Source organism: Aptenodytes patagonicus, chromosome 11 (genome assembly GCF_965638725.1).
Source record: "Aptenodytes patagonicus chromosome 11, bAptPat1.pri.cur, whole genome shotgun sequence".
NCBI lineage: Eukaryota > Metazoa > Chordata > Aves > Sphenisciformes > Spheniscidae > Aptenodytes > Aptenodytes patagonicus.
Window position 1 is genome coordinate 17843791 of NC_134959.1, and position 144179 is coordinate 17987969.

A 144179-nucleotide genomic window follows, 5' to 3' on the forward strand; every position below is an offset into this window, starting at 1 on the left:
TTAGTGAGCTGATGTCTTCTGGTAGCAGGAGTGCATCTCAGTAACACAGGTATTACTGCACAGTGAGCCATAAGGATATTTTGCAATGAATATGCCAAGGCTACACTGTGCAGTGAAGCGCTCTTGTGGTATTCTGATGTCACATTTGTAAGAGCTGGGTCTCTTGTGTTGGGCTAGAGCCCACCAGGCTGGGAGTGCTCAGGCTAATGGCTTTAGCATTTTGGCTGGGCTACAGCAACAGAAACAACACTCAGAACAGCCATCCAGGGAAAGTGCTTGTGAAGAGGAACTCTTTCTTCGATGGTTAAGGCAACTGACTTTACACATGTGCAGAAGCCACAGCCTGAAACGAGAGACTGTATTTATATTAATCCCATCCTTCTGCTGCTGGTGGTCATGGTCATTGGTGGAAAGAAACATGGTGCTGCAAAACACAGCGTTGAGAAACACGGCTCTGGCAAAATGTGAGGAGGTGGGAAGACTTCAGCTCCGAGGTGTAGTACCAATCTGACACATGAGAGGATGCAGTCCCTGACCTCGGGGCTCCTCTCCCATCCTTCTGGGTACAGAAGTTCATATGCATAGTGCTGGATCAAGCTCTTGGTGCTCTAGATGACCTACTTGTAAAAAAATTGGGTTCAAATGTAGGCCCTTGCAGAAAAACAGATGCTGCAAGTGAGCTGAACAATCTTGGGTAATTAAATTGTAATTAAAAAATTGCTTCATTCATTAACTACGGTAATTGACCAAAAAGCAATAGGACACCTGCTATTTTCATTATAACTGCCCCGATATGAATCAGGGTGCAAGCTCCATGTGGAACAGGTCATTTAGATTTAACATGGCTTCAGATTATTGTATTAAACAGCTCATAAATATCCTCACTTTTTATTTCCAATCACTGCTTTCAACAGAGTTTGACCAAAGATGAATCTTTAGCCCAGGATCTATAACAAACAGCATTTCATCAGATTTCTAAGAGTGTTCTCATCTTCTTTTGCCCATTTCTCTAGGCCCTATCTAGCATGAAATGTAGTCTTTAGAGATGTCTCAAAGTTCAGTGGGTGTTGCCTCCTATTTTCTTTATTTGTTGTTTAAATGTGATAATGTACTGTCTTATTGTTATTTTTATTATTTACAATGTGCCAGTACATGGAAGTGTCTCCCCTGCAGAGTACAGTCTGACAGAAAAATGTACTGGAGATGCAAAAGAGGACTTTCATTTTTCAGTAGAGGGCTTTTTTTTTACATCCTGCACAATAAGGATTTATTGTCGAACTGTATGGATGTCAATGCTGAGCCAATTCCGTGTCCCAGTCGGACAGGTTTCTTACTGCAATAATGTATTTACCCAAATAACAAGCAATTGTGGCAATTGGTTGCAAGGATCCAACCAAATACATTTCTCCCGGTTTTAAATTAAATAGTAATGGAGTAGTGATAAGTAATGAGAAAAAGAAAAGATGAATCAATATAAAGTAACAATTTTGGTGTTTCTTTGTACTGTCAAAACTACCCAAAGCTCCTAAGTCGTGTCTTGAGAATTTTAGCTAAGCTGCTTCTTGGCTGTGTTTTGTAAGGGCTCTGCTTATTTTCAGTTTCAGCTGTACAACTTGTACAGCACATTGAATGATTTAACCAGGCAGATTTAGAGTTCAGTAGCCAGTGTTCTTTGTTAGATTTTAGTCACATACCAAATTCAATAGACTTTCTGCTGCAGGCGTACGTCAAAATGCCAGGAAGGCATGAGACATTGTTGAATATGTTGGAGTTTATTGTTTAGAAAAAATTAAACTTGGCCTCTCATTCAATCTTTAATCAAATAGTCATACTCTAAAGCTCAAGGGACAAAGGAAAAAACAGAATAAAGACAGTTGTTCTGTAAAACACAACAGATATTTCTTTATATCTGTATTGAACAAATCAGTATATGTCATCTTCTCTGAAAATAAATACAAGTGTTTTGTGTAAATGCTCGCTATTACCTACATAAGATCATTAACGAACAGACAGCTTTTCTGCATAAATAGAGCTGTGTTTGTTTCCTAATAAGAACTGCCATCATATTCTCTGCTGGTGAATTTTGGAAAACAAGTCTTAGATGTCTCTGTAAAGACCTCACACGAAAACTGAACAGCCATATGTGATAGCTAGCTAAAAACCAAGTCATTTCTCTGCTCCCTGTCTGCAAATTTGTCCTTCAATATGAACACTGAGCAGACTGTGTGTTAGATCCTAGGCGTCAGGCATCAGCATTAAATTGCTTAAGCCCGAATAACGGCCAGGAGACTGCCGAGCCTCCCATTTCAAGGAATCCTTTCAAAGGCCACTATTAGTGGTCTGACCACAAACCCACCCAGCTGGATTCGGAGCGGGAACACTTGAAAAGTGCTCAAAGTGTGGGGAACCACACCACAGAAAACCAGCAGCCCTTAACTATGTCACCCCTGCGATGCTGGAAGTATCGTCCCTCTCCAGGGATCACTGTGGGAAGCATGCTGCTCTCCAGCAGATTTCTTGCTTAATTTTGCTAAACCATGGAAGCAAGACTTCCATTTCATGCCCTCCATGGGACATGGTCTTTACCGCTCTGTGCCATGTTTGCCCAGACAATAAAGCATGTCATCAACCTACATTAAAAATAACAATGGTTTTGGCTGCTTTCTGGCATTGACTGTATGATTGTCAAAATAACTAACAACAGAAAAGATAAATCTCTTTTACTCTAGTAATTGCTAAATTGTGTGACGGAAGTCCTTTAGTCTTGCAAATGTAATGACAATGGGAAATGATACAAATTCTAACCCATTTAATTACAATCTTTAAATTGTAATCTTGTTTTTCTCCTTGCAGACCTTATTCACAGTCACTTGCAGCAAATCAATCAGTAGCACTTTAAACTGGGCTTCTTAATATTCATATTCTTAATTATCTATTTAATGTGCATAGTGAAAGTTCATTATTTCTCTTCACTCCAAATATTTTTAAATGCAAACTGAAGTTTTACAGGCTTGTGACCAAAATATGCACTATTTTCTTACACTGAATAGTGAAGGTCAGTCAAGTCACCCGATCAGCGGTGATCAAACGGCAGCCACGGTCTTACAGGCAGGAGCCTCCATCTGTTCCCATCGAAACTGAGAGTTACTTGGCCAGTTTGGCAGAGCAGGGTTAGGTCAAAGCTGAGTACTCAACTTCAGTAATATTTGAAAAATAAAATAAGAAAAAACTCCTAATTTACCTACAGTTTTGTAAAAAAGAAAATTAGCAGTCACTGCTCAGTGCTCAACAATTAGGCTTAAGGCTTGGAAGAGACTAACTCAGCTCAATATAGTAAATTTTCCTATATTCTTAGCCTCCCATTTTCACAGATTTTGCGTATGGAGTTTGTTAACGAAACTCAGCTTTGCCTTCCCCATTCTGAAACTTCCCAAAGCCGGAGTAACCTTTGCAGTGGTTTTAAAGTTAGTCCTTTAAACATAAGACCTAAAAATAGGCATAGCAAAGGTTTACCCAGCCCATTCTCCAGTGTCCAAAACCAGCTGCTCTGGGACGAGGGTAAGCACAAGACACACACAACATGGTATTTTCCCAGATTGCCTTCCAGTCTCCAACAAATTTTATCCAGGGGGCTTCCCGAACCAGAAATGGTGTCTTTGTGTTGAACAAACCTTAATGGATTTTCCTGGATAAGTTTGACCTGTCCATCCTTTGAACCCACATAAACTTTTAGCATCCCGTCAGGAGGAGTCCCACAGTTTGATTACTGCAAGAGCAATGGGATCGCTGATACAGGTGCTTTACAGGCAAGGAGTGCAGGATTTAACCTTTTTCATGAATATGTCAGAGCAGGTCTTTAACTGAGAGTACCGTCGCTCTGTGGCAGTTTTGTTCTTTCTTTTTTTTAAGCAGAAGTTAACTTTTTTATTTAGTTGAACAGGCTTGAAGTAAACTCTACCGACTTTCATTTTCAAACTACAATAGCCAATAATCACTTATAATCCAGGTGCCGGGGAGGTGTGCAAGAACCTTTTTAAATGTAAAATAACATGATTCTGTGACAAATAGAAAGGAAATCATTTTCAATCTAAAAGCAGTTGGAAAATTCATGATGTGTACTCATTAAAAGTGCCTTCAAGATATCAAGACAGGCTTTCTCTATAAACGCAAGATGAATAAAAATGGTAAGTAGCAGCTCTGATGTACAAAACACTTCAATGAAAACAGTTGGTTTTGGTTTATGCTGCTGGGTTGGTTTTTTTAAAGCAAACCTGTATTGCTTTCAAGAGCTGTATATGGACCGAAAGTGAGAAGAGGAGTAGGGAAGAGAATCTAATCCCACCGCGATGTGAAGACAAAAAAAATAGCCAGATTGATTTGGTTTTGTGACCAAATACTGGGACAGTGGAGACAGCATCTGTTTTTGTAATGACTAGCTGCTTAATCGCCTAGGTGTGGAAGGTGAGACACCGCACTCACAAATGTGTGAATCAAGCCGTACTTCAAGGGGAAACAATATCAACTCTTTCACCACCAACTGCATCCCCAGTTTTTCCCCAAGCTCAGTATCGCTCACAATCATTCATGCAGGGCTGCAAAGCTAAACAGGGCTGCACTGGGCTCTGAGTCAAAACGGCCTTCACCTCACTTACAGCAGGCATTTAAGCACAGGTCTGAGTTATAATAATTCTTTTACTTAATAAAAGTATTGAAGCTGCTCTGTCAAGATTTGGTCCAGTAGCACCAAAGCCATTGCGAGCTTTACAATTGATTTCAAGAGGTGATGGCTAAAACCCCACTGGCACTAAACTAAAACCATAGGATGGAAATGCTATATATGATACTGTAATGGGTTAATGAATCTTTATTCAAGTGCCGTTTAATTCACAGAGGAATCATCTATCTCCTCTGCTCCAAGGACTCAGTTTCTTTTAGTACCTGACCAGCAAATCTCAGCCACAGCAATATTTGCCCTGAGCTGCAGACAATCAGCTGACAACCCTGTGCTTTTCCACATAGGAAACCCCGGAGGATGTTTTAAAGAAACAGGCACAGTTATCAGCATTTAAACATCCCAGACTTTAATTAATCACCAAGAATAATAGCGACCTGGTTCAGCTTTTTGTGGTCACCTATTCAATCTGCTGCTTCAGTTTTAACAAAAAACTCCTTAACAAACTTTTCTTCTCGCTTCACTTTCATAGAATGAAATCCTTAACAGAACCAAAAACTAAAATAAAAGTAAAGCACAAATCCTTTGGGAATTCTCATTGTTTCCATTTCCAAGGCCTGGAGAAAGATGAGATGGATTATGAGTAGTTACAGGCTTTTTTACTGTTCTTAAATCTTAATTATGTTTCCTGCTCAGGAACATACTTCATAAGGAGCTTAACTTTAAGCATGTGCTTAAGAGTCATTGAATCCGAGAGGAACAAGGTAGAGTCAGGACGCTGGCAACCAGAAATAGTCTCCTAGCAGGCCACAGATACCATTAGTTTATCTCCAGGATCAAAGGGCGACAGAGGCCATTGGTGCCTGTGGGAGACTTAGACTGGTTTGATTTGATCGGGGCTTTCATTAGTGTTTATAATTTTTCTGTAATTAAAATCTCTGAAATTTAAGCAGATTTTTACATGTAAACACATGCTGAATCACTATCACCTGAGTATCAATAGGCTTGAACACATGCTTTTGCACTGTACAGTAAGGGCTGAAATACAATTAGGCCAGCCCGCAGGGGTTAGTGCCCCATACTCAATCCCAATCCCAACGTCCGTCACAAAGCCAGCCGAATGTGCCTTTAGTAACGCTCTTCTCACCGACCAAACTGCACCAACAGGGCGGATGGCAGTGGAACTGTTTTCCTTTTGTAGGCATTTCCAAACAATTACACCGAGTCCCACCTTTCTCCTCATTGCCTTGTTACCAATTATTTTTCAGTAGCGTACAGCGGCCACTGGGCAGATCAGTGCCGCATTACAGTATCTACCATCCCAAGAACAAACTATCCTTGACCCCAAGACGTTGCAATTTAAACAGCTAATGTTTTGCAACAGAAAAACATCAAACAATCAAAAGTGCAGGATTACAGGCTGGAAATCATCTCTCTCCTGTCCCTCCTTCTCCTCCCCAGGCTTTTAATCTTACAAGGGACACGTAACATGTTCTGCATGTGCATTAAGCTAGTCCTTTCCAGTAAATTCGCATTGGCTGTAGCTCTGGATCCTCTAGTGAAGGTGTTTTAAGGCGCAAAAAATCACCGACTATCACTTGTTTCTTTCTGCCTATCTATTGACGCTGCTGCATGGTTCACAGCTTGCGCACTTTCTGGTGTTTTGCAAACAGCCTCCGCTGGGGCTGCCGGCAGTGCCTGTGGCTGAGCCAGCACGGCGGCCACAGCAGGGTCCATCCTCGCCAGCAGTTCCCTGGAGGCCACCAGCACCCTCGAGCACCAGCACAGCAGACGTAGTTTTCCAATTCAGGCAAGTTTTTCTTTCCTGCAACGCCCTGCTCAGGCAGCACCTACAGGAGCACCTTAAATCAGCAGGACAGAGAGCTTGAAATGACCTCCCAGGTAAAGTGCTCAGAAGAGACCTGCAAAGCGGGTGCATCTCTAAGCGCTTTCCTATTTCCCCGTGCCTGTTACACCCAGCAGGCAAAATGCCCTTAACCCACAGCAGGGCCAGCACGAGCCCAAGCGCCCCGTTTTGCAGGGAAGGTTCCCTCACATCTCAGGGACTTCTGTGATGGTCCTGAAAGTCACTTTACCATCGACGTTGCTTGGCTGGGACCCGCCAGCTGTTGAGAACAGGATTCAAAGACTAATGATATGGCCTCAAGTCTGCATAAAAATGAGAGTACTGACCCAGTGGTAACAAACAGAAAGTAACATTTGCCCTCAAGAACATAGCTTGGATAGTGCCTACATCTGCACTGCGCCCTGCAGGGACTCTGCAAGTCTGTCATGTTATTTCCAGTTGCATTTTAGGAGCAACAAATACAATTCTGGAGGAATTTTTACTGCACATAAAAGCTCAAGCAGTCCATAATTTTGAGAGAAAAAAAAATAATTTTTTGATACTTTCAAAGAACCTGAAAGCTATTTTATTTCTTCTTTGTACGGTTTCTTGACTTACTCAACTTTTATTTGCTTGCGTTCTCTGTCGAGACAGTACCACATGAAATGCTTCTGGTTTGCTGAACCAGATGATGCTGATACAGAGTGCTCATGTACCCTTGCGTTTCCTTGGCTCTCAGATGTTGGCTGGAGATCTGTGTAATTAAAATCATGCTTCCCCATACAAATGCTTATTTGGAGTCTCTGCTCCGAGTAGGGCAGCAACTGCTCCCTGTTAGGGTTTCTTAAGGGCGCAAATTATCCCAGAATACATAGTATATGTAGTCTATCCCAAGATATATAGATGAGAAAATACGTAGTCATTTCCTTTTCCTAAGATTACTTCCATTTCATGCCTTTACCAGCAGAGGGGAGGGCTTGTGCAGTCCCCACCCTCCCACCTGGCAGCACCTGAAATTACTCCACATGAGAGCCATGGCCCTGCCACGGACGGGCTCGCACAAGAATTGTGTAACTCTCCAAAGAGGTGACCTTCCTCTGCCGCTCAGGTTCGTGTTATCTCAGTCCATCTGTTTGTTTGGTCCTCTTGTGCTCCTGGCCCCCTTGGAATGGCCCTGGAGAACTGTGAGTTACTACCCGAGATAAAAAAGATAAGGCCAACAGTCTTGCCAACCGGGACGGAAAGGACTTGAAATCCACCTTTACTACATTTGTATGTTAGCCAAAACTCATGTTCAGTTAGGACTACTACAAGTATTTTGCATTTTTTACAAATAAGGCACCTCATACTGTTAACAGCTATTACCAAGTATAATTACACGGTAGTTCTATAAAATAAAATGTAATATAATACTTACACTTTCCAGTTACACAATAGTAATTGTGAATAATTATACAAAATCTCGGGCTTTTTTATGGCTATTTCTAACACTGAGTTTGTGTACACTATATAAACACCATCTGTAGAGAATGTAAGACAACTTCTGTTTGAGCACAGATATATAAAACTATATCATCAACTTTTCAGTGAGCACCCAGTTAAACAGCTATTGTCTGTATCTTCCTCTAAACTACATTAATTCAGCAACTTACCCGTTTGGATTCACACTCCCGCTTCATTGCATCCAAGCTTACATACCTCCAGTACTTTCTGTTTATTGCAAGAACATTTATGCATATGCCCTGAATCCCTGACTTCACCTCCATCCAGTGCTCCCTGGGCTCCGTCCGGCGCGTGTACCACCGCGTCCTGCCCCAGCCCCTCCATGCGCGGGTATGATTATGCACCAGCGGTTGACACAGAGCAGTGGTTTCCAAATTCTTGCCATGAAAAGCTTTTGAGGTGTTTCAGTAGAAGGCTGCTAGTTGTGAATACCAAAGCAGGGGCTTTCCCCTCTGCAGAGGCCCCTTCTTAAGTATAAAGTACAAACAAAGAAAATGAAAAGCAATAAAAAAAGAGAGATCTGGGCTTTGAATGCTTCTTAGGGTCAAGCACTAAACCCTCTTTTGACAGCTACACAACCCACACTTGTTCTCCTCAAGAGAATTTGACCTCAAGTAAGGAATTGAACAAAGTGCGTATTTTGTCTACAGTGGACACATACATTGTTCTAAAGCAACAAACAAACTTCAGATAAAATATACAGATAACGATAGGGAAAAAAACCCACAGTCCCAGAAATGAAACTCCACTATAATTTATGCAAATTTAAAAAAAGAACAAAGTATTTCTGATTTCATTGACTTTGTGTTGTATGGCAGAAGGTTAATCAAACTAAAGTGTTACATTTCTCCTCTGTTATTGATTAACCAAAGTCAAATAACATTATCATTTTGCTTAATGCATTCAAATCACAAATATTTTCCCAGATGCTCTGCACAGTCACTTTGCAGATTTCAGTGGAAGTTGTTTACATGCTGAAGCATTGAGCCTGGATAGAAACACTTTGCTGTGATAGCAACACATACCCGACAGTTTTCATTTTCTCAATTCAGGAGGAAAATTGCTGTTCCTCCCTCTCCTTCAAATTCTCTTTCTGCAAGAATTATTCCTACATCATTTGAAAAAATTACAAGCACGCTCATAATGGCTGCATTTTTGTGCCCATCTTCAGCTAAGCCCTGGCCCAAAGTCCCCTGAAGTCACTGGGATTATTTCTACTGCCTTCACGACCTCTTATTTAGCCCTGAGTACGCTGCAAAGTTGGTTTTAATTTTTAATAGGTCCAGTGCTCAGTGGAGTTGCTTATGTGGAGAATTTGGCCTAATGGCTTAGAAGTGATGTCCTGCCCGCTGAAGTGACTGCAGTTACACCACCGATCGCGACAGGGCCAAGAAGACGCAGTGGTCCACGACTGGCTGACCTTCCTCCCTTTGAAATTATCAGTTATATCTCGCGTTGACTTTTAACACTAAAATGACGTGAAATGAGGTGAGAACGGAGCCCGCGCTGACAGACTCGCACCCACTGCCTGCCGTGTCCATCAGCTGTGCTGCGGGCACCGGGCCCGGCACAGGTTCCCAACGGGGATCTGCCTGTTGTGCAGCTGAACTGGCAGAGATGCAGAATCATGTATCAATTAATTTTTGCTGATCAGCAGCTTTACAAATGGAAAGAAATAATCAGAACAAACTCCGCCTTGGGTTTAAAGCCAAGTACAGCTTCAGCAGACGTCAACAGAAGTGAATGTGAGAATACTACATTTTTATTACTATTTTTGTTCAAAGATGTTTAATTCGTCCAAGTCTGCTAGCAAGCTCCGGCCGTTTTCTGAAGTGAAGGATAAGGATTTCATTTGCATTGGGATAAAAAAAAAAAAAGGAAGAAAAAAAGAAAGGCTGCTCATTTCTTATAGAAACACAAGTATCTCTAAATTGACACTTGGAATTACGTGTATTCCACCAGGAGCTCAAGATCTGCCATAATATGCTATCTGCTCTAAATGACCCAAACACTTCTAGATCTATCAGCCACAATATTATAAGGGAGAAAGTCTGTTTATACAAGGATGATAATTATCACGAGCTTCGTCTATATTCTGCCAGTGCCACAGTATGCTAAGCAGTAACCAAATCCTTCGGCAGCTCATGCTGCAAAACACCTAGAATATTACCCAAAAAGTCCCCAAATGCATGCCTCATTTTTACAGTTATTGTAGACATTTTCCACATAAAATGAAGTGCACGCATCTGGACATCTCTTTATTTAAGCAAATAGGTATCATGTATGTAGACTATTTATTCATTTCATGGTGATCATCAGGAATAGGAGGGACAAGAAGGGGGTCTGGAAGAGGAGGAGCTCTTCAGGAGGAACTCTTCAGGAGGAGCTTTCCATAGCTGGTGAGCAGGTAGGAGCAGGGTGCAAGAGCTGGCACGGGGCAAGTAAGCCCTGGCTGCTACTGTGATTAGCAGAGCAGAGAGGAACGCAGCAAGGGACAATAGGGAAAGTGAGAAGAAGCTGGGAGGAACAGGGAATATGATTTGGTTGATACCACAGTGCAGCTCCACAGCTGTCTGGCCCTGTATCGCTGAAGTCAATAGCAAAATGCACACTACCCCGTGCTAAGGGCACACACGGAAGGGCGCTTTTGTGTAGGGCTGGAGCACGTACACGGATTACTCGCTGCTACCAATTTATACTTACATATACACACATACATACATACATACATCGGTGCAGCAGTGAGAATCCCCTGACCACCAGCTGATACGGCAGAATTTTCAAAAGTAACCTACGATCTTCAGCACTTCCAAAATTAGGAACAGGAAAGAAATTAAGCAATGGTACAGCTACTTGTTTTTTAAATATCCGTGCTGTATGGTCAATTCGCATGATTCGTGGAACACCAAAACCAATTCCAAAATTAAGCACCTATAACCACCAGTGAGAAAAGTGTAACACATGGGATTTATTGTTTATGTACTTCATGCTAATGCAATGTATATGTTTGTTACCAGTACACTATGGGATATAGCATTAAAAAAACCCCAGCCTGCAGTAACTATACCCTTTAGGTTTCACAAATATTGCCAGTAGGTATAATGGTGCTTTGTTTGCTTGCATTTACTCTCTGTTTGGTAAATACAAATATTTGGTCAAGGCATCTGCTCAGTCAAGAGCAGTGACTGCTGATCCAGGTACAGGTTTTCAGACCTACGCACAGTAGAAACCCATCTAAATGACTGAGTATACAAATCACCAGTCAGGTGGTTAATTCTTTACACATTTATGACGATGCACAGTCACTGAACCAGCACAAAGGTTAGATACCTGTACTAGAAAATCAGACCTGTGACTTGTTTAGAATAGAATTTAATAAAAGAAAATGCAGAAAATGTAGGTTAGGTTATGTTACTTTTAGGTTCTGATCATTCTTATTATTGCTACTTGGAATTGTTTGGAAAACAAATACAACATTTTGCAATTAGATCTATGAAAGCACTTGAACAACTGTATAACGGAGCATACGAGTAGTCACTTTAATGAAATTACTACTTACACACATGAATTATCCACTTAAAATAAGTGATTTGCTGGATCAAAGCCTTTCTGTTTCAATTAGAGCAGCAGAGTTAAAGTAATGTAACAACTCTGGTTTGTAGACAATAACAGACCAAAGGTGGCTGTATCAATAAAGATATTCCCAGAGGGGAAAGAGAATAAATGATACCTGTAGGAAGTGCCCATATAACTACACCACATCAAGTATAATTATCCGTTCAACTTTTTTTACCTAGAAGATGAAAATAAATTTCATTTCAAACCTTGTAAGAAAACTCTGCACTACTTTGGTTCGTGCAGGGGCTGAAGATGTTAATGCTCCAAGAACTTGGACGAAAAACACTATTTAAAATACCACTTCTACTTTTTAACTGAGGTAAACAGAGTACGTTATAAATCTCCAGCGTAGCCTATTGAAGTGTCAGAACAGCTCATTCAAAGCAATACATTCTCTTCTGAAAGATTTTAGTATTATAATCGAAAATTCTCTCCCTCGGATGCACCTGAGAAGCATTAACTTCTTGGTGACTTTAAGAACCAAATCCTTTAATACAAACCTAGCTTTTCCCACAGGCACTTGAAAACATTTAGCATTTTTTCAGTTGAATGCAATTTTCATAATAAAGTAGCTCACTCGGCTACCTGACACCACAGACAAAGACACCAAGTGAGCAGCTCCTGCCAACTCAGGCAGAGCATGATCGCAACCCCCAGTTACATACGTAAGTAGGCTTTTAAACATCCAATCGCTGTAACAATTCAAGTAATTTATGTACTATATGTTATTGTTATATATTTTATTCATTATTTGTATTTTATTCCGTAACATCCAGATGCAACTCTTGCATACCCGATGTCTTTCAGTCAACCTTAACGGAGGCTACAACAGATCCTAAATTTCTGTAACATTTAAATTCTACCTCTATGACCAGTTTTAGGATACCAAAGCAGCCCTTTGCTACTCTAAACCCAATTTAGATGCCTAATTTTAATTTCTGTGTTTTGGGGGCTGGTAATCAGAATTTGCTTAATATCATACCCCTTCTGCTACAAAGTAGATTCCTCCACATAAACGCACGCCCCTTTCTGAACGGCACCAGCTCATCGCTACTGACGCTGCTCCCTACTTTTAGTCAACTGGTCATTTAAATTTCACTGGCAAACCTCTCAGAAAAGTATGGGAACGAGGTATATTTTGTTCTGTGCCAAAATACTCAGTCCAGTCTATCAAATCCAAAATGTTCATATTTAACTGCGTCTCCGGCAGTTTCAAGGGTATCATTTTACAACTACAGTATATTTCGTTAAGTCAAGCCCTACAGTGATCCCGTTTTACTTCCATCCACTTAGCCTATTAATGCAGGCTAATACTGCACGTTCTTGTGGCAGCAAAACCTAAAGTGTACCAGGAGACTACAGTGATAGATTACATGTACATGCTGTGTCATATCCAATTAACTCAAATTGACTGTGTACTGCATTATGCTGTTAGTGCATGGAAGATCAATAAATATGGAGAAAATCCAACGAGGCGCTCTCCATTCCCATCCAATTCTAGTAGGTCTGAGACAGATCATGCTCCTATGATGTGTATGCTGCTGCTGAAGAGGGCAGGTGGTGCATAGACACCATTCAAACTTGGCCTATTCAATCTAAACTCCTCTAACTCGCCATTCATGCATAGCAAAACACCATCTGGTCCTATTTTGCCTCCAGCAATCACAGCTGACCAAAAACGATAATAACAGCTGTTGCAAAACAAAAGCCAAACAAAGGGGGGAGGGAAAGGTTAGAATGAAGTCCGGTGCTGCAAAACAGTCCATGAAGTGAGAAATGGAAAAGGAGCCATTCAAATAGCCAATCCCCATTGAAAAGAGTCAGTGCAAGACTTCTGGTTAAACTCGAGATATTTAATCCATCTGTCCTGCAAACCACAATGGTCAGGTGATAATATAAAATTGAGATTATGTTGCATAGAGGTATTTAAAGCCTTTGTTCTCCAAGTTAGAAACTAATGACCCTGTGTCAGCTAAAAATTAAACCCCCTTATGTTCTTTCATCATGTGTCAACCTGGGTTAATGTGAAAGTAGAATGTGGTTAAGCGGGGTGATAAAGCATCTGAAACCTCAGGAAAAGAAGGGAGCAGTTAAGTGCTTGTAAATGATATGAAGGAAAACATTCTTTAAACCGTGCATGACACTGAAATCATATGGGTACTGCATTTTTCCCGTATAAATTGCATATTAAGTGGTTTAAATTAACAGTTTTATTTATGACCTATGATAGCAAAGTTATTCACTTAGACTTGGGGAATATGAACAACAACTCGCACAGTTTGAAACACAAGATGTTCTGCAATATGCTATTGTGGGTAACGTAAAATATAATTTTGTAGCAAGCAGGGGGATGCTTCAGTTTTTCAAGATTCAAATTTTGATATTTAAAAGCTACAGTCCTGCTTGATGATTAATTTTTTTTAGCTGCAGTAATTAAAACTATTTTTCCTTGAATTGACCATCAGTAGTTCAGCAGCTCTTAATCAAATGTGATAAAACCCAGGATTTATGAAATCATTTAATGAGTGTAATAACACCTGCTTCTCGCTGCAAATAGTTGAAAACAGACTTCAGTTGTAATTAACTCTTATCACTAGTGACATTTTTCCAACGATACTTCATAGGTCTTCAAAATGACAATTATAGAACTAATACGCAATTACTGTCACATGCAGTTTAGCAATTATTTCTGAAGACATTTGTCTAAAGGTTTCAAAATGACTATAAAATGGTTCCCTTTGTTATGTAACATTGGTTAAAACCGACACACACAAAAAACTCTCCCAAGCAGCCTCTGCCACGCCATTTCTAATGCAGGCAGGCTTCCTCGCGCTTGGAATAAACATCCGCCGTCCCAGACATTATTAGGTATCATACGAAGGCTATTATGAGCATGGGTAGCTGTCAACTAACACCTATTATGAAAAGCTTCAATTTAAACATGATTTTTTCTGCTCCAAGAAATCCATAAATTTATAATTAGAATCTCTTGCTGTTCAATATTTGTACATAATAAACAGAGTACCTGAGGATGATGAAATATTGAAAGCTGAATTCATTATTAATAAACTCACACGGCATAGTACCTCTTCCCTCAAGTCTGGCTGCAACTTTTGGGGGATCTATATTCCATTATTTTTCGGTTGTGGCCTGTGCGTGGTAGCCATGGACACCGCCTCAAACAGGATTAGGATTCTGCTCAGGTTTGACGCTTGCTGGTTTTAATTTTCATTTTATCATAAGCAGTTTAAGATTGTTGCCAGTGGTAATTTGCAATTTTTATCAAGACCTCTTCATTATAGCTTCTGACAGGACAGATGCTGTAATTAATCATGCAAGACAACTGGGGATAGTGGTCAGACTGCACTCGCAGTACAGCTATTGCAGGCAAAGAAGGGAAAGAAGAAAAGAAAGGATTTCTCCTCTCTGTCAAGAGTAAAAATGTATAAACAGCACTAATATCCTGCCAACACATTGGATGTGAATGTTTCCAAATCCCTCACGTGAAATACCCGCCCCCTCCACCCCTCCTCTACCACGTCCTACTTTTATGATAAAATACCAGTCGGACAACTCGGGATCAGTCAGTTAGGGGCTTACCGATGGGAAGCCCACGGCAGTAGCTGCGTTTACATCTGAAACTCAAAGATGGAAAGAAAACCACAATTTGTGCTTATTTGCATCTCTGAACACTACTGCCGAGAGACAGGTTCGCTGTCCTGTTCCTGCGGAGAAATGTAACACAGGGTACCACGAACGCTTTGTAACCCTACCGCCTGCTTTCTCTCTCTGAAGTAAGGCGTAGAAACCTCAGAGAAGTTGTACGCGACTCTTCAGCAACGCGTCTTTATGGATAGAAGAGCTGAGCGCACACTTGGTTCCGATCGGAACCTATTTACCCAGTATGTTTGATAAAATAAAAATTCAAGAAGTTAAATTTTCCAAAAAAGTGTTTTCATAAGGAAACATTTCTGGTTTTGTATCAAAGACTTATGCCCATCGGTTTTACTGAAATGTGTTTATTCTATAGCAAGATAAAAGCATTTATTTTAGATAAGCAAAATACAAACAACTTAATCGCTGCTATCGTAACTCATAAAAAAGTATAAAACAGCATAAAAACACAATAAGCAATGTAGCAATTAATAATTCATGTTACCAGTGTTTACATTAAAGCCTCATTTATGAAAACTTTACAACACATGATATGAAAACTTACAACTTTTAAAGAAAATATTTACATTGATTATTCGATTGTGGAGTTTCATTTAAATATTCTACTGGTTTTACAGCGTATTAAAAACTCTTGCATCTTTCATCTTAGCTTTCTGTAACAACAGTTTTATTTAAGTGCATTTCCCTTTTAAAAATACAGTGTATTAAATCTGAAACTCATCACTTCGACACAGAATATAATATTCACATTTGTTCTGTAATTGGAATTAACGTAAGAGGGTAAATGTCAATATATATTTTCTTACAAACTATGGTAGCTTTATTTGGAGAAATGAAGTGAAAGGTTGGGTCAAACATTTAAGTTCAGTTACTTGCATTTGTTTTTCTGAAGACATTTAGGAGAGAAAAAAATTAAGAGCTTTGGCAAAGATCTGTGATTTACTCTATTTTTTCATGACAAAAAATGCCATCAACTAACTCATGTCATACAAGTATGATTGTATGAAATCCAATCATCATTTTACAGGTAGTTACAACTGTGCTTTAAGGGCTTCATGAGTTCATACTGCCTTGAAGTGCATTATTCACTTTTAGAGAAAGAAGGGTTATACAATATAACTCTGAGAGGCCATTTTGCAGTCATAAGGTCCAGGTATTTATTAGGCCATTTGATTCACATATTGTAGGTAAAGCTTAAATAAATTAAAAAGGCATCACATGAAAAAGAGCACAGCTTTTTTTTTTTTTTTTTAAACAAAATGATTTATAGTCAGCTAAAAGATGATACACAGCTACATTGTAGTTCTTTATTGCCTATCTAATAGACACTTTAGAGGATCGTTTGATCTGTTATGCATCCCTGCATAACTACCATCAACAATTTACAGTTTTCAGCCAAATATGGTTTACCCCTACCCCCTCCATCAATACAAAGCCATGTTGCAAGATCATTTATCTTCAGAAAATACTGACCTGTGATAATACTTGAGTCTGTGTCTGAGATTGTATTTGTGACTGGTGCTGCTGAGGTGCTGGCTGAGGGCTCCCAATGGCGGGGATGGGAGAAGTGATCTGAGAGGCTACCGGAGAATGCTGCTGAGGAGAAGGCTGTGACTGGTGTTGCATATGCTGCATTTGCTGAAGCTGTATGTGCTGCAGTTGCTGTTGCATTTGCTGTTGATTAATTTGCTGCTGAAGATGCTGCTGCTGCAAATGTTGTTGCATGTGGTGCTGAAAATGCTGTTGTTGCATTTGTTGTTGTATTTGCTGATGCATTTGATGCTGATGTAGTTGCTGCTGTTGCATCTGCTGCATCTGTTGCTGCTGGAGCTGTTGTAGCTGGTGCTGCTGGCTTTGCATTGAGGGACTTACTTGAGATGAAGATGGCGTTGCCACCATATTTGTTCCCATAGAGCTTATCAAGGGAGCTGCAATGTTTGTCGGCATGTTTGGTGCAATGGTAACAGAAGCTACAATCTGATTCATCGGCAGTCTCATGGTTAAAGGTTTTGGAGCAATTGCTCTGGGAAGGGACTGTTGAAGAGTTTGAGGAGATGCCGATACTGTGGCGTGTTGAGAAAGAGAAGTATTCAGAATAAGGGAGGAAGACAAATTTGTGGATGCCAACGTTTGCTGAACAGAACGAATTGTCTGGGCCTCAGCAGATTCTGCAGCAGCCTGTGTTTGGAAAAGAAATTCATTGTATTTTTAACAGAAAAAACATTGTTACTGTTTACATGGAAATAAAAGTCACAGCTACTCAGGGAGACTTTTTCATCTTTTGTTTTCTATCAGAAAAGATCGATCAGAACCTGAAAAAGATCACTGATCCACCAATCCGTTACAGCACCTCTTCAGCTGTCTCTGTGTACGGTACCTCCAGTTCTTACTTGGACAAAAAACTAACTCGTGCCCTTGTTCAACACCAGAAAGTCACAGATGTCACGTACATTGTGTGGCTGAAAGAGCTAAAAAGGACCTAACACTTTCTATATTTACATGTTTTAAAAAAAACCCTGTTCTTTGGGAGACAAATCTGAGCAGAAGCAGATCCCCCCGCACCAGTTATCATGGCGTAGGAGTAGCGTACAAACAATGAAACTTCTCAAACTACTTTTTTAATTTGCTTGTTGCAGTTCTTCGCATCTAAGGCATCGAGCCCCAGGTATCTACAACAGACAGAAGTCCAAGGGAACATTGTCGAGGCACCCAGCTGAGTACTCTGGAAGCAGTACAGCTGCCTCAGCGGGGTGTCCTGCTTAGGGAACCCTGCCTACTTCCAGTGTCCTGCAGGTTTCTGATGAGACACACCTGTGGGAAAACTACAGTCCAAAGAGGCCTATTGCAATAAATGAGGTGTTCTGGTGCCTTTGAAGGCATGAGTTTTATTAGGTATATTTAAATATATTGTGTGTATTTAAATTAGATATATTTAAGCACCAAAGGTAGGATTCGTCTCTCAGTTTTACACGTCTGCATTGTACACGGCATGTGGAACAGTTGCCTAGAATCCCTATACAACAACAATGGAGAGAAAAAGTCTCTACCAGCACAATTAACTGACATGTTTTAGACATTTACTTTAGAATGTGTCAAATTATGCTGAAGAAGTGTCTATTCCATCCCTACTCTCAGCAACAACCTCAGATAAAAAAGCTACAGAAAGGATGTCTGAAGTTAAGGGAGATGAATTCTGGACTTAAGAGTGTAATTTCCACTCACAGTCTTCCCACAAGTTACTCGGCAGACCAGGTCCCATGGATTTGGGGAGAAAATATGATTTCTAGTGTTTTTGAAAAGGGAACTCAGGAATGACAAAATAAATTCCCTCAAAGATATTTACAATTCCAGCTGCCATTGAACTTAGCATTGCGATACTAAAGGCTTTGAGAATATTATCTAAGTCCTAGAGACAACAGACAAACGCAGCTTCTCAACACAAGAAGACATCTTCCAGCTTTCAAGAACTCATGTGTCTAATTTCTGCTGTTGTATTTCTAAGCATTAATTAAAATACACAACTTTCTGTGTGATTTACTAATGCTCCACAGTTGTACATTCAAATAAGTATTCTCAGGAGTTAGATATCATCACTTTCTTCTGTTGCTTTCTTGTGATCAAAGATATTTTTGTAATTGATCTTTATGAAATACTATTAGAGAAATACCCACCTTGATTATTTTTTTACCCATATTTTAGACGGCCATAAGCATATTTCCATTATGGTATTCAGATGCAACAGATCTACAACCAGTGTAGTGCTGCCAGTTAAAAAGGTAAATTCTCAAATAAGACAGCAGAGCTTTGTTTTCTTCACAAGTTTTATTGTAACTCAGGATCTGCTAAAATACTCCATGTGGCTGACTACCAGCTAGTCCATTTGTAAGGCCAGCAGGTCGAGGGAGGTGATTCTGCCCCTCTGCTCTGCTCTGGTGAGACCCCCACCTGGAGTGCTGCGTCCAGCTCTGGAGCCCTCAGCACAAGACAGACATGGACCTGTTGGAGCGGGTCCAGAAGAGGGCCACAAAAATGATCAGGGGGATGGAACACCTCTGCTATGAAGAAAGGCTGACAGAGTTGGGGTTGTTCAGCTTGGAGAGGAGAAGGCTTCGGGAAGACCTTATTGCAGCCTATCAGTACTTAAAGGGGGCTTATAAAAAAGATGGGGGCAGACTTTTTAGCAGGGCCTGTTGCGACAGGACAAGGGGGAATGGTTTTAAACTAAAGGGGGGTAGACTTAGACTAGCTATAAGGAAGAAATGTTTTACGCTGAGGGTGGTGAAGCACTGGCCCAGGTTGCCCCGAGAGGTGGTGGATGCCCCATCCCTGGAAACATTCGAGGTCAGGTTGGATGGGGCTCTGAGCAGCCTGATTTAGTTGAAGATGTCCCTGCCCACGGCAGGGGGGTTGGACTAGATGACCTTTAGAGGTCCCTTCCAACCCAAACTATTCTATGATTCTATGACTCTCCGAAATCAGAGCCACCATGCATTTTTTTTCCTCTCACCTGCAAGAAATACTTAAGCTTTGCCATACAATAACTGCTCTCCGGCTCCAGGCAAAACAAGTCTGTCTTTTGAGAAGTAGCACTTGAGGAAAAACAAAACTCTGCGAATAGCTTACAAATGCTAATGTCAAAAGGTCAGTATATTTTTCATGACTGAATTTTACTTTTGTAGTGAAGTGCATTATTTTGCCTCCGTAGATAAAGGAAGATGTACGAAGTTATTGTTTGGTAATCATTACTGTGCCATTAGAGAGATGAATTTTTTTTGCAGAGACTAAGCAGGGTTCAAGCAGCAGCACAACATTTTGTAGAGCTGTATTACAGAAATCCTAGGATTCTACTGTTATTTTGCGTAACACCACACTCCCACACCCCTATTTAAACACCATTGCTAAAAGCTAACTTGCATGACATTGAAGGCATTATTAGGCTTACCTTAGAAACAAGGCTTGCTCTATAGGCAGCAAGTGCCTTTAGGTATTCTTTTTTGGCAGCTTCAGTTTTTCTTTTATATACCTATTCAAAGAGACCACAGTTTCACCAACTTCAATTATTAAGACGTTTTTGCCAGAACGCTCTCAAAATCACTTGCAAAGAAACAAAAACCATGGACCAAAAAACCTGAAAACACTCTACTGTTAGACGTGCTTTTTCTTCCCTGAAAGTTCTAAATATTCTTGCAGGTGGTTATAGACTTTCAGGTCTACTCGCTGGACTCGCACCACAATTTATGTTGATTTATTGTGAATAAAAAAAGCTGCTAGAGCCGCCAACTGTTTGACAAGATTACCTATGCGCACTTTACCTCCCCAGGAAATGGTATTTTAATGACTCTAAGTAACAGGGATATTAGAACACTGAGTATTTCAGATGCTAAAAAGTATCTGCAGTAGTATAAAATAGCAAAAAATGCGTATGGGATTTTTTTTTTTAAAACAAATATTCGAACTACATATAAAAAAAGTCTTTATGCCTTTAGAAAAGGTAGTTCATAGAGATTGGACAATTCACTTTCCCCAAAGCCAGTATGAGAGAATCCCATTGAGTTAAACAAGAACAGTTGGGCAAAAATGAATTAATCTGTATTTTTAATCATCAGTAAATTTAAAGTTCACCTTTAAATCATGTTCACCATCACCTGTTAGATCAGACTAAAAGTTTCCAAATGTATTTCACAAACAAGTATCATTCATATCTTGCCAGAAGGTGTCCTATATGGGAATCTACTCTTCCATCGCAGCTTCCGTTAACTGTTACTGGGAGCTGCACGGAGCATCAACAGGCAAACAGCCTCAAAGGATTTTTTTTTTCCCCCTCCAATCCATGTGTAGGAGTTACATGTGTATGGAAAGAAGAATAACCCTCAAGGAAGAGCAAAACTCATCATTCTGTACCAAGTTTGAGTTGGAGATAACATTTCACACACGACATTGTAACGAGGCACAGAGGATTGGCTTCAAAGGTTGGAAATCAACACGCTTTGTAACAAATTCATAAGGCAGATCAAAGGAAAATGGTGAACGTGCTGTACCTTCCCCTTTTCTCTCCTAACTTCTGATTAATAGGAAACAAGAGCTTTGAAATAGGAATCATCAAAAGATGGTCTTAACAGGACTCTAGAACAGTATCACCTGAGCTTTTTCACAAACTGCCCTTTAAAATTTAAAGGCAAACACAGCCATTTAATGCTACCTACTGGCTGTTATAACAAAATGCTTTTTAGATGCCAGGTCTTCAGCAAGTTCAAAAATCAGTGTAGCTCTACAGAGTAAGAGGTCTACATCACAAGTAGCGTGGTCCACTCAGAGCAGAGGTAGGAGGATTTTTTTTACAAGGATTACTATTTTACTTCTTGTGAGACAACCCTGCATCAATTTTTTACCTGTTTTTGTTCTTCTCCTAAACTGTCCCACATAGATGCCACTATTTTTGAAACCTCTCCAAATGTAGCATTCGGGTTCTGCCCTTTAATTGCAGCTTGCGTATCCCTGAAGAAAAGGGCATATGCTGACACTGGCTTTTGTGGCTCATTGGGATCTTTCTTTTTCTTCTTCTTTGGAGTCTTGGGCTTCTTGCCAGAATCCGGGGCAGCTCTTTTTTCTCCAGTAGCCTAAGAAACAGTAATAACAAGACCAGTCAATATATGCATGAAATAAGTCCGATTAATTCCGAAAAATTATTGACAGGCTGGCTTAATAATATATGGAAAAAGCTACTATGTAGGCAACATTTTGGAGACTCCTGTTGTGCAAGCCTTTCTCCTACCAAATAGTACTTAGTCTCAGCTTAATCTCATCAGATCTACCGGAACTAAATGCATGAATAGTTACTACTCATTGTAAGCATGGCTCAGAGAGTCAAATCCTACAAGCTTGACCTGAATAAGCACACCCCAACGCTAATTTGTATTAAAAAAAATTAAGATTTAATCTATAGTATATTCTGAATAGGCTATCTATGTTTTTCCATTAAGATATAATTTCAGCAGTAGAGACTCAAAAGACAAGAGCTTGGAGGCATTTCCTGATTCCCAGACTTAGACTGTCAACTTAGACACGGGTCAGGGGTTAAAAAGCCCACCCTTCAGGCAAAAAGCAGTAGCAGCTCTGCAGTTTCTATCCACCTGCCACAAACACCCACGGTGTCCACCACCCACCTCCACCGCTCCTGGTGCAGGGTCAGGTGCCTGTGCGGCAGCGCTGGAGGCTCTGTGTTACTGCCAGGCACCGGCCCTGCACCTACGTCTCCCTCTTGCCTCTGGGATGGGGAACCCCCGGAGCAGCACACCCAGGATTACAGGTAACTCTGGTCCCTGTGTGCTCCTCGTGTCCTGTACCCGCTTTTGTTGAACTATGCACAGATTACTGCAACAAGGGGGTAAAGTGGCTCTAAATACACCTCTATGACAGTCATTTTACTTTGATATTTTGAGGATCCTGTACAATGGTCTTTCCATATGCACAATTTCCATTAACTTAATGAGAAAACCTTTCATGAAACAGTCTAAATTAGGCCCTTTAAATAGACTGCTGTAATAACATTTGTGCTTTATTTTGTTGATAAAATTTTCCTTTTATAACAGATTTATTTAAAGCATAATGTAAATTAACTAAACTTTCAGTTAGAAGAAAGCTTATTTTATTTCTATCTAAATGCATCTGTTTTATATGACTCCAGAGAATACCGAAATGACAAAACTGTCCAAAGTTGATGAGTAAAGAGATTCACCAGATCTATAAAATCTGGAACGAATTATGAATGTATTAAACCAAATATATATATATATATGTATATTCTTACGTTTATTATTATGGAAGTATTACGGAAACTTCTTAAATGAAGAAGCTAAACAGCAAATGAATTATATTCCACTATACTGTAACATTTGTATTTTATATGACCACATTGCAGCTGAGATGATACTGCCACATTCATGAAAATATAGCACGTAGACATGTAAAGCTTACTCACTACAGTGCATGGAATAACTTACTCTATTTGATTCATCTGCATCTTCTTCATTTATAGAGCTGGATGGGGAAGGAGTGGCTGATTTACTTGCAGGAGGGGAGGGAGAAGTGTGTGGCAAATTAGTGCCTCCTAAATTTAGCCCCAGCTGCGCACTTAGCTGAGACTGGTTAATGGTGGTTAGCTGAGAAGGAGGCATAATTCCCGAATGAGCGGCATCAGTCATATGGACAATAGATCTCATAATCAGAGAGTGATCCTGGCGATACTGGGAAACTTGTGTGTGACTCTGATCCTAAAAGAGATTGAAACATTATTTAGTCATTAGCAGTTACCATATAGCCTTATCAGGTAAAGTTATTTTCACAGGCTTACACAACTGACACTGTCAACGTGCAATTTGTTTTGTTTCTTTTTAATGAATGAAATGCATTTTTAATAAATTAAATGCAGCAACAGTTACCACACTTGCCCCAGACTTCATTTCTCCCCCACTTGTGGGTGGGGTTTTTTGTAGAGTAAGAGCTGCACTTCCCCATTTTTAAACATTTCTTTTCCTGATGCAGTGTGAAATACCCACATAAACAACAGGGAAACAGGCCGACTGACGATACAGGGAAAACGTTGCAACTGAAAAGACACAAACTGCTGTCAAATGCAGAACGTAAACAAAACCAGGGGAGATATATATATAGATATATATATATTTATATAAAAAAGCATCTTCCTTTACTGACACTCAATTATTCTTAGCTGTTACTAGTAACAGTAGTAGGTATAAAACAATCCTGTGAGAGTGGGATTTTAAAGTTGTTTTAAACAAAGAACACTGCCCTGCCAGGTCGCGAGTGCAGACACTGCAGCACGCTGGAGAACCGTTCGAGCAGTCCTAATCACTCCTAAAAATCCTTGTTCGCAAGTACCACACAAAACTACACATTTTTTTCTTTAATCCAACAATCAAACACATGTGGAAGTAGCAAGCTATGTACCAATCACCGACTTTATTTTTCTTTTACTTCATGTCTCAGAAACTCAAGTGCTTGCATGGTTTTGTTTCTACTGTTTCTTGAGGGCACAAACTACGTCGTCTTCTACATCTGCACAACACATCACACTTGTAAATAAAAAGAAGCGAGACCCTGAAGGTAAAGTCAACTGGAATCTGCCTATGCACAACTCAGTTGTGTTATTTTTAACCACACACAGATCAATACACAATGAAGGAACATTTAAACAGAAAAGAAGATTTTTAAAACAGTTAATAAGTGACGAGAATAAATAGCTCACAAATTGATTCAGCAACCTGATTGATCTATAGTCATTGTTTGAACAGACAGAAACATGAGAAATAAATCAGATTCTGAAAACTCTTTCATTATTAATAACCTACATTGCAATTAGTAGCAGGTGCAATGATCCTTAATGAAATGACACAGAACAAAACAGCAATGCTGGGAGCCCAGCATACAGTCCACCGGACTTCCACAATGGAGTATGACCTTCCCAGTGCTCTCTTATTAAGTGTGGGTAAGCCCAAACCAGTTTTCAAAAATCTGTGTCAGCGTGGAGGTAAGTTTAGCCCAAGTGACTTTCCTCTTACTTTTTACGACTCTTCCCTCAACAGAGGCAGTGGTTCTGAGCTCCTGAAAACCTTTTCTTGGATGGGACAAGTGCAGCCGTACAAAGAAGCAGTAAGTGTGTTAGAGAAGATGCACACCCTGCCTCATCCATCTTACGTACAAGTGCTGCAGCACACTGCTTCCCTATAGCAATAAATCATATTCATTCTGAATTTGGCATTCATGTGTCTTTCTGCTGAAGCCTATACAGAAAAAAGAAATCCTTCTTAGCATAAAAGGACATGTAGTGTTGCACCTGGATCCAGTACAGATGAAGTTAACCCCACAAGCTCATGATCCAGATCCTATACAGTAGGTCTCACCCTCATTTTCCCCATGCTTTCCAAGCCATTGACAGCTTGGCTCATCATCCATACCACACCACGCTGCTTCTCCTACTTCTTAAATTCTTTTAATATTTTCAGTAAAGGAGTGTAGTTCCTTAGAGATGAATGCATGTGCCAAAAGTGGAGCACTTGATACAGAAAGATCAAACCATCAGACTTATTGGCTGAAACACCCATTTGCTTCAGGGCACCTTTCTGTGAAAATTTATTACCATTAACTATAGGGTCATTTTGATTGTGACTTGTATTGGCAGTGGCATCTGGAAGTCATTCAAAGTCCTTTGTAAAAGGATATTACTTTCTGCATATTACTCCATTCATTTTAGTTTACAGACATTATTGCATGAAGAAAAACTCTGCTGGTAAAGCAAGGGTGGAGATCATCAGAATGACCTTCTCTCATAGAAACTAACTTTCTTCATTATTTTGCAGGCAGTACTTTCATGGAGGTGTCCTACACCTAAAAGGCTAGCTTTTGTTCTCTCTTTATTGTTAACACAATACAGGCCTTTCTGGCCTTTACACCGAGGCAACAAAATGCGATGACATGGGTTACAAACCATTTACTCCAAATCTTGTCATTTCAGTTGCATCTATGATTTTATTGAGACTAAATTCTCCTGACTTGCACTGACCCAGAATCTAATTTTATACACAAGCCCATGAATTCTTAACTGTCCCTTTTTCTGACACTATTTGATGCTTGTGTGTTTTTTTTACATCCACTTATTTAATTCCAGTTTTTCTTTTCTGTATCTTTTCCTAATTTTTTAAGCTTTTTTTTTAATCTTAAAAACTTCAGTAAAAGCCAGAAGTAGAAACAACAATATTTTGTAACTGGCTATCTAGCACTGAACAGATAAGACATATTATATAAAAGAAAATATTTTGTATCATTTCCAATCTCTTATCATTAACATCATATGTGCATATGATAACAACAAACAATATATTTTCTGCACTTTGAATTTAAGTTATATGGCTAATCAATATTAAAAAAACCACAAAGAAAGGAATGGGAATTTCATTTTTTACTTTGTGGTACAGTGTTGTGGGCCTCAACAACCTATGGTACCTATAGAAGAGCTTTCAGACAAGGAAGCATAAACCATTTTTTATCTTTGTACTGTGGTTTGGCAAGTAGCAAGAAGGTAGGGGAGCTAGTCAATAGCAACATTAAAGTCCACAGCATTTGTACATAGCTCCTGAGCAAACAAAATCCTCTAAGGAGGAATCTATAATCAAGAAAACAGAATTTCCATTAGTTATCTTAACTCCTATTTTTTCCCTTACGCTACAAAGACCAATACTAAACCAGCAGGATCGGTAGCATTTCATTGTGCACGAAATGATTATCAAAGAAATGTTTAACAATGACAATCATCTTATATCAGGAGCACACATGGCAATACAAGTGCACTAAAACATCCACATGACATCCTAATTACATTACTACATGAAAACTGAAAAGCTCATGTATTCAAAATAATCCACTGAGAATACTGTGAAAAGTTTAGAGAATATCACAAGCTCTTTTATATAAACTTAACCAGAAGTAAAAGTGATACACAAGTATTATGAGCATTCAGGGTTTTGGTAACATTATGCAAAAATGAGAGATTAGTTCTGACAAAAATTCTCAAGCGGACAGAATCAAGTTTTGATTGAGCCTGATCTGCTTTGCAGTCTTGGATTGAAGCTAGGCAAAACTCAGTGATTTTAACACAAGGCAGGCAAAACTCAACCACTGGTTTACTCAGCATAACAATCAAACAAGGATATAATGTGTGAAACGGAAAACCAAAGAGAAATAACTTGTGTGATTCCTCTGCAGACTGAAATGACTTTGTCTCAGATCTCTCTGTTGTTATCCTGCAGGAGTGCTGCCAAAAACCTAAGGTATAGAGACATTTACTGAGGCGAACGCCAGCCACCTCTCTGGTCTCTTCAATTATACACATGGATAAAAAAAAGCAAAATATGGTCCAAAATGTTTCCCCCTTCTCAAAACAACTTTATGGTGGCTATATCTAGGCACACTGGCTTTCTGTCACCACAGAAAGCACAGTTCCAACAGCACACATTGTAAAGACATTCAGCATTTGATGCATAGAAGGCCTCATCAAAGGAACCATAAGGATATCCGTCCATCAAACTATCCTACTCTCAACTATTCTAATCTATTTAGACAGTCATGCCAAAGAAGTCATATTTAGTCATCTCGCCAAAGGACACATCTCCCAGCATACGCCAAATATATAGCTTATTTTACTTTGATTTGTAAAAGTGTAAGTTCTCAAAAATTGATAAAATATCAATTCCTCAACAGCCACTGGAAAGCAAACAACAGAGTAATAAGACTTAAAAAAAAAGGAATGTGTGAACTCCCACACTTTAATTTATACAGTATTATCAAAGGCATTTTTCAACAATTACTGTTCCTGAGCCAACGAAAGCGAAACATACCATTGAGTACTAAGGGAAAAATTAACGTAACAAAAGATAGTTCGTTCTTCTGTTATCAACTCCTTAAGCATCCAGTAGCCAATACAGCTAGTAATACAGCTAGTATTTATTTTGACAGATAAATGCATCCAGCCATTACATCGAGAGATGCCCTAATTTCCACTTACCCTGCATTTTGAGAATCATCTACACACAGTAGTTTTATCCTGGATTTCTAACCGTGATATAATTTTAATCTCTAGGAACATTCAACATGATATTTAAAAACATAACTAGGAAATTACTTTTTAGATCATTTTGAGTAATATTGAAGTCTTGATTAAAATCAATGTCTACAGCCTTCAATCATTTAAATAGGCAACACCTCCAGTAAGACTCTTTCCAGCCATGTCAGGACTGAGCCCATGGCAGTGCCTACAGGAAGATGTAGGGCTGGGATCTGACCCTATACTGCATGAGCTAGTTTTTTAAGGAAAGTGAGAAATCTGCCAACAAAAATAACTATGCAAAACGCAACGTTTATGGTTATGCTCACTGTGTCCTGGTTTCAGACATTAACTTAAAACATTATATATCCTACTGCCTTAGGAATCCATCACTGTCAATGTAATATAAGCTGATGTAATATTTTAAAGGATATATTTAAGTTGAAGCAAACGCACTGCAATGCAAAGAGTGAAATCCTCAGTTGTCCCTGTCTATAAATTACTCCCTTTACTTTCGGGCAAGTCAGCATATCTCCAAAAGAAATCCTCAATACTCTTTTTGTCCACAAGTAAAGCATAGATAAAATAATCCATTAATCTGAATTTTTACAAGATTGGAATTCACTCCCAATCAAAACAAATCAAACTAACGGGATGCTTTTCTCTGTCAGAGATTAAATCCTGACTTAATAGAATAGAAAACAGTTGCACTTGGTACTGCCACCACTGAAGAAGTGTCCTTCCTCTCCCCTCCTCAGATACTGCCATCAGTAATAGATCTGTCAAACTGCGGCTATCAGAAGATCCGCTACAAGCAGCTGCTTCTTTTCTCTGGCAAGGAGAAAACTCCCATGTTTTGCTTCATGTCTCTGTAGAAAAGTAAACCTTACCTAATTTAATTCCCAAATAAAGGCTACAACAAACAGCACATGTTGGTTCGGAAAAAAATTACGTCTGCAGCTGGATCTAAAAGACCGGTTGGTGACAGGAGGTTTACGCACATTCTGCTGCCTGAAGAACATGAAGAATACGCAGTTCCTTGGTCTGTGTGCTCCCCCAGTCCCACTACATCAGAAATTACTTGCTTCTGTTCACGCAGAGCACATAAGCCAGAGAAGAAGGGGCATGAAGAGGAGAAAAAAAAACAACCCCAAAACAACAAACATGAGGGCCCACTGATTTATTCCTCAAGACCGAGCAACTATCTCCTTTTGTTCTGGCAATCTCAGATGTCTCTAGAAATTAACCTCCTGCTATATGATGGAATTTTCTTATATGGCTGCAACCTCCAAGTTAGTTTAACATGTTTTATTGGAATCTTTCTGATTTACTGTCCCTTGCTTTTCTTTGGGGTCTGATCTGCAACTGGGTTTGCAGTGACCCCTCACATGGCTGGTGTTCCTCATACTCCCCTGTGCAGCACCGGGCCTCCTTCAGAGCAGACAGCCTGACCTGTTACAGGGGGTGGCAAGAGTGGCACCAAATAACAAGTTAAACCCGTTTCTTCTATGGAACCACGTTTGGGGATTAGGCAGCAGGAGCACGCCGACACCAGGCAGTGCAGCACCACCTCAGAGATGCGATTCCAAGCAAGAAGGTGCCAAGGGACAGGGCCAGCCAGGCTGGGCACCTGCCAGACCAACACTGCTCCGGGTCCCAGGACTAGGCCCCTCTGCAGCACCGCTCTGTGCCGTCTACTGGTACCAGCTCACTCACCGCATGCTCAGCTATCTCTAACAAAATGCTGCATGACATGGTGAAGAAATACTAAAAGCTCACAGCTAGGCCAAAATCACACAACTACCAACCTAAGAGGCAAAGACTTTTCTCTGAAATGCTTATAATTCTTACCCAAGATGCCCCACCACCCTAGCATGGAGCGTTTGCTGTTTGGGAACTTTGTTCTTACCCATTTACTTTCCTGTTACCCCGTAGATTCCTCATGCAGTCCCCGAAGTGGGCTGAAGGGGTAATGCTTCTTGGCTGTTGCAGACAGACGGCACCACAGGCTTGTTATAGCCCTCCACCCGTCCACAGCGGCCGCTACTGATGCTTTAGCATCGCCTAAGTCACAACTTCTTTATAATTTATTTTTTACACCATTTTGTAGAGGCATTTAAAAACAGATTCTCCACTTTCATCTCCCCAAACATCTACCATACTTTAAAGCATATTGAATCACACTCCTTTTGGACAAGGTACCCAACAGCATGATCACAATACATGTGTGACTCAGATCACAGATCTGGGCTCTGATCTGATGAGTCTGTTGGCATGAGGAGCTTCTCTCCAAATTAGCAGTACAAGCTTAGGTCTGCTGTATGCAAACAGCGAAGGCACATTGCAAACAAACCCTGGATAGTTAAAATTAAGTCCCAGAATGTCAGATAAATGCTGTTAGTTTTGTTACAACCTCTGCAGCTTCAGGTGCTTCAGCTACGAAATCAAAGGCAGACTTCAAAGGTCCTTATTATGCAGTAAGCAACGTGGGGAGAGACTGCAAGGAAGCATGACAACTAACAAACATTATCAAAGGTAACAAAAATTGTGCAAGGAATTGGGGGGGACAGACTTGGGGGTTACATGGCATTTATTTGTTTAAAAATTGCTACAAGTGTTGGTAGCTATGTTCGGGGGGGGGTATCTTTTCTTTAGGTTTTGGGGGCGTGGGGTTGTTTGGGTTTTCTTTGTTTGGTTGTTGTTTTTTAAAGCAAATCAGAAAAGTAGGTCTCTATCTTTTGTATTATCGGAGCCAGGTATTTTTTTTTTTTCCAGCTACCTGACAACATAGAATAATTTAAACTCTACAGAGACTTAGCATTTCTTTATAGCTTGAGAACTTGAAGTGGAAGCTGAGTATTGGGCAAGCTGTCCAAGGGGAAACACAGGCGGTAACAGCGGAGAATAGCAGTAATTTCAAAGGAAGTTTTCAAATGACCCACGAACGAGTGTGGCTGGACCCAACAAAGCCTTTGGCCAGGTACAACACATCCAGACCAGCTGCAGCATCTGCCTCATTTGGCTGGCTTAAGAAAGCAGCACCTGATCTCAGAGTTTAAACTCAGGAGGCAGAACAGTTTAAAGCCATGGCCCAGGTTTAATGCACAGCTGGTGTCCACGGTCATATACGTCCGCATTCTTTCTGAGCTCAGTTCTTAGGAATAGCAGAGATTCAGCTTCTGCTCCAGTTCCTGACAGCTCTCCCAGTAGGGTGTATCATTTTCCACATATTCATATGGCACCTCACAATATTTTCTGGAGCTGATGGATCTTGATTTAAGCATTATTAATATAAAATAGTCGCAGTCTTTTTTTCCCAGACTGTTCTGCCACTGTTACTGTGTATCTCTTCTTTCGTGCGGAAGTCCCTCATGTATCTCGATAGGTAATAACGTACTTGCATCATTTTTTTATTATTTTTTTTTTTTAGCACCAGCAGTACTTGCTATTCAGATAGGTGTCTTTGGCAACTGCTGCCACTTTGTTTCCTATGGACAGGTCCTCTCCTGCCGTTACGATGAGTTGCGTATTTTTGAAAAGAACACCAGAATAAGTTTCCTTCTCCAACCACAGCAGCTCATTAACAGATGGCCCATTGTGTCTGTATCGATGAGAAAGGAGGGAAGTGCATGTCTTTGAGAAAAGTGACTATATTATCCACACCGAGTATTACAACGTCACTGAGGACATGAAAATCTACACACTATTAAAACCCTATTATTTAGTACATCATCAGGCTAGCATCGTCTTCATATCATGTTAAAGTCATAGCATGTAGCTTCTGTGCAGAAGCCACTCCTGTCTGTTGCCTCCAGGGTTTTCAGCCCATTGTCCACCTTCCCCCGAGGCCCCACGAGCTGTGCACACACGCTCTCTGAAAGGCAACTAAAAAATGCACAACTACGTCATTAGACGTAAAATAAAATATTTAACTACACACCGATCAAAAAAAATGACTCCGTAAAGACTTGAAAGTTCATCAGCAAAGCGCACAGCTCAGATCCGTGGGCAGAAACCAGACTGTCACGGTGCTGAGCTGATAGCGGGCACCGGAGCTGCAAAATCCCAACTGAGTCCTAAAGGTCTAATTTTACAAAGCGTCTGCCACCGTTTGAAAGGTTCTGTATATGGCCAAATGTCACTGATCTCAGCCACCAGAGCATCATTTAATTTGTTATTACTTAATTTTGAGATTAATTTTTCTTGGTACCACAAATTATTAGAAACGGTGGCAATAACAGCTACCGTTTCTGCTGGGAAAGTCCAATACAAACCAGACTAACGCTGCTGACTTAAAACTTGAGTTTAGCAATCCACCGTAGCAATCAAAGAAAAAAATAGACATAAGAAAACTCTGAAGATAATCTCTCTTTCTAGTAAGAATAGTTGCTACTCCTTATAAATGAATGATTATAACCTTCCGGAATTAGTTGTATGTTTTGTATTAAAGATGACAATAAACATGTTCATAACAATAACAAGGGCTTGTTTTAATAGACCGTTACAGGCGTTAAACACATTAACGACCCATGAAATAACTGTTTCATCTGCAACACATTAAACAATGTTGTTATAACATTGTATTAATTGAAAACCTACTCCGTTCTCTCTAGATAGGAGATTACAGACTGCGTATTAAAAGAGAGATTTACAAATAAGTTTCTTTGTAAAGGAAAATTAAACATATAAATTAGAGGCACGCAGTCAGGTGAGTAGTGAAATCACTGTCTTTTGCCACTTTTAATGCAACTTTTTTAGCTTTTATCCTTGCAATCTTCTGTTAATCCATTCATTTAAAGTTAATTAGTAATTTGGGAATTTAAATTACTAAAAAAGATTTAGACCTTTAAGTGAAAGGCACCACTGTTCTGTGTTGTATGCAGTCTTTAATAAGCTCAGATTTGCAACTCAGCTCTTTAAAGCCACATCATTGAGCTGTTTATTTAAAAAGTCTCTTCTTTAAATAAAAGCAATAGTCACCATCATGTCTTTGATTTGAGCACAGTGCCACTCCTAAGTAGTAATGTAATTAAAGATGAGCGTATTCCACTATGAATTAGCCTTATCTGTACAGAATCCTGAATGCACTGACAGCACTGCAACAATTATAAAATATAAACAGGCTCAAATCTTCATCAAATAGGAAACACATTTTCTCTAGCAGCATAAGTAATATAGGGAGCAATATATGTAAAACTATCAGTCTGTTTTTGTAACATCTGTACTTTTTTGAATAAAAGAAAAAAATCAGACTGAAAAGAGACAATTATTTTACTGTCTGTTTCTTAGATATCAGAAAGAGAATTTTGAAATTCATCAAAGCTAACCTTCTGTTATGTACAACAGGCTAAGCTGAAAAGAATGTTAACAAGTTCAATTTTCATTCAATCAGCACTACTGCTCTCTGAAATGTTTCATTGCAGGAAAGAAATAAAAATAATCTATATGGTAATTATGAGGATGAATCCCCCAGTAACTTTCAGCTACATGAAAGGTCAGTTCTATTCAAGATATTTTATCAGTCCCCTGCACATACTCCTGTCCTGTCATTTTAAATCTGAACAGCATTTTATTTTCCCATTTACAGCTACCTGCAGAATTAAGTACTTAAGCCAAATAAGAAAAAAAAAAAAAAAAAAAAAAAAAAGAAATGTTGAATGCTGGCAAAGGCTATAATAGCATGGAGATAAATCGCTCAGCTGCTCTCTCTCAAGCCTCTGGGGCTGCAGATTTTTCTTCTCCTGGTGCACTGTGGGTATTCAAAACTTGTTCAACATGATTTCATTTCATTTCAGGCACTGCCTGAGAAAACTAAATTACAGAATCAATCATACAGAAGGTCAGAGTGAGACTTCATTACAAGTATTGCATGCTTGCATGAATATCTTTCATTTATGACTGACCCAATATGTCACAATAGCTGTCTAGTAAAAATAATCCACTTTCTGAAATTGATGTACTACTGATGTCAATGCTACTCAGCAGGCTGGGCAGATTATAGAGAGGTGTTAAAAAAAGGAACCCTCAGGAGCACCAGTTGTAGTTTTATAGAATTGCCACAGTTTGCAGATTAAAATAATTTTTCTAGAGGCAGCTCAACAGAAAACAGAGCATTAATATAAAATATTGGGGGTTGATTATTAATGAGGATATCACTGTTGATTTCCACTTATTTATATTCACGTATTTATAGGGATGTATTTTTGCATCATGTAAAATCCATGGGTTCTTTGAAGTCAAATGTACATCGACGCTCCATTTTTCAGTGACTCATTTTTGAACATCAGGATTTTATTTGCATATTATTAAAATATTCAAACTGCCTCCATTTTATCTCCTCTTTTTGTTGCTGTTGTCTGTTTTTAAATGTAGAAAAATGCTGTTAGGATAAATGTGTTGTGTTTGTTGCTAACAATAATGAAGTTAATCAGCACTGTGACAAATCGTCACTCTTTCCATAGTACGTATATCTTCACAGTATGAACAACTGTTAACTCATCAATATGAACTTTTAATAATTGCTAGGCCATAAATTATGCTGAGAATAAATATCTTTCTTGCACCGTGAATGATGTTTTCAATATAATCAGACACAAAGAATATGTTAAAAAGAGAATGATTTTGGGGGGGGTCTTTCTGTGGGAAATATGTGTGATACTTGCAGAAGTATTACGCGGTAGCTAGCCAACTCCATACCCTAAGGGAGACATAGGAAAACCTTGACATAACCTATTTTTAACCATGCTTCTTGCGATCCTGCATTCAAGTTTATAGGTGAACATGTCAGGTAGTACATAGAAAAACGCCAAAGACACACAGTATTAATCATAATTCTGTCCAAGCCCATTTTATTTTTTCAACATTTGCGATTTAAAATCTCATGACATTTCTTCAAGGTGAAATTCTTCGACTGGACTTTTCAACAGGGTAGGACTACATTTATCTAAATTAAATATTGCTTACAGTAAAGCTCTCTAATGCTTCACAAGATAACCAATAAACTCAGTGCAGTTCATATTAAAATAATTTAAGTTTGTATTCAGCTAAAGAAGCTTTAGTTATTAGCAATACACTATTAATACAGCCTTTAAATAAGACTATCCTAGTATCGCTGGATAAGAACATTGTTCTGTAAGTGTATACGAACATCATAATTATTTTACAACCCCATCTTTAGTTCTTTCAGATATAGTAAATTCAATTGACCATGAAATGAAATTTCATAGTCAAAATGCTTCCTTTACTTTTTTTTTATTGCTGCAATAAAGTTTTTATAGCTCCAAGGCAAGGTAATTCATGAAATGTCTAATTTAAAGATGAATTCTAATATTATTAATAAATATTTACCAGTTTAATAAAGTGCACATTTTTCACATAAAATAGGATATAATGTTTTCATTTTCTATTTTTGAAATACAGATTAACTGCTGGAAAATTTGAATACTAAAGAGAGCCATGTGAGTTCAGGGGAAACCTATGCAAGGACCCTCTGGTTAATGTTTTTAAACTTCCTGAAGCTACCCAGCATTTATGAGCAGAAGAGAAAAAGACTACTGACTAAAATACAGTGGCAGGGGCCACTCCATCTCACAGCATAAAACAAATCAAGCAGTTGTGGGGAAGCGTCTGACACACAAACCTCCCTATGTGGCTCCTCCGTATCAAATCACGCAATTCCTCATCAATCCTCTGCAGCAAAACCACACACAAGTTCCCAACCCACAGCTTTGAACCGGCAATCACCCTAGAAAATACCACTGGACTACTGGGCTAAGAAGGCATGAGCTTCTCTAGATCTTCTCTTTGACCTATATGGGAACAAATTCTTACCACTGAAGTCAATGTAAACTATGCCATTAATTTCTACATTGCACAGTCTAGAAAAGGAAAAGATGCAAAGCCTCTCATCCAGTGCAAGAAGAGGTGAGAGAAGAGATATCTAACCAGCAGGCCTCTTCTGGTTGGAACTGTTAAGGTGACAGCATTTACTCGTGGAAGAAACACATTCAGTGAAAGGATGCAAAATTAAAAGGCAAAACTGGGCCAGGTTACAAACCACTTGATAACGTTGAGGGGATACTCATGCCCGTAACACAACGCTGATCCAGCCCTTGATATTTATTACGTATTTCTGAGCAAGTTTCATTGTATTCATTGTATTCAATTCATGCTCCATTACTTTAGTTTTCAGGCATAACATTCCTGACTCTCAGGTTTTATCTGATCTTTCTTTAGTAGCCACCCAACATGTCCAGTGCATACAAAATCCCATGTAAAATGGGATCTGAAAAGAAGTATATCCTTCAAGGCCTGTTTTAGGCAGTCCCTGCTTTGTATCTATGGAATTACTGAATTCTGTACCTCCTAAGTACTGAGCAGTTTGTGTTTAATTCTGTATTAGTGCTAGCTACTCTTCGCGACCTCCAAGGAAATATTAAAATTTGCAACGAAGCCAGCAGCCTGCAGAATTCCAGAGAAATATTTGCTGCATGTTGATTTGTAAATCTTTAATTAGTTTTTGCTTGCCAGAATAATAAAAAAGAAAAAAAGATTTACACGAAATCATAACGTGACAACACGATGACCTTTATTACAGCCCAGCAGTAAATCTGTATTTTCACTACACCAAGTTTAGCAAAAGGTCCTATATAAAACAGCTAATCAGAAAAAATATAGTTGATGTAAAATATCTGTTCAAGCTAAACATTCACTCTGTCTTCAACATGCAATACAGAAACTAATTCTAATTGTAACTGCTGAATTTAAAATGCTAACTATGATAAACTGACTCACAGCTGTGTCTCATCACTGCGAGTATGAGCGTTACTGCGCAAAGCTTAGAGAAACCCAAGCAGGGAGATCCCCCGAAGCTGAAAGGGAACTACAACAAGCAAGTGGAAACTGCCCCGTACAGCCTCCCACTGAGATCACAGCCATACAGTGTGCAGAGATTATTTTCTTTTTTTTTTTTTGATTGTTCTAATTAACAGAAATGATCACTGGAATTAGCCTAACAGTCCCTGTCACTCAGCCCTTCCCCACACCCGGCTCGTCCTTCCCCATTCCGGAGGGCTCGGAAACAGCCCAGGAACAGAACAGGCCCAACCTGCCCCAGCCTCCACGGTCAACAAGAGCACTGGACGGAACGAAGTCTTTTTATGGCCCTGCATTTCTGAGGATGGTCAAGGTAATACATCCCTATGACTTCTATTATGAGTTTAAAAAAAAAAATCAATTTCCATTTATAAAGATTTAGCCCATGGAATATACAGAATATAGGGTAATATATGGGGTTTTACTGCTGGCATATTGTGCCTGGCTCCCTTTCTAAGCTACTCTCAATACTGCACTTTCAAAATATCCTGATGGCTGTCAGATGTGGGTCCTACACTTGAAATACAGGCAAGCAATTCCTCCTAAATGCTGTAGTTCACCCTGGCCAACACAATGGTCTTTCAACTCTTGATGCCGGTGTCAACTGTATAAAACATTTTTGAACTTTAGCAGCACTTGGGATGCACATGATGCCAATGGATGTGGGCTTCCAAGAATTAAAATTCTGTGTTTATAAAGCCTGACTGCTTCTTCACAAGAGATCTGTTCACACACAGTATAGCATTGCGCTGTACGTTAACAACCACGTTTATCTTCCTGAATCCACCAATATTAAACCCTCAACCATTTGCCAGCTGCCTTAGGGAACTGAGTAAGAGCATATCATTGTTTGCTGCGTAACACTGACAACACATGTCATCATTCATACAGAATATGCCTGCACATGATACAGAACATTGGCAAATGCTTGGTCAGGCTACAATACCAAGAAATCATACAGATCTTCCGAGAGGTCAGTTAAAACCGATGGATGACACAAATCTACATTACTATGCTTTGACAGACAATATTAGGCAACGGAAACACACAAACTACCAGACCTACCATATGCAATCCATTGCTGTGGATGACGCCGTCTTGCTCCACGAGATTTCGGGATATTGTAATAGAGGGAAGATCCAAGCTCTGGGGGGGAAACTGAGGTGTAAATTCATTTCCTTGTGCAGGCAGCTGGTCACCAAGGCCCTGAAAGGGCAGCAGTATATCTGCCATCCCCAGTGTAGGGTCTGACTCGGGCGGGGGGGTAATGGGTGGGATTTCGAACTCCTCGTCCCCAAGGCTCGGCGTATGGAACGTCTGCTAGAAAAGGACAGGACAAGGCAAACCACGTTAGGGCACACTGCTCTCAGCAACCACCTCCGGATTTGCAGTCCAAATCTTGTTTTGTTCTCAAATGCAAACTCTATACGCAACAAAATTTTTAAGTTTCGTATACTGAAGGGGTTTGTGGATCATTCTGATGACAGATTTAAGTCTTTTTATCATATGGCTTTAATGGAGTATCAGTATTAACAGTTTTTTAATGCGTACTTAATTAGCAACATCTGTCTTTGTTGTTAGTCTGAATATCAGCTACATTGGATTTGGCTGTATAACAAATTGCCGCTTTATTGATATGTTAGTAAAATAGCACAAACAGCTTACATTACTCTCATGCTTCATAAAATACTGACAATTTTGTAGCACACACACACCCCATTAATTCAGCACTGACCATTTCACATCTTTTGGTTCCTTTTCATCCGCTAATAAACATGAAATATTATAATTCTGGTCTTTATTTCTTTTCTTTTCCATCCCACAAGTACAATGCACCCTTTTCAACAAGGGTTGTAATTTGGAGGAGAGACACGTATAAAAGAGCGAGGGTGATTACAGCAGCTTCCAGTGCTTTCTGAAGCCAGCCAGCTTTGTTTGAACAGTAGGTTTGTTACGAACTAAACACCTGTTAAGATGCCTTGAGCAAAACATTTACTGCCAGTTATCTTCAGGGTTTGTGCGTGTTTGTACGTGTGCATGTGTCTGTCAAAGATAATCTTTATTCAAGTAGAGCCTGTATCTGGCTTCAACATTGCTGACTTTTATTTGGGAAACAAATGAGCTACGCTTATTCAAATTTCTTGCGAGTTAAATGAACTTTCATATATTATTTCAGGTCCACTGCTACTTAATAATAGAAATTCAGCGCTTGAAATTAGGCCATTTTAAATGTACCCAAATCAGGACTGTCTAGATCAAATTGGGCAGTTGGCAATCCTAAAGTAGGCACTCTTGTCTTGTTCTGGACATGCAAGGCTGCTCTGGGATTTGTTTGTTTGCATTAGTTCAGGATTTGAGTTGGGGGGGGCGGGAACTGTTTTATGTATTATTTACATTGTTTGAAAGAGTGACTTAATGACAGTTAATTTAAAAATGATATGTTCAGTGAAAGATCTCATTAACTGCTGCAAATTGTCATCCTTCAAACTGTTAATGATGATATAAATTAATAACCGCTTGAGAGAATATGGAAACCGAAACACAAGAAAAACCTTTGCTTGCATATAGAACCTGTCAGCTGTCATTATTGGTCTCACACCAGAAATGATGAGGTCCCAGATTGCTGCAGTCTGCAGTACCGTCAGAGTCTGCTGAGACTCTACCCACCTCGCTCGAACTGCAAGACTGTAACTTAATTCTGGATGTGAAAGCTGGGCCTGGATTAGGGAGATGTTTGACTTCCCCGCTGCTGTATTACAAAAGGTGTGAATTTTTCTTCCTGTGGACCCTGTAGTTCACAAACACAAAGGATGGATTGGCCAGGAGAAGTGGTTGGCTAATGAACATAACCCTATGGCTGCATTTGCAGTTATTTTGGCACTAATGTGGTCTAGTAACAGATGCAACTGTAATTTGTGACTCATTTGCTACCCCATTACTGCTTAATGAAATCTAACATATCACATTAACAATACGGATAAACACTCATTCTTGATATGTGGCATTTGGCTGTTTTCATTACCACTGTAATTAACACTTGAAATATTATTTCAATAAATATTTAAGGTGCTTTAAAATGGGTTGTAGTAATCATGACATAGAGACAGAAAACATAAAGCAAACGTGTGGCTTCCAAGCCTGAATGTGCTCTAGGATTACACTCTTAAGGCATTATTTACAGGAATAAAATGGGCTTCTAGCTCAGCAGTGCTCAGGCCCAAAATCATAGCAAGAAAGCTACATTCATGTTCACGCAAAAACACTATAATTAAATACATTGTAATGCAGTAATTGCAAAGTTAGTTCATGCTTTAATGCGAACACTAACACTTAATCGTATTTTTATTCCTTGTTCAAGCAAAAGAGTTCAGTGAAATCAGTATTATTATAGTACGTTTGAACCTCTCTTTACTTGACATATTTATGAGATAGTAGTAATTATAAGAACTGGATCTTTTTTCCCCATCTAACAGAATAACTCTAGGACAGCTGTATAAATATATAACACAGCTAGATAATAATACAGTATCTTACTTGGGAAGGTAGCATTCACTTAATACTTACAGCTTACTACAAATGGGAGAGTAAATTGATGAATACCTTAACATTTTTTAAATGTGAATGTAATTCTCGCAATATAACTTGTCCAAATATGTATATACCTTTTTCTAAAAACATATAACGGACCTAAGATTGAGGATAAAATAGATGTAATCTAAGAAGAAAGAAAGCCCCTTAGTGAAGTAGTCTTAAATCCAAATCACTGGGCTATTCAGTCTGTAAAAAGAGCCTGAATAGTATGCAATTTGGGATTGCAGAAAGGTGCTGTTATGACGAAAAGATGGTATAACATTTGTGGGATTTATCTTACCAATCACATTTTTTAAAGTTATTAACTTTTCAAATATTTATCTCTTACACATTTTTTAAAAAACTGTGTGCACCGTTACATGCCATCTGCACTGAAATGTTCAAAACATTTGTTCCTTTTGATAAAAATGCAAATCTGGAGAACTGTTGTATCAACATATAACAGCCAATGTCTGACACGGTGAATTATCACAGCTGGAATTAAATTGTCTCTGAACAGCTGCTGGCAGCAGAGCTTTCATCAATGTTTGATTCAAATGTAGGAAAGAAATTCTACAGAAAGAAACATCATGTTGTCATTACAGATGGGGTTTGTGTTCATTATCACAAATAACACTGCAGCTAACGCCAAACAATATTCCCTTATCTAAGCAGTCTTGCTGGGTAAAAAGAGACGGTGACCATTGTATACATGATTCATAAAATACGACTCTTAATTCTAACCTTCATATTTATTGTTACACCTTTCTGCTTATTTTCTCCGAGACTGCTTTTTTAAAAGTGCACAAGAATACCTGCAACTGAATCGCCACTTACAACATGTAAAATCAAGGCTGCCCAGTTTTCTAACCTTTCCTCATGTTGGGAAGATCATTTATGGCATATACCCTATATAAATACTTAGTTCTTGTTCTCCATACTGCTATGCGCATTACTACACAGTGCATCTTGCACCTTCCATCCCTCCCTTTGGAATAAGAGCTGTCGGTTTTTAGTGATGAGCAAAAGGGGTTTCTGCCTGGAGCTGGGGTCAGTATTAGCATGTTGATAGTCCATTAACTGGCTGTGAGGCGGCACCGCTGTAACAAGTACATGCAGACCGTAGCGGCCATGCCTTTCTCCTGTTTCCATTCTCAAAGGCAGTGATCAAATACATCACCTCCAGAACCCAGCCAGCCTCCGCCAGCCCGGGCCCAGGGCTTGTTCTTCATCCTGGTCAAAAGTTTCCTTCACGCAGCACATACACTTCAGGCAACAAAGTTGGTTTTGGTTTTCTAACTTACATGAGTATTAAGAACCCAAATTAAAATGTTTGTATCTATAACAGAAATTAGCACATTAGCTTGTAGTGACTATTACTAAGCTTGCTTTCAAAGGGTACTCCTACTGTGCTTTTTATTTGTTTCCTTCTGTTTATAATTTTTTTCATACATAAAGCAGATTTGTTTCTATTGACATGCTATGTAAGTAACAGCCTTATGGACAGCTAAATTGACTAGTAATGGAGAGCTGTCAGGTTATTTTCTTTCTCATTAAAGTCTTTATTTTGTGCTCCATAAAACACACAGAAATTCGGCACTTCACTCCTCATCCATTCAAAGTCTGTTAAATTATCACAGCAAACAGCAGAATATGAGCATAGATAAAAAAGAAGAACATCTACCTCATTTGCAGCAAGAAATGCATTATTTGCCTCTGCCATGTTCATGTAGTTGTTATTGTTTCCAAACTGAAAGAAAAATAAATATTTGGATTTTAATGCATGCCACGATAAACTTTTCTTTACCCCATCTCTGCCATAGAAAAAGTTGAAGAAAAAACAACAAACCCAAAACAACAGATAAGATGTAATTTTGCAGATGTTCTTTGAAGTCAGAACTAGACTGGATTCAACATTATTATTATTACATACTCTGCATCCCCAGGTCTGTACATGGACGATATCCAAGTGTATCTCTTCAACTTTCTTTATCCATGTAGCAAAGCCACCCCACAGACCTAGAGGTGACTTTGGAAATTAAGTGTCCATTAGAAAGAGACTATTCTCCAGAAAAGACATTTTGACTCTACTACATCTTTCCTGACACGCATTATAATATTTCTGCAGATGATCCTGATCTGCAGGACTGCTGCAGCTAGAAGTAGCTGGCGTATTACTATTCCAAGTAGACCCGGTTTTAAAGAGATGAAGGTCAATAAGGGGAAGAACGAGAATCTGCAGCATTGTTCTTAAAATCCCATTCTTTCCACAAAATTAAAAAGCCAAACAATCCCCCTTTGTCTATCCTTCATTCCAGTTGAGCTCCCACGCCCCCAGTGAACATTATCACCAGAAGATTTTGCAAATCAGAGAAACTGTATCACACTGAGACCTTGAGATCTACCCAGGGTGGAGTGGGCAGAGTGCCCACTCGCTCCCACTGCGGAGCAACTCCTCACACACGAGTGATCTGAAAGGATCCTCTCGGATGCCATAGAGTCATTTCCTCCAAATTCTCAAGTATGAACATTTGTTGAAGAAGATAAGTACTTTTTCTTTTACAGACTGAGCATAGAAAAGAAAGAGATTATCAGCATTTGGTTAATTGGCACTTAGTGTGCCTTATTCCCTCAAAAGGCACTTCCAAAAAGCAGGTAGTCTGGTAGCTATTTCTGCATGTGTTCCCAGAGCAGGCAGGCGTCTAGAGTCTTTGCTTCAAGGAACAGATACCACGCACGTCATGCAGCTACCACCAAAACACTAAATCACAGGCTTTCACATTTTCACGTTTCTATTATCAGGCACAGTGCACGCTGCAAAGTAAGAGTATCAAATGAGAGAAAAGTCCCTGTGCTGTCCCTGCAATGCCCTGCCACATCACTGCTGCTAAAGCCACACGAAGCATTCTTCCCTTAACTCCCATTTTCAGGTTCTGTAAAGCGAATTTTTTCAGGAAGGCTTTGTTTTATCTTGCCAGATCTTGGTGGACCTGCCCCCCCCCAAACCACAACAGCAACCACCACCACCAGCAGCATACGCTCTGCAGCAGGTGCATCAGGATGGGTAACCACGCACTTGCACAGATTGTTCTTTCCACGCAAGAAACTCTGTTGTGCTTTCAGAGCAGCTGAACCTGTCCTGAAAGGAAAACCACTTTGCTCCAGCTCAATTCGCTACTGCAGTACTTGGTGCCTGACTGTTTTTAGCAGGGAAGTGTTTCAGACCCTGACTCCCTCCAGTTCCTCCAGCACCCTAGAGCAGTGGAGGGTCCAGAGTGATCCTTTCAAGAAAGGCTCTTTCCCTGAAAACTCCAAAATCCATTTCTGAAAATAAGACCAAAAGTTAAAAGGAGGGAAAAGAAATAAAGAGGAGGAGGAGGAAACTATAGTGACAGAGGATGAAAAAAGGAAGATGGACACAAAGAATTGGAGCCTCGTGTACCTGATGAATTGTCTGATTGACAAAACAGGACATCAACAAAATCAGAAGACAATCATGGGGAGGAAGGTATATGAGATAAGTTTCCTCATTCTGAAGTATGAAATTCCATTTGTGTACTTAGCATGCTGAATCTTTCAACCTATAACACATGTTAAGCAACAGAGGCCTTAACACAATATGTAGGCTATTGAAACTCTGTTATCCCCAGTTATGCAGATACTCAAGTAATGTCATCCATTTTTTAAAAGCCCAGATGTCACCCATTTTTTGGGATTAAAAAATTCAAATAAAATTGCACATTCAAATTACTGTTTTGGCACATAAGGATGTGTGTGTGGATTTGTTGCACAAAGACATAGTACCTTCAGCTGAACAGTGAGATCGACAGGATAGATTTTTTTCATGTCAGTGGCAAACTAAGAAGGATTTACATGAAAAAATGAAATGGCTCCAGTAGAGCTGTTCTTTCTACAGTAACAAAAAAAAAAAAGAAATCAGGTTTTCAAATTATACCTAAGTGCAAAGATGCAATAGGCAAGTATAGCTCTAATATTGGATAAATAAGCGGGAACAAACCCTATCCTATTTTAATGAGCTAGGGGCTCCAGTGCCTCAAAATGGAAATGTACCTGATTTTTACCTTGAAGAGTAAAATTCTACGTTGTTTTGATCTACATGTATTCCTCACACCACAGCTACTGCTGTTCTGATTGCCAAGTGGTTTTCTTCCTTTTTGTTTTATTAAAGTAAAACAAAGGGGAAAGCGACAACATAATTTTCCATTTTACTAAGACTGTGGAAGCAAATGATGTAACGAGGAATGTCAAAGCTAAAAGTTACAAGTGCCTATCCTTAGATTCATTCTGTTCTTGGGCTACAATATTTAAGACCCTATTGTGTATGACTCGGGCACTAATGTCAGAACCTGGCATATTTAGGCTTTTGTTAGTACGGATCATAACTAATATTATTTAAATTTATTTTTTGTCTCTGAATTAGAAATCCATTGAAGGCACACAACAATTATCAGTGAGTATTTCTAAGATTAAACTTCCTTATTATCTAATGGTACCTATAACAACAAAAGAAAATAAAATGGTTATTATCTTAAGGACCTAAACAATTCAAAAAACAAATTAAGCTTAGAGTGAAATAAGAACTGGGTTAGAAATCCTCTTCTGAACAGTTAGTCTGCGAATGTAATTACTGAAGAAACTACAGCTAATCAGCTGTGAATTGTATCCATTAATTAGTATTTGCCCTGGAGAAATGAGAAAAATCAGTAACAATGTTAACACTGCAATGCACTGATGAGTACTGAAACACAGGGCCCTCAGCATTTAGTCAAGCAGGTGGCTCCAATGGTCCAAGTAATTTAAAAAGCTCTCACCTGAAGTGCAGAGCTGGAATTACAAAGCACTTCTTGCCTATCTTTGTATCTATATAAGGCTATAATTAATGGCTTTTAATTTAGAAACACTTTGTGATCAGCTGGGAACAGTTATAAATCATTCTAAATAGAACAAGGGGTTCTTGTCTATTTTAGTAAAATAATTTGGGAAAGATGTTTTTTGTGAAATGACTCTTGTTGCAGTCAACATTTTTCTCCATCGATTTTCTAACGGATCCCTTGCTCAGACCCCTTATAAACATCTCGGAGCATTCCTATAGTGGGCAGCAGGCATCCAAATTAAAGGCGAGATCCAGCAATTTGGTCTGCCCAGGTATGCTCCTGTGGGGTCCCACTGTCGGATTTCCCTGGGACAGAAAGAGAGTGAGATGCAGCACCTAGTCCAGCTATCTTTTTGTTTCATGCTGACATTGAGATGCTTTGCAAATTACTTAGCCATAGCAATTAGCAAGGTTTTGCATAAACTTTTGCATCTAAAGATCTCAGAGCACCCTCGCTCTGTAACTACAAAAGAAAAAAATCGTTTCAGCTTCCTTTGGCAACACATACCACTGCATTACAAAAAACATTATTTGATTCCTTTGATTTCAGGAGTTCAACAAATTCCATCTTAATTTTTCATAAATATATTAAGCGTGAGTAGCACAACTTACTGCCACAGCAAACCAACGGAAACCACACGCATATGCTGATTTCATGAAATGGATTGCAAACAAACAAAACCTCTTCTGAACTTGTTGTGAATCACAGATTTCATTCTTCATGCAAATCACTGCATTAAAACTATGACAGTTCAGTCCTCCACTCTCTTATGTTGCAAGGGCACTTGAATCTTGGCCCTACTGAAATCCGTAAGAACCGACATGAGGACTGTAAAGAGAGACTTGGATGTTTGCTTACTAATACCTTGTATAAAGAATGTCAAGAAAATTTATTCTTTCTCAAATAGCTTGTTGAAGCTCTTCTCTTAGCTTTGACTACCAACCCTGAAGCCCAACATCTAGCCCTATTCATCTTTCCCAGGAAGGGTGTATACTTGCAGCGCTAAGGGAAAATTCATGCCCTCTATTCCTTCCCCAACGCATGCCCTAACGAAGACCAAATCAACTCCTGTCCAGGATTGGGGATATAAAAACTGTATCACTGCCCCACTTCTACAAACTGCACGTTTTCATAGACCAAACCTCCTAGGCCAGACGTTATGATACCTGTTTGCAAATCAAGGGATTAGCCACTTTGAATCAGCACAGCACAATGCTACTTGGGTTTTCAAGCTACCCTTTGCACTCACCAGAGTTTAAAAATTGGTTGGTTATGAAAGCTGAGACTCATGAACGGTTGTTTTAAGAAAGAAGTCTGATATGATGAACGTCACAGAAAACCTTGGCAGTTCAGGATAAAAATCAGTGATTAAATGTCCACAGAGCCTGAATTCCTACTGAAAAAAATCTTCAGAAAATCTCAAAAGGTTAAATAGTGGCTACTGTCTGGGCTCTTCTTTTGCAACTCTGATGAGTCAAAAGCCACCGCAAGAAATAAAACAAGCAAAAGAGAAGTTTACACCACAAAACCATAATATTAAAAATAGCATAGAAAGTAAAGCCAGTAACTAATTTTGAAGGTGTTATGGACACACAGAGTAACATATTGAACCTGTAAGAGTTAATGGGAATTTTGCTACTGATTTTAATGGAGAAATTATTTTACTTACAACATTCAGTGATTAGTATTTATTACAACTTTCTACATTTCTGTCTTTAAATCAACTTAATTGTGGTGCAACTCTAATCTGAAAAACATTAGAACTCACACCCACTATTCATTTCCTAAAAAGTGCAAATACAGAAATATATAAGTAACTTAAAACCAGACATAGAGGAGCCCAGACTTTCGTCTAAGCACCTCAAAGGAACAAAAGTGAATTTTTAAAATACTAGTATTTTTATGCTCAACAGTAAAATTAGATTCATCAGGCAAATACATTAGATTTTCTAAATAATTCTTGTTATAATATTGCTGCTTAATTTAATAGTGCAACCACAAGGAAGAAGAAACCATTGGAAGGGTTATTGTTCCAGCACTGAACACAACCAAAACCATGGAACGTGAATAAATGTCCCAGATGAAAAATTCAAGTAAAATATATCCAGAACAGGAATGAAACAAATTTTATCATCTTCTCGTAACTAATCTGGAGACTTACATTTTGCAATTCTGTACTCAAAGACTACATGTCATATTTCTGAGAACAAATTAAAACAAAAAGTTATTACAGAATCCACTCCCCCCCCCTTTTTTTAATTAAAGAAAGCCCCATCCCAACCCTTATTGCAAAACAGAATTCAGACTTCGTTATCATGACACTAACAGTCTTTTCATAACTATTAGTTAATGTTTAGTCAAAATACACATTTAAAGTTTCTCGGGATAGTGTCTCCAGCCAAAACTCTCACTGGCTTGATGCTGAACTCCTGCCTGCAGAACTAGCTCTAAACTAATGCTGTCACAGCACTACATATCCGCTTGCGTATGTATTTTAGACAGTTACACATCCAAATTCTGTCATTTCTGATGCCAATTTATTGCTTATGGAAAATGGCAGCCTCAACTGATCACACTTCCAGTATTTCTGCAATAAAATTAGAAGCCATATTTTTTAAAATATGGCCGTTAATAAAATCATTCTTTTATGGTGTGAGCATGCTCATATTTTTTATATAGAATAATATCTACTTGCACAAATATATATTATGGCAAGGATCTCAGTTCTATCTTCATATTTGGCAAATTAATTCCTCTGAGGTTACACTATCCTTATGAGTAAGAAGAAAGATAATGATCCCAAAAGATGTAATTACAGACCAAAACTAAATTACTTCGCAGGTCTAAGTACTGTATCTTAATAATTTCACCGGAGAACATCTTCACTGCATTTGGGCAGATTTGATTTTGCTGCCTGACCAATAATTACAGCTCTGGCAAATACAATGTCTGATAAGGACATCAATTAAGAATGAGCATTGTGTTATTTAAAAAAAAAAAAAAAAATTCATCATGTTCACAGCCTGTCTGATTGAATGAAATGCCAAATTAAATTAATGGAGATTGCTAAGTCTAGCTGGCTGGTGGGGAACCATGCAGAAAGTGGGACAGCATAGACAATAAACTGTCTGTAATTAAAAGATGAGAAGCTGGACTAATGCTACTTCAGCCTGATTACTCCAAACAAAACAATATAAACTAAAATTATTCTGGCAACAGAAGTAGATGGAGTGGGAGGAGGGTTGGGAGAGGGGGCCTTCTCTTTTTTTTTTTTTAAATAGTATCAACTACCACCATCTATGAACAGCAGTGTCCTCACCAGATGTATTAAATTAAATATTGGGTTTTTTCTCATCAGGAAACACAATTTATTTTCTCAATGAACGTAAAAATAACAGACGAGAATTCTCCAATAATTTCTGTTCTAGATGGATATCCAGCTAATCTCTGTAGAGGCTTTACTTTTAAGTATGATGTGTTCATAGCAGGAGCAGAGTGTTTTTTTCTGGAAGAGCAAGTCCTTCGTGACAGTTTCAATACTTCAGAAGCAGTAGGGGGTATTCACATTATTGTATAAAATACAAGTATTCTATTTTACTTTTGCTACTAGAAACAATGAGGCAGATTTTAGTAGCTGGTTCACGGATGCAATACCACTAAAGTTGTTTGGGATTTATATTGTTATAAGTGAATGAAGCATCTTTTAAAACCTGAATTTTAAAACCTTGTAAATAAAGAAGTACTTCTATCTCAGAATGAATGCAAAATGGTATCCTCGATTTTGACACTACATAGCTACCTGTAGAAATTTCTGTACTCCTCTGGCAGGATGCTAACATTTTGGAAGAAACGGCACGCGCTGCCAGATGCAAGAAGTATTATTTACCATGGACAACATGCAGCTATTGGAGGTTAAGGATTGAGTCGCTGAGTGTAAAGGAGACGGAGAGTTGGACCAGACGCAGTCAGGAGGCTGTCCAGTCGGGTCAGCCTTTGACCAAATGGCAGTAAGCAGATAACGAATCCCAGTTATATCAAAGATCAAACCGCTATGTGCGTGTGTGCACAAGGGTATGGAAACATGCACAGAGACAATGCTTTTGTCAGCAAAAGATACAATTTTTGAAGAGTTTCATGAATTACTGGACCACTAGATAACGTGTTATATATGCCAAGTTTATACTTGAGCCTTTCCATTCCTAGTCTTAGAGCAAATTTACAGTTAGTGATTATTGTAGGATAGTACAATAGAAACCAGCTTTCTGAGACAGATTACAGTATTATTCTTATTTTCAGATGATAATATCTTCTGGAAGTGGGTTCATTTCCTGCTACGTTCTGCCTACAAGTTTTCTAGGAAAGATCTTCACGTACGTGTGAAAAACTACCCGGGAAGCGTTAGCCTTGGTGACTTCGGCCACCAGAACCTACTACACGACAGTTATTTCTCTCCATTTCTTCCACATCAGGATTCTGCAATAGTCAGGAGGAAATGCAGGCCCAGCTGAAAACAAAAGGAGTTCCTATAGGGGATTTCACACCAGAAAGCTTAATTTGCTTAAGAACAGATCGCTGATGAGCAACTAGCCAACAACAGACAGGAGCACAAAATGTTAAAATAAATGTATCTAAGTACCCAGTTTTGCAGTCACATCCCCAACGCTGACTTTTAGGCAGATGAATAATCTCATTAGTGGTTCATTAATTATTGAATCTGTACATAACTATCTGTACAATCATACATTTGACAGCCTTTTGATATTCAAAATCTTAAAAGCCTTTAATTCAGGGGACCATTTAGATTGCGATTTTGAGTCTTAAACATCTGCCACACTAATTGTTTTATATATATATGTTTATATACGTTTGTCTATGCATGTATATATGTATAAACACACATTCTCTACTCTTTGCTTAGAGCCAAATAAATCTCAGTGGGATAAAATTCTTGAGCAAGATCCTAAAGAAAAATAGACATTTATATTTTATTCATATATCCTCAAATCTCCATCAGACACACTGTTTGCAGATAGTACAGATCTAAAAGTTTTAGGAAAGCAATTAGAATGAAAATATTTGAAGTTACTTTAAAAGCTTTCAGCCAGCAAATAAAAACTTCGACAATAACAATAAAAAGCACTGACTTAATCTCTCTAATTCCAGCCAAACTCTTTAATATGAACTCCTTCAGTGAATTCCATGGCCAAAAGCAGTAACTGAATGATATTTTGCCAAGTGTGATACTGCGTGAGTCTTAGGAACAGTAACGAAAGGAATATTTAATGGCCTCATGTTAGACATTTTCAGATCTCTTAAGAAGGATACAGTCTATAAAAGTTTTTATATGCAAGAAGTAACTTTGTATGAATATGCACAGTATTATTATTCTTTTGACTGACAGTCAAGGCAATTCAATATATGCCAGACTTTTAATGCTACTTATTCCATATTTAAATGCATAAATATTGAAAGGTGGTCCAAAGTGCAGTCCTGGTCCTAATATTTATACAAGATTAAGGTGTTATAAAATTAGTCTGAATCTTGAAAGTTCTCTCCAAGACAAACACACCAAATATTTTGCTGTCACATGTTCAAAGAGTTTCAATTTACCATTTTGGCTCTTTGTAGACAAGAGTGGATTTTCCATTCTGCCCACATTGCCTTCAAAAGTAGTAAAATGGAGAATCAGACATGGATTCTGGGCCTATCTCTGCATCCACCTAAGACTACTCCACACTAAGACTACTTTTCCTTTGTACCAGGCTAGTACAAATATCAAACTTAGGCCAACCCACTAAGTTTCACATAAAAAAGACTCCACAAGATCTACAGATGTTATTTCAGAGTTCTGAAGTACATTCACTATCATCACACCCTGTTGTTGCCTGAAGCTTAAAGTGTGGGAAGAGACCAAAGATAAACACATTCAGTAACAAAGCCAAGGAGAGGCTACTGTAGTTTAAGTATTTGTTTAAAAAATATATGAATATTTAAAGAACATGTTTTCTTTCTTTGCTTTCTAACCGAGAGATGTTTGCAGTGATGAATTACGAAATTATTTTCGTGATCACTCTCATGAGTGCATACTTGTTGTTGGAATCAACCAGATTAGACATAAATGTCATGGAAAGAATATATTGCTAAAATACAGAAAGAACTTACTCATATGGCTAGGTCTCTTGGTTTTATATATTTTTTTTCTACAACTTTGTAGCAATTTGGATTCCACATGAGAAAGGTCTTCTCAAATATGCAGTTTCACAGCATCCATTCAATGTATGTATGGATTTTACGAGTTACATTTCTCTAAACAGCTCAAATTATACATAAGATCTTATTTCTGATGACATCAGAGGGCAGATGGCGGTTAAATCATGCTTTTTTCCACAACTGCTCTGAAGAACTGAAGCAAGGGTAAAGCACAATTGCTCCCTTTCCACGGCCCTGTGAGAGGGTGGAAATGTCCCTATTCTCCATGACATTTACCAAATGGAAGAAGATCAACAGCCTCTCAGAATGGCCTCAACATGTACACGTGGTAATGCAAAATAACTTGCAAGAAAGACCCAAACCGAATCTGTGGACCTGATTCGGGGGCTGCCCCTCCAATCGACCTTCCCACGCCCCTCCGGGTTGCGATAGGCACACCGATGCCAGCACCTGGCGCCATGACTGGAGGCCGCTAGCTCGTGCCCCACTCGGGGACCGGAGTCCTCCAGCACACATGGGACCCGAAAGCCAGCGAGGTCCTGAGAGCGAGCAGCACCATGCCCCCTCCTGCCCTAACACACCAAGGTCAGTATTAAGGGCCCTTCTTTAACTCCCCCCTCAGCAAGGGTGTAAGACGACTCTACACCTCTATTTGAGTATCCTTTTACCCCCAACAGTTCATTTTATCTGCTGTGAGGGATATTTTTATAGCTTTTTCGGGGGGGGGGGGGGAATGCATAAATACAGAACTGTTTCCGCCATATGAACATTTCTGTTTCACCTCCCTCTTCAAGGCATTAAGTTCATACAACCAAGGTATTAATCATGTCTACCCCCCCGTTTATTTTATATAAACTGTCTAAGCATTGATTCTAAGCATTTCTTAACATAATGACAGCATTTTATTCTTAGAATCCCAAGAAATAGTTTTATATCACTATATTCAAGATTACTGTAACATTTTCTCACACGAATTTAAAGTGATGTGATTATACTGCAATTGGGCTGTAAGTAGCTTTTCTTAGAATCTTATATCAAATTTCACTCACTCCAGCGAAAATTGTAAATTCCATTCTAGACTGTGATTCAGCTCTACTACACTAGCAAATCATATCAAGTTTTAAATATAAAACTGATAGAGAAAGGGTGAAGCAGATGTAGGCATTTTATAATAATCATAATGGAGGATCAATCGAGACACTGTCAGGCTAAAATCGGTACATGTAAAAAATCTTAAATATCTCAAATCTCAGTCATGTTGATACCATGGGTTCCTGCGATTTTTTCTGAAATTAAATACTTTCCACTTTAGAAATACTAATCATAATCAAATAGAAAAACAGCATTTTTTTAAAGTCTATATTAACTCTACTTCATTATATGCAAGGCTGTACAAAGCAAGCCGTCTATTGCAAAGACAGCCTGTAGGATGTAACTCTGCTCTTATTACACACACATATCCGAATGAGAAACAGAGAAACCCACCCAGAAATACACCAACTCCAGCGCTGGAGTCAGGGATGGTTATCCTCAACCAAAGCTCTAAGCTTTGGAGACATTGCTGCTCGACTGCAGCACGCAATAAGCAATGCCCTTCTATGTGGGAAGAACAGGAAAGCACAGATGAGGCGCAAGGATTTCACATGCTAACCTTGTAAGAACAGGGTTGTACAAGAAAATGACTGACAGGCACAAGATTTGGGAGTTCTCCTCAGGTGAAGACATTTTCCAATTTGGAAAAATTATGTGTGTCAATATAATATAGATTGTAGATGCATTTTGGAAACAGGCACATGACACATCGCTTCCTCCTGTTTCTTTATCTTACATCAACCTTAAACCTGGAGGATTTCTCCACTATTTTTAGCTGGGGCTGGATTACAAATCCCACAGCAGGGAGGCCTCTGGAGAGACTTCAGCAACAACTAACTTTATTTAAACATGCAAGATTGAATTGGATGCAAGGCTCTGCAATAACAGTAGAGGAGAATTAAATTTAAGAGTGGAATAATTCCTCATGCTATCTTGTATTCCTAATTTATGCCACTGAGACTAATCAGGCTTAATTTATCTATCTTTAGCTTCCCACTGTTTCATTCCAACCTAAAGGCAACGTTTTGGGCAACAGAAACTTTATTTTGTAGGTGAGTAACCTACTTTAATTGCATTTTCATCCATTACTACAGTCTAGCATTTTCTTCACTTAATTGGGTCACTGTATTTCTTCTTGTAAGTGGGCACAGAAATTACTTCTGATATTGATTGCAGTCCCTGAGGTTCTGACGAGAGTTGAGGACACACAAAGGATACACGGCAAATTCTGTTCATGACGAGTGAAATGAATAAAGTTTCACTCAAAGCCTTCACTCCCAGCAATAAAAAACCCCATGAAAATCCTAACGTTAAAATATTGAAATCTGACATTAAGCCAATTAATGCCAGCTAAGAAAAATCAGGTTGCTCTGTTTATAATCTTATTTCAAATGCAACCTGACCAATAGCCTCACACATGCAGGGCTGGAAATGTCTAGCACCATATGAAAGCCAGGCCTCTCAAGTCTTCAGGTGATCTTCAGCACTGATGTTTCAAAATACTAACGACTAATTAGTGTTAGAATTAAGTGCATATTATAAAGCACACCAGGCATCTCAGCAATGTAATTTCTCCTCGTAATTTTCAGATGCCATAGAAAAAACAATGGGTTTTGATATAAGACTAAAAATGGTAATAAAACTTCTCTTGAACAGTCAAGTACTACCCTTCATGTCTTGACGTAAGCAAGCCTGAGCTTTGGTACATGCAAATTCTCGAGTTTCTTTTCTTGAAGTATAAAAGACACCAGATCCTAGTGGCATTTCTGCTGCCAAGCTGTTCCACAGCTCACAACTCACACTCTGAAAATACTCTCCGAATTTAGTGGACTGAGACAATTCAGTGTCTTATGCTGTTCACGCCAAAGATGTGCAGGAAGTTGAATACTTCTTAGCTGAACTTACAACAATCAGATTTAGCTTTGGTATGAATTCAAACTAGATGTGTGAATTAGCTGCAAATCTCTTAATGAACTTTCTTTGTCTGAACGTTCAGAAACTATGCAAGATATTCCTAGGAATACCTGTTAATAATTGGAGGTCAAATGGGAAAAGTCACAAGCTTATATTCATGTAGCACTCTAAGTTTTCCTTATCAGCTGATGGCATGGTGGTGATCCCAACTCTACAGAAACATTTCTTTGGGTGTTTCTGAGACAGTGTTTTTGATACAGAAACCATTCGGATGGAATCAAATAATACTCTGCACCATAACCATGTGCTTCTGGCAGGCAGATGCCTGCTACAACTAGCTGCAAACTACTGGGAGTTCTCTCATTTTTATTTTATATCTTGAACCTTATCATTCCATCCCACTTTTAGAATTGAATATTTCCCAGAGATGAGAAATCTTTGCGTAGTAGAAGTGAGACCTGGACTCAGTGCACTCTCAGAAAATCCTGTATATTTGGGGTTTTTTTCCAAATACCCAGGGCTAAAGCTGTCTCATTACTATAGTGTATTTTGGATCACATAATAACTTTAGCCAAGTTTTACGACACAGACAGATTATGTCTGTGATATCAAAGTTGCATAAGAGTTGAGAACTACTAATCCCACGTCCAGTTCTGGTGAGCAAGTGAAACGATGCAAAACCATGCAAGGGAGCATGAAACATGAAAACTGCTTTATACGTTCACAGTAAGAACAAACCACAGGAAAGCCACAAGGTTGGTTGTTTCATTGTCTGCAAAACTGGGGAGATTTTGCTCTACCATAAAATTTCTCAGTCATTTTTTCTACCTGAATTGGGAGACACAGCACATTGTTAGAGTGAACGCAACGAAGGCGGCAGGAACAGAGGAATAGCACGTGATATTCTGGCAAAAGAGGAAAATACCAACCAAGGGTGGGGAAATAACTAATTGGTCACAGTAAAAACTAAATGGTATGATAAATCATTACTTTCTCTTCATTTGTATAAGCATCTAGAATGGTTTCCGATAATATTTTATTGTCCAGTGATTTTTAGACTTAAAAAACCCCAAACCTAAACCAAACCATCCTCAAGATAATGGTTTTGCCTGTAATTGGTTGCCTGATCTGCCCTGGGATTATTACAACAGTTTTCCAGTGAAAGAGATTTCCTTTGCTAATCAAAACAAGGTTGCTCAACGGTATTTTCAAAACTCGTTAAGAACAACATAAAAAATATATACGTATTTTAATGGGAGAACTGAGTTGTCAAATATGATATACATAGTCTGGTTTTGAGAGGAATAAAATGATATACAAGTGCTATAAAATGATGTACAGGTGCTGGGTACTAGGAGGCAGAGAAAGGGTGGAAGAAAGGCCCATAGAAAGGTATAGTAAGACAATGACTAGCAGAGCAGGATAATAAAACTTAGCTTATCAGATAATAAGGAAAAGATAAACTGAAAACTGGTATAGAGAAAAGGGATGAAAACAAACTTTGCGGAAAGATTAACACATAGCAAAGGAGAGGTATACAAAATTAAAAGAAAAAAATTTAGAAGTTTATGATATCTTGTAAAACATGATTTTGAGAACCAATTCAAAGCATACGTATTTACATACACTTTCATATAAATGTCATTTTTTCATATTTTGAAAAAATGGACAGCTCGTAACAGTGAATATGAAATTTAAGTTAATCTCGTAATTCCAGACCACTAATAGTTCTAGAGAAAAAAGTCTTTTTCCTTTGTCTCCCATACAATCTTATGTTTTTGCCTTCCCAACAGCATGGAACAGTTGTCCTTGTCCAAGCTCACATACGTCCATGGGAAACTCCAGGTAACATGCCATGATGATCCTCCCCACATCTCTGTGCGGGACCTTCCTTACCACCACTGAAACCAGCAACGACAGATTACAAGTGACACAGGAATCTCTTCTGGTGCTATCATCTCACCTTCATCCAACCGTATATACAAACCGCGGGTTGTAAGAAACACCTCTGCTTCTATATATATACACCAAAACCCAACCCCCCCCCATCTCTCATGAAATCAAAATGCAAACAACAATTTGTGTAAGGGTCATCTAGGAAAACCAGAAATCTGCAGTGGTACTTACCAGGGAGAAAAACGGTGAAGGGTTATTTGCCAACATAAATCAGGCTGTACCATTGGATGCTGATGGTGGTGGTGGTTGTGTGCTATGTTCCAGTAACTGGAATATCATCTGTAGCTAAACTAGCTACTATAAAAAACATAAAAGGGCTATCAATTTTCACGTCAACATATATCATCTTTTGAGATAAGAAAAAAGTTTCTGCCATGTTGTAATACTTAACCATGCATATGTGAAACGGGGATAAGGAGTGAGTGAGGGCGCACGTATTGATTACATTCCTTACAGAGATGTATACACTAAATGCTTCGTAAACAGAACACTAAATTGAAAGAATACCCAATCTCTGTGAATATGGCAGGTCTCTATAAACCCTTCACCATTCTCAAATGCAAATTCTCTTTCTACTGTGTTCACTCCTCCTACATTTTGCTCCGTAAACATAAATTTGGGGAAAGTCAGGCCCCTTTCCGGCCTCTTCATCCCCTCGGAAGCACAACCCATGCCGCTGGCTCAGTAACCTCTGTCTCCTTCAGAGATTATAAAATGGTGTTCAGCTTGTGAATATCACAGCGCTTCAACCTCATTAATGGATTTTTTTATTATCAGAATCTAAAAATGGCAATTTCACACACTCCCTTCACACCAGAAGTTCCCGGGTCATCTAAACAGAGTTGTCAACGTTTAGAATGATCATAAACAACAATGAAGGAGATTTACAGCATCTCCAGCTTCCATAAAACGGTTATATGCAGGATTCAATTTCAGCTATCAGCAGCAGTGGGAACCAAACTAAAGGACATTCCAGTGACTCAAAGTCACGATGTCAGCACCACCACCTGCAGCCACACCGTTAAGTGACCTCAGGTTCCAGAGAAGATCTCGTGCATCATGCTTCAAGCCTCCACCCACTTATTTATTTAGTTATTCGCTCTATAATTCAGTATCCCTTTGCTTCTGCTGATACTACTGTTTTTGAGGTCCCACTGCAAAAATGAAACACTGCACTCGTTAGGATTTGGAGAGGTAAATGCAATTACAGTTTCTTTTTCATCTGGGGCAGGAATGAAGAGTGGAGGAAGAAACTCCTTAAGCTAGCTCTTATGACAAACCTGGCACATTATGAAACCACACATTTATTTACTAATAGAAATGGTCAAATTTTCAGTAATCATCCTGCTGGCTACAGGGGACTTCTTTGAAAAAGTCAGCTCTTACACAGAAGCCGAATTATTAGAAAACTGGCCTGGAAGGGACATGCTGGACATCTACAAATCTTATTTACTCATTGAAGTATGTCAGATATTCTGTACACAATTCACTCCTGATTATGGAATAAAATGCACATGACCTAATGGAAGCAGTGATGATTAAAATTTATATAACCAGTAGATAAATTATGCTTTGCTGTCGTGCACTACGGAGAAGCTTACGGGACAGAAGCAGGATTAGTTCAGGACAAGGGAAATTATACATGTAAGAGTTAAAGCTTAAGAAAAGAGATCTGGCTTATATCAAGTTAACACTTCAGATAAGAGACTGCATTATAACAGGTTATAGTTGCAAAAATAATTTTGATTGGCATATCATTTATACTAACTACTGCTTGGAACCCACCCAGAATATGCAGCGTACTATAAACTGTTAGGAAATATATCTGTGTATTGTTCAATATTTACAATGTGCTTTATTTTGTAAATGTAAGACCTGGCAGAAAAATGTAGAGTATTAAAAATAGTTCTGCTTAAAAAGAATCCCCTTTTCCCTATAAAAAGAAGTATTTCACTAACAGCAGTTTATAATTTTCTTCAAAAATGTTCACAGTGAAGCTAAATAAACTTTCAATGGCAAAAATTTGATTGCTTTGTTCAGCTGCTCAAACAGATTTCTATCTCTACTTATTTGCATATTTCTGAATATTCTCTTTCAGGCCCACACCATTTTTGTTAGCAAAATCAATTTTCTGTTGGACAAAAAGTGAGATTTGGTCTAATGATTTTAAGCTTTTAAATAAACATGAACTGAATGGTGTAAAGAGCTCTCCTTTAAGAAAAGATCCGTGCTGTTTGGAACGAAAAGAATTCTTTGCATTCACAGATATCAATTGACAGCAACGGATTTTAACATGAAGAGAGAAAAAAAAAATATACAAGGGCAAAACAAAAAGAGCTGCAACCTAATTATGTAGCTACAACACAGACTGATGCTAAGTTTAATTTTTAAGGAACATTGTGTACACACGTCCATATACAAAACTTAAGAAACATTAAACTGTGATATAAAAGCTTTATTATTGATTTTCCAAAGCTCAAACAATACTCATGTTTATGAAATTGTTTCCTCTGCACCTGAAGAGAAGGACTGTTCTCAAATCCAACAGTTCTGCAGAATCCTTAGCAAACACCAACGAAACACAATTTTTTCTAGGTCTGTTCAGCTCTGCTAATAGTTATTGTTTGCACAACTGTAACGAAGTACATTACCAACTAGTTGTTCAATCTATATAAATTTAAGAAACACACATTGCCAAGGAGTGACTCATATATCAGTCTATTATATGCTACAGAGCTGACTGTATTAAACAAATCACTTTCCCTACAGCTGAAGAATAGAAGCTATATACAGAGCAGAGGTTATTGTCTAATTTAAATCTTGGCTCCCTTCCCAGAGCTATACAAGATTCCAATTTGTGGAAATGTTACTCTCTGCTACTGCCAGAAAGGCTACAGAAAATGGTATTGGGTGCCTTCCAGAAATATGTCTGCAAAATGCCAATCAACAAGTCACTAAAGATTAACAGTATGACTGTACCAAATTAATTTAAATTATAGAAACATATGGCTAGGATGTTTGCACTGCACTTAACACAACACCTGCTTCACAAACAGCTAAGTTTCCTTCCACAGTATAAAATAATATATGTCAAACACCTTGAACCTGATTCCTATAAGTGGGAAAAAAATCAGTTAATAAACAGTAACGGGGGGTTACCACTATTAGCTACAAACCACCATTTTGTAATGGGTAGATCCCTTACTTATTTAAAGTTTTACATCAACCCAGATTAAGTGGTCTTTTCCCATCATAGAAAAAGTAATTAGCGATGACAAAAATGAAGAAAGTAAGATGACAGAAACAAACATCTTTACATTCCATTTTAAAAATCCAAGATTATAACTTGATTTTGCTAAAGTACTTCCAGTCTTATAACAGTCCTTCAAATACAGTGTTATTGTGTCTTCTCGCTATATATATATATATAAAGTTGACATTCCTGACCAAAAGCCACTCTGAAAGGCACTGTAAACTCATGAAAAGTTAAAAGATTAACAATCACACACCAAAAGTCAAATATTTTATATTTCCTTGATGTGGTTTTTCCATTATTTTTATAAAACTCCTTAATATATATGACGATGTCATCAAATAAAAAAAAATTAAAAAATCAGTGACAGTCTTAGAAATATTTACACATTACTGTATGCCATATTTCAGCTGAAGAGGAAGGGAGCTGTTTTATGTTTCTCTCCAGTGCTTTTCTATTATTGCTTAGCTAATGGAAATACATCAAACAAATGTTCTACAAGAGCAATAAATATTAAAGTTGACCTATCCATCTGGAAGAAATGAGAACAATACTGCTCACTTTTAGCCCAAATATGACACTGATAAATGAAGCCGTGAGATTCCATCACACTTTCAGCAACCTGGGCTAAGCGCCCACCACGTGACTCTTGTACCAGCAATTTTCTCCATTCATCTTCATTAGGCAGTCACTTGACCTGCCTCCTAACATCCCTGTCAAATTTGAACCTTCAGGGGGCTTGTTGTACTTTCTAACAATGTAAGCTCTATTCCCTTTATGGAAAAAAGCTCAGATGAACATAAAAGAATATATGAGCCATTGCTTCTGGAGAGAGAACCATCAGATGCTAGTCACGATTAAAAAGGGAGATCACAGCACCCTATATGTGACAGTAGGAACAGTAGTGTTCTTACAGTCCAGAACCAACAACACAGCCTGGCAGAAAGCACAAGTGGGCAAAGCAATCACCCTTTCAGCCATCAAAAGACAATTACACATTCAAATGAGAATGTACGTAACCTCTTGCCACAAACGAAACACCCTCCATTTCCTCCCTCAATCACTGCTCGAAGCAAGCTGGAACAAGCAGCCATAGCATTCTTAACCTAACACAATAAGAGCGCTTCATCACATTAGCAGTTTTACATTACATCCCCATTATTTTCTTTTTCAACAGTATAATAATAACAGCACTGATTTGATTATCCTGTAATAGTGAAAACGAATACCAATTCAATATGAATTTGCCAGTATAATAAAAAGCTTCTAACAGGATTCTTCGAGACCTCCTAGAAAGACTGTTTATAACTTTATGATCACTTAGGGAAATCAGAAAAGCTAAAGGCACCAAAAGGCGTTAAGCTTTTGACATTAAAACTATCTCAGACAGTCATGCAATTGCAATACCTTTGTTAGGGTAGATCTACAATGTTTATCTGAGAAACATCTGATGTATTGACTCTGTTTTTCTATTGCACACAAGCCGCTTATCTTTCTTTTTTCAAATAAGTCTTTAGAATTATAAATATTGTAGACTGTCATGGTAATGTAGCAATTAAAATACACCCACGTAGATTTCTTTTAGGCAGTAAGTTCTTCAACCCTTTTTCATGTTGATCAGGTCTTACATGAGTGGTTCCATACAGCTGCTGAGCACACCAGGGACTTACTCATCCAGGAAAACATTGCTGAATGCAAGTAAAGACTGCAGAATCAAACAGAAAATACGTTTGTATGATACAGAGGTAAAATGGATTTCACTGTGATCACCAGAAAATGACCAGAGACTTCTTTTATACAAACCAAATAGAGTCCTTTCATGAACAGATACTTCAGTCACGCTAAGTTGGATTTATAGCACTAAAATTTTTACTTTTCTTTTTAAAAGGATTCAAACTGCATCTGACTTCAAGGGAAAACATAGAACGTCTTATTTTCTGTCATTATTTTACAGGGTTCTACAAGTATCAGAAACTATGCTGAAATACTGAAAACATTTCCAAAAGCGTGGACAAGAAAAATTATTAACAGATGCGCCATTTAAAATCAGGACCTGGCATAGGTGTATTTATGGTAGGGACATTAATTTCTTGACCACAGAATGCATTACAGGTAGTAACTACGTAATCGCTGATAAAGTGGGGCACTTCCCTGCACAACAGAAGGAATGCTTGTCTATGAGCTGGAATGCTGATCTGAGCTTCTTTTTAATCATATGTTCTTACATCAGCATTAGAGCAATCACACAACAATCCCTGGCAACATTTTCATCAGGGTTTTACAAGACAATGGGCAATTCACAAGAAAGCCACCGGTGGCATTAGGTTTCACCTGAGCCAATCCAGTATTCCGCTGTATTAGTATTATCTGCATTAGTATCTGTCTATAGCTGCATTAGTGTCTGTGACTGCAAATGCCTTTACCAATACACACTGAGCCTCTCTCTGGAAGGAAAAAAATGGGTTCTCTCTTACTTGCTTGTCTGAGATGCTGAAGATTTCAGGCCCTCTGCATTGATTCCAAGTTCAAAGTTTGTCACGTTTCCTTCACTGACGACATTAGGCCTTGGCCATTTTCTTTGTATGAACAGATTCTTCTCAAGAATGAACGAATGTCTCTGCGATGACAGAGAGATTAAAAAACTTCACAAGTGGTTTTCATGTGTGGTTCAGTCTACGGCTGCTGCAGATAGTTTATTCTCAACATAAAGGAACTTGGAAAGATCAGCTTGTAGATCCAGTGGTTCTCAAAATCAGCCACATGTCCATTATCTACCATCATCTGTTTGTCTGAGGTGACTTCTTCCAAAAGATTAATATCAAGGTAATAATGAAGCAAACTGCTCTAAACGGAGTCTCTGGTTACAAGATGACAATGAATTTTCAGTATTTTACTGAAATTCAGTTCCTGAATGAAGCCTGATTCCAACAAGATTAAAACAATCGTTTTGCCAAGGTTGGGAGCTAGAAAAATCAAAACACTAAACAATGAAAAAGAGAGGCCTGAGGCAGTTTTCAAGGAACTGGTTGGGGGGGGGGGGGGGGGGGGAGTGAGAGAGAGGTCTCAGCACAGCCCCAAAGATGATCCTATGTATAGCAAGAGAAAGAATGTTACATGAAAGTCTAAGAAGGCACGTCAGAGAAACTACCCTTAGGTCTCAGAAGACCTGATTAAGGAAAAAAAGCAATCATTTCATCTGCTTCCAAGAAGTCATACATATATATATGTGTATATATATATATGGAGAATCCCTGTATGCTAGAGTTCAGAGGGGAAAAAAACCCAAGCAAACAACAGATACTCCAAGAAGTGGAGTCAAACAAGAAGCAAAGCAGATTTTCACCTCAGCTAGCTGATGTTTGCTGGGGAACATTTCATCAAAAGTGATGACGATGTGTTACGATAATGTCAGCTTTACCATCACCATCAACTGTCATGCCAGAATTATTCTATGGCTCTTGATGACGAAGTGGCTCTTCAATTCTTCAAGACTGAGTGACACTGAAGCAACCTGTAAAACTATTTGCTAAACACCTTCAGAAAAAAAGAAACAAAAGAATTCTATATTGCCTGAGTTAGGCTATGCATACATTAGAGCAATATTCTAGTTGGAATTAGCCTTTCTCTGAGTAGAAACTTCAGTAAGCAGTTGTACCTTGACAGCAGGCAACTCATCTTAAATTTCATTAACTTTTCTTCTACGTTACTTTTTTAACTTTATTCAGAATGCCCTTTCAAACGCAGTTCAGCCATGAACTCTATCATTTATAGTGCAGCATTGTTTGTGTCGAGCCTTTGCGGCAGGGTTATCACTACAGGTTAATGGATTTGTGTTCTGAGAAGCCATGATTAGAATAGGTTTACCAACAGTGACCTGTGTTCTGCATTATACAGTGAAAAGCATATCTAGCAGCATGATTGTTATCAACTGTCAAAAGAGATACCGAGAGCTGTGTCTATAGACAGCACTAAACTCAGATGTTTTTATTACTCTATATAGGTATTGTGCCGTGGTTAAATTTGACATGTACAAATTGCTGAAGTGAAGATTTGCAAAATAACAGTACCTATCAATGCTAATGGCTTAGTTTAGAAAATGATGTGCAGGATTTCAAGCAAGGCATGAATACCTATTTAAAATATTCGTGGCACTTTAATGGACATTTTCATTAGCAGAGGTTATAACAATGGCAAAAATCTGAAATTTTATACAAGGTGTGAAGTTATTACAATAATTCCACAAAATTCAAAGAGATAATCTCATTCTTACTGTTGGAGAAGACATTAAAAATTAAGACCCTTGAACTCCCCTCCTGATACAGCTACTCCAGTAGAAAAATCAAGCACAAAAAAAGGCATAAGTTTTCATAAGGGCTTTGTAAGTTTTCTTGTCCCTTCTGTACAACTTTTTAAGCACTGTTCCGTACAAGTAGTAGAAAACTTAAGCTGTCATGGCTTTTCTCTTCCTCTTTTTCATTATGATACACGAGCTGACATCAAGGAGAAAAAACACAGAAACTCATTTATATTTTAAGTGGACTACAGAGCTGCTGGCTGTACTAGCAGGGCATCAGAAATGGTGATTAGGAGAGCATTTAATAGTAACTGTAACATTAAAAAGACTATGTAGTACATTCAAGGTAGAAGGCCAACTAATCACCTAGTGAACAATAATGCTTGCTGTCAGAACAGACTGCACATACAATGCAGGCTTGGACTTTCAAACCATTATGTATGCACAGCTACAGCCTTCCCTTGTTCAAAATTGGACTTTTACACATTGATTCTTTTAACAAACACAGTGATACTGCATTGTGATACTGAACCCATTCAGTTATGAAATGTGCATCAATAAAAAAAGCTTGCAAGGAAAGGCTTCAATGCACAGGTTCAAAATTTAAGCACTTCATAGCATCGTGCCTAGAAAGTAATTGACTTTCATGAGAGCTTTACCCAGCATGTTTCCAGTTCCTGCAAAGGAAAGAAATCTTTCCAAGTAAAGTTCAGTACGCTTGGAACAACTTGGGCTACGGGGAAGAGTGATTTCTGATGGTCTGCATCAGTCTCATTCACAGGTATGGCTTAGAGAAGCCCAGATTTTGACAATTGTTTGTCTACTATTTCAACTACTTGCAGGCAGGCATTGCTGCACTCCCCAAGAGTAGTAATGACTATGTATTCCACGTACACGGCTGCTGTGGTCTACACAGCTGAGTTCTAACTATGATACTTTAAAATTCAAGTTCCTTTTTTTTTTTTTCTCCCCAATAATCATCCCTGAATCGTCAAACCAGTTAGTTAAGCCAGCTGTTTATTACACTTAAACAAAATAAAAAAAAAAAAAAAACCACACTGCTTTCCTTTAGGGGCAGTAATACATTTGCATCTGACACATGTTGTCCTCGGGATATAATTTCATTGAGCATCTCTTCCTCATTTAGTGCAGTAGCTTAATCTGCCTTAGTTCTTGTTACAGCTTGTTTAAACTGTTCTCAGATAGATTTTTTTTCCTACCCAGCACCTATTACACTGGCTATAATACTTCTGACATAACATGCTGTGCGAGGAGTTGCTGATGATCCAGGACAGTGCCACTGACGCACTGTTTTCAGTAATACTTGTAACAGCACTTCTCTTTGGAGGGAGCTGATCAAAAAGTGCTAGGAAAGGTCCTTTGTCCCTTGAATATTCTGTTACCATGGAATTTGACTGGTGTCTCCACGCAGCACACTCAGCAGCTTTGAACCGGAACATCTGTTTATGACTCGCCAAGACAGTAACTCCTTCAAGCGCCATCTTCCAGATTTTCTGATGTGAACCTCTGTCACAATGACCTCTGGAATAATAATGACTCCAAAATACTAACCTCTGTGAAATACTGAAAGACTGAGCTTTTAGATAACTGTCCTAACTTCTGCTGTTACCACGGTACGATAAACTGCCCTAAAGGCTGTATTTTCAAAGCCTGAAAGTTGCCCCACCACTGGGCAACGTACTAACCATCACTTCCTCAATGTGATAGGACAATTCAGCCCATTCCACTCAAATAAACGCTTTCAGGATTCTGTTCCAAAGAACATTAAACTCATTTCTGTAGTGAAGATGGTAAGTATTGTCTACAGAAGAGCATCTTCTTACATGGAACCACACTAGGTTAAAAAAAAAAATTGAGTAATGGAGAATTCTGGCATTCGCTGAACTGAAGCACCAACCATACCAAGTTTTTGTTACCCAGACATCTACAGGCTGAAAAGGCCTGAGATGTTATTGACTATGAAACGTGGATTCTTTATTTTCAAAAATCCAGATGCTACAAATAAGCTGCCTTGAAAAAAGCAGTATTTTGAATGCCAAGCAAAGAATTTAATGCAATGTGATGCAGAACACACACTTCAGTATTTTTCAGGAAAACATTCATAGACATTACCTTTTTTATAGGTCTCAGTGTATTTTGAAGCCTACATAAGAAAAAAACCATAAGCAGTAGATTTGATTTTCAAAGGGTAATGTCTTTGTCTTTTACTGCTTAAACAAATAGCTGGTAGTTCAGATATCTTTTTATTTTGGAGGAGATTAATTTGCACCTTATTGGATGGTAAGGTCTGTTCTTGAAAGCAGAAGAGAAAAAGAAAATTAAGAGTACCTAAACAATGTCCAGTCCAAGTAAAAGCACTTTACTAAAAGTACAAATACCCTATGAAAAACTCTATGTAACTTTGCTAACTTAAATCTGTATGTCTATGTATGCTCATTTTGAGCTTTTTTTAAACAATGGTATGTGTCATTTAAGTTAGAATCAAATCTGAAAGTGTCTCTATCCCTGAGCAATAACCAACAGGAACATATTCCTGTGAATTTTTTATTTTTCTGGCACAAGAAGTTATCCTCACATCTGTTAGGGCTGATTTGGAATCACTACTCTTGGAAGACAGATTCTTTTATTTATTTCTTGAACATGATTCCCTGAAGAGCTAGAGAGGCCTCAGACACACAAATGGGGTAACCCAGGAAAACCCAACCCGTGCCAAGGGGCAGGGGGGAATAGTTTTAATGCTACAGTGCAATCTCCTGAGCCCAGGGAACTGTAACCAGCCTGGGGACTTTGGCTGATTACAGTCCAGTGCAGCTTTTTAATTTCTTCCCTAGAAGCCACTGATAAACACGTAACAGTCTCAAGGGAGTTACCTATAGGATTCTGCATCTTACTAGGGAACACTCACTAGGAAAGGAAGGATGGAATTACATCTAAGAAAAGATATGTACAATTCCTAATTCTGCCACCTGAGTCTGCCTGACCTTGATCAAGTTACTTAACTTCTCCGTAACTCTTGGCCCTGAGTGTCCAATGAGAATAATAAAACTTCTAACACCACAGGGTATAGATTTTAGGCAACAATAAATTGTAAGTAGGAAAACTTAAAGGACTGTTGTTCCAAAGGCAAAGAGAATAAGCCAAAAAGCACTAAAATCTATAAGGATAAAGGATAAATCAGGCTCCAAAATTTAATCACCAGGTCGTATGTTGATATCCAGTTGGGTATCACATTAAGGAGGCAAAAAAAGCAGTAATATTAATACAGCCTCTATTTACAGAAAATTGCTGATTAGAAGCTAATTCTTCATATTTGCTTCTACTTCTGTTATGTAGCATTTGTTAGACAACCAAAACCAACAACAGAAAGCCACATGCTTACAGGTTGAGTTAAGATGTAGCAGTCTTTCTCTGGAGATACCCTGGCATTTGTTTCCTCCTTACGTGTACCAGTGCCACATTTAAACCACAAAGTCCCCTTCCGTTGGCTTAGGGCTAGATCTGCGAACCACTGCCCTTTGGTTCTTGCCTGCACATAACTTGTAGGCGTCCGAGTTCCACAACAGAGGCTACAGCCCCAAATGAAAGCTGGAGTTTCTCTTTGATCTAGGTCATATCAAGCTGTGGTCTTCTCTTTACCAAGCTTTCTGCAAAACGGTGGCATTGTTGGCTACCTGTAGAAACACAGGAACTTTTTCTAGGTATAAACACTTTGGAGAAAAATCGCAGGTTCTTATGGGGTTTAGGGAAAACCTAAACCTAACTGAAGCAGAGATTTTTAAAGCTCATACTTTTGGATTTAGACACTTTCTTTCTAGACCTCAGCCCTACACACTAGGGTATAAACTTCTAAACCATTTAGGTTTCTAAATGACAGAAGTATTATTTCGTGAATTAGTTCTTGGCACTACAGAATCACAAAATGAAACAACCACTCATAAGAAGTGACTGATGGATTTTATTCTGGTAACTCATCTGGCTGATTCAAATAATTTAAGACTTCTTTTTTTTTTTTCCCCTTAGTACAAGGATGACTGTACAATGCAGAATATTAGTGATATGAAGCTATTTCAGCTGTACATGTAGTATTCAGGTGCAACTCAATACCTCCCCCTACACATGCATATAACTGCACAGAGCAGCAACTGCTGCTGCTGCCGCCTACGGTAGCAGTGGAGAAAGCCAAGACTGAAGATTTATGTTCTTTAAATATTTGCTTAATTCTCTCACACAGAGACTTTTTTCCATTATTCACCTTCATGATTTAAAATATAAGTGATACTGCCTCTGCACTTCGAGTTAGTGAATTTTATAAACGGTTTATAGAGCTTAAGAATGGCTGCTCCCTCCGAGCCAACAAATAACGAATGTTAACACTGGTGTGAGATCACAGTCAATGTCCAGAACCATTCCTTCACGCAGGTAAGAATTCAGAACCCACTTCACTACCATTTAATCTAGTTTTATTCTGGTGTGAGGTTGTTGGTTTCATTTTAATCGAGGAAGTACATAAAGGTATATTTCTACTGCATAGCCCTGCATGGAGAAAGCATAAAAAGTCATGAATGTTCAATGTGAGATAATCTTTGTCTCTTAAACTATGACACTTGCATTATATATGCTATTTATTTATATTACTTATGGCACAAGCAGCAGACCGATCTCATTGAGCCTGAAGCCAGCACTGACATGCAGCCTTCCTGAAGATGAAAGCCAATGCTTCCCAGAGCTAGAAGCTTTTGCTGCACTCCTGTGAGCTAGATAAGGTGACACTGAAACTTCCGAAAGGTTGCCGAGGACAGAGGAAGGAATGGTAGAAACTGCTGTGCAGGAAAATTGCACTGCAATAGAATAAATCATAGGAGAGCCACAGGAGTTGCATTTTTCTCCTTTCCATTTTTGCTAAGAGAATGAGACGGAGGTTGGCCCAGGAGACAGACTCCAGATCGCCACATAAACTGTAGGCACTAATATTTCAGGCTTTTATCAGTTACCTTGCTTAACACTGTGCATCATTCCTCCACCTAAAAATGAAGCATCTAACAGGTAAAAACAACTTCCTTGTTTTAAAGATGTGAGAGGTTTTGTTTCTCTTCTAAACTGTGACTTTAAATACATTTGTTTTGACACAATCTTTGCAACTGCATTTGGAACTACTGCTCTAAATCATTGGCTTACAAAGCCTGTTTTCTTATCGAACTACCTTCACTGCAAAAGGAACATTGTACAAAGAATTCTTCCCCAGAAAACGAAAATCAGAAAGCACAAAAGATGCTACCTTTGCAAAAATACAGCATTCAGATACTAGATTATAATTAGGTTTCCATTCCAAGTATTTCAATGCACACTGTTAACCTTAGACAACTGTGCATGAACCTTTTAATTAGCATGTTATCTTTGGTGCAATTAATATCTTGTACCTCATATGTTATCTTCAAATTAAAACTTTTACTATCTGAGCATTATTAATTAATCAATGTGGTTCTAAGAGGAAACAGACATCATTCAAGACAGTGTTTTTAGAACGTCACAGCCACTGACATTTTAGAACAATTATTTAGCTGTCTTCAAATACTACAAGGCTATCACCTTTAGCTTACGCTGTCTTCGTAGAACATGCACAAAAGCCATGACATAATTATCACATAAATTGTTTTACATCTGCAAACAAATTTTATTGTTGCATTATACAAAACATCCAACTATTGCAGTCAAAGGTAAATTTTAGGAAAAAAGAAAAAAAAATATTTTTTTAAATCCTTAATAATCCCCTCAATACAGTCAAGAATATTCTATTAGGGCCCGTAGTAAGGCATAGAGACAGTAGCACCAATTCAAAGTAAGAAGCAATGTGATTGTTTGACCCTGAAGATACCAATATAGATTATGATCTTTTATAAGCCACTGTGCCAGCTTGATTTACTGTGATGAATGAATAATTTCATAGCCTAATAGCTTGTTGCAATACATTTGATTTGAGACATTAAAAGAGGAAATCATTTCAAAATACGATTGTCCTTATAAAATACTTAAAAACCCCGGAAGATTTACAAATTTTCTATCACAGATCAGATTTAATAAAAGTAAACACAAACCAGCATAATGTGGCTAGTCTCCATCAACAAATAAAGCTATCTTTTTTAACAATAAATTTCCTGTGCTTAAACTAGAAACTGTCTTATGTCTGTTTATAAGCAAAGGACTCCTTAATCTATATTGCACCAAAGGAAATTAGTATATTCCCAAGAAAACACAACAGGAATCAGTTGCACAACATTGTGTTTTCTTTAATTGGCTTAGAGAATGAAAAGCATGACCTAGAAATATTTAACAGATGAGATGAAGATTTTCTTTGAACTGCAGCACATCAGATTCCCAGTTTTATTCCACAATTACTTGATTCCATGCTGCCTTAAACATGAAAATTTAGGACAGTCGGGCAGCTATCTACCATACAGTATTGCTACCTGCATAATGATGTAAGCAAACTGCTATTCTAGTGATTTGACTTTGCAAATCCTCTTTTTAGCGAAATTATCCAGTGTTTATTAATCCCATATAAATTAAAATCCATGTGTATATTGTTAAAGTGTACCTACTTTAAGAAAAAAATAATGCTGGCACCCACAGAAATAGACATTCTAAGTCAAAACACCTGTGGATTTAAGAAAAAGAATTTTCTTCTACTTCTTCCATCTTTAATGATAAATGGAAACAAAAATATCAGTAGTGTCACAAGATGACTCATTAATATAAACTATAATTATACAGGATGGTAGTCAAACATGCTGATACACATTATATATACATATATACTTCATATATAACAACATACATTACGCACAGTCATAATATGCATGAATGTATAGAAATGCCTGCAGTAGTGCCTAGGCAGGTCTCCCAGAGCCAATTAAGCTTCAGAGCACTACCAGGAGGTCCCTTTATATTATCATCTCTATTTTCATAGAAAAAGTCAGTGAGGGACAGGCACAATAAACAGCTTGCCCAAGGTCATACAGCAATGTAATAACTGAAATGGGATTGGAACCCAACTGCCCTGACTTTTATTTTAACAAATACACAGTGTTTCTTCTCTTATAATAAAAGGACAGAAAGAGAACACGTTATTTTAAGAGAATGCACTTGCTAGCTTGAAGTAATCAGGTTTCATTAGTTTATTTAGAAAAATCTTGAACTATGTTTGGAACCATAGGACAAAAGACGAATAATAGGACAGAAGACTAATAAAAGAACTGCCACCAATTTGATAAGGAGTGAACTAGATTTGTATCACATCCACATCAATGTGAATCAGTGAATTTTTTAAAGAGGATACAATTGTTTAAGCATAAAGACTTTTACCAAATTTAGTATCTTTTACATTTCTTACCAAGAAACTAGACAGCTTTCACCAGATGTTCATAATAAAATGCAGAGGTATTCTGATGGTACTAGTTTTAAATCAAATACAATCTCTATCTAAATGCATTTTCTTTAAAAAGTCACTTTCTTAATACGATAAGCCCTGAGAAATACATTTCCTGCTGAAATTACTCCATTCCTCTCATGCCACAGGGAGAAACGCAAGTAGAATAGTCCAAATGAAGTCCTACTTGCTTAAACCATCTCTAGCAAAGCCCAGAGTCCGAAGGTCACAGTGCTGCATCACACTCATGCACATAACATAACACATCGTCTGTTTGGATAGCGCTAACTTTCAAACACCCCTAACCCATAAAAATCATGATAATGGCTTACTACAAATTACTACAGCACAAAAATTACTGCTTCAAAACCTAATCTATTTTAGATTGAAATAACCAGTAGAGAAGACTCATGGAAAACAAGGTAGCGAACTCCACATGTAACTGAAGGAACCAGTGTGGTGTCTGAAGAGACCCCTTTTTTGGCCTTCCAAAGAACATCGGTTTGGAAGATCCAAACCACGAAAGACCCAGAACCACCCAACTGTCTCTGCCATGTTCCCTGAGAGCACAGGACAACCTCCCCAAGATTCACAAACTTGAATGCGTTCCTCCAAATCCACCTGTCTTAACACAGAACCATGAATCTTTTTGCCAGGAGCAGCGAAGACGGGAATAGGGTATATGTTGTTGCCCCCCATCTACCCATTGATGGTTTGTTTGTCTTTTTTTCCATGTTTAGTGACAAAACTACCATTTTACATGTCTCAAGCTTTGAAATTCCAAAGAATTGTGTCACAAAATACAGAAGCTTCATCTGAACCACAACTATGGCCAGAAGTTACTGCTTTTACTGACCCACCTATCAATTCTTCTATTCTAATGCTACTGAAATTACCACATGCAATAATTTAAAAGGTTAAAGTATCTAATCTTAAACAGACCATTGCTGAGCTTTGGATGAATGATGGACGCTATATAACATATTTTAAACTTTAAAAAAATTCTTTGGTTAATCTACAACTATTATTTTGGATTTTCCTTTCCAAGGACATGATGATTCTGATTAAGAAAAGAAATTTACAAAACTTTGTAATAAACATACTTTTCAATTACATGTAAAAAAATTACATGTAATTTTACATTACATGTAATTTTACATGTAAAATTACATGTAATTTTATTTAATTTAATGTAATTTTACATTACAATTTAAAATTTGGTATAAATGTGAATAGCTGCTTAGCAGATGAAGAACACTAAACAATTAATTTAATGCTACTGAGCAAATATCATTAACATTTTTTGAAGACTGGATGAATATTAGCTTTGTTGGTAAATGACATTTTGAATATTTAGGGTTTTATAAGGGTGGTTCATTTCTCTGTACAGCAACAAATCTTCACACAGTACTTCTGTCTGGTTGTAGAAAACTACAATTGATATCTTTTCCATATATACTTAACCTCCTACAGATTTATTTGATTCTCAATAATTACTATTCTCTGGTAAGAGGCATATGTTATTACAGCACACTGCACTCCCACAAGCTGTCCACTCAGTGTATTATAATAAATCTCTGCCAAAGCTGTATAAATTTGATCCTGTTTAAATTTAATAAGGATCAGAATATATCAAAGCACAGGTTCCCATGGGAGAAATAGATATTTTGCATAGTTATTGAGTGCCCTATTCATAAATACAATGTGTAAGACCTAGACCATCAACCTTGAATTAAAAAGAAAAAGAGATTAATGTGTGCAAAGCCAGCTACTTCTTAAATAACTAGTGAAATTAGTGTTTAATAAAACATTTTTCCCTATACTGCTGTTAAAGACAGCAGCACTGCTACAGTTTTAATATTAGCATTCTAATAGGCAACTACTGAATATCTGCAGTACAGAAATACCTTTTCAGGCACCTTTCGCAATTCTTTCTTTAAAGATTTACCTACATAAGGACACAGATCGCTAAACGTGTCGCCAAGTGTCTCTCTTTGGGTTATGCCTTATCCTTTTCCATTCAGTGGGACCACTGCCTTAAGCAGAAAGCAGATCAGCAACCAAGAGCCACGACTACTGCAGAACCTGAACTCGTTTAGGACAATGAATAGCATGTACATATATTTGACACCCATTTTCTTCCTTTTTCTGGAAGGATGTCTAGAAGAGGAAGAAATTCTTCAATGCTCTATTAATTCTAGGTAAATTTTGGTGATTTTACATAATACCCTACAAAATTTTATGTTCTATTAAAGTAGATCATTTCAGTGCTTGCTGTGGCAAAATACTAGGAGACGTAACTGCGCAAATAGATGCTGATCTAGCATCTTATGAAGAATTTTGAGGATCACTATCATAAACACAAATAACACGTCTTCCAAATACAAATGCATTTATATAATTAGTTCTTCAGATTCTAATGTTTTCTTTTTTGTTGTTGTTTTAAAGAAAAGCTGTTTGCATATGAGGGGAAAAAACCAAACACCTAAACCACAATTCCACCAACACATGTAGAGACCACACCTGATAGCTGCCAGTCACAGAAACGATTTGTTAGTCTTCCGCAGGAAAGCTGCATTCCTTATCATTGGGTTCTGCTAGTAATTGCGTATATAACTGTGTATACAACCTACCACTTTCAAAATAGCTCCACTTTCTTCCATCATCTTTGATGTTTACATGATAATAGGTACGGGAAAGAAATCAGACTGTATTTATCCTGAATTAAAATTCATATTTTCAGAATAAGAGCATGAAAGTCAAAAGACAAATCATTTCACATGGAGCAGAGATCTTCCCCAAGGGGAAAAAAAAAAAATGTACTAAATCAATTTGCCATTGTTTTACAAGTCAGCCACTGAGAATGAAATCACAGACAGCTGAAATTAATGGGAGTTTTGCCATTGACTTCAACGGGCCAAAGATGTCATCCTCAGTATTTTACTATACACAGAAGCCTGATATCAGAATTAGTACAGCTTTATGAAGTACACTACAACATAATTCAATCCATCAAAGTGAAGCCGATCATATCATCACTCAATCGTTGTTCCCACTCACATCTATAGTAAGATTCATTCTTGTTTTCTTTTCCCTTTACCATCATATAGGTGGTGGAGCTGGGAAAAACCTCAGCCATGTTTGTCAGCAATGTTCCTTTATCCTCTGTCAGTATTATGTTGTTATGGTGAAAGTGCAGATATAAAAATGAAGTTGAAAATTCAAATTGTATCAGTGGAAACGTGTGGAAGCCACAAGACAGGCAACATAGCTTTGCCAGAATATTGCCATCGAAATCATAGCACTTAAAACACAATTACTTTGAATTAAGATCAAACAATATCATGATATAACTATTCATCCTGGGTAAACACATGGCTAGGTCTTTTATGTGCCACCTGTAGCACGGGGTTACAATCTGTCTTCATTTTCAAGAATTTTAGAAAATATCGTGCGTTGAATGGTGATAATGTTGGATCCGTTCATTTAAGAGATTCAGTGCTTAAGCACAAAAAGGCTGAGTTAAGAGTACAGTGACTTAATTTCCTTGCTTTTACGGGTTTGTGTCTTTCAACTTTAATGTTATTTCAACAAAGTGCTTTGTGTTTATTATGGAGATATTCTGCTGTTTCTCCCTTTTCTCAGCTCATGAAATTTTCAATATAACAAAAAAAACCCAGCTCAAATTCCTATTTTGAAAACCATATTGCCATTTTTATTCAGCCTGTATTTTAATATAGCATCAATATTTAACTACTTCATTAAATGAAGTGTGACTTTTATAGTGAAAATGTCAGTCTTTGCAGTTCATTAAATTCATTTAAAGTATAGCTGCTTGATTTTTTTTTTTTCCTGAAGGAATAAAGGACTATTAACTGAAGGCATCAACTTAGCATTAGCACGTACTTTTTCCTTCAAATTAACATTCAAGATTTGTAACAGTCTTTACAAATTTAAGGGATTGTTTGTATCCTTTTCCAGTAGTGTTATTTTTATAATAGATGTCACTTTTATAGCATATACAACTGTTTATCACAGTTGGATATGACCAGTAGGATGTCACAGAGGATATTAACATGTCACGTGCTATTATGAATCTGTAGAATTCTACAAGTAGTATTAAAAATACATTATTTTGAACTGTGGCATCTGGAAAAATAAACTGTATATGATGTAAAATGTAATAACTCTTGGAATCCAACAGGGTTTATGAGTACTGTTTTTCTGTTTCATAAATGTTCTTTGATGAGTATGCTTTTTCAAGGAGGGTTTCTATTAACTAATACGAAAGAACACAGGGAAAGCTCCATTTCCAGAAAGGTAGCACCATGTTTTTGCCAGATGTAAGAAATCCCGGTCTCTGTTCCCTAAGACTTCTGTGACTAATGTCTCTAAAGCTGGAAAAGCTAATTATTTCTGATTAATAAATTGATGCAATTATAAAATACTTCAATAAGAATAAAAAAGCTGCTTTGAAATGTACTAAGATATAAAAGTGGTGATAGTTTCTTTTCAACCTACTACTCCTTTCAATGTTTGGAGTAGATCTCAATGGCAGTGAAATCTTTGGTTTTGGAAGACGATCGAGTTCTTTTCAATTTTAGTGTTTGGGTCGTGTGTGTCCCCCCCCACCCAAATCAATTTGATTCGGCTACTCTCTTGTAGTAATGATCTGAATCACTGCCGTGATGATTCTCACACTTCCTATTCTCAGATTGCACTAAACAGTCAATGCTTAATTTATTACAATACAGATGGTGATTAGGGGGAGGGGTTTGGACATGGACATGTGACATTTCAAAGGGCTTCATCTTCATAACTATAATATCCATCCTCTGAAAATCAGATACTTTTCTAGTGTCTTAAATGTAGAATCCAAAATACCCTACTGCATGCAAACATTTTAGGTACCATTACATACCACGAAGATTTAGGTTGGAACTAGGACTTTTAAAAGTATCAAATTATTCAATCTATGATTTTAAAGTTCACCATATTCCCCATTCCTCTCACACATGGGCACTTTAGCCTCCACGCAACCAGCAACTGGCATCAAACTAGAGAGGAAGAAGAAATGAAGAATGCAGCAATTAATACCTACTGAAGTTAAAAGCTTCCTTCAAGAAACACTCTTCCATGAATGTTGTGCACAACAAAGTTTTATCTTCTAGGAAAACTACTTCACATCTCCAAATTTCTGCTAAACTACTGTGATTTGTTTTTCTATGTGTCAAAAGTAACAGGGTTTATAGGAAACACTGGTGCTTGAACTGCCTTCCGCTGGATGAAATTTTCTAAAGAGTACTATAGAGAATGAAAATTGAATTATCATGTGACTATAATTCTGAAGAAAGAAAGAAAAAACTCTAAAACTTAATTATAGAAGCAACAGTCCAGTCACACATATAAAAAGCTAACAGGTACCAGTGACACATATTCCAGATTGGAGTTTGAAAGAAACAGTCTTTACACACTTATTTTCTACACTGTTAATCTGCCAAACCGAACTGATGGGCTCTAACTAGCAATCCCTTACAGCAAGATTACATGGAGCTAAACAAAAATCATTTCTTTTAGGATGTCATGAGTTAACGTGCAACTACAAAGGCAGCGGTATCCAGCCAGCTGTATTAAATCCATATGCTCTAGACAGGTCATAATTATCAGCTCACTCACACCAGTACGCACATGCACACCCTGCAGGACTGGGATTCCTGTCCTAGTTCTTCAACTTGAAAGCAAACTCTTCACCAACAGAGTTAAGCTAGCTATCCTGAATATGAAACAAGTGCTCGGTTCTCCCACTGCATGGACCCCCCGGGCAAAGGGTGAAACAGTGCCACTCTTCCAGATCCGTGTTTTTCTAAAACAGTACAGGGAGGATCAAATTAATCTTTGCTACCTATTCACCTTGTGCAATCATAGGATCATTCAGGTCGGAAGGACATCAGGAGATCTCTAATTCAACCTCTGCTCAAAGCACAGGCCACACTGAATTCAGGAACTGCTTGCTTGGGGCTTTTCTTCAGTCAGGTCATAAAAACCATCAAGGACAGAGACAACCCTTCTCGGCAACCTGTTCCAATACCCCGTTATCCTCAAAGTGATTTTTTTTCCCCCTTATATGCAGTCTGAACTTCTCGTTTCAACTTGCGCCTGTTGCCTCTCATCCTCCCACCGTGTACCCCGTGAAGAGCCTGGCTCCATCTCCTCACAGGTACTGGGGCAGCTGTCAAGTCCCCTGAAGCCTTCCCTTCTCCAGGCTGGACAAGTCACGCTCCCCGAGCCTCTGCTCTGCGTGTCAGGGACTGACCATCTTGCTGGCCCTCCATGAACTCGCTCCAGGTTGTTGATTTATGTCACTATCCACCAGGACCCACTGGTCCTTTCCAACAGATCTGCTACCCAGCCAGTCAGACCCCAGCCCGTATCTCTGAAACCAGTACACCGTAAAAAGTTTTTGATCCATTAGGCCAAGGATAAATGCACCGACATTGAGCTTCAGGGTTCTGTGATGCTAAAAGAGCCTCACAGATCTCCCAGCCCCTTTTTTAAAGTCCCCTTTGCAAGAAAAAGAAATAATTTTTCATTTTTTTTGTCCAGATACAACACTTAATTACTAATTTGATGCACGAGTATAAAAAAATAAAATCCTATTGTTAGTAATAAGCGGCTGAAGTAGGAAGGATCATTACTTTGGATAATTGAGGCTTTGAAGAAAACTTCTACATCAGCTATAGCCACTTGCTTCAAAATTTAACTCCAACAACAAATGAACCCACACTTCAAAAAAAGACAAAGCTAGAACCCTCTTTAAAAAATTGTATACTGGTTTTTAATCACACTTTAATGGCACAAAATTACATACCTGTCCCAGGACATATTAAGAAATAGCAGCAAAGAAACTTGACAGTAAGATTTTTGCACTCAAACTGCCTTATAACCAAGCAGCAAATCTTCACAGTACATTTCAGAGTTCAGTAATTCCCAGGAAATCATGCTGCAAATGCAAATAATCAGACCTCTAAAAATGAGGCTACTGGTGTCCAGAAAGAGCCATCAACGATTCTTAGAACCTCAGAACTAGCAGATATTTGCTACTTTTAAAATTTTTCTGGACTTCTGAAATTAATCTACAGATTTCTTGAGTCTGAGACTCAAAACCAGTTCAACAGAATCATCACTTCCAAAAACATCAACCTACCACGTTCAGTGCTGCAAATGAGAGGCTTTCAAAAAGATTTATGATTTACCAGGTCTTTGACTATTGTACCACACATTTGGGCCATCTCTTTTGTAAACAATAACTGAACTGATTCCACCCCAGTTGAAGAATTCTCAAGATACTGTTTGCTGACATACAACTGCTGCTCAGTTTTACCATTATTTAATGCAACTTTTCAAAGAAAATGAATTGGGGGAAGTTTCAATTTTATATACTCCAACCAGAAGACCATCTCAGGAAGTCACCAGATAATCTTTGTTTAAAATGAACACACGTCACCTACATTTTTCTATTATATAATAGGCCAGGAAAAGGAAATATACAAAAAACCCACAAAAAAACATAAGAGGAATTAGAAAGATATAATAATAATAATCAGAGGACAGTAGACATTTCCCTGTACAAGTAGGTAAGAAATTATGCTGTTATTTTTGTACACTGGACTAAAAACAGATACAAATGAACATCACAGGATAAAGCCTATTTCCTGGGAATGCTGCATTCTCAAAAACTTCTAATTTGCTTACAGAAAATTGATACAGGAGCTCTTTTAGAACTGAATTCCTTTTAAATTAATTTAATAAGTAAAGTTAAGCTAAGATAGAAGTATCCTTGCAACTCTAGCCAAAATATGTATTTCATCACTATGTCTGCAAGCACAAATACTCTATAAAATCATATAAGGAGTTGTATAAAATGCATCAATTTGCTACAAAATAGGATTATAAACTGGACTTTTCAAGGAAAGATTAAAAGAATGGAATTGTGCTGTACCTATGTACCTTTGATATTAACTAGTAATCCATAATTTAACTCTAATCCTTAATTTACTCTACTGTAATTCCACTTTTATCATATATATAAAAAACAACTGGTACTGTCAACAGTTTTGCTTAAAATTAAAAATGAAGACGCTATGTTCTACAGTGGCAGAAAATACCAACTGTATGAGGGAATCAGAGTTTTCCCTTTGCCACACAAACCAGTCAGGTCAGGCTATGAGTAATTAAGTGTCCAAACTTGGGGCGGAGGAGTAGATCTGCAAAGAACCACGTAGCTGTAGTAACTGCTCTTGCTAGGCTGGAATATTTACAACGGTGCTGGCAGATGGCACTTTTTACACAAACAAGACAACATACTCTGTCTTCATGGATTAAAGGCAAAATAAAGGTATCCACTATCATTTCCAATTTTTATGACCTCTAGAGAAGAGAAAGACTTACGTTGCTCATGAACACAAACAGACACTAAGACAGGCTGCAATTTTTGCAAGTGTTTCATATACCTCTCTGAAGGGCTGCTTAGTTCCACTGTCCAAATGCTTTTTGAAAACAAAGTTCTTATTCAGATCCCTGAGACCAGATTATTTTTAGAAACTTGGAACTGAGGCAGTTAACCAGTTAGCAGAGCACGGAGGTAAGGAAGCAGATAATTATCTGATGTGCACTGTCAAAACACCCACATCAAGACAAACCATCTAATAATTTGATACCACGCTTCTACAGACTGTCAAACTTCTACAAGATGCAGGTTTTTCCATCATCTCTTTCGGATACTTAAAGGCTTTTCCTTCCCCACCACCACCAAGGAAAAGCACGCCGTTTCTGAAGGAAGAACTAAGTAATCTCTCCACGTTCACAGATACTAGGTAACTCCCCAGCATCTACAAAACTCATTTATAATAGTTTTCCACCATGAAATTAGACTTCAGTCACAAATTTTCTTTACTAGCTGTTGTGCATAACTCCAAAGTTGCTGTTGAGTCTGTAAGTAACTACCACATCTATGGCTGCCTTGTCCAAATCAAAGACTCACTTGGGATCACAGAGTGCATAACAAAACTTCAATATCATATGTTTAGGAATGAAGCCTAAAAGAACCACGTTAAACAAGATTAAAAGTACAATCAACCCCATGGTCCCTGTTTCAGCCAACCACAGTATATGATATTTAGCATGAACTCAGAGCCTTAAAAGCGACTACTGCTCCTTTGTCCCCACGATTACAGGAAGGCTGCCTGGGCACCTCACTCCTCTGGAAGCAAAAGGCTCTCTTCTCATTCCCAGTCTAAGCTCATAGCCAGTGTTTATACAGCCACGCTTGTAATAACACTGTCTTCTCTCTCACCCTGCTGTTTCCAGTATTACTGTTAAAGCGTAGATACTTCAGGTCTCTTATGTCTTCTTTTCCTAAGAAAAATCAATTCTCCAACTGTAAGGTACTTATTTAAAAAAAAAAAAAAAAAACAACTTTGCTGCCAGACCTGCAATTTTACGTGTCAGTTCTTTCACACTTCAGAGATGAAGATTATCTAGACCTTTCCAACTTGAAGCAGCTGAATGTAGCATTTTGCTTCATTTTCGTTTGGTATCTAAACTGGAGAAAACATAGTAATGATTCATTTATTTAGTAAAAGTGCAGACAAAACCAACTGGAGACCATTTTTATGATTTCCAGCGAGGCAGATATGATGTTTCTGGTAAGGATGACAGGCCAGATAGAACTGGTGCTTTTCAGCAGCCAGAGTAACGCTTACCAACATTACAGCCTGTCCCCACGTAACATATTATCAGTAGTGATTCCTTTGTTTTGTCAGCAGGTACAAAGAATTGGCTTTATCCTTTTAGGAAATGAACGGTTCAGTGCCCAAGAAACTACTACTTCAAAATACATCCTCCAAGCTGAGTTTTTTCCAGCAAGTTTATGAAGCTCAATTCAAAAGCAGAAACATCTCTCTTCTTCAAAGAGGATACAGTCCTATGTGCAAGAGCAGGATTGCACCCATTTCTTTTGAATCCATAGAAGATTTTAGAAAGTAAGGATGAGAAAAAAAAAAAGTTGAGTATGTTTTAAATCAGTTCTTACATGAAGTTCAGTTTGTCTCATTGATTTTTTTTTTTTTTTTTTTTAAGATAAACATAAACCATCTTCACAGGGAAAACTTCAATAGTTGGGGTCAGTAAAGCAATTGGCCTTGCTCTAGCATACATACTGAGAATCATCATCTAAAATCTTGTATTTCTTATTTCTACATTCACAGATCCCTGGCAACTGGAGTTTTGGAAAAAGGCTGCAGATAGGAGCTCCTTCGCTTGGGTGCCATAAGCCAACCGAACGGAGAAGCAAAGATGAATCTGCCTCTTCCTTCTGATTAAATGAGAACCAAAGATCAGTTCTCCAAAACGTACAGGAAATCTTTAAATGTGACTAACATGTATTTTCACCCTCTTCTCCCCCCTCCCACTCAAAAAAAAAAAAAAAAAAAAAAGAAAAAAACCAACCCCAAACAAAAAACCAAACACCACCCAGAACTACAGGGAGTTTAGGAACTCAGGCAGACTGAAAATACTCGATCCCCAAATTGTAAATGTTCAGCAAGGTTCCCTAGCCACCATTCCCTCTTTTTTCATTAAGGGGTTTCACAGCCACTTCTCTATTCATTTTCTAAATTAACAAATGGCCATTTCCTTTGGCAACAGAGAATCTAATGACTGCTTCCTACCAAGGCAGTGTGGAAGATGAAGTAGAACAGTAAGACTCAACAAAATAAGAAATGGAAAAACTGTAGTTAAAAAGAAGTAGGAGATTGAAGATTTCTCACTGTCAAAATTCTGTGCCAGATTTGTGGTGCACTGCTTGTATTCACTGTAGCTGCAAGCTATCAGTCTGAGTTCATGATTCTGGAGGACCAGAATTGATTTTCCTCCATGGACATTGTTCCTTCTCTTTTACTTTCACACTTATTTTAACAGAAAAAGGTTACATCTGGGGGGCAGAGAGCAAGGTGTATGCTTGGTATCAGTTCTCACCCATGCAGAGAATAAATGAAACTCGCAAGATCTACAAATACTTTATATAGTCTAAAATTATATGGATAGCTACTATATTCTTATGTTTTCTAGACTTTATCCTTTAATACGCATTTTAAATACACATTGATGTAATGGTATTTTAACGGAGTTTATTATCATTTTTGAGTCACAGAAACACTGAGAATGAAGCATAACAACATAACGTTCACCTGCAGTTAGTCAGAATATGAATCAAGCTCTTTATCATCACTCTCTCATTTATGCCTCACGACGGAATAACCTTAAAAACTTTTACTTAGAAATAATTCTGCATAAACACACAAATAACATGGAATATGATGCAGCGAGCGCTATAGTGGAATTCAGTTAATTAGCAATCCAAAAGTTACAAGCAATGATAAGGAGCCCCATGATCTCCAAAGATGATGTACATATCCTGATGTATGTGTCCTGCATGGCAGCAACTAGCCTCTCCCCACCTTTTCCAAGCAGAAGAAGATTGTTACAACTGATGCAGACCAATACACATTGTCTGCGGTTTAAAAACGTGTGACTGTACAAGACTCACGTTTTTGATTCAACATTTATTAGTGACATGTATTACAAGTAACAGCTGCCAATTTTTCTTTACAAAAACCAACACAAAGCTCAAAAAAAGAACCTTTAATACATTATCAAGTGAAGAATCGGGATTCTTTTCTGATATGTAAACTCTCCGCCGGACCATTAACAAAAGGGCAAATTCTGAGACCTTCCTTGAAAAAACGCTATTTACTAGAGACAAGAATACAGGAAGATAGGCAGCATACTTACATGATATGTTATCGCCAGCAATATATTTGTGCCGATAGAAGTCAAAGCCAATCTTTGCCATCCTTACTCAAACACTTTCTAACACAGAAGACAGAAGAAGTCTGCTATCCTATCACAAGTTGTTTGCTGACTAAATTTAGAAAAACAGTTTGCTACTTAAACTGGGCAAGCTATAGTTGCAGATTGAGGCAAAATAAACATAGAAGCTCACAATACAATTTTATAGCTGTTTTTTGAGAAGAATTACAGGTAGAAGAGCAAGACTGATCTCTAAGCTGTACACTGGACACACCACAAATCTGTGTATGCAAAATACTGAAGTGTTATTAGTTTGCCTACTTGAGTAGGTATTTAATGAACAGAACTACTATGTTTTCCTTTCATATATTTGATTAATTTCTCCGAGTTATATTTAGCCCTAGATTACGCTGCCTGCCTTTCGCCTTGTTCAGTCAGAGGTGCACACCAACTGAAATTTTGTCCCAGTTGTGGGTGGCTCAAAGAATTTCAGGTTTTTGCTGCGTGCTATCAGCCAGCAAGTCCAAGCCAAAGCAGGCAGCAGAGCCAAGGGGACATGGGAAAGTTGCCCACAGAATGTGCTGATGCAGAGCACGCTCCAAGGGTCCTTCCTCTCACAGAAAAGGCACCCACAAAGCTGATTCCACAAAGGCAAAATCTCAGAAGTAAGTCATCATCTCCATGAGGCATGATGACTGGGAGAGCATGGGGTACTGAAACACTTCACTGAAGCCATTGATGCACATGTCTGATTCAAATATTACTTTTTAAAAAGACCAAGGTAAGACAACCATCAGAACCGAGAATGCACGTATGCACATGTCGTGGTTTAACCCCAGTTGGCAACCTGGTACCATGCAGCTGCTCGCTCACTCCCCCCCGGTGGGATAGGGAGAGAATTGGGAGAGTAAAAGTGAGAAAACTCGTGGGTTGAGATAAAGACAGTTTAATAATTGAAATAAAGTAAAATAATAATAATAATAGAATATACAAAGCAAGTGATGCACGATGGCACTGCTCACCACCCACCGACCGATGTGCAGCCAGTCCCCAGCAGCGGCCCCCCCGGCCAGCTTTCCCCCAGTTTATGTACTGAGCATGACGTCCCATGGTGTGGAATGTCCCTTTGGCCAGTTGGGGTCAGCTGTCCCGGCTGTGCCCCCTCCCAGCTTCTTGTGCACCTCCAGCCTTCTCAGTCGGCAGAGCACGGGAAGCTGAAAAGTCCTTGACTAGTGTAAGCACTGCTCAGCAACAACTAAACCATCGGTGTGTTATCAACATTATTCTCATCCTAAATCCAGAACACAGCACTGTACCAGCTACTAGGAAGAAAATTAACTCTGTCCCAGCCAAAACCAGGCTTGTCAAATCCTTGAAACAATTACATATTTTCAACAAGCCATACAATACCCTATGCACCTTACAAACATCATCCAAGATCCCAGCGCAAAGCTATTATGTTAAAAAATGCTTAGACAAAGGTACAAGAATAAAACAAAGGCGGCTTTCCTTACCAGCACTTCTGCTACGTCATAAGCAACAGGTAGATTTCTATCATGGAAGCAATGATGCAAGCCACCGTTTAGGAAGCCAGGCTGACTTGTATGACATAACGTCTGATTTACCACTCCACATGTGCTCCTTGGGTCTCAGCTGCACCACCACGGGAGCATAAAGATAACTTTAAGTAGGTTTTAAAAATGTCAGAAGGAAAGGACAGCAAAAGCATCTGTTAAATCCCTTTAATAATATCTTGCACTTGTAAATTATTTGGCAGGACAAAATAAATTGATACAAATTACTTCATTTTATTATTTGAAATACAGTTACTGGATACTCTCAGAAAACCACAAACAGAAAGTCACATAGCTATAAATATATTATTTACTTTAATGATTACTTTGTAGTGCAAATCTAAATTAAGCTCTCATGTTTGCACCTCACAATGTATTTACATTTCTAATATGTCCAGTGTACAGTCTTGAGATCAGTCTTGTTTTTACTTACAGTTCTGCTGTGAAAAAGAGCAGAAAATGCATTGTAAAACTCTGTTTATTTTGCCACGCGTATAGAGTAGCTTTTTTTTTTTTTTAATGTCAGGTTAATGTATTTCAAACCATATCAAGAAAAACAATAGGAGAAGAAAGAACCGTGTTGGGTTGTGGTAGGAAACCACAACTATCAAGTTTTTCACTAGAACAAATCAATACCATGATATCCCCATATTTACATGGCCGCCTATTGTTATCATCATTTCATCCACACGCTTACCAAGAACCCACAAAAGTAACAGCATTAACCTACAAAAGCAAACAGAATAACTATTTTCCCATGCCTAATCAAATTCTTATTTAAGAAAGCAAATTGCTTAAAAAAATTGCTAATCCTCTATCAGTAAAACAGTTTACTGACAAAAGTACAGTTTAACAAAAGCACTTATTAACAAAGTAATACTGAAATACAGTGTCCTAAACCATCCAAAAGCCAACTGTATAAGCCATATGACTATAAAGAGAGTAACATAAAAAAAGCAGCAGATAAATATGATCTGCTCTGAAAATAAGCTACTCCACTATGCAGCAATTGGGTTTTGCATGGTTTTAACGCCATTTTTCATATCAAAATTAGACAGTTAATCAATATTGAGAGACAGTTAATCAATATTGAGGTGTTTAAATATGTCCTGAACCTACAAACCTTTATATAATTCAGTGACTTTAAATACAGGACTTGTCCCATTGGGATAGAAAGGGTGATTCATACAGCTCAGGTCGTTTCCATGTGTGGGTTCCTTGCAAAAACAAACAAACAACAAAAAAAACCCACCACCAAAACAAACAAAAAACCAACCCCAAAACTTTATTAATTTGCATAGCTAAAACTATTTAGTTTTTAGATCCCTATCTAATTTATCTCATATTAACTGTTTATAGAATTACAATGTAAACTATATCCACTTTGAGTGCTAAACAGAGAAGAGTTTCTCCTGAAAAATTTTCTTAAGAAAACCAAACGGAGAGATGACGACAGCTTGCTCCAAGTGACCAAAAATATCTGCCTGTAGACTTCATTTTCCACAAATCCCACCTATGTAATTTTACATATTTGCAACCTTTTGTTAGGTTGCCCAGTTGATCAGAACTCTTCAGAATATTAAACATAGAGAAAAGAAAATCCAAATGCAAATGCACCTGTTCAAGCAATATTCCGCTTTAACGTAATGATTTTACATAATCGTCAATCACATACTTTGTAAAGCAGATGAGGCAAGTGAGGAGATACCCATGCTGTTGCCTCTGCAGCTCTCACCTCAGCCAGTAGCAGATAAAGTCATGCCAACAACAACCAAAAAAATAATTAAAAAAAACAACCAGATCCCTTACTTCAGAGGTTGCCAGTCCAAATCCTGGCATTTCATCCCAACACACCCTTCATTTTTAACTTCACTATGTCACAACCCACTCTTTTCCATGAGATTTAGTCTTAGCTCTCACAAGTCTTTGGCCAGGAATGATAACAGATGGTCATAGTGATCTGGACAGTATGAAGGTCTGTAACTTTAAAACAGCAAAAATAAAATGTTGAACTGATAACAATTTCTCCCATGAAATGCCAAGGGCAGGCCTGATTTAATGCCCATATAAGTAAGTGAAAAATGCCCACACTGAATCAGTCTGCAATGAGCATAAACAAAGCTGAGATACAAGTGCCGGGGGGGGGGGGGGGGGGGGGGGGAAGTAGATTTCTATCCTTTTTTTTTTTAAATTAAGCTTAAAGGAATATTAAGGGATACTTTCAACTTGCAGTTTTTGAGAACGGACTGCTTTTCTTTTCCCTCTTGATACTTATACAGGGCTTTTCAACAAAACGCGGGCTGCTGGGCAAACTGGCCATGCAGGAGTAAACAGAGAACATTGGTGCCAGTAGCTGGCACACGAACTATACAAACTGAAAACTAGATGAAAACCGTTTGTTTAAAACATTTTTCATTTTCAATAATAAACTAATATTGTCTAGTTTTAGTAGCACACCTTTTCCAACAGAATTGAGTCTGCAGCACTGGTCAATCATCTCTCCAGCACTCTGCTCATAAAACTCAGTTACTTTTAATGTGATGAAAATAGTATTTTCAGCCTGTCTGACCATTACTATGAAGTGTCTGAAAAAGTTCATGAAAACATCTGTTCGGATATCCGAGGTACCTGTGGCAGAAGCAGTTGTCTAACAACAGTCTCCTCTTTTGGTTTTGCTAGTTCAGCAGCCCTGTAATGACTGTATTTTTCAATATATTGTTTCAGGTACAAACGGAGAGAATACATTCAAAACAGAATTTGGATCGGTTTGACAGGTGCTAACATGCAGTGGAAAAGATATGAAATAGAAATCTTCTTACAAAAATAAATAATGAATAACGCGGCAGCAAGCGTGATCTCATCAAAGCCTTCATCTGAACGGAGCATAGTGGCAAAGACCAGAAGGCTCTTGTGTGACATTGTTATCTAAAGCCCTGATTAGATTTTCACCTCAGAGTTCTCAATTTTGGTAGCAATCATCGCAAAGATACTATGGTGACTGGCACTCTATAAATACATCACACAGACAGGTAGCAGTATAGAAGACAGCTATCAGATAAGAGTTTGAAGCATTTGAAAATTCAACCCTGCCATTAGGTCTGTATAACAGTACTCAATTTTACAGCAGTAGAAATGTGATTACAGATAAAAAGGTAGGATTATTGCTGTACAAATTCTTCTCCTCTTAAATTAGATTATCATCATTCAATAGCATTAGTTAGGGTTTTAGGGAGTGTCAAAATTCAACAAATATATAGGCATGTATTAACTGTAAATTTAATAAAAGCCTGCAGCACAACCCAAAGGTCATGGTTTGATTGGCCTCGCTTTGCCAGACACTGCATAAACTGCAACAAATGAGTCACACAACTTAGAGTCAACGCAAGCTACTCTCAAGTATCTGCCAAAGAACATAAGCTGTTATTTCCTGTGTTTCTATTTTAGATTTTATTAGAAATTCATAATAATTCATTACAGGGTTAGGCTGGACTCGGTACCTCTGCATGAAGTACAACGTTTGATGCAGGCGATGCTACGGGAATGAGGCTCTTGTCCTCTCAGTGGATTCAGTCCATTTTCCCTCACTCTAGAGCCAGACCTGTGAGCGGGTGTCCACATCCATGGCACGCACACATCAGAGTTGCGATTACCAATTACCATCATTTTAAAACCCACCTACTAGTCATTTCCACACATACCATAAGTACTCCAGATTACCTCTAAGCATTAAACTCAAACCCTTCAAATATTACTGTAATTATTACAAGTATCTTACTGATACAATTGTAACCCATTGTAATGAAAACATCTAAAAAATATGTTCAAAAATCGACTTCTACTAAGTATACTTTTTATACAACCAACTCCTTATGTCTTGATAACAAACGGTACATTCAGTATAGGAGCTGCATTATTTGAGCAACAGAAAAATTGTACACCGCACAATCCAATTAGTATCACCATTATACACGCTCACTCTGAGCGACCTAGGTTCTTGCACAGTTGCTGCCTTTGGCATACAGGGGTTTCATTTCACAGCCAGCTCTTCAAGTACGTCACGAAACCTGTGGGGTGATTGCTCCTGACAAACAGCATAATGCAAGCCGTGGCGATGATACAAATTATAATTTGTATTCTTGCGGACATACTCATCTGATCATGGCACTTCCTCTTCCAAGCACTGGGAATCACATATCCAACATTTTTAGTGCTGGATTGGACAGCCAAATATTTTGGGAACTTTTCTTGCTCCCCAGCAGTAGTTGCCCGCATAGTCCTGAGGTTTTGAGACATCAGAGGCAGGGGAGGGCTGTTCTGGGAAAGAAGCAGTTCGGCACACTTGCCACGTGTGCCCGAAGATCAATGGGAAATACTGAAGATGAATCGGCATTCACCGAGTTGATACTGCAACAGGAAGTTCCCAGTCCCTTACTTAAAGTGTCTCCAGCAAGACCCCCATTTCTGTGTCTGCTTATGCATCTCTACCCTCTACTTTGTGGAGCTCCTTGGTGCTTTCTGGCACTCTCCCATCACCTGGGGCCACCTTTGTCATGGTCAGACAGCACGCATCAGCTTCCAGTCACCAGAGACTACCCCATCTGCATCAGAGCAGAGCCCAGATGTAAACTAGCGTATACGCAGGGCAGATGATGAGTGAGCACAGAGCTTTCTATCTTAACAGCATACATGCACCCATTGTTTCTCACCATCTGCTATATGAAAGAAAAACCTATGCATATATAGCCACACTGAATTTGCAAGAGGAGTAATTTTCAATCGTTTGCATAACTGTAATCCATTTTTTCCTAACAACACACGCTAATAGGAATGACTTACAGCCCTGGTTTAGCATGCTGCTAAACCACTGCTGTCTTCACTTTACCTCTGGAAGAACAAGATAACCTTCCTGAGCTTCCTTTGTAAAATGCAAAATATTTCAGCCAAAAACATCAAGCTCTGACATTCACATATGTATGCTAGTGCCTAAATGAAGGTATGTATGTTTGAAATTTGTATCCTTCAAGGACAATCTGCGTAGAAGAGATAAACATTATAAAATGTAGACAGCTAAATAATGAAGTAAGGATTCTGGAATTTAATATAATGATAACTCAAGCACTGAGCTGTACGTGTTTAGGTTTTGGAGTTTTCTTTTCTCTTTTCCAAATTGCATTATAAGAATTATGGTTCCCATAACAAAAAAATGTGTTTGCTACGATGAATAGTAGTAGTTCCCTAAATATTTTTAGTACATGTAATTTACTCAATAAGTGAAAAAGTTTGTTTAGAAAAAACTACTCAACTATAGTGAATGTCCAAAATCATTCTCCACCTGCAGAACCATAAAAGGGCTTAAAACAGAAGCAGAATGTTTTACAACAGCTGGTCTCTCTCATCTTTCTGTAATTTTTATAGCTATTTTTGGTGAATTTTTTTTAGTACACCACAGCAGGACTCTTCTAGAAACAGGCAGACAATGATTGCACTCATGCAATTCCATGAAGCAGAGGTGGATCGCTGTTATCCTGAACCACCACCAGCCAGACACATGCAGGGTCAAGTTATGTACTCTCACACCAGCACTGAAAACTTATCAAATATGGCCCTGATCCAGCAAAGCACTTAAGCACATGCTTTACTTTAAACATGTAAGTAATCCTATTAGAGCAAATGAGATTCAGGATAAACCACTGGACTGAATCTCAGAATACCTTGGTTGTGGCCCTGATTATGTCAGTGACCAACTGCGTAACCTTGGACAAACCACCGTATTTCTGTGTCTTTATTTCCTCTTTTGCCCTTTACGTGTGTTTACCATGTTGCACACCATCTCAACAAAAATAATCCCATTCTGCAATCTTCTAGAAACTGCTGTACTACAAATAATGGCAGGGATACTGATGTACTGCAGTCCCTTTTCAAATGCCTGTCGTATACTCAAAACTAATGCTCACCCAAAAAAAAACCCAAGACGACATCCCTTACCCTTAGGTCTACTTAGCCAGTATTGACAACCAATTCTGAAAGCACGACATTGCTCTGAAAAAGCAATTGTGGAGAAGGAATCCAACTGAAGGGTACCTGCAGGTACGGGCCAGGCCAGCTCCCAAGCCCGTGTGGTTACAAGCCCAGGACTCAGGCTGCAATTCCCCTCCCGCTGCTAGTCCCTTGCTCACAGGGCAACGTGGGATCCCGAGCCCTGCCTGGGGATTCATGGGTCAGCCTGCCGCGCTTCTGCCAGTGCTGTACCCACAGAAGGGAAGGAAACCTGTACAGTCCTGGGAAAACCTGCTTAAATCATGCAGGTGGAAGACCGCATTGTCACGCAGGGTGCAATGCATTTACACTAAAAGGCTTTACGTTCAGTATTTTTAGGCATTGCCATACAAGATACAGTTTTCCACAGGTAGGCCATATGCCACCAACTCTGCCTTAATGATCCTGAGTATATTTTCACATAAATAATTCTGCTTTTGCACGTATATACAACCACGCAATGTGTTTACCCTTGCCATCGCACTTCCTGCTTCCCGGCAGTTGTCACAGGCAATGTCACTGTCACAAGGAGAATATGGATTCAGCTCCTAACAATGAAGCAGGCACGGATGAGTGGGCAGGATACTCAAATGAGTTTCAGAAAGACTTGAAGTGAAATACTGTCCTCAGTGAAATCAATAACAGTTCTCCCATTTACTTCAGCAGAGTAAATATTTCAACTCTTTTTTTCTATGCCTTCTGGTCATCTCAGTGCCTAACAGAGCAATTATTTATTTTCCTTAGGAACACAAGGAAAAGGACGGAACGGATAGAAAGCGAGGGAGGGAGGAAAGGTTTCAAAATAAAGGTACTCTTTTTCCAGAATAATTAAAAAAAAAAACAAAAACACCAAACTTACAATGATTCCTGTATAAACAATGCAGAAAATGAGATTAGATTAACACAGTTAAGACCCTCCTTTCTAGAAACTCATTCAGAAATTCCTCTTCTGTCCTTGAAACACCTGTACGCCACGTTGCTGCTTCCCAGCTGAGCCAAAGAAGAGCTCACAGCACGAGCAACACAGCTTCACGTATGTCAGTCTGCTCTGGATCAGGCCTTTTGCATACAAAGATATCTATTATAAGACACACACATCACGAGCCGTACTCTGTTAATTAAAATATTTTCTGCTGCAGATTGGAAGCCTGGCCTACAAGATACTTGCCAAAATTATGTTCAGGAGCACAGCAACTGAAAAGCGTTTTTGAATAGGTCAAAAGTTAGTTACTTTTGACTTTTTCTGAATGTGTGCTCTGTTCTCATTGTATGATGAAGGGAAATACAGTCAAAAGGTTATATATAACTGTGCATTTGCAGCAACTTAATGGACGCAATGAACTACTGGTTTTCAGAAGCCATTCAAGATTTTGGATGTTAAAAAAAAAAAAAAGAACCTGTACAGTAACCTGTAACAGAGCCTGAAAAAATGCATACCGTGCATAACACAATAAAGTTACTGAATAAGTGAAATTTACAGTAAGCATACTGTCTGTCAGTAAGTGTTGCAAGTTTCCAAAATTAGTTGGCGTATCAGACAACAGCGAACATTTACTAGGCATTTTAGAGCTCTTGAAGTCCTTAGCAGCAGTCAAAGTTAAGGTTGACGTTTCATCTTTAATTCATGCTCCTGTGTCTTTCTATATTAACTACTAACAAAGCAGCACGCTAATAGCCTCAGCAGAGAGAGCATGCGCAAGGCAGGGGCTGTGCACGCTCCACGGGAACGCTGGTCTGCATCTCCAGTGGAAGTAGGTCTGTGCCTTTCGAGAAGGGAGGCAGCCACCAAGTCAGTACTGCCAAACTTGAACATCGCAGCAGCTGAGATGGAGATTATCGTAAAAAGCAACAGAAAAGTACGCTCGTGAGATCTATTTAGAAGCGATTTCTCCAGGAGAAAGTTTTCGTCAGCTACTGAACCTCCTCATTTGAGCCCGCATTATTTCTCCCTCTTAAAGTGATCTTTGTAGTTCATCGAACTTTATCTACCCGTTTGGAAAGGATTCTAAAAAAAACAGGTTTTAACATAAGTTTAGACTTTGTGCAGCACCCTTCTTTTCCCCAGCATCTCATACAGTGCCTCACAAAAGGCCCCAGAGGTTGGACAAACATAGCACCAGGAAAAACACAGTGTGAAAGGGATCTTTATGTGCATGTGTGAGGGCCCAGTGCTAATAGCTCAATGTGCTATTGACACATCACAGTGCAAACAGCTAAGTCTTTTTCAAAATAGCATGAGTCACAGTGTCATTCTTAACTTTGCCTTTCCCAGATTTGGGTGATTTGTGAAACAAATCATCCCCGTATTATTAAAACATATTTTTGTAAATGAAGGTAGCCACCGGGAAATGACTATCGCTTCTGATCGCAGCGTTTGCTCCATAAACTACACACGCCGCAGAGAAGGTGCGAATAGATAGAAGTGGTACTGCAACTTCTCTGACAATCCTCGTCAGATCAAAACGTTTGTTATCTTCCCGTGCTAGCAGCTGATGCACTTTTAGATAATCCTCCTGTTTGGTATAATCCTTCAGTTAGAGACTGGCCATAATAGAGCCGGAATCATCCGAAAGAGCAGAGCAGAGCAGAGCAGAGGGAGGTGCCCCTTCCCCTCCCTCGCAGGGACGCCCGAGCTCCATCAGGGCTCTGCCCGACCCGCCGGGGGAGCCGCAGCGGCTCCAGCCCGGGGAAAAGTTCAGCGAGTCCCGGCCCGCCCCGCGAACGGCTGCGCGCCCGGGAAAGCCGCCTTTTGTTCCCTGGCCGCGGGGGAGAGGGACTGGCGCCCCGAAGTTACTCGCGGGTCTGCCTAGGTTTCGGACCGAACTGAATCGCCCGAGCGCCGGGCCGAGGCAGCGGCCGGCTGCGGCCTGGCGGGCGGGTCTCCCCGGGGCGAGCCCCGCCGCGGCCGCCGGCAGGAGGAGGGAGGCGGCGCGGGGCGCCCGGCCCGGCTGCTCCCAGCCCGGCTGCTCCCGGCCCGGCGGACGCTCGCCGCCTCCAACTTTCCGGGGACGGGCGTCCCGCGGCCCCGCAGGGACCCGCGGGGGTACCCCGCCGCCTCGGGCTTTCGGGCGTCCCCCAGCCCCGAGCCTCCCCGCGCCGACGGAGCCCGAACTCCGGCTCTCGGGGAACCGGCCCGGGCAGCAGCACGAGGAATTAATACACGCGGGGATAATCACCTTGTTGTAGTTGTAGTAACCCAGACACTGGGCAAAGTCCAGGTTGGAGGGGTCTCCGGGAAGCGAGCTGCCCGCCGCAGCCGGGTAAAATCTTACATCCATGCCGGTGCTTTGGTCCAAGAAGTGCACTTGGAGAAACCGCCGGGAGGTTTAATAGATCCACCTTCAGGTGCCTTCCCCGGGGCTGGGGCGCGGGCAAACCGCCGAGGGACCGGAGCTGCGGAGCGCCGAGCCTTCCCGAGGAGCGGGGACGAACGAGGGCCGGGAGGCGGCGGGGGACAGCGAGGGAAAGAGGCGGCGGAAAAGTGCAGGTAAACACGGAGGAGAGGAGCGGAGCGGAGCGGAGGAGAGGAGAGGTGGGCGGCGGAGCCCAGGTGGGTGCCCGTCCGCCTCGACGGGAGGAGGGGAGGGAAGGAGGGAGGGCAGGAGGGAGGGCTGTTGTTTTTTAAAAGCTCAGTGCCAAGCCACGGGCTTTGCCTCCGCATTCAGGAGCAGCTGCTGTACACAAAGGAGCCACGCGCCCGGCGCGGACGGACGGACCGACCGCCGCTGCCCGCCGCAGCCTGCCCGCGCCGCCGACAAAGGCGGGGGGGCCGTCACCGCCGCCCGCCCGCGGGGCCGGGGGGAGCAGGGCACTGCGATGTCAGAGCCGCCCCGCGGCTGCCGGGGAGGGGGCAGCCGCCCCGGAGTTGGTGCAACAGGGCTGCGCCGGCCGGGGCGGGCTGAGCAGCGCGGGGCGAAGTGCCGAAAGAGCCGGCGCCGCGCTGGCACCGCTCCCCGGGAGGAGCGACCGCGGCCCGCGCCCCTCCCCGCCCCGCCGCCGCCCCTCCCGCCGCCCGCCCGCTGCCGCCCCCGGCGGCCGGTGCGGGGGCCGCGCCGCCGCTCGCCCGGCCGGGCCGGGATCGGGGCCGGGAGCGGCAGCCGGCCCTTCCCATGGCTGTCCTCTGTCCCGGCAGGTTCTAGGTGAGTAACTTTCACCGCTTCCACCAGTCTTCTGCGGCTGGGGTTTTTTTTTTGGTAATGCACTTTATTGATGGACACCGCTGCCTCGCTGCCTGAGGTTGGTAGCAGAAGAAAGGCGATTTTTCTAACGCACTGTCAAGAGTGGGACTTTCAAATGCAATAGCCTGCCCCACGGAAACCTTCTTGAACTCTCAAAGCCACTGGATGCTGATTCAAATCAATCCACTAATAATGCAGATTTGTTTAGTCAGTCATACGCGCTGTACCCCTGTATCTGCTACCCCGCGTGGAGCTTTCCTGACCCGAAACCTTGCTCCAGAACTTTTGGAGGAAACACTAAAGCAGTGCAAAGGCCGTTTAACCTCATGACTTGTGCCCTGCAGACAAGGTGTGAGGAAGAAGGAGGTTGAAAATGTGCCCTCGACTCAAGGCTTCTGTGACAGGGAGGGAATTGCCCTTCAGGTCTAGGGCTGAGTCCTGTGCAGTTGTAACACAACTGGAAATACACCCCAGACTGTCTTTACTCCATTTGGTTGCACAATAGCAATGACAACACAAGTATACAAGGTTTAGCTGTACAACACCAGCAAGACCTTCTCTAAAGGTCTGTGCACCTCTGCTGTGGCTGCTGAGGACAGATAGCCTGGGCCTATGCCACAGTCCCAATTCTGACTGAAGCCTGCGCCTCGGGGGCTTAATGCCTCATACTTCATGTCCAGGTGTGATTTTGCACTGCCTAGATAGATTGGGAGCAAACCGTAAAACAGTCAACAGCTACAACATGTAGAAAGGGAACATCTTCCTAACTCCATTCCTAGAAATCTTACTTTCAATATTTATGGTGGCACAAGTAGCTCCTGCTGGCACAGGAGACACCAAATCACCCTTATTCAGGGTATTGATCCTGAAGTGTCACAGTCACAGTTTGAAGCAAAGAAAGATCTCTAAAGTGACGTTTTGCACTAAGAGCAGAATTAAACATAGCACAGATATACATCAGTATTTATATGGAGTATTTAGAATTTAACTTTCTAGAAAAAATGTATATGAACTGGTAAATGCCTCAGTAGAAAACAGGCATATTCCGTCAAATACTTAATTCAATTTCATAGTCATTGTGTCAACCATTTTTAGCCAAAGGGAAAAAACTGCAAAATCTACTCTGTTGCTAGAAGGGAAAATGGTTGAGGAACACACAGCGCGGTGTTCACACAGGCATACCCCATACCTGTGGCAAAAATTATTTATGCTCCTGAGAGAAACAAATTGTTCAGAAATAAAAAGACATTGAATCCGTTTCAGAATGCAACATTGCATTAGAGCATTCCTCCAAAGCAGTGACGGAAACGTGGTAGTGCGTAGGCACAGCAAACTCATTTCAGCATTTCAACTGAGGTTAATAAAGTACCCGCTTTGTTTTATTCACTGGGCGACAAACATTTCTGTAAGCCCAAGTGTAAAAGTTAGAATAAGCAGATTCTCAGGCATAGGAACAGATCAATGGCACCAAGTTCTGAGGTGCTCTGCTATATAAATACGGGTATTTCCAGACTGCCTTGCGCTGGTTCTCTACACTTCTAACGAAATCTGAAAGCATATTCCCATGGAATTCAGAGGGAAATTGCTTCAGCGAGGAATGAACGGCAAACGATCCAAGTTTAGGGTTTGGCCCCGTTGTCATATTGAAAGGAGCCTCTGAAAGGCTGCAGACCTAGACAGTACACAGCTTCTGGGCAGTGCACGGCCTACGAAGCACTTCGGCTGCTGCACAATTCCTGGCGAGGGGCGGTGCGGCTGCCCGACCGGGCACACCCCAGGCTGACCAGCCCGACTCATCTCTCCTGTCCCGCGGCCTCGGCAGCGGCCTCCGCTCCAGAGCCAGAAACAGGAGCCTGCGGAGCGGGAGGTGGCAGGCGGGAAGCACACAAGGTGCTGTGGTGAGCGGGCAGCTACCGCCTCTGGGTTAGAAGTCTTAAATTCGGAAGAGAAGCAAATAATGGTGATGTAAACAATGACAATTTTTAGTACTCTGATGGAATATACTGTTTCCAACACAGTTTCTTCTGAAAATAAAAGAACAGGCACAATAGGAAAACCCCAAAATATTCCATCTTGATGTCACGGGCACAGGAAGTTAATATAAAATTGAAATGGAATAAGTCAGAATTAAAAAAAAAAAATTAAATTCCAGCTAGGCAAAACACTTATCCGCAAAATATTATTTGGTGAAAAGTTTTTAAATACTGTCTATTTATACAATTATAAAACTAAAATATAGCAATTTGGTGATATTTCCAACCAAAAAAAATCCAGTTCCTGACTGTAATCTAGCTTTGGTACCTCTACCAAGTGCCCAAATTAAGTCTTTTGCAGAACTGGTAAGACTGCAGTGAAATTAATGAGGGATTAAAAGAAAAACAGAAGAGAAACTGGGATATATATGCTAATTCATTTTTCTTTTTAAACAAAATATTAGGTTTTATGTGATATTGTGCCAGAGAGAATTTTACAAACTAAAAAATTAAGCAAGTGTGTGTTTTCCTTTCTCGATACCTCTTCAATGTAGTTTATAACTTGAGTAATCTCTGCTACACTTTAAATCCATATACATGATGTCAAATCTGTTAATAACAATGTATTTATCTCAGGAGTACATTAAAGATGGAATATGAGCCAAAGTATTTATATCTTTCTATACATATCGCTTGAAAAGGATTCCAACAAATTCTCTCAAGCTATTCTCTTTAAGGTCCTTCAGTAAAACTATGGCTTTGGAATTCTACTTTTAATTATTTTTTTTTTCTTTCAGAGCAGTTGGAAGTATGAAGTATTTGCAATTTTGAGTAAGTATTCCCTTCTTTTCTGCCAGTTTAATAAAAGTTAGCATCTACCTACAGCAAGTGGAGTACGCCAGTAGTTTCCCTGGTCCTGGGTAGCCTCGATTTCGAAGAAACTTTTTGAAAAGCACTGTTCCATAAAGATTTGAATGCATGCCTAGCGATGCCAACAATTATGATTCAGGCAGTAACACACAAACTGTGACTTTGTTCCATCTTCAGCTATACTTTCTTCTGACTCATCATCACAATTCAATTTTAAAAGCCATTAAGAACACTCAAACTGCTTTTCTGATGTAAGAGCAGAAATTGTATTGGAATGAATCAGTCATATACAAACTTGCAAGTGTGCATGCACAAATTCTCACTGCGGCCCAGAAACCTTTCAGCTTCTACAGGGAGGTACTAACGTTCCAGGCCTAGCTGATTCCCCCACAAGCCTGGCGAGTCCTTTTCTTTGTACCAGGACATAGCAAGGGAATGCGTTTAATGGTTACGGCTTATTTGCTTTATCTTTAACTGGTATCCTTGCAGCCTCTGCAAACTACTTTGCAAACCCTGTGTCGGTCTCCCAGTCTGCGACATGGATGCAGTACCAGAGGCTCAGTAACATTTTCTCTCTTTTTACTCTCCGGAAGCCAAAGGCACTGGGAGGAGATTTGCTCCAACAAACAGCAGAGTCGGGAAGAAACCTCAGAGATCAGAGCAGACACACCAGCTCCCTAACATCCAAACGTTCAGAGAGCCAGCCAAGTCTTCCACAAGTACTGCAACTCAACCCCCATGTCTCTGGCACGACAGTCCCCTCACTGGCACAGACGACAAACGTGAGGGGGGACAGGAAAATGAGGAATAAGGAAAGAAGGGGTGGAATGAGCCAAGGCTGGACTGAGACTCTTTGCTCCAGTTGCACAATGCAGAATCAACGTTAAAAAAGACCTGACATTCATTTTCACAGTGCACTGTTCGCTGTTGGCTCCTGTAGGAACTGGGAGGAACAAGAGGAGATGGGAGAATACAATGTCCCCGATGTCGCCTGTTAAGGAACAGCGTCTTAGCCCCTTCACCCCAGAGCACATGTGGAAGATGAAAGGACATGAAACAAAAAGGATGGAATACAGGAGGAGAAGAGGAAGACAGAGCGCCAACCAGGTCTGGTTTAGAAAATAATCTAAAGCCGCCTAGAATCAATAGGAAGTCCCTTTAATTGATTGCAATGGGCTTTGAATTAGAGCTATATTCTACTTATCAAGTACAGCTGCTGAGAATCAATAATATTTTGACTTACCCCTCAAAGCAACAACCACACTGGTAACTTTTGGCTAAGAGAAAGTACAGTTAACAGCATATTAATTCATTAGAGTTTATCTCACTGAAGTCCCCTTCTCATCAGATTGTAGAGTCAGCTGGCATTTGTAAGTGATCATGCAGGCATGGATATCCTATATAAATGAGGCAGTAAAGAAAAAACTTTTGTTCTTAGCATTAATTCAGATCAAACATTCATTGATAACTACATTTCTCAGCAAGTATCTCAAGCAGAGATCAATAAACACTTATTAGTCACTGACCATGTTTCCTGCAGTAAAGGAGGGAATGTCAGCCAGCAGATGGGAGCAGCCAAGTAATCGGGGGAGCTGGAGTCTAGTGCTTGTCTGCCAGATGATCATTTACCTTCTCTTTGTCTCAGTTGCTGCATCTAGAAGACTATAGATCAAAGGATTTTTTTTTTTTAAAAAGTATTTTTAATAGTCATTCCTTAAAAATACAAATCATTATTTCAAAATACAAGTATGGAGTGTTGCAGGAAAAAAAAAAAATCACAACTGAAAGTTTTTGGTTTGTGAAAATTCTATTTCTTTCAGGCCCAAGTCATGAGATGCATTACTTTGTGAAACTGGGAAAAACAAAATTATTAAACTTTTCAAACATTTACATGTGCCTGCTTTGATTTTCTATGGATTGCTGAAGTCTCTTCTCTTACCTGAAGTATTTTACCACCTCAACTCACATACGACAATTTTAACCATATTCTAGCAGAAAAACAAATATCTGAGTTGTCAGCAGAGCAGAGACAACCACTAATACTGTTGAACTATGGTACAGCAAAAAGGTTTCTGCCGCTTTAAAGAAAGTATTCCACAACCCTCCAAAATAACCTGTGTGTAATGGACAATATAGGATTACTTTTTGGCAGAGTGAATATCCCGTTGCTCTTGACTGCAGTGTTACAGTATCCTGACATACTAGTATACAGTTAGTGTGAGATAAAGACCACGTTGAAAAACAAACTGATTGCAGTACTGAAAACAGAAAAGGAACTGTCCAGTAATATAAAAATTAACTTCTTTAAGAGAACAATGACTGGAACAGTGTTGTTTCTAGATTAGCATTAAAGAATAAAAGCTTTAACTGAAACTAAGAAACTGTTGCAATGTATTCCTTTCTTCCAGGGATGCCATTTTGAAGTAAGACAGGAAAATTTGGTTAGAGATGGCTCTCTGTGTGTGAGAGTGTGTGTGTGTATAGAGAGAGCGCATTTCTATCATCTGTTGATATAAAGCTGTGGAAGCTGTGTGGTATATTTCTGGTTTTTTGTTTGTTTTTACCTTCCGGCCCTCTCCACATTTGTACATTTGTTGAATTTAAACTAAAAGAATTATTAAAAGGGCGGGGGGGGGGAAGCTTCTGGCATCTACTTTTTAAAGGGAATTTACAAGGACAATGTCTACAGAAAGAAAAACATGCTCATCATGAGCAATCCAAATTCTTCTTTAAATTTCTGTATTAGTCTAGAGGAATTTGTCAGGCGGAAACTTTCATTTTACAGTAGAATCAAATCTAACTACTGAAAGAATTATTTTAACGAATGTATCTGAAAAGTCTTAGTGAGATATGGTGAAGAGTATTTCCAGGTGAGAAAGGTTACCTTTAATCCTTTTGTCTGCACCAGATTCACTCATACATGTTTTTCAGTTTTAATTTCATCCAATGTCCTATTAGGTAATTATTTGAAATATAGAGCATATAGCCATATGACTTCCGATACATTTCAGGTGCACACATTTCATTATAAAGCATCTAAAAAAGGATGTGGTGATGTTCCTGGAGTGATCAAGAAAATCTCTCTCAGTGATCTTGTGGGTTTAATGCAATAATACAGTATTTCCCCAAGGAGAGGGCACACTTACCTTTGAGAGCCTGCATGGTACCCTGGGGAGATGTGAGCAGCAGTGCCTTGGCTGTCCCCAGAAGCCATGGAAGTGGTTGTATATACTCTCAGTGACCGCATTGCACGTCTTTTATTGGTGGGTGTGGAAGGGACGGGCTTTTGGTCATTGCTTGGAAGCCACTGGAGGACTTGATGAGACACTGCCAAGATTTAAGGTAAAAAGCCATGTATAGTTTTACAGTCATGCCTTAAAAATAAAAATCATTATTTAAGAATGCTCCTCTTCCAATGTCCCTTTCAAATGGTACAGAGCCTTATTGTGATATTAACGTCACCTTCTACCAGCACAGGTTATAACATAAAATAATTAGTGACCAATGCTAGAGAATATGTGAAGATGTAGAAAAATTATCCACATTTGACAGGACTGTAGACATACAGCTTTATTTGGATAGATCGGATCCATACAATAACTGGAAGTTCCAAAGGACTCATTAGTTATCCTTTAGGTCTCCTAATTAATGATGTAGTCTTCTGAGAACATATTAATAACTCTGGTATTAATAGCAGCATAACTCTAGCTGAGAATTAAAAAAAAAACACCACTTTTTTATAAGTACGTGTACAATAGAGTTTGGGACTTAGTAATAGACACATACATAAATTCATCAGATTAAAAATTAACAAACAGATTTCTAGAAGTGTGATCTAGGGACCGCAATAACAGCTCCAAAACGAACTGCTATACTTTCATTCAGGAGACTTCCATTCAGTTTATAAAGTTAAGCTCTCTTTTTTCTTGCAGAGTTAGGAGTTGAGCTCTCTTTTTCGATGCCTCAGTGGGCCGGGTTTTCAACACTGAAAAGCTGAAGACAGATTTCATCCAGTTCTCTAGACTATTTTCCCAAGCTCATAAACAGTGCCAAGCTGCTCTTAAAGAATCAGCCCTCATTTCCATGAATGGCTAATATTTAATAAAACATCTGATCACAAAACCAAATCTAAAAAATCAGTACTAAAATAACACTCCGACTTGCTACCAAATGCAATGTTCTTTCATGTAAGTCCATTTCAACTCCATTTATTCCAGGGTTCTACAGCAGTCAAAATAATCAATGCAGAATTTTCCATGTGATTTACACATTGCTTTTTAAAATGAATTGACTGAAACAAAAAATGCTTATTTCTGCTGCCTGGCTTGTTTTCTAAAACATATTCTGTTTCTTTTAAAGTGAGAGAACGACCTCTGCTTCAGGAACAATTTTCTGAGACAGTGTGTTTATCAAATGGCTTCTCTGCTTTCATGAAAACAATTTATTTTCCCTGAACTCTTCAAGATAAGCATTGAAGTCAGGAAGAATGTACAATGACATTTATAATTACATTCAAGAAACAAATATTTTCCTACAGAAAGGTTTTGGATTTTTATCTTCTTTAGAGATACAAAATATTTTCTTTCCTCCAACATACCATTTAAAGTTGTTTTCTCCCTGAAATTACAAAGTGTATTTTCATATGCATGGAAAGAGAAGCCCGGGACAGTAATCTTCTCATAGAAAGGCTACAGTATGCATCCCGGACAATGAAAGCTGTAGCATAATCCTTACAACCAAATTGCCTTCCCTGCCCCACTCTTAGGAAATAATCTGCAGACGAATGACAGGGAGAGCAGGGGGATTCATGACCTCGCAGAGCCTCCTCCAAACGCCCCCCATATGCCCAATCTTAGAAAATGGACAAAACAATTGGCCCTTGGAATGGCACGTCCATCTCGCCAGCTTTCCTCCCACGTTTTCCCCTTGCTCGGAGACAGCTTCTTAAGCCCCAGAGCTCTCCACAGAGCCTATGGACATAGGGCATGGTGCCTCCCATTCTTTGGGGAAATAGAGGATCTTCCTAAAAAAGCTCCCTCTCTTTCCCTTATGGATTCAGCCCCGGACCCGTTCTCAACTATCAACAACAAAAGCTCAGTCATGCCAGACAATTACTGCTTCCTGCTATATTCTGAACTGCCCCTAAAATCAAGGTAGTCCGTAACGTATCTCATCTTTCAGAACAAAGCAGCCACAGATTTAGCCATATAGTGCCTGTATTTTCATATGCAAATTCAATAACTACCTATGCAAAAGCTGCCCATGAATATATTTAGGAGTTCCATTTGGGCTGCCTGGAAACATGGGTCTAACTGGATTAAAAAGACGTATTACAATCACTCCAATGAATGCTCTTTAATTTGTGGGAATTCGTTTTAGAATTAAAAATTTAAGATCCGGTTTATTTCTTGCCAGTCAAACATCCTAGCTTTTCATTATTCCATTTTTTTCAGTGCATGGAGGTAGTTCTCATCATAAAGATTCTCTGATAAAGTTCTCCTCCGGAGATATATTCTTTTTGTAGGCTCAGCTAGTGAAGAAATACCATTCATTTGTAATACTCATCAAAGAGAAGTGGAAAAAAATCAAAAGCAGCTGAAAAGAGATTGTATTTCACTAATATACACCAAGGCTTTATTTAAAATATACAATGTTAAATTTGATCAAATATCAACCCACCATTCAGAGTGAAATAATCTCTTTTAATTTGCATGTATCTGTGTGTGCCAAAGAGAAGCGTGTTTGCTTTCAAGCAGGTGCACATCCTGCTATGACTAAATCTCTAACTCATCAAATTGCTTTACCAGTGTGGGACATGCCCATTTTTCTGGAACAGCTTCAAGCATTTTCCCCAGCATTTCAGCCACCTGTTTACTGAGTTCATACTCCAAAGGAGATGCATGCAATTAGAAACAAGGAAATGAAAATAAATGACCTTGTTTGTTATAAATAACAAAGAGACTCAGCAAAATTAATGCAGTGAAGCCTGACCTTCTGACCTGAAAGAAAGAATCACCTCATTCCTTTGTAGCAGGCTCACAATGCTCCAGCACCAGGCATTGTTATGCAGCTTTGCCTCTTTTGATGGATCTTGAAGGAGTATATTCTAAATATTAAATGTTTTACAAGTTAGATTAGGAAATTTGCATTAAAAAGCATGTTGAAACAAAGTCAAGAGAGCAATGACAAAGATTATAACTGCTTTATTTAAAGAGCACAGGTAAGCCGTGTGTATTAGTTCACTATACTACAGTTTTTCAACTGAAAAAAAATTACGGAATTCCAGGTACTAAAGAGCCATGGAATGTCTCATTTGGTGTTCGGTGAATTGATCAGGGAGAAAGTTTTTAATTACCCAACTCCAGGAAAAGGAAACATTTTTCTTCTGTAAATTGTTTGTGCTATGATGATCTGACTTTTGAGAAAAAAGCAACGTACTTCTACAACTACTGCCAAAAATATACAATTTTTTTACATTACCCTTTAATTAGGCGAGTGGAAATGCTTTCTTTTGTACAAAGTCTACTGAATAACGTTTCTATGGGTTACACGTTCACTTTTGAATGATTCATGTCATTCTGGAACAGTGTCCAGCTGTAACAGAGGGCAAGGTGTTAGAAATTTGTTTCGCTGCTTGTCTTCGGAGATAATGAGAACACACAGTTGTTTTTATGGCAGTCCTCACAAAAAGAGCAGTGTGTAATTACAGTGCTGGTTCCCATCTTGTCACTCTCCAAAACAAGTCCGTTATTAATGAAGCAACTCAGAACCGTTGCAGAAATGAAAGGATAACGCGTTTGTATCTTGCTGAAAGCAGTTCCTACAACAGGTATTGTTTGACAAGGTTTTTTCCAAAACTTAACTTGGTTTTGTTTTGTTTTTTTCCTTCTCTGACTTTCAATGACATCCATCCAGCTGCTGAGGTAACTGCAAGGCCCTTCATGCCAATCAAGGCCTCAGCTCTGCAAGTTTCTCTTCAGCCCGTAGTGAACTGAGTGGGATGGAGCGGGCAGCTCTACCTGCAATGCCCGCAGGGTGAAGGGCACGTCCCCTGTGACACTGAGGGCCACCAATGCCATGGGACAGTGGAGGGAAGGCAGGCAAGACAGTCACGGTGAGGTACTGTGAAATCGGTCTCTTACACGGGAGGCATCGGGGCTGGCCCAGCAAGAGGAGCACGTGAATGCAGACCCCGTGCCATACCACGACATGGAGGATCTGTGACCGGTGCAGTGCTTTGGGGGTTAGGAGCATGAGGGTGCAGCAGCTCTTTTCCTCCTCACCCTCTCACCCATTCTTCCACATTCTGTATGCGATGGAGCAACTCCCCCCCCTTAAGGACTCAGCATGACTCACTCCTGCTCCCATCTTTTACAGTAAAGGATGACCTGAATGAATAATTTCCAGCAGAAAAAAAGTTGATGAACACAGCCTCCCTTTCCGTTCATGAAGTGTCATGAACAGGTTGTGTTTTTTCCAAAGGTAGGTATCATTAAAAACTAAATGGCTCACATGGCTGAAGGTAGGGATACGCTTAAGTGTTTGAATCAGAGCCCTCAAGAGTATTGTCTTCTCAATAAATCTGCATTTGCTCACACGGATTAAAACCAGACCACTCACATTTCTAAATACTGATCTGTGAGGCCCTGTATGACAAGCCACATTTGAGGAAGACCTGCACAACAGCCTTCTGAGAGCTGAGCCCAACCAGAAGAAATTCTGCTTTTGTGGAGCACGAAGTCACGATCTCTATCCTGCTCTGGGGCTCCGCACACCATGTGTGGGCCAGCAAATACCCGGGATGGAGAGGGGCTGCGGTTCTGTGCTGAGCCACCGTTGCATGATATGCAAGGGTTGGAACAGGGAGAGCGAAGGTAGGGATCCATTAACTTGTCTCATGCTCCAAGCATGAGACCTTACTGGCCTCTCAATTGCGAATATTTATTGTGAAATGCCTAGACTGGGTTTCATTGGCTTTTACTGGCTTCAGCAGTCAGCATGTATAGTTCCTCTTCTTTCTGAGGGATAAGTGGAAATAATTGATCGTCTTCTGCAAAATCTCATTTTTATCCACTCACTCAGAATAAATTCTAGATTAATATTCTTCAATGAGCAACTTAAAATTCACATGTTTAATATTTGTCCTGAAACTTACTCATTGAAGGATTTGTGGTAATTCAGCTTAAAAAGCGTATCATTCTAGGCAGAGCTAATTCAGGTTCTCAGGAAAAGTCTATTAGCTCCCCCACATTTGCTTTATTACAACCTCCATATATGATGTCTTAAATGGGGAAAATAGTATTGCAAATAGTCTATTGTTATTTATTTATTTATTCAAGACAAAGCTCCCAGACACCTGCAAGCTGCCTGAACAGAGAGTGGAAATATTAGAAAAATTGGAATGGAGAATTTTCCTTTTTTTTTTTTTTTTAATTTGTATTTAAATAATTACCAGAAAACTGACACTGAAGAAAGGCACTCAGTGCCCCTCATTAATAACGCACACTGAGACTCCGGCAGCTCCAAAGCAGTTACCGTAGGTAGCTAGTTACTTCCATAAACTCTTTCCTGTCCCTTGAGGAATCCTCCTCTCAGATCTTTCCAGATTTTTTGCATTTTGCCATCATTTCTGCCCATGATGCCACAGCACCTTTGTGTCCTGCCAACTGCTGGTGCCTGCATCATATATCATGCATGTGTCAAAAACCAAGTCAGAATCTCATAAAGGCTGGGCATCAGCCTGTGCTCAGGGCTGCACGCTAAGAGAAGCTGCAGGGCATTCTGGAATGAAACTCTGCCTCCAGCTACCTCCGTCAGAAACCCAACATTTACCTACCCGCAGCGTGCTGCTACCATAAAGCCAAAGTGCCCGTACAGGGATACCATGTGGCCAACCATGGGCAGATACACTGCTCCTGGAGTTCTGCCTCGTTTGCCACAGAGCTAAGCTCAGGATGCACTTGCAGTTCAGAGATGAGCCGCGCTGCCTGCAACATCCAAGGCTGTGCACCTGCTCAGCAAGCTTTGGTAGGCTTTGTTTAAGCCACACTGTGGTTCAGATTCCCAGAGTATTATAAAGACTATACTGTCTGCTGCAGACTAAGGAGAGCGATTGGAGTGTCCCCGATGACAACAGCGTAGGACAAAAGCAATTTCCATTGTTTTCAGGCCATATAAATTTCAAAGGTTAAAAGCTGTAATTTCAGTGCCACCTTGGTATTATTTACAGACAGAAGAATAATAATATTAGTCCAACTAAATAAATTTCCCCCACTAATGGAAAACTTGCATGGGCTATTCAGAGATGGCAGGCAGCAGAACAGAGAAAAATCATTTTCTATGTCACATAAGCGGTGCGATCTTCTGGCTCAGCAGTTCCAGCCCCTTTTGGACTGGTCTCTGCTCTAGCATGCGCTTTATAACCAAGCTTCACCTAAGACAACTAAATACATGCATTTTTTTCCCTTCTTCTGCAAGCTTCCCGGACTTATGCTGCCTCCTTCATCTGATCACCTTTATTTTAGAGCAATTACTCCCATCTTCCACTTCCAGCCAAGTTCACTGCAAATTGCACCAAAACTAGGCTAACGTGCAGGTCAAACATGCAAGCTAGTTGTGCAAGCACAACCATTTGCTCTGCATCACATGCTCGAATGTCCTTGCATTACAGTGGTGAGACATACCTCATTGCTGGGAAGAGTGATCTTGCTTTTCGTAACGATAACCTAAACTGAATATTAAGAAAGGTATAAAACACAGCAGTGTTACATCCAAGAATCAGTGCTAGAGAGATGCAAATAAAAACAGTATTCCAAAAGGCTGGAAATGAGTAGCGTCCAAAATGAGTGATATTATAAACTGGGTTTTAAAAAGCAGCAATTTTCAGGAGCATTAGTTTACATGAATTAGATGCATAAATGGCTTTCAAATTCAGCTGAAGTCAGGTCCCCCTGGAAAGCAAATCATGTATTTTTACTACTTGGCTGTTTCAACTATTCAGGAATGGTAGCTACCCACGCTGGAACAGGAGAGCACATATTTGTTTCACAAGAACGCAGGAGGCACATGCTGACCAAGAAAATAGTTGTGAAGAACAAAATTCCTACACACAAACTAGGGCTCACTCAATTGCAGCCCTTGTAATTAACTATTAAAGATGCCACACGGTCAAAGTTATTGTCACTAGCATTGGGGAAATGCTACGAATTAACAAAAGTTTCCTTCTTTCTTCCTCTGGTTCCCATCCGAGGAGAGGGTAAGCAATACCACAAACAGTTCCAGGGGACAAAGACAGTGTCAGGGCCAGTGTCCCCCGTCTCAGCAAGACAGCCCTTACCGGCCACGGCCCTGTGAGCTGCTGCTGAGCACATAATGATTTCGCATTGAAACACTAAACCAGCCACGCTCTGGACTGAACAACCACAACTCTAACTCATTCCTTCATTAAATGCTTTCCCATTCCTTGAGAATGAGAGGTTCTATAGAAAATCACATTGTCCTGTATTCCATCAGTAAACAATCTCTTATATATATTAAACTGGTTTATAGTAGTCATCTGTTCTTTTCCGGATGTGACAGGACTTTGAATTATTTGCTATATCAGCAACTGCTGTAGTAAATTCCCCAGTTATGCTGTGCATGGCAGGCTTGCGGAAACACCCTTGACAATGAAGCGAGCAGAGAACTCATACATGACGGAATCCACTCAGCAGACTGGTTTTTGGGGACAGTTGGGCCTCAACAAACAATCCTTTCTTCTTGGTCTATAGAGGAGCCGCACTGGGGCCTACTTTGGCCATTAGTCTAAGGAAAGCCTTTGTTGAACATATAGCTGCTTCCCACATTGAAAGAATAAATCACATTCTTATTCTGGGTATGTCTCCGCTGCATTCACTGATGTGAATGTTGTTCCATAGCTGAAAAACTGGGTAAACAGCTTGCCCTATGCCGGCTCTGTGCTGCTGTGGCTACGTTACTAGCTGAGCAACCTAATTTAAAGCCAGCTTGGATGTGCCCGTAAGAACGGCAGCCCCAGCATAGATCTGTACCGCAGACAGCATACCCCCTCTTTTCAGGAGTATTTCATTCTTCAGGCTGGATTATCGGGATTTGAACCAATTTGGGACCCACTTTGCCTGAGAGGGAGGGAGAATCCTGTCTTTTCTATGAGCTTAGTGAAGCAAAACCCAATCCAGGCACGTTTCTGGAATGGTTTGGAGTCTATAGCTTTTTTTAGGGTTATGCACGTACATTTCAATTTCTCAAGCACATGTACTAGAAGCACATGTCCTGGATAGTGGATGCCCCCCCCCCCAGTATTTAAAATCCACAGTAATCAATGTTCCTAACTGCTTCGATGTACAGCAATTCAATATTCAATCATCTTTACAATTATACGCCACTCTACACACTTCAATTTGCTTCATCATTTACTATTAACTTACATTTTTGCCCATCTTCATATCCTCGAAGAAAAATGGAAGATCCAGGTTTTGGCAGACCATAGGGACCTCTGCTGACAGCTTCTATACAGACGGTCATCTTTCGATGAATAGAAGTGGTCTTGCGCGATACCTGAGTTTCAGTTATTCAAGATGAAGATTTCTATCTGATAGCGTGAATCTGATAATCCATCATCACTCTGGCAGAAAGGCTCCCATTTCCAGGCAGGACGCTACAGCCTCATCTAAGCTTTTGAGCATCTCCTAAGTATAACAAGAAATAGAGCACGTTAGTCTGTGGCACCTACAGACAGAATTCTCCATTTTGCCCTTTAAACAGGAGTTTGTTTGTCTCTGGTAAAAAATTCACGTGTCCCTTTTACTCCACATTTCAGTTAGCACTTTTCCATTAAGGGCTGTGCTACAGAAGAGCCCCATGGCTGAAGCATAAGGGAAGCTGCTGTTAGACAGGCAGGCTCTCGGGAAGCACCCATCCCTGAAGTGCTCTCACAATTTTTCTTCAGAGCTACAACAGGGAAATTCCTGAGTTGCGTTTTAGTTGGTGTGTGCATTTGTGTACTCCTCTGCACAGAGGTAAAATTAAATTAATTTAAAAAAAAAAAGGAAACAAATAACTCCTCCGGTGACCTGTACATCACAAAATCCCTTCTGCTATACATGTTTTCAAACAGGGTAAATGGTAGACACAAAAATATATTTAGTGAAGTAATTTTTACTCCCTCTTTCCACACAACACACTTGTGCTGCTTGAGAATCGCTGCAGAAAAATTTCCAATAACCAGAATTATGACCACCTCTAAACTAAAATTTCTATTTCAAAGTTTTTCTGCCTTCTTTTACCATTTATTAAAATAGAGCTGCCTTGCAAAAAGATTATGCATCATTATTTGCAAAGAGAACAGCTCACTGTAAATGCTAATGTTAAATGACTATATTTTTTAAACCTTAGATACACTAACCCTTTAAATTATTGTTTCAATTATTTCTTCCTCTTGCTGCCATTAGTGAAATATTTTATATATGCATTTGCTCTCTATTTATGTAAGAAATTCCAACTAAATGTTTTTGTCATCCATTTCTTTTAGTTCACGCTCCCTTGTTCTTGCATCTCAGAAGAGTTCAACTAACCTAGCAGCATTTATCCTGCCTATTCCCTTCAGAATTATCTCTGACTCAATGAGATGACCTCTTAATTTCCTCTCTTCTACAGACCTGCTTTCTCTAACTTTAACAAATAACTAAGGTCTCTCTGCCCTTGTACCATACTAGCACCGGTTTTGAACCTTGTCTGTTTGTACAATAACTTTTTTTTTAAAACAACTAAAACCAGAGACCGGTCTTTTGAGCATTACCACGTCATCTCTCGCTGATATCAGACTACATGAAGCCTCTGTATTTGCATTTCACAGTTTGCCATGATTCTTTTTGTTGTTCGTTCTTTTTTGTTGTTGAAAAGTCTTCAGCTTTACTGCTGTCTATTGGTTTGTGCCGTCTTTGAAAGCATATTTTATACATTCTTTACTTGATTGTGAGCTCATGGTCTTTTCTATTCTCCTAAGTACTGTTCATTGTGTCAGCTTCTGAAAATTACCCCTACTTCCATCTAAAAATGCTGCTGCGCCTCTTTCTGTTTTCTCCTTCTAGGGAGGATTTACATACACCTAGTGTTCGGAACGATATGGCATGATGACAAATAGGATACATATTACTTAAAAGTGTATACAACCCACAATTGCCTGTGCAGAAACTCCAGATATCTAATTTTTCTTACTGTATTTATAATAGAAGAGTTTGGGCTAGATTATGTATGGTATGATGAACAAAAGCACTAGCAAAGCACTGGGAGCCCTCGCTTTGGCAGATTCTTTCTTCTCTTCGACTGCTCTACTTGTTAAATTTACCATTAAATACCCTACTCAAATAGAATGAGGATGTGGCCTCTCATCGCTGCTCCTCTGCACCAACCTCAGCTTGGTCCCATTTTGCTGCCCTTCTCTCTACAGCAAACTAGAAAAAAAGCATGTAGTACACAAGGATAATGGAAACTGCTCTGTGCAAAACTACTCTTTTGTAACCACAGACTACCCAAAACATGTCATGACTTAAAATCTGCCAAGAATTAAAAGTCTTTGACTATACTTCAAGTCATCGGGCGTTTCCAGCTAGCCATTATTTCCCATGACATGTTCAGCATCTTCATGTCTCCTCCTGAGTGTTTTTTCCTTCTCACAGAAAACTGGGTTGATTTTTTAAAGTCCTGGATTTTGTCAGTATTCAGTCTATATTAATTCCTTATTCTTCTTCTGTTTCTGTGTCTCTTTTATTTGTATTATCCCTATCTTCATTTAGAAAACCGAGTCAAAACATTTAACATCTGAGTAACACATTTCTCTCAACCAAAGGTAGGTTACCATTGCAATGTCTCAAATTCTACCGGTTTCTCCAGTGACCTCGTTTCTTTTGTATTCAGAAAATCTCTTATCCTAGCCCTTTCCATAAACTTATTTTATTTTGTTCCTTTTGCTTACACTCTTCCCTTTGTTCTGTTATCTTTCAATCTTCCCAACCAGCTTTAACTTACAGATCATTGATATATGTATTTCAGCACTCTCAGCTGCTATTTTATTTATCCCAAATAAATATCCACGCTGGATGGCAGGTATAATTCTCTAGCTACAAAACTTTAGCTTTGAAAATCTCCTATTTTATTTTCCATCCATACTTTTGCTTGATCCTCATGCTTTTTAGAGCTTTTCTTTCTTCATGCGCTTGTTATAACTTGGTTATAACACCTCATATCAAGATATTCTCCCATTCTTGCATCTCCAGTCATGCTAATATTTATTATGCACACCTATGACAAGGCTTGTTCCCTTTTTAGTCCAACCTTTTAAATTGTGTAAAGAAGCAATATTATAGTGTTCGGTCTGTGATTTGGGCTACACACCCAGACTGAATTAAAGCTAGATCGAGGGGCAATTCAGGTATGTGGTGTGTTTAAAGGTCTCTGTGTGAAAGAAAAAGAAATCTATAATGTTACCCTCAGGATTTCAGGCAATGATATTCCAAGTCTGAAAGAGAGGGAGTAAAGAAACTGAAAAAGGATACACAACACTGACCAATCAATCGAAAAGTACGGTAAATAGAAAGCAGAAACCTCCCTGGATTTGCCTTGTGGGCTGATAGCAGTGGCTTTGTACAAAAAGAGAGAGCATTTATGATCCACTTTCTACTTAAGACATATAAATTAGTTTTTCTGAAGGCGTAACCCACCGTAACAAATTCTAAGGTGGTGTGGAAAAATCCCACCACTCCTAGTGATGAAGACTGAATGATGCCCTGTCTTCCATGGATCCCGTGTCTCCTTGCTCAGGCAAAGCCTATCTCTGAGAAACTCAAAAGCTGCTGAAATGCCCCAGCCTTTATTGCAAAAGTGAACTTCACTGAGGATGATTGCAACCTTTATTAAGACTCAGGAGACTTTTTGGTTAGGCCTAACAGCAGACAAGTTACAAAGGCTCCTGTGCTTTGTGCTATTATCTGTGGGAAAGAAACCTGCCTACAGGCTTTGAATGAAGAAGAGAGGAGCTCCCTACATCCTAACTTACAGAAGGGAGCCTGGTTTCCCGGCGCCTTCCCAACGCACAGTGCCTCACCACTGGCAGTCAGCTCCATCTCATTTTACTGACACCTCATTACTTCTGGACTTCAGATAGATCTTGAGGACCAAAATTAGTGAAAACTCAGTATGTGAGAGAGAGACTATCTGGGGCAGGATTCCTCTAGTACCTGTAACATGGCTGGAAAACTGCAGAAGTCCCAAAAGGATCAAAGTGTGGCATGTAGTCTCAGACCATAGCAAGAGACAGGGAGAACCTCGCAGAGGATCAGACATTTTAGAGCTGGCTGGCAGTGCAGGGAGCATTCTCTGACACCTTTTTAAACACATGTAACACCGTTCATTTCTCCTGTCCTGCTTCTAATTTTCTGTCAGCTCCAGGAGTATTATAGTGGCATCTCTCCTAACATATTGGGCTTTACAATGATGTTAAATAATCGTTAGCAAAAGAAAAAAGAATGACACACTAGAACCAAAAGAAGTGAAGTCAAGCCTGTCAGTCAGGCCTCCTGTCTCCTCCAAAAGCTTCCTTTGGAAACACAGTGCAGAACAAAAGAAGCCTGTGCAGGCAACCTGGACCACTCCGCACTCACTGGCAGTGCTCTCCCACCAGACCAACAGGCACATTTAACCTCACCATAACTTCTTCTCTAAAATACTAATGGTGATTATTCTTCAGTAGGATTCCTTGCACAAGAAAGATCATAGGAGGCTTTGCAAGCTCAGTCCTAAAGCACAGTAAGTGAAATACTCTCTCTACAACACTTTTCTTAAACAAGTTGAGCTTATTCTGCAAACCCACAACTCACCTTTTTAGTACAGGGACACTTCAGGCCATAAAAGTAAATAGGCAAATATTAAGTGAGGTGACTCAAACATTTACGCAAGCAAAGCCACTCTTATTTTGTCAGAAAACAAATAAAGTTCAATGTTGGCAGAGTTTTATAAGCCATCACACTTCACTTTGTTTTTCCACTTCTTTTTCACAGCCCAAACTTGAAAGGCAAGGTAACCTTGGTGACTGCTGAGGTCGCACACAACTGCTCAGGATTGTCCCACAGTTCTCAGGACTTCATTCAGTCAGGACATATAGAAGCTAACCCCTCAGCAGGTACTAGGTGCAACAGGAAGCAACATATTAAAAGTGCGTGTTGGGCATGTGAGTGGGATAAAGAAAAGATCAAACAGAACCCCAGCCTTTCTTTTTATTCTTGTAGAACATGCACAAATGATATGGTTTCTTAAATAAGTCCAATATGGGTGTCAGTCTCTTCTCCCAAGTAACAAGCGATAGGACGAGAGGAAACGGCCTCAAGTTGCGCCAGGGGAGGTTTAGATTGGACATGAGGAAAAATGTCTTTACTGAAAGAGTGGTGAAACATTGGAACAGGCTGCCCAGGGAAGTGGTGGAGTCCCCATCCCTGGAGGTATTTAAAAGACGTGTAGATGAGGCGCTTAGGGACATGGTTTAGTGGGCATGGTGGTGTTGGGTTGACGGTTGGACTCGATGATCTTAGAGGTCTTTTCCAACCTTAATGATTCTATGATTCTATGAATATATATAAAAATGTAAAAAAGAGAGCCTGAGGTGACTTTGTTCATATTACAGGCATTGAAAATTCCTACCTTGATATCTGAGTCACGTCATTTTTTCGCTACTTAGGTCAATTGCTACCAGGTTTCTCAGAAGTTGGAAAGAGACAATGGAAAGATAAATTCTAATGGACTGGATAAACATCTTCCTTTGAAATAATGTAAGAATTGCACAGGGACTATACAAAAACTACTTAATTTTAATGACGGATTTATGTCAGAACAAATCAGGTCGTACTGAAATGCTTAGCTTAAGCTATTTTAGCTTGTGACTCTTGCTCTTTTTGTGTACAACTTAAGTGATATAACTTGATAGGGAAGACATTGGTTGGAGACTAGAAGCAGATAGCTCTGTTCCAAAACGAGGCATGTAAAGGTTGTACAAATGTTTAGTGGATAGTGCCCTATTTCACTACAGAATGGGATTCGTATACTTACACAGTGAAAAGCTCGGATTAGGCACACAACATAATTTCCATTATGTTAATGTTGCTTTAAAATATATTGCACGGAGTGCTGCAACAATCAAATTATCAATTATAATGTCTACTCAGAGTAGAAAAGTGTTGCAAACAGAGGGCTGATTACTGCTTCAGTACTTCCAATCTGCATACTCATTGTTTAGTACAGGGAAAACAAATTATCTTGTGTTGGCCCTAGTTCAAATTTAATTAAATGAGTGCAAAGCAATTATAATAAAGTACAATAGTATAGTAATGAAAGGAAAATAACTCATTAACCTATTAATCTTTATTTATGTTCCTCTCAAATAAGTATGTAATTTCTTTATCGCTGCATCCCATAAGAAATAGCAGGCTCTCACTGCTCATGGCCTGCTTTAGCGGGGCTTATTTTGCTAAAGATCATTGTATGACTTCACTGTTACTATTTATACAGATTTTATTTAATGTGTCTGATTTTTCTTCTCTCCCTTACACCATATATTTTAAAACCCTTTCCCACATATCTGTGATGTAGATTATAAACCTGTTCTCACCCCCCTTTTCTTTTAACACTTGTCAGTTCTGAAAGGTAAACCTCTCTAGGAGCATTGGTATGCTTCTGTCATTGCGTAAGGGAGGGAGCACTCCCAGAACATCTGCTGTAAAAGACGGTCTTACATTAAGACATAAGATGAAAGCATATTATTTTTAAGAGGACCTGACACAGCTATTGCTTTGCAATCTTTATGGGTATAACAACATACCCCATATTTTCAAATGTGCTTTTTTGGTTCATCGTTCCAAGTTTTATTTAGCTTGCTGGGTTCTTTTGTTATTCTGACAAATCTCAAGTTTAAGGAAAAACCATATTTTTAGACTATTAGTCAAATACTATACTGTGGTATATTTTAATCGTGCTTGCTGTATGCTAGCTATCATTATTACCTTATCTCTCCAGAACTGGTTTTGTTTTCATTGACATCTTACATTCTAGTGTGTACATTTAATGTCACACCCCAGTGCTTAGCTTATTGCAGCCAGTCAGGGTTGACTCTGTCCTTTCACTAAGCTGAGCCACTCACAGAAAAAACCCCAACCAAACAGAAAAAACCCCAAACCATCACGGAAACTAAGCTGTGAGGAAGCAGCAAGATTATGAGCAAAAACATGTTTCAGAAATTTTTACTAAATAGCACTTTCTCTTTTTTAGGCTGAGGAAACTAATAACACTACCATTAATTTTTTTTCTACTAAATAAAATGAAGTAGAGGCGGTACTGTACCATAAGCAGTGACCGAATATTATCCTGGAGAAGAGGCAAAATTGGTAACTGCTATATAAACCATAAGAAAATTAAATTAGAAGAACTAGAGTTTTAAAATATAGTCTCCACTTCTGCATGCACAAGTGTAATTACTGGCACTTACAGAAGACCAGAGGTACCTGTATATAATCAACAGAAATATAATTCTGAATATGCATAAAAGATGAATGAAGGCTCCTTTTGAAAACAGGGGAATAAAACCTTCACAAAAGAGCTTGCGAAGTCAGACGTCCTTAGGCTTTTTCCTTTCCGTGCACGGACCCTGTGCAGGCAGGGTCCAATCTTACTGCCTTATAAGATTCGAGCAGAATAGCTTCCAAAAAGTTATTAACAGATTCTCTGAGAGGATTGTAGAGGTGCAAATTTACAGCTCAGATGGCTGAGAAACATACAAGTTCACCATATCTTTCCTCTTCACACATAGCAAAAAACTTCTGCCTTGTAGAGTATATTTCTGGTTTCACAATCTGCTGCTGAGAACTCTGTTAGCGAGAAATGGAACTCTTTAATCTTAATGACACTTAATGAGTCACTCTATTCTTTGCACATTTTTAACACTCAGTTCTTTATTTCACACTTATTGCTCAATTCTTGCTTTTATATTATTGCAGCACTAGTACTGCATTAATACCACTATGCACAGAGCTGTGTGTGGCTCTATTGTGTTGCGTGGGACAAACGACATTGTTCGTCGTGACATTGCTGCTGACCTGTTGGAACGAGTGATCAAGAAGTGCAAAGCCATCACCAATAGGTGGCACATTCGCATTTTGCAGAGTATAGTGCCGTAATTCTTTTTGTTTGTTTTTGTTTGTTTGTTTGCTTTGACAATGATTCATGTTTTAATTACAGTACTTCAACATGTGAAGTAACTAAATCATTAAAAGAGGAAGAAAGACAAAAAACAAATTTTGCTACGTACCATCATCAGAATCTCACATGAATTGTCATCCTTTTTAGTCCAGAGTTAAATACTTGTCATCAAGCTAAATTAATGTTTATTCTCTGTAGAGCAACCACTAGAGGGAAGTTTGATACTCATGTTGCAAGTTCACAACTATATGCTAAACTGCACGGAAATGTAGAAGATCAGAAATCCACAGTAATTAAAAAAGACCATCATGCCAAACCCACAAATTCTCACCATCTTTCCAGATTACTGAGTGAGATGATTTCTATCTGACTTAATAAAAGTCTAAATTCTGCTGCCAGTTGAGCTTTGTCCGGCTTCCTGATACATAAAATGAAGAAATGAAACTGCAGTGAGCTGAGGAAAAGAGTATGAAGCATGTTCAATAATGAAGACAAATATAAAATAGAATTGCCCGAGAGGAGACTAGACTTCACAGTCACTGGACTTTGCAAGCCCTAGGACAGTTACACAGGGAAAGACTTTTTCTGTCTTTCTCCTGCCGGCAAATCACTGGTCTAATATGGTATTTGGTGAAAATATACAACTTGAAAATATACAACGTCTGCCAATGACTGCTGTCTGCATCTAAAATGTATACCTAATTGCCCTTGATGTTTCCTCCTGTGTGTATCTTGGTTTTATTTAAAGTGAATTCCTACTGTACTGTGCACCACAGGGAGTGACAAGGTCAGATTTTCAAAAAGCATCGGTCTGCCTGTGCAATGGGTATAATGCACATCATAGGTGAAAATTTCCTTTAATGCAAACAGACGCAGTTTCACTCAAGTCAACTTATACCTGCAAAAGATTTGGCCATATCCGTATAAATCATAAACATACCTGCCAGAACGTCAGACATGTTGCAGAATGCTTGGCTGCAGTAGGAATTAGGCCACAACTCCTCAAGTGCCTGGGCACAGGGTGGTACAACCAATGCATGATGACCTCTCCAGTTTTGGTCCTTTGTACACCTAACTCTTTAGCCAGAAGGAATACTTAAAGCCTAATTGATTTATCCTATTAATCATATGCAATCTCATCATAACACAAGATCTTGTATCACAGCATCATATGGAACCCCTCTAGTAAATAAAAACAACACAGACTCTGCAACTTCCTTAAAATTGTAGTTTGTATGACTGTGGATATTTTCAGGTGCAAGCGTAAATCTGTCACAAGCAGAATATATACGTATGTATATGCGTATATATATACACACGCACAGACACATCATTTTTTCATAACTGGGCCTCAGATGTACTTCTACTGATCTTCAGAATAATGGAAGAGTGCAGATTCAAAATAATAAAAAAAGACAATATATCTTCTAGAAGAAAGAAGTGAATACACTGCACATTGCTTGTCACAAAGAATGTATTTAATCCATGCTCTTATTTACAGCATCGAAATGTTTTTGACAGTAGTAAGGAGAGTAAAAAGTCAACAAACATGAGACAAAGACAAGAAACAAAACTGTACTCCATTTAATTCAAACAGTATTTAAAGGAACATTGATCATGTAAGAATATATAAAGTATGTATTTAAAAGTTAAAGCTGTCACCTATTACAATGACACTCCTGTTGTGTGCCGTAACATACTATTCACCTAATTTGCTCTAACACCTACCAGTGTAAGTTAGGAGTTATTCCACTGACAACAATGGAATTTTTCAGCATACAATTGATGCAAATGGAGAATTTGACCCTATATCTGAAAACCTTCTATTAAAGAAATAATTAGCGTACACAGGTGTTGTTTTTCCCTAGTAATTGATGTGCAAGTCTAACCAGTTCTAAAGGCTGGCCATTTGCTTGACAGACAAGAATTCATTTTCCTCAGTAATGAGCACAATTTCATATGGATGGGCTTTTTTTTTTTCCTCCACAGAATAGAAAGGCAATCTATATTTCAGCATTCAATCTTTCTCATGCCAAAACCTCAAACTGCCCCTAAAGATCTTCTGCAACTCCACTGAGTTTATGCAAGATACTGCAACTAGCCCTACTGCAAGGCACCACCTTGGGCACTGGAATGCACTAATTCCTGTAGATTTGGAAATGTGCTGAGAATACCAAACGCTTGGAGACTACTGCCCTCAGTGTTCATACTGGAGAGCTTCCAGGAACCCAGAAATAGTTCAAGGCAGGCACCAGAAACCAAAAGGCAAAATGACCAAAAGGCATTTCTTCATGTTTACAACTGAATAATGACAATATTTTGCACACCAGCTCTCCCTCCACAGGTGCGGTGCAGTTTAGGACAGTGACAGCAGGGACAAAATGCCTGGTGGTGGGACCAACCTTATAGAAGTGATCATGCTTTGGCCTGCAGTTCTTGCAGCAGAGAATCAGTACTTTTGTCCATCATAAGAATTATCCTTCGTAGATTAATTCCCAGCATCAAAATTAAGACTGTCTACTCTAAAATGAGCTTTCAGGATCACAGTGTATTAATTGATCATGCAATGACAATGAGTCTGCAATGTAACACTGTCCCCCCCCAAAGGCTTAAAATGATCCTAAAATATTTCATGAAAATAGAGCGCCATGTCAATGTGCACAATAAATGTGCTGCAAACCTGCATCTGGAATATTCTACAGGTTATACTCTGTTCAATATTCTACATATCGAAGAGGGTCATACACATGATAATAGGATGAACGTGGACATCAACACCTACTCTTACAAAGACTGCTTAAGAATTCGCCAGCCTCACAAAACAAGTAGCTCTAGCAAAAACCCCTTAAAGTCACTATTTACAAATTGTGATTCATCTGTTTAATGGTGACAGAGAATTCAGTATGTAGGCCAGATGGTTGCACGGATAACAAATCTAGCCGGGCTTTTTGATGCTATGGACAGGCTGTCTGACTGGCTCACACTAAGATAGATAGACAGATTGATAGATAGACAGACAGACAACGATCTTCTCTTTTGAAACAGTTTTGCTGTTAATACACATTTTAGAATAAAAAAATCCAGCTATGCGTAGACCTCACTAATCTACAGAACTAGTACAGGAGAGACCTGAAAACATAGACAGACTTTTATTTTAAGTTTACAAGTTCAGATGTTTCTGTTGTCCCCTTAGGAAAGAAAAGGGCAAGGACTGAGTTCGAAAACCCATTCAATAATAGATCTTAAGCTCTAAGCTAGAACAGGACAATTCTGGGCCAGCACAGTGATTCCCCAACAGCTGGTATATGTACTTTGTAGTACTACAAGCTTTTGGCAAAGAAACTCAACTGACTCTGGATTCTATTCCCAGTGCTGCCTTTCCCCAACTTTTAACCCAGGGCAATTTACCTAACTTCTGTCTGTTCCTGGTTAGCCATCTGGTAAATAGATAATATAATTACATACTTTATAGGCTCATTGTGGGGCTTAATTATTGAATGTCTTCAAGATATGTCAGGGTTCTTGGTGAAGAGTTGTGCAATCCATTAATAAATAATAAGGGGGGGGGGGAGCTAAGAGGAGGAAGAGCATAAAGCTGAATTGTTGCATAGGAGAAACGTTAGCCCAACTGAGGCAGGAGAAATAGAGGCAAGTGATTAGTTGACATGATGTGAAAAGGAAGTGAGCAAAATCACTACATTAATTGCACTAGAAAATGTAGAGAAGGAAAATGGGCTAAGTTGAAATGGCAAAAAAGTAAACTTGGACAAATGGGAAAGGACAGACCTGGCAAAACAGAGGAAGTTACGTGTCACTGGAGAAGTGTCGAGATTGGACTGAGCTGGGAAGCTTAAACTGACTGGAAGGAGAACTCCTCCATGCTTTATAATTCACGTTTCATTCTGTTCTAGTATACTCATTTCTTTACAGCGTAGCTTACACAGATTGTTCTAATGGATGGCACTGCCACAGGGCATATGCCCTCTTTTATCTCATCTGAAATGGGTGGTTCCTCAGGGAGTTGACAGCTTCTCCTGAACGTGTGGCATTTCTGAGACAGACATCTGCACAGACATCTCCCTAACAGCCTAAGGGAAGGAGCACTGACTCCCTTCACCAGCCTGATCATCTGCAAATTACATCATACAAACTACTTTTACTTCCTAAGTATAATTGCCGTAAGTGATCCATTGATTGCTATCTGACACTTAGCCTTTCTGTTTCGTTTCCCAGATGTTTCTGGTTTTGTCATCACTCTCAACTCCATTTTATCAGAGATGTGACAACATATATTGAAAGGACATGGCCGTACTGCAAAGAAAGAACTATATCAGATAAGTACAGTAGAGAATCATAGTGTTTAAATAGGGTTATCACAAATTTAATAGTTTGCAAATGAAACACAATTAGCTTACCGTTTATTCAGCTCTCATCAGAAAAGTTGCTTTCTATACTGGATTTCTTCAATGCAAAAGCCATGCACTTTAGATAGCATGGCAGCAAACAAAACATTTTCCCTTAATTTTTTTTTGAAGTGCCCTAAATTTTTTGAAGAATAATGGATATTTATTTAAAGAGTGTTTTTTTTCCAAAGTCCTTGTTTGAATTGGAAATCTTTAGATAAAATTAAATTTATAAGACCACCAACTTTATCTTCTGCTTGTTTCACATAGTTTTAAGTTATATTTATAGTAGGAAGAGGCAATAGTGATTACCTGTTGGAGCTATCACTGGATTCAGTTCTCCAGCCCCTATTTACATTTAGTATTGTAAAAGAAATGCATCAATGTGAACAAGGAGATGACTTAGCCTGCACAGTAGGAACTCAAAGACAAAGATTTTTTTCAACGTTTTGCTGTAATCAAACCAAAGCAGGGACCTCGCTCCCAGAGTTCTTTTCTAGGAATTACCTTGTTTCCAAATTTTACAGAAGTAGTACATTATGTAAGCAGAGTACTTTTTATGTCACGAAAATGGAGAGATTGGAAGACAACCAAAGTCCACAAAAACTACCCTTATACTAACATTTTACTATGGCATTCCTCCTGTACTAAAAAGGTACAGTTTAACTGGGGGAAGGGCGTGTGGACCAAAGACCTTTTCTACCAATGTGGATGGGCTCTTCTGCTCTAACGTACAAAGATAAGCTGTGGTTTTCAAGAATATTTTAAACACACTGAGGAACGTCCCTCAAAAAAACATGAAGAGTCATTAGGTATACCATAGAAAAAAATACCATCCAGCAAGAAGGAGAAAAGATGGTAGAAGGACGACCTCATGGTTCTTTTCCTTATTGCTGAGCCCATGGCACATACCCTGAGATATACTGAGCAGTTAAATGATTTTGTTCCATGCAGTAAATTTTGCAAAATCATTTGGCCTCGTCACTTGGTACTGAACAGTGAGTCTTGCTCAGTCTTGCTCTTAAAAGTACGAGTGACTGAGAAGAATTCCATGCCTCTTAGCTCTAAAATATGAAAGACGAACATTCAGCTTACCTTCTGTCACTCCACACTATTCATTTGCCTCCTATTGACAATGAAGGTGCATCACTTCCAATAAAACTTCATTCCAGCTTTCATGTTTTTCTTGGAAAAGAAAGCAGGTGAATCCTTGATCTGTAAAGGATAAATATTATTTTGTTCTAGTCTGTCTGACCAGTCTATAAATGACAGTCATTCATCTGCTGCGGAAAAGTGAACAGTCCACCATGAATTTGCTAACATTGCATCTGCCAGTACATTTTTCTTTGATAGTAAGTGAGGCATAATAAACCTTGATCTTTTTTATACGCTGTTTTTTGTTTGGAAAGTATGATTCATTGGCTATTTGCTACTTCACATTGTTCCTCCACAGAATCACGTTCTACAGTCACAACAAATTTCTTCCTTGGATTCAACAAAAAACACTATTTATTATTCTTAAAAAATAATAATATAACAGAGAAAACTCCATGTGAAAATTTTAGGCCTGCATTTTCAGTGCTGACACCTGCTGAGTGACGCATCAGCGAAAGAGGGCCTATTATCACTATAAGAACTCAGGGAAATTCTTTCTGAATTCCAGTAAATATATTCCTTTTCAACAGCTTGTTCGAGATATATGAATGTGATGAAATTCTGTGTTCTGTGTGAGTGAAAGCGTTTTCATTTTCATTCAGCGAATAACAATCCGTAACCCCCAATGACATTAGAAAGAGTATTTGTCTTTGCAGTGCTCCATGGAAGTCGTTTGAACACCTCTGTCAAAACTTTTCAGCCTAAAAGCTACGTTGGCGATCACTTACACACACACACAATTGATCATTTAGGAGCTGGGCAGGTATTCTTAGACCTTTCATTGCCTATGCCATCGTATTTTCCTAACAGTACACATTTCAGTAAGTCTGCTTCAGAAATAGAGTGTACTACTGAGCTGCATTTTCCCTGTAACGTACTAATGACTCACCTTCTCCTATTATGCCTCTTCCAGAAGAACAAATAAGGCAAGGAGAGCACCAGTCAGTTCATGCCTTTCACCCAAAGTAGATGAAAAACTATTAACTGTATCGCAGATTCCTTTCTTTTCAGATAACTGTTTCTTTACATAATATTTATTAGCTTTTCCCTACGATTTGGGTAAGCTGCTTCACTTTTTTAAGAAAGGGAAGACAGCAGAAAGAGGAGGGGGTCCAAACTAACATAAATACAAATAAGCTACACACGGGTGTAATCTGATTCAAAGAACAGGTTTCAGCTTGTGCATACTGCTGTATCTCACCTGAAGTTAATGGATTCACAGCAGCAGACACCTTATGAATGCAACCCAGTATGTCATCTGTACACAGATGAAATCACATTAATTAAATAAAATCACAACACAAAATAGCAGTAATGCTCCTTGTTAGATAAATTTTGCCTGTAAGTAAGACAGTATGAGGATTACTTTGACTCCACTGCTCTTTCCAACGCTGAGAAGCATGTGAAAAAGATTTTACAATAACATGAGATAGTTTTCTCTCACTCCAACACTGAGATTCCTTTAAAAAATAAGTGATAGGAAACATTCCTGTATGAGTAAATATTACTTTCATCTTATATATATTATTATACTCCCCCTGTTTTTTCATCTTGACCTGTAGAAAATTATAATCTATTATTTAGAAACATAACTTATTATAAGGAAATAAAACAAGTAGGTACATGACATGCTGAGTGATGCAATGCATAATTACTGGATATGATACAAATTAATACACTTTCTATGTGTTTCATGTGGGAAACACTTTTTCAACCTGTGCTAGTAATTTCTTGCCCTCCAGTCCCATTTTGTCTATTCCTTCAAGAAAATTTCTCTTCTAATGTATACGCTCTCTAGAGGGAGACTGCAGCTGTATTTATAAGTATACAAACAATGATATTCACTGATACACAATATTCTTAACTGATTTGAGTCAGGAAAAAGATTTGGAACAGCTTAACTCACACAGTAGGTACAATCTGAAGCAACTTCCACTTATTAAAACACAGAAACATAACGATCATTTAAACAGTAGCAGAGGCTCATACCCACGAGCTTTGTTTGCTCAGTTTATATTAAAATTCTTTCATGGATTCACCATAAGATATTTCAGTTTTTCCTTTTATATATCGAAAACTGGTGAACTCTTTTTTCCCCTAATGTAACTTTCCATATTCAGAGCAGCAGCAAGAACAAGACAGAAAATCATCTTTAGAAACTAAAGTCATCACCTGACTTATATTTCCAAATTATTATGAATATTGTTATTTAGCTTTCATTTTATGGCAGCACCGAGGAAATCAAACTCTGAATCAGTACTCCCTTCCACAATGACATGTACAAACAACAGCAAAGCAATCCTTGCTCCAAAGCATTACATATAATCAAATTATTAAAAATAGTAATGCTGATCATGATGGTGTGTCTGTAAGGCTGCATTTAAATTAATCAGCAGATGCCACATCAAGCACTATGTAATCATAAATTGTTATATAATCTGCTCGAGGACACCAGACCAACACTTCTGATCCACAGCTACAGGACTGGGACTTCATTGAACTACAGTACTTGAGAAAAGTGAATTCACAAAATGCTTTGGTACGGGCCTAACTCCTCTTCTGTCAGACCAAAGGCAAAACATAAATACCCTCTCGCAAGCGCACGCAGCTAAAACAGTCTTTAATTTTAAGGTAGAAAAACCTGAACTATTTTACGTTGTTACCAAGTTCCTAGAAGGGGCTGGATCTGTTTAGGATATTAATCGGAGCTCATACATCTCCTGAATTCCAGCAGGTCTGCAAAGTTTTACTTTAACAATACCATTATCATCAAACTTCACTGCAAAAAATGAAACGAGGGGATATTTATATTCTTAAAATAAATCTTGCTACCTGAGTTTCAGAATTATGTGCATACAATTCATACACAGAAATGTATGCATTTTTTTTTCATAGTCATCTTAACTGCACAGCCAAACACAGTATGTGAACTAGGCAGCCTCCGTAATTATTATGTCGAAGTGCAAATTCCATGCCAGCTTGTGCAGTTCTAAGGCTTTGACTCGTAGTTTCAACATGGTTTTTTTGTGTAGAGATCTATACTAATTTCTCACCATCAATAAATAATATTTCCTTAAACAACATGTTTCCTTAATTTACTAGGCTTTTCACATATAAAGGTTCAGCCATGAGCCATTCTCACTTCAATAACTACAAGGTACACGTCATGGGTTAATAAAACCTATTATCTATGCTAGCAAAAGTATATTATAACACATTCAGCATCCACGAGTTTTGAAAACGCTAACATACAAATGATTTGCTATAGATTTAAAAGTGGAACTAGACTGAGAACCTTTTTTGAGCTTAAGGGGAAATGTGGTCATAAAACTGAGGAAGCTTTATGGCAGAAGGCTGTATTGATATCTGTACTTATGTCCTTATCAAGAACAGGTCAAATAATCCTTTCTCGGAATTACACGGTGATGAGTTCAGATAAATAAACCAGACCATGTAATTCATAATCCTAAATGGTAACAATTAATTTTCAGAATCTGTCTCCTGTGAAAGAAAGCACTGGTGTTTCAAAGCCATGATTATTTTAGCTCTGATTTACTCATACCACAGCGTGTATCGGCCTTCTTCTGAATAGATCTGGAAAGCTAAGTAACTAGGCCTATAAAACTATACTCCGTGGATTTCATGAGAGTCTAAATGTAAACAACAGAACTTACAACTAATTGCCTTTTAGATAAAGCTGACTTAAGCAATTGAGATAACAGAATCCTACAATTCTCTGGATGAAACAAACTAAAAATGTGAATTAATAAGTTAGCTGATATTGAGCTCCAGATGTTTCTTACTCTGGCAACGTTCCTTAAGTGATGATAAGCAGATTTACATACTTAACTAATATGTTTATTTAAAGAAAATTTCCAGATCCAGACTAACATCCAGATTTCTTATTTGGCTTCAGATCAAAAGATGTACTATCAATAAGGATGGCATCCAGGAAAACCTTTTCAACATCTGCTTAGAACTAAACAACAGATACTTGATTTTCTGCAAATTCAATTTCAGGCAAAGTTTTACTTCATCCAATATTTTTTATATCCTCAAGACAGCCTGACCTAGTCATTTTGCATATTCAAATCTCAGAATACAGCTCGTACACTGGCAGAGACAGCAGTTGCTAAGGAGAAACTCTGTTAGTTTGTAGTTCACATTTAAAATGCTATGAGCAATTTCACTTAGAGTGAGAACAAAAGCTTTTTGGAAGCAAAGCCCTCCCCTCACCAACAAGATCAGTGATTTAAAGAAGCAGGTTCAAAAATGTTTTATATATTCCTTGTAATCTAAAGAAACTTAAGTAGTTAATAACAAAAATTGAAACTCTACTGTTTCATAAGGGTGAGGAATGGAAAACAAAGCTAATATTACTGAGTCATAGTTGGTATTCTTTGAAACTCTCTCTTATGAGAAGTGCTTATTGTTACATATAAGGAAAACTAAGAAAAGACCAACTCAGAGCAAAAACTTAAAAGACAATACTTGGAGGAATGGATACTGTTCCAAATCTCTTCCCAGGTTACAGAAAGGAAAACACAAATATACTGTTCACTGGGAGGGAAAAGTGTGTATTCCAGGGCTGAGCAAAAAGAACTGACCAGGAAATATAAAATACAGACTTCATTTTCAAAATTAATTATTTTAGAAGAGAAATGAAATGTAATGAAGAAAAATGTTTCCAAACAAGTTGAGCACTCGCATAAACTTCTACTGAAAGCCAAGATAATGATTATATAAACATAAAAGAGGTAAATGTTAAGCAATGCATTATACCAGTAGATAGACAGACTGTCTGAGGAACGATGCCAAGGATTAGGAGAGATGAGAGTAAAAATTACCCAGTGTTTCTTGTGGTTCCTAGGTGGACATGAGAGAACAGGAAATATGCTTACCAGGAATTTGGGACAGAAGAAAATCTTCTGGATCCGGATAACCCTATAACATGATTGGTCTCTAGTACCTCACACCCACAGCTTTCAACCTACTTTGCAAAGCGTGTAAGTACAGGAAAACTGCTAATCCAAACCACCCTGCAGGGCCATGGCAGAATCAGAAATATAACACAAGAAACAAGAATGCCCTACCCACTGAACACACTGATTTTCTTACATTAAAAAAAGAGAATATACTTCTAACACTTCAGTTGTTGTGGAAAAAAGGCTGAAAAATGTGACAGGAACGTTCCCTAAATTGTACTCAGAAATCAAAAGGAAATAAAGGGAAGCCAATGTTTAGTACTTTGTTAAGAATGTGTGATTTTTTTTTTTAAACTGGCATCAAGACTTTGGAATATCTGGGGTTAACAATACTGCTATCAGATGGAGTCAGACTTTCCCATTGATTTGTCTTTGTAGCTAACTGATAACAATCAGAAAACTACATTGTATTAGTTTGTTAGTGAAAACAGTGACAATCTAAGGTTTTGGAGCTGGAATTCTCCACCATGCAAGTTAGCTTACCCCAGGTGACGACGATCAAACATGTACGAATGAAGGTGAAACATTTCACGGCGTTTATACATAAATTGTAAATAAGCTTAAAATGGTGAGATTTTTAATAGCTAATGATTATTAAGGTGTTTTTTTCCTCTATTAGCATGGGTCTCTGCAGTTCACACTTCCAAATTTTCCTAACATCCACAATGTCCATCTAGGAAGATACACTCCTTTTCAAATGAGCTGAGATTGCAGTTTAATGATTTGCCTCCAAGATGTGATGCTTTACAGCAGACATAGCAAAATATGGTCATGCTACCTTTCGCGGCAAAAGGGCTCCTCTTGGATCCAGTATGGCTAAGCCCTGCTCACTGCTATTCCAACCAAGGAAAGAGTCTGGAAAGAGCCCGTGGACACGGAAGAAAAAAGGAGCAGCAGCCAGGTGTCAGGGTGAATGCTGGGGAGTGCACTAGTTGCCCAGATCATTTTTTACAGCTCGAACTACATTAGGAAGCACTGATACAGCACTAGGCAATACATTACCCCCTTTAGCTTCAGCCAGCCCCTAACATAACAACCCTGTCTCTCAACATCTCCTCCTCCGTATACTTTCCTAATACCTCTTCCATTTACTACACATCTTTTGGCATTGTCAGATTCTTCTATTCTATTTGTTCTTTTTTCATTTTATTCCACATGTAAATAAATTTGTCCCTAATTCTTTCATACTGACCTTTTTCCAGCGGAGATTCACATCCCCAACTACCAGTATTTGCCACGAGTACAAAGCGTCTTGTAATATCAATGTTTTCTGTTCCTTCAGGATTTTAAATACAGCAGTAAAGTCACCTTTTATTTTCTTTTTTCATGGATTTAGTTTTCCTTATCTCCCTTTCTTTAAGTTCCTCAGATCCCTGAACCATTCCAGACTGCTCTTTTTAGGTCCTTCTCCAGCTCTGTAATATCTTCTAAGCTTGGTAACAAGAATGGAGCATAGAACAGTTTTTTTAATTTAAAAATTTGTTTTGCCACTGAGTCCTCTCATTCCATCCACTTCCACCTTGAAGACCATGGCTTTTAACTTCTTCAAATTTGCATTCTATAAAAGATAATATGATTTAATGTTTTTGGCATCATGATTTCTTCTTTTACACTGCAGAAGAACCAAATGTATACAACTTCTACTTTTGATTTATCCTAACTGCTAGTCTCTTTGCCTTATTACTTTAATTCCTCTTTGCTCAACTGTAGAATTAATGATACATTAAACTGCCCATAGTATATCCAGCCCAGTGTGCCCGAGTGCAACAGCAAACATAAACCAGTAAGGAAGTTTGCAAACTGTTCAATTGTTACATGAACTTTAAAAAGCAGCTTCTGTTAAGATTCGTTTCCCAAATGTGCTTCATGCAGTGTCACTGAGAAGGCATCGGCATATAGCCTAAATCCGACCACGGAGCAATTTGGGCTAAAGCCTGTGCAATGCCAGTGCAGGCAGAAATAGAATGAGACAAATTTGTGCCTCTTCACTTCCAAAGACCTGCTCTGCTCCAGGAGCTGCTCTTGTGTCCACGATCCCTGTGAGGTTTCACAGAAGCCCAGACTAACCAGCTCATGAGAACACCCCACTCCAGTTCCCGCCCCATCCCTCAGCTACGCTCTTCCATCCAATATGGCACCAGCCTTCAATCCCATGGGCAAACGCTGCCTGGGCTTTGCTACTTCCTAGGAGGCTATGCCTGCTTTAGTCTACCCTTTGTACTAAGCTCCTTGGAATTATCCCCTTGCAGGGCAATCAGGCAATAATGCAATTTTGTTTCTCAAAACCTTCACCAAACCACAAGTAAAAATTAAGGTAGCACACCATTGGAAAAATACCCCTTCGAGGAAAACTAGCCAGCCCTCTAGCTCTTTTGCCATTTAACCCCCCCCAATGCAGGTAAAGATGTGTATTTCAAAAGGTTTGCTTATTTGAGTGCACCCCAAGACATGATGTTGCTCTTTCCATTTTGCAAATTCAGTCAGAATTCAAAGATGTGTAAAGCCACATATAATGAATCTGATCAAATGTGTTACGGTACGAGAGTCATTTATCTTCTCACATCCTGAAAGAAAACACAGCTCTCTTCATTGTAAACCCTAAAATATTTCTCTCTAATTATCCCGACACCACTAGATACACTTGGTCTCTCATAAATTAATGTAAATCATGTATCATTTATCATAATACATACATCTGCAAAGCACAGTAAAACCTTCTTTTCTCCCTTCTCAGGCAACATGCATTTCAATCGGTCCAGTTTGACACTGGCCTAATATTTAATGATCCAGCACTGTGCTAGTCTGTGCTATTACAGATAGCTGTGTATAAACCATTCAACATGAGCACATAAAATAGAAGAAATGAGAACTGGCATATAACACATAAAATGGAAGAAACAAGAACTGATATATAACATTTCCAAAACTATTTAAGTGACATAGCAGCTGAATTCCCACTTTCAGAAGTGACTTAGATACACAACCGATTTTGAAAATTGTAGTAATCTGACAATAGTTAGGCATTTGTAGGAATTACACTTTCTACCTCCAGTTAATTACTCACTTGTACTCACTTCTGTGATTAATTAGATTTTGTTTTGAAGCAATAGTGCATTATTCCTAGCAGCTTGCTATAAATGATATACTAACTACTTGCAGTGTAAGGAGGTTTATATAAGCCCCTTGACTGGGCTCAGGAAAGTATCCAGCCTGTAACAATTGCCTGAGGAGTCACAGCAGGCGAAGGTGCTTACAGGGGTGGTCTTCTACTCTGGAAGAAGGACAGCTGTGAATCAGGAATGGGATACCCATAAAAACCCAGCAAGCAGGAAGAATTTTTTTTTTCCAGGTTTCTGTAAAGGAGGGCTCAGGGTGCTGTTGCTTTCTAGAGAAGAGAAGTTATGCAGGAGCTAGAAAGAAAAAAATTTTGTTGTCAATAAAAGAAGCTTTGTTAGCTACCTGCTGGGGGAAAATGGGCACTATGAAGGCACTTAGGCCATCTGATCAAAGACCCAAATATTCTAGAGAGGAATTCCTGGCATAAGCGGCAGAGAAATTGAAATGAGAAAGGGTTGCTATCTTGTCCTAAAAGAATAATAGAAAGAAGATTATAAAGCAAAATCTGGGGGTGGGGGAAGCGGGGGAAGTGTTCTCTTTCCAGGGCAAGGCAGGGAGATTTCCTACAAGGTCACGGGCAGCTATGGCAAACAGATATGAAAATAGCAGTACTCCTAAGCGACTGTGCTGAACTTCACAGAGAAGGCTGAACCAGAGATACAGGTGTGCTCTGTCTGCTTCCATTCTTGATTAAATTCATGACTTCTCAAAGCTGCTACACAGTTATGGAAGAACTCTGATTATAGCGTGGTTATCCCGCGTGTCCCTCCCTTATCTCCATATGGAGTGGACAAACTTCCTGTTCCTCCCCTGCCTTCGACGTAATTCCCCCGTTCTCTCCATTACTTCGTTTTTATTGCTGTACGTGCTTTATTGCTGACAAACTCAGAAAGTTTGAAGTGTTAAAATGGAAATGAAGATAAGAATTTAGCAAACCAAAGTGATTTCAATATCAGCCTGGTAGTTTTCCCAGCTTGACATTCTAATAAACGAGTGTTCCTTTAGTATTATAAAAGTCATCAAACCATGATAAGGGAGACAAAATCACTTCCAATCTCACCTGGGGACTTGCAGCTAACAGCACAATTACACACAATACTATGCCAGAAAATACTAAAGCAAATATTAGGAGGGGTTTTATATATATGTATTCTGTCTATGCAGCAGTGTCAGAGTTGACAGCTCAAAAGACTGCATTTTCCCAAACTCTTACTTTTTAATAATCTGCAAACATGATTGAAGGAAGCAGTAAGAAATCTAATAAAAATGAATGCAGAAAGGATTACGGAGACAGCTTCATGACAATTTACAGCTCTACATAGCAGTCTCTTGCTATGAGTTGTGATAAGATAAATCTTGTTTACAGTGTGTTAATCCCATGTCCCAGTAATGCTAGTATGCAGTGGATTCAAGTCTTCCTTAGAAGAACGGAGCTGCTTTTGCATTAAATGAACAGCCGCGGGTAGTAGCAGCAGCCTGAATGAGAGAGCAGAAGGTCAAGGGTTATTCTAGATTACACTTTCCAACGAGTCATTCACATCTCTCTTCTTCAGAAAATGTTTGACGTCAATTGTTTGGATGTAAATTATAAGTAAAGCCTTATTTGAGTTTTCTGGGTCAATGATTGGCTTTTATTGTTCTCTGTAGAGTGAAATTTAAAAGTTGGCTTTCAGTTTTTTTCATATAATAGAGATTTTATGCATTTTCTATGACTAAAGAGGACTCTTACATCATGAAATATCTTTAGTCATGAACAGACAGCGTGTTTATACAATATCAGATACTCTCTCGGATCAATTTCAACTATGAATGTAAAACTTCGTATTTCTCTTTGCAGAGCCTGTAAGAGTTCATGGACTATTACCTTTTTATCTCTGTATAGGTGATAGGTCCTGTCACTACTTACTCAGGTCCTATCACTTCAAAATATTAGCTAATTAGACATTATCCAACCTATTGCCCCCAAAAGGTAATGGTTTGGCCCAGATAGGACATGACTGGGACTTAGAAGACAGATTGTATTTCTAGATCTGATATTTAATTTTCTGGACACTTTAGGCAGCTCACTTCACCTTCTGTGACTGTTTAATCTTCAGCCTTTCTTACTGTCTGTGTTGACTGTAAGAGTTCAAACACTCTCTTTTTCCATATAGGTACCCCTCCTGGGTTTTTTTGCAGCATCGATATTCCACTAGAAAAGAAATAATGATAAAAATAATTTGAAAAGTTACAAGAACCCTGTGCAGAGACTGATATCTTCAGTTGCTGCTTACTGGTAACATTAATCATTCTTCTGCTGCAGTATTTTACGCATACATTTGAGAATCTGAAAACACGTTTCTCTATGGGCTGCACTATACGTCAATAGTGAAAAGTTAGTTCTCCATTAGTCAGCTTTTATTTTCTTTCTCCCCAGCTCGTTCTCAGAAACGATAACCTGAGTTTCTTCTCTTTCTGCCATTTGAATGCCTGCATTCTGTATCGACTGCTAACCAATCTGAAAGCTATGAAGCTGTATTCTTTTTAATCACATCTGTCATTACAGGAGATGGTCACCTTAGCAGAAAGATCACTATAATGGGTTGCTAATGGGCTATTAAGGGGCTTTCAAGTATCAAGATGATCATCATAAGTAAGAACTGAGAGCCGTTCTTTATTTCTGTGTAAGATTAATTTTTCCCCAGTAATTCCACGGATTAATAATGCAAGGTTTGTGCTCCTCAGGAACTGCTTCACGGTTTCTTACCATATGCTATGCAAATTCAATAATTAGCTCTTGACTTCACAATTTAAAAATAAGATACTACTTATTCCATTTAGGGATGGGGAAAATACCAAGGTGAGCAAGCATTCTGAAGGAAACAATTAGGTGATATTCTTTAGAAGATGGTATTCTTCTTGATTTGATCGGAGTTTTCAGAATTACCTTAACACATATTCAGTTATAGTCCATAAACATTTTTAAATGGAACAAATGGACAAAATATTACTAAACCCAAGTCTTGCTTTATCATTGCTCTGTTCTCAGATGAATTTCTGGATACTAACACCTTTGAGAGCTTTGCAGACTATATAGAAATGTTCTACATTCTGCCTAAGCTTGTGCTCTCAGAGTTGATATCCTTTCAAAAGAAAGCAGAAAACATGGAAAGTAGCACTAGACATTCAGATGTGAAATACTGAACTCGTATTTTTGCTTATATAACAAATGGAAACGAAGAAAGTAGGTTCTTTCCAGTCCCAGCTGGTTCTACATCTTATAACAAACTGTCAAACAATTTGACTTATATGTCAGATTTTGCTTAGGTATAGTTCTCAGTTTCTTCTGAGTTGAACAGGTACCCTTCACTGACAGGCAATAGAATAAAGAGGTTTACCCGCACTTGGACCTTTCTGCTTTACAGGTTACTGTTCCAAAGTTGTACATATATATATGTAAGTAATATATATACAAAGCTTTTTTTGCCAGCAATACACTTATTCTCAAACACTTCTTTCCAGTTAAATACTTCTTTCTGCCTTCTTTTAGATCTGCATCCTGATGAACGTGGTCAGCACGCCCTATGTTTAAAGTGGCTTTCTGAAGTTCCCCTTATGATTCTGCCTGTATTTTCTGACAATCCAAAGTCACCCCATGTGGCATCTCTTCCTCTCCTTTACTATTCTAACACTATCTTGGAGGATAAGTGTCAGCAGGTGTAAACAGGAAAAAGGAGACAAGTGGCACCATTATAGCATTGCTTTCACTTGAGAGGGGCTACTTTTAGAAAAGAAAGCACTTGCAACAACTCTTATTTGATTGGCATCATTGTCTAGTGAAGCTGGCACACCATCTTGTGAGCAGGCACAATGCCATCATAACAGATGGGCATGTCGATAGGAAGCCAAAAGATAATGTATGAGTACCAAATGTGTGTATTGGAGGGCAAGTTTCCCAGTCAGGAACATCAGAATGGCAGTTTATAAGCTTCTGCACCTATGTTTAAGGGAGATAATGTACACATTGCATCTTTACAATAGGTGCCTGGGTAACACACTCTGAAACAATACAAAGCGACCTGCGAGTATGGAATTCAGCAACTGCAGAAGGAATTATCAAATTTGCAACTTCATGTAAGTAAAAGAGCCATGTAAAACCCAAAGAGGGTATCTTTATAGTTGCAACCTCGGATACTGTTTACAGTATATGATACTGTACAAAGATTAGAAATGCTACACTGAATCAGAGTACAATTCTTGGCTATGACATTGACCAAGAGGGGATAACTGAAGACCAGGAACCGGGGACTGTGTGGAGGGGTCCTGTCCAAGGTATACCTCCCAAGTAAAACTTTTGAGCTGGAGTTTTCACGTAGACCATCGTATTTAATAACTGCTGGACTTAATTCCATGAATTTGTGTTACATCTTTATGAATTCATTTATACTTTTGGCTTCCACAATATCTTCTCTTAATGAGTTCTACAAGTGGATTATTCAGCATAAAATGAGTGAGCTTCCTTTGATTTCTGTTAAACTTGCCACTTGATCAGTGTCAGCATAGTTCTTACGTTGTCAGAAATAACTGCTTCTTATTCCTCTTTTCTATATTGCTTGTGAATATATGGACTTCCACAATAGTCCCCTGCTGCAGTAAGTTGCGTTTGTATTTCATGGCTATCATTTCAGGCCTCCCAGATTTCCCAAAATGGAAACAAGCATAGGCAATTTTTAAGATCTGATCTGAAATCTTGTTTTGGCTAGAATTTGGTCTTTATTTACTTTTGTCCTCCCAGCACCACCACCGCCACAGCTAATCTGGTCAGCAGCAATGTTATGTGGAATACAATATAAGAAACCAAATCAGCGGCACGATAAATATTCATGAGTGATATCAGTCAATTCAAGTTTGGCAGTATTACACATCTTTAAATGGGCTTGGATCCCAAGAAAAAGCAGATCACATCAAATAATGCCATGTTGTACTTCAGTATGAAACCACTTTCTTTGGTCCCCTACAGCACATGTGCTTCATGAAGCCCTAAAGCGTAGTAGTAGAATATAAAAAATAACAATGGACCAAGGAGATAGGAGTTATACCAAGACCTGAGAATGCGTATTTCTCAGCAGAAAGACAGACACTGCATCCTTCCCTGTCAGCCCATGGCATACCAACAAAATTACATAAAAGAATCCATTCATATTCTCAACTCATTACTAAATATTCTCTTAACCGTAGCCTTTTTTTGCCCTATTAGTAGCCAAAGCATAAACAAGGATTTGTGATTTGTGATTATAATCTAGCTGTTTTCATAGCACCATGGGGATTTTTTATACTTCTAACAGGTACACCCCTAGACACCTAAGGTAGGACACAGCAATGTTCCCCTTTATTCCCAAGAACAACAAGAAATGGACAACTGCTCTAAGTCTAAATGCCTAGTGTTTTATACCGGTAAAACTTCAACAACCTCACACAGCACAAATTTTTTTAATACAGATAGCATGTAAGTGATACTTCCTTACCCGTACAAAAAGGACATCTCTTTGTCAATGTAGCATCCTTGTAGGATATTGCAACACAATAGATCAAACTGAAAATCTAAACTTTAGGTTTTTAATCTTGTGTAGTATTTTCTCCAGTAATGCCATTGGATTTAAAGACTCATAGTATACTCACATTACTACTTCTGTACTGCTGAATACGTGCATATGAAAACTCTTTGTTTTAATACCTCTGACTTTTTTCAAACCCTCTTTATTATACCTTAAGGCATTTTAAGAGACATTATTAGGCTTCACCTCCTAAGCTTTTTTCCCCCAAGAATAAATCCAGCCTGCTCCATTTCCTTTCTTTTATACATGTTTCCATACAAACACACCGAAGCACATTTTATTCCCAGTCACAAAAACCTGAAAGAGAAAATCTATGATCCTTTTTGGTATATGTTGGAGCATTTTGCTATCTTCTTTAGTACTCACAGTAGAATAAGTGATAATCAATAGTGATATCTGCTTGAATCTAGATGGTTTGATGGAAGTGCTTTTGAAACACATCACGGTGTCTGATTTGCTGTAACTTGGTCAGCTCTTCTTACCTCTGCAGCAGCACCGTATCTAAATTATACCCATTGTTAGTAGAAATCTATTAAAGGTTATTATTAGCATTTCAAAATACAGTTGTACCTAGCTGGTTTCTCTCTTGTTGAAATTGGCCAGCTGGTTTAGCTCCTTTAGCTTCAACTCTGAAACAAACCATCCACAGAGGCCAGATGTAGGTGTCAATAGCAACACATGCAGCCACTGTTATGTTTTGTTTCTGGGATTTCACTGTAGAGAGACTTTCCCTCTGCTTACAGAGTCTTCCAAACAGCCATGCGAGTCAGAGAAGTAAATTACAATTATGTTCCATTAAATTACTCCAGAACACACAGAGTTCTCCTCCAAGGCTGAAATAGGACCCAAACCCTATGGTCCTTGCACCTATTTAGCTTGTTTGAATAGGATGCCTCTGAGACTGTGGTTTATCGTATATAGTTCATTAGTCCTGGGTCTCTATGTTAGGAGGCGATTTTGATCACCATTTAAAGAGACAAGATTTCACAAACTGACTAGGACTGTGTTTCACTCTCTGGCCTAAAGATACTAACAACTTTCTGACCATTTTGTGTGCAGACACGTTATTTTGCCACTAATTCTACCAAACCAACTTGAAGAGTTTCTGAAAAACAAGACAAAAAAATTATTGCAGTAGTGATTTTACATGACTTACATATACAAATGCTCACATAATGCCCTTAGAAACACGCCAAATGTTGGCATATTATAAAGCTCAGTGGATCTAGTATATGTATTCAAAACACGCTTTCTGTGCGCTTCCCTTCTGCAATAGGTTCGCTTTTGCTGGAACATAGGAGTATTAATTAAAAATATTTTTACCAATATTTTTTCCCCAGAAAAATGCATATGCGAAATATAAAACCTGTTATTTTTAGAGTTCTCATTTTGTACCAAATTTATCACAGAGCATTCTTTTGTAATAATTCTACTTCTAATGCTTTTACGGGGAGCCTGCTTGTACCTAACTCAATTTTAATTTAATGTGAATTTGGATCTAGGTAAAATGCTGCTTACAGAGTGTATCTGCCAGAGTATAAATTGCTCAATACTAAAATGCCCACCCCCTAGAGAACAACTTCTGCAGGTACTTTATAAACAACTGCTGAGGTTACTCAACCTGTTAATTACCGTTGAAAATTCAGCCTGGTATCCAAATTATGTACTTTACAAAGAATGCTTATGCCAGAGTTGTCAGCAGCAAGCTGCCTTCTACATCCCACCCCCACTGCCACTCTGAAATGCCCTTGAAACTAAGCAGGTACAGTGTCAGTGAAGAATAAAAGGAGGAATTCATGGGAACACTCATATACTGTAGGTACACACTCTGTAACGACATACTCCTGCTATGTTAGCAGTTCTTATACATCAGATGCTCACAACCTAAGTTACACACCTAAAAATAACTGCTTATGTCAGGAGGTTGTAAAGCAGGAGGAACAAGTACTACTTGCACCCAAGTCCCTAAAACCAAATGGATAAATACTCTAGCTTTAATAATTGCAACAAGGACCATTTCAGAGCACAATTACAATTGATCTACTGATGAGATTGGATTCAGAAAAGGCTACTGACAAAAATCCACACCTCAGGATAAAGTTAATGAGGCTGTCGAGGGAGCAGCAGCGCCAGATTTAGTGCCAAAAATGCACCAGTCACACTAGAGAGCCGAGGAAGGTGAAGAAAAGGCAGTGATAAGTGATAAGGAACAGTGCGGCTCAGTGACAGATAGATTTAGACCCCTTAAGTCCAATAAACAGATGACAAAGATTGTTAAATCAATTCATAAGAATTATGCTGAATCCTGACTAAGATGCACATCAGACAAATAGCACAGCATTTAGAGTTAGGAAATATAAGAAGTCAAGACGATAACCTGTGTGTCACATGAAATATGAACAAGGACAGGGCTCTCTTGGACTCCTTGTAAGCAGTTCAGTGCCTTCTTGCTGAGCTATAGCAAATTTCTACCATCATGATGATGAAGACACCCTGGCATCCTCTCCCTGGCATTTCAAAGGCAGAATATGGAAACAACTGCAAAGGATCTTGAACTCAGAAAGGACCCTTCATCAGGATACACTCAAAGCTCAACACAAAATTTCCAGTTCTGTTTCCTAGCGTTTTTGAATAAAATTTGCCATCCATTTGGGGGGGGGGGAGGGGGGGGACAAATAAATATGGCAGAATGTACAATAAATCACTAAGTTATAATGGCTCATTTATATTACATATAGTTCAGAGGTAAAGTCCACTCTAAGGTCATTTCAGTGAAAACCTGATACAAGATATCATGGCCGTGGATGACTGCTTCCAAATCTTGAGTCGACTCTAAGTTAGCCAAACCAGCCTGGAAAGTCCATCTTGGGATCTCGCCAGTAAAATGTCAGAGCGAGTTCTTTCCGTTAGTCCCAAAATGTATGTGTTCAAATACCACAAAAGATTTCGTTCTCTGCTTCAGTTAAACAGTTATGAAAGAATGGAGATTTTTTCATAATTCTATCAAGCTTCAGATCTGTTTGGACTTCTTATTTTGACAAAACACTAATGGTGCCCAAGGATGACAAAATCTGGTGTTTGGTATACTTAATGAACTAAAAATAAACAAGGCAGTAAAATTTACAGAGAATAAAGTTACTTAGGTTTCTCAAGTCCTGAGATAACTATAAGTGTCTTTCAAACGGCTTAATAATCTAGGTTAAAGCCGCTGCAGAAAAAATTCAATATTGATAAATGAAAACTAATGTACATTGTAGAGATAATGGAAATTAGACATTCATCTTAGCAAGTTCTGAGCTGATATATTACGGGAAAAGCACCTAACTAATATTGTGAAGAGCTGAAGGATGGCCTGTAGCAGGAACAAGAGCTCGTAAAAAGAAAAAAAAAGTTTTACTATATAAGGAAAAGAATGAAATAACGTGGATTAAAAAACTTACAGATTTTCTGCATCTTATAAGGGATATTGAAGAAATGGTGTTCGCAGAAGCAGACAAATACGATGGAAGCAAAGAAAAACCCCTAGATAAGGATAAATTGCTTTTTAAACTCTTATTTTGTTTATTTTCTTGAAGAGAAGACAAATAGGGACAGGCATGACAAAAAGTGTATTAAGAAGTAATGAAAGCTATAAAGAAGGTCAACTGGGAGCTTTTCTTCTTCTCTTCCATAATACAATAAAATGAGGTAGTTATTAAATTGAAATGGGGCAAATTAGGAACTGATAAAAGGAAAATAATTTTTCTCACACAACACATAATTAGATTTTGGAACTCCTTGCCACGGCATTTTGCTAAGGCCATAAATTTAACGAGATTCACAGAGGGATTAGATTTCACACAGATAAATTCTTGAGATACACAGTGGTTGAAACTAGGAATTTTACGTAATGTTGACAAAGAATTACTTGAAGTGATTTAAATCTCCATGCTTCAGATATTAAGACAAACTTAATGAGCGCTTCACAGATGACCCCTATTAGTCAGAATGTTGGACTAAGCCATACTAGAGCTCTCCTTCAGTATAGTAATTCCCAGGTACTTATGTTTCAAACATTACTCTTCATGGCTATAAAGCTGAAGGTATGAGTTTTCGCTGCCAGGCAGATAACGCCAAGTTTGGGGTCAGGGAGTTGAAGGGAAGGGGATAACTCAGGGAACAAACTAAGGGGCTTCCCTGTTACTCCTGTTTGAGGTTTACAGCCACATACACCACAGCTGAGGAGGGGTTCCATATGGAAGAAACTTGCAGAGATGTTTTTGTCTCCTCCATTTTTACCAGCTATTTTTACTGTCATCAGATCATTTTTTAAATGATGATCATGAAACATTCCAGTATGGCACTTGTCATACTAGAAAGTACAGTAATTGCTTAGTTAAAAACCTGGAAAAATGTGATCCTACACATAAAGAGCAAAGGTCTGTTTCATTTCTTTCCTAAATGTTGAAGTCACAGGACCCAGGAATGTCATTGGATGTCTCTCTTTTTCAATGGCAGTGGTGCTCAAGAATGATGTTTGGCCATTCTAACCAAATAATATGCACAATTTACATCAGTTAACCTAAAGAGCATTTTTTTTTCTGGGTGGAAAAATAAAACACTAATTCATATGGAAAAGGCAGAAAGTAGCTGCTTGATCAATTTATGACAAAATATAAAAATGTTTAAATCAGAGTATTTCAGGTACTGAGAAGAATTCAGCCATTTACAGGGGCAATGGCAAGAGAATAGCATGAGAAATGAATGGAATGGAACCAGGAGAAGAAGAACAAGGAAAAAGGCTGACAATTGCAAGAACGGATCCAAAACTGGAGAGGAGATCCTGTAATTGACAGTTTGGCCTAGCAGGATCACAGAACTTTTACGAAATCAAAGAAATGTCTCCTCACAAGTGTACAGAAACTGTGTATTAGACAACCTTTGTTGGCCTATGCTCCGTGATAAGATATATGTCAGGTGTTTAGGTCCACAGAATTTCATTTCTTCTTGCTCTTCTAACTCACAATTCTTTATTGAACTTCAGTATTGATTTACTTCCAAATCACATACTGTACCTTCTTGCACTATTGCTTTTTAGGTAAACACTAACAACACTACAAGATGGAGCTGATCCAAAGCGTTTGCTAATTCATCAGTAGTGGGAAACCTACGTGTTTTCAAGCAATGCAAATTGGTTTGGCTTCTGCACAGCTCCTACTTTTTTCAAAGACTGATGGCAAAGAACATTTCCCAGGATTCATATCAAGTATTCATTTTAACAGCATTAATTTATGATGTGTGTTATTCCATTCTACCCTGTGCAACATGACTTATTCAAAAAGCAAGCAATTTTCCAAAGTAAATACTCATTTTCCATTCTAACAGTGATGCTCTTTGTGGATTTTAAGAGAAAGGGGCATAGTCTGGAAAATATCTTTTCTACACTTTCTGCTTGGGGATCATTCACGGTACTATTAGGATATTTTAAATATCTATCCCTTCCCGCAGCATTTTAAAATTATCTGTCACACTGTATCTATTTTAAAAGTGGAATTACAAAGTAAAATGATGACTTTCCAAAAGAAAGCTCTTAATTTATTTTTACTGCTATTATTTTTGTCTGCTTCTCTAGCCTTAAAACACTGTAGATCATTATAGGATCGCTCAGCTTACAAAGAATAGTGTTTTTCAATACAACGTTGAAGTAATTGTCAGCAAGTCACTTAACCTCCCTAATGATTCAGGGAACACGTCAGTGTAACTGTGCCCTTTGTGCTGCAGTGAACTTGTCTCCCCAATAACCATACCGTGATACTGGTTAACTCTTCCTACCGCGTTCACAGTGCTGCTGGGACTCTATTTTTTGGTCCACGTACTCCCTTTTCTTCACGGTGCTAAGAGGGAGGGCTGTCAAAACCCAACACTGGCTAACTGATAGAACTGATAAATAAAGCAAAATGGAAGCTTGAGCTGCTGTTGAAAGTCACGACACAGATGCATGTTCACAGCCTGGCATGCCCAGGCTAACATTAACACTGCAAGCCAGCTTTTCATTGTCATTACGATATGTAATACAGGGGGTGGGATTTCTGGCCAAATTTAAAGTTCTAGACTTAAGCTCTGTCACTTGAAAGACCATTTAATTAAAATACATACAATAATATTGGAATAAAATCACTAACTCGGGCAAACTCTCAAAGATACTGTGGATTTTGAATGTAACACAGCAAGTCTGAGGAACTGCCCAGACAATTAAACCTGGACAACTGAAGATGCTGGGGTGGCAAAGTAGAGTGTCTGAGGACAAAAATCATTCGTGATTTAGAACAAAATGTGGCCTATGAAAATTTTCAGAAAAAAATGTTTATATTTCATTCCTGAAAAATCCTTTCAAAAATACCTTTTATCCCTAAATTGACCTTTTATCTCAAAATTTTTAATTAACTGCCAACGAGAAGGTAAAATACAATAATTCTGTAATCATGAATACTCCTGTTATACTCTATCTGTTTTGATATCTAATAATATAAGATCACCTAATTAAACACCCTCTTAAATTGAAATTTGCATGAATTTTTAATTCACTCAGTGTTACTAGCATGGCTTTTAATAGAGCAGTGCTCTGTAGTTTATATCTAAATGTGATTTTCAGAAACTGAGTCAAAATTATGCCCTCCATCAGCTAAGAGGTAACAATGTGTGGGTGCACGCATGTGTGTGTCTGTGTAAGGGGGAGGGAGCTCAGTATCATGTTGGTGGTTGTAAATTATCACCAAAACACATCTTGAAAAGAAAGTAAGAATTTCAAGAAACTAACAATTTTTTCTAGCTCATTGATAACACAAGATAATATGAATGTTTCTACTCGATATTTTACACTAGAGAACTTCAAATACTAGGCAAGATAATTATATACATGAGCAGTGAAAATGTATTATCGTGACACGATGAGAAGCAAATCATGCAGCTGTGAAAAGGCAGATGCTAGGATATCTCTACACATAAGAGAAGCCAAGCAGGTGACAACGTCAAGCTCTACTATCACACAGGCTATAGCATGTAATACTGTGATATCTGGCATTATATGATAGTTCTTCACATGAATGATGTCTTAAAATTGGAACACTTAAGCCTCCACTGCAGTTGGCACTGAAAAGAATTTCCGATTTACTAATTTATTAATATAAATAGCATGCTAATAGAAATTGGTAAAGAAAAGCCTTGGCGTTATTCACATGCTGTGCACTAACACGTTGTGATGAAAGATATACTCGGTACAAGAAGGGGTAAAAATGCACTACAGGCATTAAGAATGCTTATGTTGTTACAACCGTTCTACTAAATCTACAAGTAACTGATCACCTATGATGTTTTTGCAAAGATTAAGCCATTTACCATTTCTCTAACCACATCAGTGAGGTCATAGCCATTAATACTACTATGTTAGTAGCATTTGTCCATTAGGACTGAATACTCGGAAACATTCATGCTGCGCTGCTGCTACACACTCACTTAGCAATCACGCAGGCTAACCGCTGGCATCAATCAGCAATGTAATCTGCAAACTCGAACCCCCAAACTGGCAGCCTCTGCCTGAGCTAACTAAATTGGCAAAAAAAATACTAAATGCATTTGGGATGGCAAAAATAAGAATAAAAGACTACAAAAAATCTGTAAGGGTCAGCAGATCAGAACATACTGCTCTGTCTCATTTTCACAGTAACTTCAGCTTGTGTGAAGCTAACAACATTCAGCATAAAT

At 38.9% G+C, this 144179-nt stretch overlaps 1 protein-coding gene and 1 long non-coding RNA gene across 3 annotated transcripts; one reads left to right on the forward strand and one right to left on the reverse strand.

The window, feature by feature from the left end:
• Positions 1 to 15650: 15650 nt before the first annotated feature.
• TOX3 (TOX high mobility group box family member 3) lies at positions 15651 to 94188 on the reverse strand. 2 transcript variants are annotated; one of them, XM_076349293.1, is made up of 7 exons: positions 94087 to 94188; positions 42059 to 42124; positions 37870 to 38121; positions 23315 to 23584; positions 21704 to 21931; positions 20257 to 20337; positions 15651 to 17492 (listed from the first exon to the last, which is right to left on the reverse strand). In XM_076349293.1, exons 1-7 carry the CDS (start codon positions 94186 to 94188, stop codon positions 16773 to 16775), a joined length of 1719 nt encoding a protein of 572 aa, XP_076205408.1. In that variant the 3' UTR covers positions 15651 to 16772. The 2 variants fall into 2 exon arrangements, with proteins under 2 accessions (XP_076205408.1, XP_076205407.1); XM_076349292.1 differs by having other exon boundaries at positions 37870 to 38124.
• Positions 94189 to 94341: 153 nt separating this feature from the next.
• LOC143165684 (uncharacterized) lies at positions 94342 to 100300 on the forward strand. Its single transcript, XR_012996297.1, has 3 exons — positions 94342 to 94397; positions 97859 to 97892; positions 98525 to 100300. It is a non-coding gene; the product is annotated as an uncharacterized LOC143165684 (long non-coding RNA).
• The last annotated feature ends 43879 nt before the right edge of the window (positions 100301 to 144179 follow it).

Excerpts from the sequence above, each read along its gene's own strand:
- TOX3 (XM_076349292.1), bottom strand. The coding sequence starts at position 94,188 with ATGGATGTAAGATTTTACCCGGCTGCGGCGGGCAGCTCGCTTCCCGGA. Across the intron at positions 21,932-23,314 it reads ATGCAGATGAATCAAATAGA|GCTACTGGAGAAAAAAGAGC; the intron begins GTAAGTTATTCC and ends ACTGTTTCTTAG. Across the intron at positions 20,338-21,703 it reads TAGGAGAAGAACAAAAACAG|GTATATAAAAGAAAAACTGA; the intron begins GTAAAAAATTGA and ends CTCTTTGAATAG.